Source organism: Mustela nivalis, assembly GCF_964662115.1.
Source record: "Mustela nivalis genome assembly, contig: HAP1_SCAFFOLD_1642, whole genome shotgun sequence".
NCBI classification, from domain to species: domain Eukaryota; kingdom Metazoa; phylum Chordata; class Mammalia; order Carnivora; family Mustelidae; genus Mustela; species Mustela nivalis.
In genome coordinates, this window is record NW_028135022.1 from 1 (window position 1) to 115,325 (window position 115,325).

General features: G+C 60.5%; 5 protein-coding genes across 11 annotated transcripts; 2 read left to right on the forward strand and 3 right to left on the reverse strand.

The window, feature by feature from the left end:
* Positions 1-16,383: 16,383 nt before the first annotated feature.
* HRH3 (histamine receptor H3) lies at positions 16,384-21,005 on the forward strand. 2 transcript variants are annotated; one of them, XM_082750662.1, is made up of 3 exons: positions 16,384-16,648; positions 17,684-17,850; positions 18,947-21,005. In XM_082750662.1, the coding sequence occupies exons 1-3, from the start codon at positions 16,399-16,401 to the stop codon at positions 19,865-19,867; spliced, it is 1,338 nt and encodes a 445-aa protein (XP_082606788.1). In that variant the 5' UTR covers positions 16,384-16,398; the 3' UTR covers positions 19,868-21,005. The 2 variants fall into 2 exon arrangements, with proteins under 2 accessions (XP_082606788.1, XP_082606789.1); XM_082750663.1 differs by having other exon boundaries at positions 16,399-16,644.
* Positions 21,006-29,015: 8,010 nt separating this feature from the next.
* On the reverse strand, positions 29,016-43,542 carry MTG2 (mitochondrial ribosome associated GTPase 2). Of its 2 annotated transcripts, XM_082750672.1 has the most exons (8): positions 43,275-43,300; positions 36,588-36,640; positions 36,253-36,432; positions 34,566-34,713; positions 33,843-33,958; positions 33,106-33,324; positions 32,729-32,867; positions 29,016-32,083 (listed from the first exon to the last, which is right to left on the reverse strand). In XM_082750672.1, the coding sequence occupies exons 3-8, from the start codon at positions 36,424-36,426 to the stop codon at positions 31,710-31,712; spliced, it is 1,170 nt and encodes a 389-aa protein (XP_082606798.1). In that variant the 5' UTR covers positions 36,427-36,432; positions 36,588-36,640; positions 43,275-43,300; the 3' UTR covers positions 29,016-31,709. The 2 variants fall into 2 exon arrangements, with proteins under 2 accessions (XP_082606798.1, XP_082606797.1); XM_082750671.1 differs by lacking the exon at positions 36,588-36,640 and having other exon boundaries at positions 43,275-43,542.
* Positions 43,543-45,730: 2,188 nt separating this feature from the next.
* On the reverse strand, positions 45,731-72,098 carry SS18L1 (SS18L1 subunit of BAF chromatin remodeling complex). 2 transcript variants are annotated; one of them, XM_082750664.1, is made up of 11 exons: positions 71,929-72,098; positions 62,688-62,764; positions 61,948-62,032; positions 60,519-60,663; positions 59,777-59,974; positions 58,855-59,019; positions 58,423-58,527; positions 57,525-57,617; positions 50,883-51,002; positions 48,488-48,615; positions 45,731-47,984 (listed from the first exon to the last, which is right to left on the reverse strand). In XM_082750664.1, exons 1-11 carry the CDS (start codon positions 71,995-71,997, stop codon positions 47,958-47,960), a joined length of 1,212 nt encoding a protein of 403 aa, XP_082606790.1. In that variant the 5' UTR covers positions 71,998-72,098; the 3' UTR covers positions 45,731-47,957. The 2 variants fall into 2 exon arrangements, with proteins under 2 accessions (XP_082606790.1, XP_082606791.1); XM_082750665.1 differs by having other exon boundaries at positions 60,519-61,237; positions 61,279-62,032; positions 71,929-72,084.
* A 309-nt stretch (positions 72,099-72,407) lies between these two features.
* Positions 72,408-78,148, forward strand: PSMA7 (proteasome 20S subunit alpha 7). Its single transcript, XM_082750670.1, has 7 exons — positions 72,408-72,619; positions 74,506-74,632; positions 75,124-75,248; positions 75,918-76,040; positions 76,718-76,837; positions 77,511-77,573; positions 77,936-78,148. Exons 1-7 carry the CDS (start codon positions 72,524-72,526, stop codon positions 78,026-78,028), a joined length of 747 nt encoding a protein of 248 aa, XP_082606796.1. The 5' UTR covers positions 72,408-72,523; the 3' UTR covers positions 78,029-78,148.
* A 1,631-nt stretch (positions 78,149-79,779) lies between these two features.
* LSM14B (LSM family member 14B) lies at positions 79,780-91,478 on the reverse strand. 4 transcript variants are annotated; one of them, XM_082750667.1, is made up of 10 exons: positions 91,154-91,476; positions 89,128-89,291; positions 87,759-87,858; positions 86,880-86,996; positions 84,744-84,911; positions 84,402-84,479; positions 84,022-84,183; positions 83,487-83,637; positions 81,568-81,757; positions 79,780-80,994 (listed from the first exon to the last, which is right to left on the reverse strand). In XM_082750667.1, exons 1-9 carry the CDS (start codon positions 91,278-91,280, stop codon positions 81,586-81,588), a joined length of 1,239 nt encoding a protein of 412 aa, XP_082606793.1. In that variant the 5' UTR covers positions 91,281-91,476; the 3' UTR covers positions 79,780-80,994; positions 81,568-81,585. The 4 variants fall into 4 exon arrangements, with proteins under 4 accessions (XP_082606793.1, XP_082606792.1, XP_082606795.1 ...); XM_082750666.1 differs by having other exon boundaries at positions 87,759-87,888; positions 91,154-91,472; XM_082750669.1 differs by lacking the exon at positions 86,880-86,996 and having other exon boundaries at positions 91,154-91,478.
* Positions 91,479-115,325: the final 23,847 nt, after the last annotated feature.

The window sequence follows — 115,325 nt, forward strand, 5'->3', positions numbered from 1 at the left end:
CGCAGCGCCCGGCGCCAGAGCGTCAGCCGCCGCCCACCCAATCAGCGGCCGGCGCGAGGGTCGCGCCTGGAGGCGGGACTATGCTAATGATTTACCGGAGTGGCAACCCCCCCCCTTTGCCCCTCGAGAGTCCCGCCCATGCGGAGGAGTGACGCCACGGACAGCCAGTCACAGCCTGGAGAGGCGGGGTTATGCAGATATTGACCCTAAAGGGGCGGGAGAGAGGGAGGAAGGGGCGTGGCTGGACGAGTTGAGTTTACAAACAGCGAGTCAGGTGGCAGGGTCGCTCCTTGCGCAGGTAGCTCCGCGCCCGCAGTTCCCGACCCCTAGGGATGGGCGGAGGCGAGAGTCATCCTCCCAAAGCCGCGTTTGTCAGCTCAAGAGTCTCGCAGGGCTCCCCATCATCCGCCTTCCTTGACATACCATTCATCTCTCGTGGAAACCTGGCGCCAATTTACCCTCTGGCTGCATCCCTGACAGTTTATTCCTCTGTTTAAAACCACCGATCTAGGGCGCCTGGGGGCTCAGTGGGTGAAGCCTCTGCCTTCGGCTCAGGTCATGATCCTGCATCCTGCTCTCTGCTCAGCGGGGAGCCTGCTTCCCGCTCTGTCTCTCTGCCTACTTGTGATCTCTGTCAAATAAATGAAATGTTTTTAAAAATAATAAATTAAATAAAATAAAATTTTTAAAAACACACCGATCTATAGTGGCTCCGTGATTGAACCCAGAAGCTCCGGAGTCAGACCCTGAGCTTGCATCTGTATCAGCTGTGTGGCCTTGGGCAGGTTGAATAACCTCTCTGAGTCTCTGAGCATCCAGATTTTCCTTTGCAAATCGGATTTCTCCCATTCTCATCCCCTTTAAATCATGGGTCTGGTCTGGAGTAATAGGAACCAGGCCAGTTGCTCAGCCTCAGAGCAACAGGTTCAGGAGTGAGCAAGAGACCCTAACCTGACCATAAGGGTCAGGCCTGGGACTTTTTTGCGGAGGGGTCAGAGAGCTCGGGCCAGAAGGGAGGCTGAGCCCAAATGACTCTCCTGTCTACCCATAGACCTCCCCAGAACTGGGCTGGGTGACGGAAGGAGGCCGTGTCTGAAACCACTAGTGGGCATTTTGCCACCGTGAGGGAAGGAGCCACCAGGGAGAGAAGCCAGCTCAGATAACACGAAAGCAGATATCCTGAGTCACCTGGACCAGCTACACCTGAATCTCTGTCCTAGGCTTTTCGGTTATATGAGCTTTTCTATTTTCTTTGCTGCTTAAGTCTGTTGGGGTACGAAGGAGTATGGGTCCCTGCAGCCCTGAGAGTACCCACACATTACCCGTGACCGCGCAGCGCATTGAAACGGCCCCGCTCACTGCCGCCCCTTCCACGAAGCCAGGCCCACTGGAGTCTCTGCACTCCCTCCTCAGAACATGATTCCTCATTTCTAGCAAGAAGGATGGACAGACAGGTTGCCCACAGGGACCAGGGGTGCCTTGAGGGCAGGGGCCGGTCTTGACTGCCCTGTAAAGATGAGGCCTGAGAGCACGGATGGGGTCTCTGGCAGGGTGGGGCCCAGGCTGCATTTCTCCATCCAGAAAGCCTGTCATCCCCCATCCTGGAGGCTGGCCTGGCTTGGTGATGGGCCGTGTCAGCGGCGCCGTGCCGCCGGCGTGCTGGGACTGAAAAGGAGCTCTCGCTACCTCTGCTGTAGAGAGAAACCGGGAGGGGGTGGGGCCAGGCCTCAGAAACAAAGGCGTTGCCATGGTTACCCCTGAAGAAACCGACCCCAGCAGGCGCGGGAGGTGCGTGCAGGCCCCCAAGCCAGGACAAGGACAAGGCCTGTTGCCATGGAGATGCTCCAAAGCTTCCCTTGTGGGCCTGGCCCAGGTCCAGTGCAGGGTTCCGAAACCACCATCCGTCACCCTGATGGGTCTCTAAGAGTCTGACCCAAGGCAAAGGACATGCCCCGAGGGGTTCAACCTACTGGCCTACCCCTTCGCCGTGACCCCTAGGCGGAGCGCAACATCAGATGCCTTACCACCAGAGGAGAGGCCGGAGTGGACAGAGGCTCCTGTCTGCCCATGGACCCCCCCCCACCCGTGGCTGAGCTTGACCACCTCTGCCCTGGCCGGGGGTCGGGTAGGGTCTGGCTGCAACTGGGCCATGCAGCTGGAGTGTGTCAGTTTACCCCCTTTAGACAGATGCAATAAACCGAAGTCCTGGGGCCAGCTGCAGCCCTCCCTGGTCCTCACGGCCAGGACTGAGAAGGGGTCCCCTTCTCAGCCGATGGCTGGAAGGATGGTGCATGGGTCCCAGTCATGATCTAGGTCAAAAGGCTGATTCCAAAGGCTAAATTCTCTAAGAATGGGACTCAAGGCACGAGTGGAAGAGAAGACAGAGGGTTTGGGGCCGCGCGGCGATGGTGGCGGTGATGACAGCTGGCATTCCCCAGGGACCAGTGGCTTCTGTGTGTGCCATGGCCGATCAAGTGGACGCCGCATGTCGGCCTCACTGTGCAGAGGCACAGACTAAGCCTCAGGCATGTAACGCAACTCACCTCAGGCCTGCAGGGAGGAAGGGGTCCAGGCACCATCGGGTCCTGCAGACCTGTGGCCCAGCACGGGCCAAGAGCTCATTGGAAAGGCCCACGCTTCTAGGCCTCTAGGCCTGGGGTCTGCCCCTAAGTAAGATGCCCTGGTGTTCCTGGGTGGCTGGGACCTTGGCAGCGGGGGGCTCATGGTGATATCAACTGACCGATTCCCTGCCTGGTGGCGGGGGGCTTTTCACAGAGCCTCCTCCACCCCGAGCACTCGGGCCAGGCTTGGCTCCCAGGGTCCTCTCTGGAGTGCCCCATCCATGTGTGTGCTCTCAGAGCTTTGAGAAGTGCTGGGCTAGTAGATAACTTTCAGGGTTGACTGTTCCCATTGGAACTGCTCTCGGACCAGGCCAAGCCCAAGAGCGAACACTGCAGTCATGTCTTTCAGTCACTCACTGTCCCCAGAATTGGATCCTTCCTGTCCCGGCTCCTGCATGAGCATCTGCTGATACCACGACCCACGTGTCCTGTGGGTGGCTGACCCGTGGACCTGGAGCCTGGCGTGCTGGGCTCCAGAAATCCCAGCTGTGGGCACCTACGCTCCGACTCTGCCTTCAGGAAGCACATTCACGTGAATCGTCTCCTTCACGGGGTGGCCTCCTTCCATCGGCCTCACCAGGGGGAGGCAGAACAGAGACGATCACTCCACCTTCAGATGGGGAAACTGAGGCTCAGGGACCAGAGCACCGTGCCCACTGCAGAGCAAGTCTGCAGCCAGAGCTGCCCCGTGAGCCCAACAGGGCTGGGTGTTCAGGAGTGCCCGGCACCTAGCAGTGCTGGCCTCGCCTTTCCCCGTGGGGGGCGCGGCCCGAACTCACTCCTTTCCCTGCCACCCCCAGGCCTCTGGAGAGGACGTCTTCGGCTCCCTTCTGTGGGATGCCGGGGAATCTTCCCTCTGGATGCCGCTTGGGCGGCCCGAGAGCGCTGGCCACCGAGGCCTGGCCCCGGCCCTCACGTGGCCCCGGCAGATCCTTCCCCATGCAAGTTTGTCGTCTCCTCTGCAACGTGACAGCACCCGGCTTCCCCATCGTTGCAGGAGAGTATTTTTAGTTTTGAACCCACCACGTGAAGAGAGACAAGTTATCAATAGCAGCGGCAAAGGGCTTTTTCTTTTTTTTTCCCCATGGCTTTGGGACCTGAGCAATCTGCACCCGTTGAATTCTGCCAAAAGAAAAAGAAATGCATTCCTCTTACCAACTTTTTACCCCGCAGCTTCCTCACCGCTGTGCCTCTGCCAACCAACTCTTCCCAGCTGGACCCCAGCTGATTCAGCAGCGCCCCCGGCTCTGGGGGAGGAAGGCGGCCCCGAGGTCAGTCTGCCCCAGGGAGGAACGGGCAGGAGCGAGCGGACCCCCAGAGGCCAGGATGAAGGGAAGGCAGAAGCCAAAGCCCTAGAACAAGCAGGCATGAGGGGATTGGGGGGCCTGACTTCCACGCTCAGGGAGTTGACACGGGCCCCATTTCTAGCTTCAGGAGCAGCCCTAGCCTTTATTGAGCTCTTACTGTGTACCCCGCGGCAGCCTAGATCTGTGAGTGCAAACTAGGTGCTATGGAACCCCAAGGCCTTTCTGGCTGTTATTAGGTGTTTCTGGAGGAAAGGAGTCCACGGTCAAGAAGATTTGGGGAGGAGCGCCTGGGTGGCTCTGCCTTCGGCTCGGGTCATGATCCCAGGGTTTGGGGATCGAGTCCCACATCAGGCTCTCTGGTCAGCGGGGAGCCTGCTTCCTCCTCTCTCTCTGCCTGCCTCTCTGCCTACCTGGGATCTCTGTCTGTCAAATAAATAAATAAAATCTTTAAAGAAGAAGAAGATTTGGGGAAAGCTATTAAAATAAAGCCAACAAATGTCCCCCTGCAATGCAGGGTATCCCAGGGCCCTTCTCATGCTGGTGTACCTGGGAGCCTCCTGGAGACAGAAGGCCCGGCTGCAGACCCAGGATTCATTGGAACTAGGAAACTTTTCTCCATGGAGTGTTTTGCATGATCCTGGAGTGCCCTCCTACCTTGCTGGGGGAACATTTGGACCAGCTCAGTTGCCTGTCCTTTAGGACTAGTTGGAGCTACATATATAGGAACTCAGAATAACACAGCCTTCCACAAGATAGAAATGTACTTCTGTCTCACATGACACCACCCCAGGCTCTCCAGGGATGGCAGGGGACCATGTATTATCAAGGACCCGCTTCCTGTTGTGCCACTTTTCCAGAGCTAGGTTCCATCCTCACATTCACCTCACGGCTCAAGACGGCTGCTGGCACTCCAGCCATCTCATGCATATTCGACCAAGAAGAGGGAGGCAGAGAGAGAAGAAGCCCAACAGTGCTGCCCCATCAGGGGAGTCAGCTCCCTTTGAGGGTCTGTCCCTGACAGCACCAGGCACTTCTGCTCACATCTCACTGGCCAGAACTGCATCCCATCTCATTGTTGGAGAGACAGCAGTGTTTTAAGCGGAGTGCATTGCCAGCCTGAACAAAACAGAGGACCGGGTGGAGAAGGTTATAGGTGGGTGCTAGTCAGAGGATTTGCCTGCTGGCCTCTCTGAACAGAGGTCCCTGAGCTGGCCCAGAGTCCTGTGGCTCCCAGGTCTATGCCAGCTCTGGCCAGGGCAGGGGCAGAGACAAGACGGGCTCTGGGAAGAGGCCACACCGGATCCAAGGGCAAGCTCTCGGCTCCAGTGCCCGAATCCCTTGTTCCACGTGGCTCAGGCCCCGTGCCCAGAGATGCTCAGCGCTGTCCCTGAGCACTGAAGTACTCACCGGGCACCCATAGGGTCCCCCTTCCTGGCTGTGCCCTGACTTCAGCAGAGGGGTCCTTCTGGCAGTGGAGTGCCGACTTTGCACCCTTGGGGATGCCACCATGGCAGGCGTGGGCCCAGGAGGCCACTGGGGACCCCAGGCAAGGAGAAGGGAGCGCAGGCTCTGCTCCCCCTCGCTCTGCCCTTCCTCGGGGCCCACGTGGACGGCAGGGGTGTGGTGCCTCGGAATGTGGGGAACCGGTAGGGCAGGCCGAAGCAGGAAGGACAACTTGGGCTCGTTCAGTTTTTTTTTTTTTTTTAAAGATTTTATTTATTTATTTGACAGAGAGAGATCACAAGTAGGCAGAGAGAGAGAGAGAGGAGGAAGCAGGCTCCCCGCTGAGCAGAGAGCCCGATGCGGGGCTCAATCCCAGGACCCTGAGATCATGACCCGAGCCGGAGGCAGCGGCTTAACCCACTGAGCCACCCAGGCGCCCCGGGCTCATTCAGTTTAACTTGCCACAGGAGCTGCCCTGTCGGGGAGTCAGAGGCGGCACAATTTAACCAGCCTGGGGTCCAGGGAGTAGCTGGTCACCGGGGCACCCCCCGCACCAAGCAGCCACACTCTTCCTCCAGCAGATGGGGTTGGGGGTGTTGGGTTGGAAACACTGTGGTCTTTGGGGTTCTTCTGGGGGTCAGTGTGCCCCCTCTGTGCCATCCCTAAGAGGTGACGGCAGGGCAGTGGGGAGGCAGGGACAGCAACCGTGGGCCAGGCATGCCCTAGGCCTGCCTCTGTGGCTCAGAGTGGAGGGGCAGGATGCGGCCCCAGCAGGCTGGACTGTGTCCCCCGCGGGAGGCGTCTGGCTCAAAGACACAGAATCCGGGCAGTCCTGTGAGACTCCGCGCCGGAGTCGCTGCTCTGCGGCCACCGCCGCCGCCTTGACGTTCTTAATTTCTGGGGTGGGGTCGCATTTTCATCTTGCCCTGGGCCCCACACATTCTGCAGGTGGCCCAGGCATCCGGGTGCGCGGGGTGCGGCCTCACCGGTTCCGGCTGCGGGAGCTGTGCACACCCTGCTCTGTCCCCGCCCGGCAGGGCGGCAGGCTGGGTGAGCAGGTCAGGTTTGTTCTGGGGAAGAGGCCTCACGCTGGGAACTTTGCCAGAGCTGCCCCAGCTCAGGGCAGGTGGCCTGCCCGGGAGTCGCAGAGCCCAGGGCACACCAGAGCCAAAGGCAGCCGGGCACCTCCACCCACTCACCAGCCTCGGGAGCAACACTGCTTCCCGGGCTCCGGCCGAGCGACAGGGACCGCGTGATGTGCGAACGTCCCCAGTAGCAGCAGGAGGGGTTGGGGCGGTCTGAGCAGGTAGCTGGGGTGCCGGTGGGGCCCGTGCCCGTCCGGGCCCAGGCGCTTGCGAACAGGGGGTCTCCCCAAGCCTGTTTCTCCAGGGCTTGGAGGTGCCCAGAGGAGACCGAGGCTTCCAGGACCCTGTGGAGGCCGGGAGGGCACAGGCGCGGGCGAGCCGAGCCCCTGACGCGCTCCCCAGCGTCCACCCCGGTCTCCAGGAGCGGCCTGGATTCTCCTGCGGGCCCTGCCCACAGCCTGACCCCGTCTCCCGTGCCAGGCAGGGCACGTGGCGGGGACTGGGGATAATCAGGCAGCCCCGGGCTCTGTCCCGAGGCCGTCCTCTGTGCACCACGGAGGGCAGCACGGCTCAGCCTCGGCGGGGGACGCAGGCTCCGGGGACAGGAGTCTCAGGGCCCACTTCTCCACACGTGGGGACAGATCTCTGGAGCCGCCCTCTCCCCAGCGGGGGCACCCGGGCCGGGGCTCCCGGGCCGGGGCCGCCCTTGGGCGAGTCACTCAGGGACAGGTTCCAAGGGGCCCCAGAGGTTTCCAGGAGGCTTTTAGCCACCGGTTTATGCGGTTTGCACCATTGTACAGATGGGAAAATAGAGCCCAGGGAAGGGCTCAGTGCTCAGCACACGGGCTCCCAGTTCTGCATAAATCCGCAGGGCGGCTTTAGTAAACGTGAGAGGGTTATTCAGTGCCAGGAAAAGGTAGACCCAGGCTGAGTCTGACAGGGATAAGGAGGGGTGAGGGAGAGGGCAGGGGAGTGGGGGGAGGGGGGAGGGGCTGGGGGAGAGGGCAGTGGGGGAGAGGGCCGGGGTAGGGGTGTGGTGAGAGGGCAGGGGATGGGTGAAGAGGGCAGGGGCATGGGAGAGGGTAGGGTCATGGGGGAGAGGGCAGGGGGCTGAGGGCAGAGGCTACAAGAGAGGGCAGGGGGGCAGTGGGCAGGGTGTTGCGGTGAGGGGGCAGGGGTGGAAGCAGGGGGGAATGAGCAGGGGTCTTACAGGGATAACAAGCTCCCCCTTCCCCCCAGGGCCCAGGGGAGACCCCCAGTGGGCCTGCTGCACCCCTACAGAAGGCAAGTCTCTGGTCTGGGTCTGGACGCTGGGACTCCACTGTCCCCTTTCTACTGGTTGCCCTGGTGGAGCCTTGTTGGAACCAGTCCCCCTCAAGGACTTGGGGCACCCCTTCCCAAGCTGGGTCCCATAACCCCAGCCCTAAACAGTCGGCTCATTTGGCATTTTCCTGACCCCCACAGGCCCCCTGGGGCGCCACCCCGAGCCCCGGGCGACTCAGGGAGCTGGCAGAGATGCCCGGCTGGGGCCAGGCTGTGGGCACGTGGGCTCCCCTGAATGCTGTGTCTGGAGGGGAGCAGGGCGCAGGGCTCCGTGGGGTTGGGGGCATCGGGGGTGCCCATCCACTGGAGGCCGGACTATGCACACCCACCCTCTGGGCCCAGCTTAGTGCTTCCAAGAACAGCGCGGGCAAGATGAGGACGAAGCGGGCAGACCCTGAGGCTTCTGGGGTGGGGAGGGCGGCATGGGGACCCGTGGGGCGGGAACAGAAGTTGGGCCAGACTTTAGGTTCCAGGGCCAGACGTGGGCCTTCGGGGACCCTGACAAGGTCCAAGATGGGGACTGTCAGCCTCTCTGCCTCCCCCCGGAGCGGAGCCGGGCAGCAGCCCCTTGGGGGAATGGCCTGCAGCAGCCAGAGCCCCAGGGCAGCCCCCAACATGGCTCAGCCCAAAGGTGACCCTGTCCCCTGCCCCAGCCAGACCCGTCAGTGCTGCAGCATGTGGTGCTGCCCCACCTGCCCGGCCTCGACCCCCAGGGCTGGGGTCTGCGGACGGACTGCGATCACCAGTCCCCCCCTGCCTGGCCATCAGAGGAGAGGGCTCGTGGGGGACAGGAGGTGGAAGGGAGGGGGCAGGTCAGCCCCAGGTGGCTCGCCAGGGCTCTGATGGGCTGCGACGGTGGTGCTGCCCGGCAGAGGGCACAAAACAGCAGAAACACGCTCGGGCCAGGGCAGGACCTCCAAGGACAGGCAGCTGGCAGCTGGCCACACACCAGCTGCCCGCCTGGCGTCCAGACAAAGGAAGGCCCCGGGCAGGGAGGGGCCAAGGCCCCGGCAGGTAGCTGTGGGCTCGAGGTGCCGCTGCCGTCAGCCTGGGTCACAGCCACGAAGGCCTCACCCAATACTCTTCATGATGTGATGGAGGCTCCCAGAATGGGCCAGGCTCCGCGCCCCGCAGACCCTCCAGAGGCCCCACACCAGCCCACACGCAGCCTGACCCCGGGAGGGGCAGTGGGCAGGATCTGAGCTCTCTTTCCTGCTTTCTCCATCTTGGAGTCATGTTTTGCCCATGGAGGAAACCAGTACAGATGAAACGTGTTTCATTCATTCTGCAAATCCTTCTAGCCAGCCCCGGGGACGGGGGGCACGTCCAGAGGGACAGCTCAGATCGAGGAACTTTCTGGCAAGTGCCGGTGTCTCTTTCCTCAGAGAAGGGCATTTGTTATCCCTCTGGTCCCTCAGCTGTCCGCGTGTCCCTCAGGTCAGACCTTTTCCAGGCTGCGCCTCCTCCAGGAAGCCCTCCTGACATTACCTTTCTTTCGTGTTTGCTCTCTCCACCCAGGCACCATCCTCGGGACGGAAGTGCACAAAGGGAGGACATTTCAGAGTCTGCTCCCATTACCTGTCCACACTTGCAGCGCCCCCGCGAGGGCTCGTCTCCCTGCCCTCAGCCGCTCTGCTCCCTCAGTGGAGACCAAGGTCCTGGAGGGGGTCCCCCCAGGCAGAGTGAGGCAGGAGAGAGCGGGGTTTGAGGGCCGCTGATGAGGCTGGACTGGGTAGCCCAGCTCTGAGCTGGCAGCACCGGCTCCCGGCGAGCAAGAAGTAGGCCGGGCGGGGCTGCCGGCTTCCTCCCCACAGGCCAAGCGGAGGCGCCTCCAGAGCAGCCTTGCCCGGGCTCTTCGCGGTCTGCTGGGTCTGCTGGGGAACAGAGCCACCCTCACCCCCACGTCCTGCGCACTCTCTCGCGCAGCGGAGGCCCAGGGAGAAGGCTCTCAGCTGCCTTCAAGGACCTCTCCCTGGGGCTTGCTCTCAGGGGCCTCCCACTGAGCTCTCTGTGCCCAGGATGGAGCCTCGGGCTCCTTGGGCACTGCCAACAAAGGCCCTATTGGGGAAAGGGCCAGAGGCACCCCCCAGGCCCCCAGGGTAGCTGCAGGGGGTGACTTTGTTTCCCTGCCCACCGCCCTTCCCCCCATCATTCTTCCTCTGCCCTCCACAGGGGTGGGGCTCTGATGGTGTCAGCCGAAGCTGCTGCGGGCTCAGGCCGTGGTGCCTGACTGCCTGAGCCAGACCAGTGGGGCTCAGTCTGACCCTCCTTTGTCTCACGGAAGGGAGGCGAGAGCAGCAGCCCCTCCTTTGTCCTACAGAGCCGAGGAGAGCAGAGGAGGGCAGCCTGCATCTGCAGGGAGATCTCAGAGAGACATTGCCTGCTAGGAATAGTGAATACAGAAAAAACAGATGGAAAGAAGCAGTTCTTGGAGCTCCTGGATACAGCTGTGTCTGAAACCCACCCCCTGGACTTTTCAGTCACACACAGCAATAAACACCCCTTTCCTTTAGTGCTTTTTAGTTATTTTTGTCATTTGCAGCCAAACAATAGCAACTATATCCTTGGTTCTCCTGTCCACTCTCTCCTTCCTGCCATCTGGGCCCTGGGTCCGACACAGCTCTGTCTCTAAAGGCAGGGAAATCAGACTCAGCATTTATTCCAAACTGGTGGCCTCCAGAGCCATTCTGATCACACACGGGCCCTGAACTCATCAGGACGCACTGGGAGCTGGCTCAGAATGTCACCAGGAAAAAAAAAAAGAGAGAGAGAGAAGGAACAAAAAAAGAAAAATCTGCATTCCTATATTCAAATGAGCTCCTGCAGAAAGAGAAAGCAAACAGCAGTGGCTCCTCTGAAGACGTGTCACAGTGCCGGACCCAGCGCCCTGACAAGCGCTCCGGCACATGCGCCTGGCCAGAACTAGCGGGACGATTGCCCTGCTGGCCCTCGGTGGCTGCACTCGCTCATTATTCCTCATTAGTGGGCTACGTCCCGCGCGGCAGGGGCCCTGCTCTGCGGGAACAGCACCGGCATGCAGTCGGTTGAAGGAGAAAGGTTTTTCTAGCACAGTGAGGGTGGCTAATGGCAGAGCCCGCTGCCCCGTGACAGCACAGGACACAGGGGACGGCGTCCTGCTGGTCTGACGTGGGCAACACCAACTTTGTTCCTCCAGCACGGAGAGGTGGGCGGGCTGCTGCTGGGCCAGGCTGCAGATTCCGGGGCTGGAGCTGGGTCCCGGGGGGACCTGGTGATCTCTCCTCTGGGATGGCCGGTGGGCAACTGAGTCTCAGAGCACCCCACTGTCCCCCAACTTGCTTTTCTTGCACAGTCTGGGCTCGCGGGTGCAGCACCCTCCTCTGAGCCACCAGAACCCAAACCCTCAAGTCATCCTTGATCTCCACCCTCCCGTCACACACGTCATGGGGTCAGCTTCAAAGACACCCAGAACCTGGCCAGGGCTTCCACGTCCATGGCCACACCCCTGCCTGGCCAGCGTCGCCCTCAAGGGAGCCCCCTGCCCCTTGGTCTCTGCCCTCCGCCGGGCCAGGCACTCTGCACTGAAGCAGGGGTGCTGTCACAGTGTCTCCCCCAGCCGTCCTGGGGCTCTCCCTCAGCGTCCTCACCGTGGCTGGAGGCAGCACGGGAGCTCTCCCACAGCCTCCCCTTCCTCTGGGCTGCACCCACAGACACCCCCCCCCACTCCTCCGAGCTCCCCTCTGCCCAGAACACTGCTCCGTCCAGACCCCCCACCCGTTCCCCTCCCTCCTGTGCATCTTCACTCAAGGGTCCCCTTCGCAGGGGACACGCACTGACCGGCCTTTCAACGTTGGAACCTGGCCCGTGTCCGCTTGTGCTCTCCAGGGGGCGGACACCGAGACGGGGTTCAGGGTCGTGAGATGATTGAGGGCAGAGGCAGGAGATCAAGGGAAAGGCAGCAGGGAGGGGCTCCCACCCCGCAGTGCGGGTCTGACGCCCTTGCAGGGGGGGCGCGGGAGGGCGGGTGGGTAGGAAAGGGGGCAGACACGGGCACCTTTGACAGCCTCAACCCGTCCCACGGGAGCCCAGAGCGCGGACCACCCCTCGTACCCCCTGCTCGTGGCAGCCGGGGCCGTGACACCAGCCTCCTCATGCTCTCTGAGCAGCGCCGCTCCCTGTGCCGCGGCTGGTCTCCCCTGCACGTGGGGGCTCCTCCGGGTGCCCCAGCCGCTCTTCCTGCGGGGAGATCGCCGACAGCGGGGTAGGCACCCCAGCCCCGTCACTACAGCTGCTCTCGGGGCTCAGCTGCTGCTCCTTCCTTCCCTCCTCTGCCGCCCAGCCTGTCCAGCCACACCCCGCCTCTGCTGTCACCTCTGAGGTCTTGGGGGCCTCCGTGGGGGTGTGACCCCCATCCCCACTCCTGAGGGACGGAGCCCCCGGTTACCGTGCCTCCTCAGGCTGGGCTAGGTGCGCTCTCCATGCATGTAACGGTCACGGGGTAGGCACCACAGTGCCGGGAGGCCCCTGAATGCCACACGTGTCCCCCACTCCCACCCCGGGCCGCTGGAAGTACCAGCAGCCCCACCTGCTCCTGCTGGCTGGCTGGGACTCCCGCTGTCTGCTCCTCTCCAGGGTCGGGGCTCAAAATGCCGGGGAGGCAGTGGAAGCTGGTTTGTTGGGCTCCTTCCCATGCCTCCCAATGAGAGGGAGCCCTGTGGGGGAGGGGCCTGTAACAGGGCCCCAGGGGCCAGGGGACATTGATTCTTCAGTGGCCACAGGGCTCAGGATGATCGCTCCCTTCCCGTTGGAAGCGTAATGCCATGTAAAACTCTCTGATTCACGACAGTGTGTCGTGAGGGATGGCACCCATCCTCGCGGGCACTGCCCCGCCGCTGTGCTTGGGAAGGCTGTCCAAAACGGCTGTCATGCCATTTCCGGGGATATGAAACCCTTCACACGGGTGCCCATGGCCCCTTGTCCATCCACCAGGACTTCAGCCCAGAGCCCTTGTCTCCACTTGCAACCCTGATGGGTCAGGCCCCTGCCCGGGCCCCCAGACTTTGGGCAGTGCCACGGAATCTGTAGCTGTTCCGTCGGGGCCACATTCCGACTCACGCCGCGCATCCCACCAAGCGCTGGAAGCCCCACACACTGGGGAGGCATGTGCCTCACCTCAGCTTCAACTCAGCAGCAGATCTAAACAGTCCTGCCCCCGCCTACTCTCTTGAAAGGAGAGCTGAGTGGCATGTCCCACAGCGGACCCAGCCCTGTGCCCTGGCATTTTCTGTCCCCTGCCTTGCTTCGTTTCTTATAACCAGTGGGCATATGTCTGGCTTCTTTACTGTGTGGTGTTTGCCTTCCTCCGTTGACAACTAAGTGTAGTGCCTGAGACATAGTAGGTGCTCAATTAAACCACGTCACACAGATGAATGAACAAATTAATCAGTCAGTGGGTGAACCATCTCCTCTGTGAGGGGTTTGTGGGGGGGGTCTGGTTTTGCTAACCTGGCTAGGGAATGTGTGATTGGGGGATTTGTTCAATGGTCTCTCTGTTGGACTGGACATTTGGTGCACCGAATGCCAGCTATTTCAACAAATAGAGAAACTTGGGTCCCAGGCCACTGTCTCTGTAAGGTCTTGGTGAGCCCAGTAGAGGAGGCTATCCTTGTCCCCCAGCCCTCAGCACTCTTTCCCAGGGTCTTGGAGGGTTCTCTGCTATCCAGGTACCTGAAACTCACTACTTGGGACAGAGGCCCTACGGCAAGATATCCTGTGCATAGCCCTGTGAGGACCTGATTCATTCACCCCAAATTTCCTTGGCCACATTGGGCCCAGTCCAGAGGACATCAGGCTTCTGTCCAGCCAGGGTCAAGATGGGCCTCAGGGACTCTGACCTTAGATCTGGGCCAAGAGTGTGGTCATTACGAGAAGGGACATTGGCCTCATTTGACCTTGGGTAGGTGGCTTCCTCGCTCTACAAAGGGACCTCCAATCCTGCCCACCTTGGAGAACAAATGGGAATTAACAAGGCCATAGGAGGCACTTACTAGCCTTGGCCATGGTCATCCTCCAACTTGCGGGTCAACCCTGGCTCTCCCTCTCCTGTGGCCTCAACTTAGAGAGGAAGATCCCCACATTCAGAAAAAAACACATAACTCCTTTTCATCAGGCAGCTGGTCTCCTGGTGCCTGGATCCGAAGTGAGTCCATGCCCCCTCCAGCTGCTGTGGGGCCAAAGACTGTCAGGGAAGGCTCCAGAATATTGATAGCCACCAGGATAACCATGGGCAGCTTCACGGAGACTTCAGAGGGGATGCCCTCTGCACAGACTTCCCCTTGATTTGGCCCATGCATCCCGTATGGTAAACAACATAGTCCCCCTTTCGAGATGGGGATACTGAGGCTGGAAAGGAGGCTCCCAACTAGTGAGAGAGAGCCTGAGCCCCCTTGAATCCCCTCTGAACTCCAGCTCCCAAGTCCAGGGGTGAAGGGCATCCAATCCACACAGTACTGTCGGGCCAAAGCCAGCCTTAAGTGCTTGGGGGAACACCAGAGCCGGTGCGGGGGTGGCGCTCAACAGAGAGCTATGGGTGAGCATGGGGGACAGTGAGTCCTGACCCAGGACTGAAGGTGTAGGCGAATTTGGGTGATGGCAGCGAGGGGGTCCAGCAGCACCCTGCTGCTCCAGAGACTCCCCACATGGCTTGTTTTCTCACCACCAGACAGCTGCCCGGTCCCAGCACTGCCCTGCCCACCAGGCTCACTGGGGGGTGGTAAAGAGAAGCTGGGGAGCCTGTAGGGGGAACAGGGCTCGCTTCTGGAGGGGAGGAGTAGACCCAGTTGCTCAGAGAGGGCTTCTGGGAGGATGAGCTGGATCCTCACGCTCCCCGTCCAGCAAAGGCTGCCGCCATGAGCCAAGGCAGAGTGGGTCCGCTAGGGCAAAGGTCTGGGGTCTCCAGCTGCAACCAGCCCTGAGGAAGGGTTAGAGGGAGTCTAGTCTCCCCACTTCCCAAAGTTTCTGAAGTACCTCTTGGGGCTAGGGAAGGGGGTGGGTCCTTGCACAATCAGGAAGCTACTGTATGCATGGGGGTGCCTTGTGTGCCGGACAGCAGCCCCTTCCCCCAGCCTCCCGCCCCCCCATGCAGACTCCCCCACTTCTGTCCTCCTGGAGGCTTCCACAGATGTGCGCCGCTGGAGACAGAGCAGAGTAGCTGCCCTTCTCTCCCTCGGGCGCTGTTCCCTGGCTGGCTGCTGTCTGATGTGTGTGTGTCTAACTGCCGCTGGTGGGTCCCCAGCCTGACGCTGGGTGGCTGTTTCCCTGGTCTGTGGGTGTCTGTGTGTCTGAGTGTGGGCGCATCTGTCTGTCTCGCTGCGAGTGTCTCCTGCTGAATCTGTCCTTGACCCTGTCTATCTGAGCCCGTGGGGGGGAGGGGGCGCTCCCTCCCGCTGCCTCTCCTCCCCCATCCCCTCCTGCAGGCGCTAACGCAGCAGCTGCCTTGGCTGCGCCCTAAGCGCAGTGACCTCGTCTGTCCCCGCGGCGGTGACCGCCCCACTGCGCCGTCAGCCGGGGGGGGGGGGGGGGGGGGGGAGGGGACCCACGGCCGGGCTCTGAACCTCCCGCCTCTCCCCCCATCAACCTGGGTCCGCCTGCGCCCCAAGTGGGTGTGCTCCCTTCCCGGTCGGGTCCACTGGCTCCAGATCTTCCCTTATGTAACTCCACAACTGTCTGCTCCTTGCAGGTCGCCCTAGACCCTGCGTCGGGCCCTGCCGGTGGGGAGACTGAGACCCTGAGTCCCAGGCATATGGGGGCTGGAGCAGACCCCTGGCCAGGGATCCCGCTCTCGGAGACCCCTCCCATCCTTTGTCTTTGGGACGTTCCTTCCCCTGAAACCCGCTTGCCTGAAGCATGACAGGAGGAGGGGGCTCGCGGGGCAAGTTCCCCCGAGCGCAGGTGCAGGCGTACCCCCCTCATTCCATGTCCCCACAGTCCCCCGGCTCCCGACGAGGGCCGGCCAGGGTCACCGGGGCTGAGGGCACGGGGCAGGCCTAGCGGCGCAGGTACCGGCTCCTGGGTGCGCGGGCCGGCTGGCAGCAGGCGCGCCCCCCGCCCCGGCGCCCGCCCGCTCGGGCCGGGCTCTCCGCCAGCCGCCGTGCGCTCCTGGCTGGGGCTCCAGCGGCCCGGCGGGCACGCGGCGCTGTCCGTGGTGCTGCCGGCGCCGGGCGGGGCGGGGGCGGGGCGGGGGCGGGGCGCGGGCGGCAGCCAATGGCGGGGGCGCTGCGCGGGGCGCGGGGGGCGGCGGGCTGGGCGCGGGGCGCACTCGGCTGCGCGCAGCACTCGGGGCGCACCGGCGCTCTGGCGGCGGCTCGGGCTCCCGCTCCGCTCCAGGTCCGCTCGGGCTGTAGCGGTGGTGCCGCTGGCCCCATTCGGCCCGGATTCCGGCCCGGGCCCCCTCGGCGCCGCCCGCCCCGGCCCCGTCCCGGGCCTCCGCGCCCGCGGACCATGCGCCGGGCACCCCCCGGCGAAGCCGGCCGGGCCGAGAGCCCGCGAACACCAGGCTCCCGGGCCGGGGCCCCTCCCGGCCGCGCGGCCGGCGATCCGCGCCCTGACCCGCGCCCCGGCGCCGCCTGAGCCGGCGGGGCCATGGAGCGCACGCCGCCCGACGGGCCGCTGAACGCGTCGGGGGCGCTGGCGGGCGAGGCGGCGGCTGCAGGCGGGGCGCGCGGCTTCTCCGCCGCCTGGACCGCGGTGCTGGCCGCGCTCATGGCGCTGCTTATCGTGGCCACGGTGCTCGGCAACGCGCTGGTCATGCTCGCCTTCGTGGCCGACTCGAGCCTCCGCACCCAGAACAACTTCTTTCTGCTCAACCTCGCCATCTCCGACTTCCTCGTGGGTAAAGCCCCCAGCCCCCGCCCGAGCCCAGGAGTGCCCAGCCCGGCCCGGCCAGCAGGGATGGGAGCGTGGACTAGGGTGCCTTTTTTGCTCAGGCACACACCCCGCCGGGGAGCCCTGCTTGGGGAGGGGGCGTCCGGGACCCGTGGGGCGGTGGGCGCGGACGAAGTTCCTTGCCTCCCCCACCAAGGGACGGGGAGGGGGGCGGGCGGGATGTTCCTCGGGAAGGGGTCCCGGCGCGCGGGCGCTTGGCAAGGCGCTAGGCGCAGCAGCCCCGGGTGCAGCGCCGGCTCCTGCGCTGTAGCCAAACAAAGGCTGCTGGCGGACTCAGGACGTGCGGAGAGCGCTGGGAGAGGTTTGGGGGAGGGGACAGAGAAGGGAGTTTTTAGAGCCGTGTTGGGGGAGGGGGCCGTGGGGGAAGCGGGGTGGGGGTGGGGGAGATGCTCGGAGGAGCGCGCTCTCACGTGTCCGCGCGCTGCTGCCGGCTTGGGGGCGGGGCGCGCGGAGGGGGCCGGAGCGCCAGACACCTGTTGGGGCTGCTAGGTGCGTCTGCCAGACACTGGTGGCAGTGGGAGCGGCTGGCGCGGCGGCAGCCAAATGCCCTTTGAGCCAGGAGAAAGGCTTTCTTGTTTTCTGAGCTGATGAGGAAGGGCTGTCCAAAGGCCGGGATAGGGCTGGGGTCCAGCAGGCAGAGGGGCTCCCTCTGGGGCTTGGGAGGACTGGTCAGAAGTCTGGAAGTCCTAAATCAAGGCTCAGGGTCTCATGGTGCCCGAAGGGCCCCACCCCGTGATCTTCCCTCCTGACTGCAAGTCCGAGAGCCGCCCGCGGGGCTGGAGACTAGGCAGGGGTTGAAGGCCAGGGGCAGGGTAGAAGTTGTGCCTGAGAGACAGGGTGGAGGGGAGGGCAAGCTAACGCTTACTGGTCCCAGGAAAGTGGCCGCCCTGCACCCCCAAGTCCTGCTTGTCTCTCCACTGTGGTGAGGCTCACCCCGGACATCTGTCCAGCCGTCGCCCACCCTGGCCCTCTTCTCCCACAGGGGCCTTCTGCATCCCACTCTATGTGCCCTACGTGCTGACTGGCCGCTGGCCCTTTAGCCGGGGTCTCTGCAAACTGTGGCTGGTGGTGGACTATCTGCTCTGCACGTCCTCTGTCTTCAACATCGTGCTCATCAGCTACGACCGCTTCCTGTCGGTCACCCGCGCCGTGAGTCTGGGATGCGCTGCCCGTGTTTGGTCCCGGGAGGAGGGGTGGGCCGGGCGTGACCACAGCAGAGCCGGGCCATTCCAGGTGGTGGGAAGTACCAGGTGAGCCTGGCCCCTGCTGGCCTCACACCCGACATACGGGGTACTCAGTAGCCAGTTGCTGCGGGTAGACATGCCCTGGGACAGGCGGGAGGCACTATCTAGACCTGGCGTCAGGAGCTCCTGAAGGAAGAGGGACAGTTCAGCCTCCACCCTGGAGCAGGTCCAACGTTCTGAGAGCTGAGGGAGGTTCTGGGCCAGAGGCTCTTGGTGGTCCCCTCCCCCCATACACACACACACACACACACACACACACGTATGCATGTGTGTGCATGCGCGTGCACGAGCATACCCCAGGAAGCCAGGCATCAGCTTCTATCTCCACCAGCTTCCCTTGGTGTGAGTGGCCACCCTCAGGGACGCTGGACTGCCTGGCCTTCCTGCGTCACTACCCTGTGGGCACAGAGGACGCGGCCGGAGCGCGGGTCTCTTCTTCGCCCTCTCATCTCCTCCTTGGAGGTTGTACCGGTCACTCTGAGCGCCCTCTGCTGGGGGCCTCATGTGTCCTAGTCTAGAGAGGCCATGGGACAGAGGGCACAGCATGGGTTCGGGGTCAAGCCCCGGCTCTGTCCCCTTGAGCCAATCCAGCTGTAGCCTCCGCCTCCCTCTCCAAGCCATCAGGAGAGTGAGGACAGTAATCCAGATGCCAAGACATCCAAAAAGTGCTGAGCACAGAGCCTGGCGCCCAGTGGGTGCTCAGTGGACAGGGCACAATGGCAAGATGGCCTCAGGACCCTCACTGCCGGGGGCGGGGGCAGCAGGCGGGGGGCCTGGCCCAGAGGGAGTGCGCACGCGCGGTTGTTCTGATGGAGGCTCTCTGACCGTAGGGGAGCGGGCCAGGGCGTCGGCCAGCCCAGGACCCATGCGGGAAGGGGAGAGAGGCCATGCGCAGAGGCCCAGAGGCTGCTGGTGGGCGGTGGGGGGATGCTCCCAGCACCACAGACGCTGCCCCCTGGGCCCGGTGCCCTTCCCTCCTGACCCAATGTCTCCCATGGCAGGTGTCCTACCGGGCCCAGCAGGGCGACACACGGCGGGCGGTGCAGAAGATGGTGCTGGTGTGGGTCCTGGCCTTCCTGCTGTACGGGCCTGCCATCCTGAGCTGGGAGTACCTGTCGGGCGGCAGCTCCATCCCAGAGGGCCACTGCTATGCCGAGTTCTTCTACAACTGGTACTTCCTCATCACGGCCTCCACACTCGAGTTCTTCACGCCCTTCCTCAGCGTCACTTTCTTCAACCTGAGCATCTACCTGAACATCCAGAGGCGCACCCGCGTCCGGCTGGATGGCGTGCGGGACCCCGAGCCCGCACCTGATGCCCAGTCCTCGCCCCCAGCGGCTGCGCCAGGCTGCTGGGGCTGCTGGCACAAGGGGCGAGGGGAGGCCATGCCGCTGCATAGGTACGGGGTCGGGGTGGGCGAGGCAGCCCCTGGCACGGAGGCCGGGGAGGTGGCCCTCGGGGGTGGTAGCGGTGGGGGCGCCGCGGCCTCGCCCACCTCCAGCTCCGGCAGCTCCTCCCGGGGCACAGAGCGGCCGCGCTCGCTCAAGCGGGGCTCCAAGCCCTCGGCGTCCTCGGCGTCCCTGGAGAAGCGCATGAAGATGGTGTCCCAAAGCATCACGCAGCGCTTCCGGCTGTCGCGGGACAAGAAGGTGGCCAAGTCACTGGCCGTCATCGTGAGCATCTTTGGGCTCTGCTGGGCCCCATACACACTCCTGATGATTATCCGGGCCGCCTGCCATGGCCACTGCGTCCCCGACTACTGGTATGAGACCTCCTTCTGGCTGCTGTGGGCCAACTCCGCCGTCAACCCTGTCCTCTACCCGCTGTGCCACTACAGTTTCCGACGAGCCTTCACCAAGCTGCTCTGCCCCCAGAAGCTTAAAGTCCAGCCCCATAGCTCCCTGGAGCGCTGCTGGAAGTGAGCGGCCTTCCTGGGCACCTGGGAGGCCGGGACAGGGCCCTCCCACTGCCACTCCCCTTTGAGGCTCTGCTTCTCACCGCCCACCACCCCCCCTTGGCAGCCAACTCCACCATCTCCCACCTGGCTGCCCTGGCTGTCCCCCAGGTGGGAGCTACACCTTGTCTTCAGCCCATCTGAAATACCACGGCAGCCTCTCTTAGACCACCTGCCCATGGCGGGGCAGCTCGGTGGGCTGGCCGGAGAGGCCAGAGAGGCCCTCGCTGCCCTGCCACCCAGACCCTGGCTCCACCCCAGGAGGGGCCGTCCCAGCCCTGCTGCCTCCACAGATGGTCTGATGGCCAGCGGCGCCCACCCTTTGCACAGTTACTGCTTGGTGTTCTTCCCAAAGCAAGTGACCGGTGTGTGCTCCGTGCCCCGTGACGCTGCAGTCCGCCCCGCGCGTGCACGCACCTGCACACTCCACCCCCCACCCCCGTCAACGAGCCCGGGCCGTCGGCTCTGCTGCTGTCTGTCTCTGCTGAAGCCCAGGCGCCGGCTCCGTCATCCCTCATCCTTCCAACTCCCTCTGCCCCAACGTGTCAAGCGCCCCCCGGGAACTTCGCGGCCGGTCTCCGCTCTTCCATTCTGGGTGTTTCAGGAAAACGAAGAAGAAAACACGTCCGTGAACCCCATGTTCCTTGGCTGTTTAATCAAGAGAGACAAAATTGCTGAGGCGCTCAGGGCTGGATTGGCAGGTGTGGGCTCCCACGCCCTCCTTCCTCGTGCTGCTGCTTCCGGCTGAGCTGCGCCAGCTGCTTCTGCCCACCCCGCCCCCGGGCTCGGGGTGCTGGGCCCTGCCTGGCAGCTCTGAGAGCGGCCGGAGCGCTGGACGTGTGCTCGTCCAGAAGGCCGCCCCTCCCGCTCCATCTGCTCAACCAGCCTCCTGGGGCTGGCAGCTGGGTGGGGACTGGCCATGCCCTGAGGGTCCCGAGGCTTGCAGGGGCAGCCCGAAGAGACCAGGGTCCCGGGGCATGCCCAGGGGAGGGGCCGTTCGCCATGTCCCGTGCACCCGTCGGCGCTCTGCATGCCCCACCCCCTGCGTGTCCACGCGCTATCTTGCAGACTCTGAGGTCCACAGTAAAGCGTATTTTTTTATTGGTGCTGATTCCAGAGGACTTCTTGGGGGGCGGTGTGGGCTGAGCTCCCGTACATCAGTTGGGACCCCAGAAAGATACGAGACCTCTCGGCAGGGCGTGGGGAGCAGGTGGGCAGCAAAGGCTGGCTTGGCCTGTCACATTAGGTTTGAGGCTGATCGGGGACACGTGTCCCAGCAGTGCCCCTACCCATGCACACCTGTTCAGGAGGATGGCACGGTGCTAGGAGGGGCTCACTCCAGCCTTGAGAATATGACCCCTAGCCCCCGCCCCCCCGTCCGGTGCAGCCTGCCCACCCCCAGGACCAGGGTTTTCATCTGTCTTGGCTGTGATCTTCTACCTGGGGAGCTTCCAGGAGGTATGAAGACTAGAACTGAGCTCGAGGGGTGGAGGGGAAGGGATGGGCCCCAGGAGGGAGGCACCTTGGATGGAGGACCGGTCCTAGGCAAAGGCCTGGAGGTGGGACTGAGGGCAACAGATGGGGACAGGGAGGAGATGCTGCTGCCGGGTGAGCATGGGTCCGATGAACAGTCTGTCCCTGCAGCTGCCACCGAGGGGGCAGACGCTGGTCCTGCCCCAGGTGTTCAGAGTCCACTTGGAGAGGGGACAAGACCAGCACAACTTAAGAGAGATTCGAACTTGGGTGGGTAAGAAGCCACCTCCTCCAGGAAGCCTTCCTTCCTTTCCAGCCACTAGAGCCCTTCCTCCCTGACTTCACGTTCTCTCCCCAGCACGTAGGCCCTGCTTCGGCAGGACGTCAGACAGAGCCTGTCTCGTGATGCTCTCTGACAGCCAGGCGCCACTCTCGGCCCTCCAGACACAGGTCAGCAAACTCTGCTTCTCACCACTGCAGAGCGAAGCTGTTCCCAGCAACATTTAAAAGCCTTTCTCCTCCCCACAGCTCTATCTGCACCTTCATTTCCCCAAAGCCCCAGAAAATCTCCTCCAGAATCCTAACGTGGCATCGCTTCCCTGCACCCTCTCTCTTTCCACTGCAAGGGACCCCTCTGGCCGAGGCAGGTTGCTCTTCTTTCCTGTCCCCCTCCTTAGTGGCCAGAGGGAGGGGTGAGCCTGGAGGCTCCCCTCTGGGGGCTGGGCACCATCACGGGCAGAGGTCGGAGCGGGAGCAGCAGGAGAAGTGGTGGCAGAGACCGTGGGCGCCACCGCCTGCAGGGCCCAGAGCTCAGCACGCCCTGCGGCACTGCCAGTGGCTGCCCTGCTGGCCCTGCAGGACCTGGCCTGGCCTCCTGGCGGGTGTCCGTCCCCACGGCCCAGAGCTGTCTGGGGAAGGACAAAGGAGCAGTTCTCTGCGGCAGTGGGCGCCTCCGTGCCAATGGCACAGCCAGAGCCTGGGCTGCCCCTCCGCCCAGCCCTGCTAAATGGCTACAAATTGGAGGATAAAAGCTCAGGCTTTCAAGCAATTTTGTCTTCAATCTCTGGAAACTGCCGCTTCCCAGCCCTGCATGAGGATGGAGAAGGAGAGAAGAAAGACACTGAGTCTATTGGGCCCGAGTCCTGCAGCAAACAAACATGCCCAGGGGGCCTTTCTCCTCGGATTGGATGCGCTGGGGGTAGACAGAGCCAGCGGGCCCAGGGCAAAAGCGGCAGCTTCTGTGGGGGGCCACCCACGCCAGCAGCTGGTGTTTACTGAGCACCTACTGTGTGCCAGGCACTGGGAGGTCGCCCCACAAGCAGCTGATGAGCGGAGCCATTCCCATGGGGACAGCAGAGGGGCGGGGGGAGAGGAGGGGTGGCCTGGCTCATTAGCAAGGTGGGGGGGCCTGTGTGAGGAGGTGACATTTCACTTGTTCATCTCGCAAATATTCGTGGACCCCAGCGTCGGGGTGCTGCACGAGGCAGTGGGGACCAAGCCTGGGGCCCCAAGGAAGAGCCCGCAGGAGAAGCAGTGCCCTGGCTCTGGGCATATGCTGGGTGAGGGTCCCGCCAGGCTGGGATGAAGACTCCGTGTTTTCAGGGCGCCACGCTGGCACACCCCATCTTTCTACAAAAGGTCAGGTTACCCCATGTTTCCTTTGGGGGGGCCAAGGCCACAAAAAGGGATGGCTGGGGCCTCTCAGGCAGGCCTCTGGAGCTCGGCCACGTGGGGCAGCCACGGGGCTATCTGTCCTCCTCCACCCCCATCCCATGCTCATGCTCGTGGCTGGGCTCGTGGGTGCAAAGAACCTTTCCACCAGCACTTGCTGCAGCACCCTCTGTCCTCACAGGCAGCCCACGAGGGGCACTCACATTCCCCACTCAGCAGATGCTGGGGCTGGGGCTCCAGAGGCTGGGAGGCTCACCCTCAGCCTACAGCAGGCAGTAGGGGTTAGGGCTCCATCCCTCCATTCCTCTGGGTTCTCCCCTGGGCAGTGGGGACAGTGCTGCCTAGAAGGGGTCCTGGGACCTCAGCTCGCATGTACAAAGCATGTACTGAGCACCGGCTGTGTGTTCTCTGCTGGGCCCGAGGAGCTGGGAAAGTCACCCCTGCCGAGCCAGCAAGAGAAGGGAGAGCAGGCAAGGTGAGCTGTGGAATCGGCAGTCCCGATGCCCAGCTGCCCAGGCCAGGCAGGAAGCGTGTTTGGAGGGAAACTGAAACCTGGGGAAGGGGACGGCCCCAGCCTGCCCGGCGGGTCTGTGTGGAGGCTGGGACTGGGGCCAGGTATCCCGCGGGAACACCTAGCCCTCTCTCCTTCCTGCCCCAGGCGCGGCTGGCCTGGTGGCCTCCAAGGCTGTCCCCTGGAGGGAGCACAGCTGGGGAGGCCACGGCAGAGGGAAGCCTCATCAAAAGCTGGGAAGAGGCTGCTTCCTGGTGCCCTTGTCTGAGCGCCTGGATCCAACCGTGCCTAAAGCCCAAACCTGGGCCTTTCTGTTTCAAGAGTCACCAAACACCCTTTCCTTTCTCCAGCTGCCACAAGATAGGGTTTTGCTATGTGATGGAAAATGTCTTGTCCAGCAATACTTGGCCCAGACCTACATCCGTCTGTCTCAGGGGCAAAAGATCATTCCTGCCATGTGAGGCCTGTATCTGATTAATAAAAAGTGGGGAAGGGAGTTAATTACTCAGTAACATAATAACTGCTTGTCTGTATTGGTTATGGGCAGGAAAGCAATCTTCCAGCACATCCGGCTCTGAGGGTAGAAAAGTCAGGAGGCTGAGGCCACCTGCCTGTGACATCCTTCCTGTCCATGGGGTGCCACGCAGAGACCTGACCTGGCCCTCTGCTTGGCCTTAGGTCTATTCGCCAGGGCGCTCTGGCTGGCATTCAGCACCCTGTCCCCAGGGAAGCAGGCAGCTCGCTGTGAAATCTGGTGGGAATTTCTCAGAAGGGCACAAACATACAGGAGCACCCCCTTCTCTGTGGGGTTCCATCGCAGACCCCGTGGACCCCGGAAGCCAAGGGCAGGGCCACGCCTGCACGCACCATGCACTTCCCTCCACACACACGCCCCCACAGTCAGGTGTCAGTGATGAACAGGGCACAGCGAGGGAGTGTCAGGAGCCACGGACGCCACAGGACAGTCGTCACCATGTGTGGTGACAAAAGTTGTGTGAATGTGGCCTCTGGCCCTGGAAACGCCTTCTGGTCCTGGGCTCACCCTCCTGTGGCGATGGGATGAAATGACGTGAGCCACGCGGGCGGGGGACGAGCGGGAGGGAGCCCCGACCTTCTGCCCGTGTGTCCGTGGGGCCCTGTCACTGATACCGTGGGTGAGGGGCACAGCTGTGTCCTTCAAAAGAAAAGGAGGAGGAGAAAGGAGAAGACGCTTTGGGGTGTAAGGAGAGGAGGTGGCGAATGGCACTGGGCTGAAGACGCTTCTGTGACACTCCAAAGTCACACCAGTTTCCAAATTCAAACATGACAAATTTCGTGATCTTTAAATGCTTCTACTTTGAATGATGATGATCTTTGCAGAGTCCAGGAAACACTGGCCCCTAGCTGAGGTGTAGGAGCTGGACCAGCTCAGTGGATGGGGAAGGGCCTGCCTCTGCCCTCTGCCCTGGGCCACAGTCTGGGCTGCTTCCCCAGCTTGGCAGAACCATATATTCCTGGGAAGCCAGGAGGGTGGGAGGGCGGGCCAGCTGTTTCCTCACTGGCCCCTCCCTGGTGCCTCCAGGGTCCATCAGCTTTGTCAGCTGAGGCTCTGCTCTGCCCCAGGCCCGCCAATCCATTAATTCATACTAAACTGTGTTGGACCGACTCTTCCAGGGAAAGTGGAGAGTTCCATTTTAACAGAGGGCGGGGCGCCTGGGCGGCTCAGTGGGTTAAGCCGCTGCCTTCGGCTCGGGTCATGATCTCGGGGTCCTGGGATCGAGCCCCGCATCGGGCTCGCTGCTCAGCAGGAAGCCTGCTTCCCTCTCTCTCTGCCTGCCTCTCTGCTTACTTGTGATCTCTGTCAAATAAATAAATATACTCTTTTAAATACTACATTTTAACAGAGGGCAATCTTTAATTAAATCCAAGTGAGTCCAATCCCAATGCAGGTATTTCAGAGACGAGCACACAGTGACCGGCAGAAGGGATATTGTCAGTGAACTTTCCTAAGCTCCTGCTACCTGCTGGGCCGTGAACCAGACACTGAATTCACCAAGGACTCCAGATCTATCCAGCTGGGAGCTCAGAGCCCTTGGACAAAGCCCTCCCCCAGCGGGGCAGTGGTTCTGTGAAGGCCACCAGGCTATGCGGACCTATTGGGGTCGCACGGATATTTCCTGGGATCAGAACTGGGCCCTTTGAGGTGCCTCCTTTGGTCAGCTGGCACTGGGGCAGGCCCAGGATGGCTCCTCAGAGGCACTTGGGAAGGTGTCCACTGTCTCTGGGGTCTGTCTTTGTGGGTAGCTGCTGCTGAGGCCACCTCAAACACACCAGGGGGCAGCTGGCTGGGAGTGGCCAGTTGGGGCTGTCCTGACGTAGGGAGGGCCGGGAAGTAACTTGGAGCGTGCGATGCTGGGGAGGGGCACGGCCTACTGGGGGGATTTTCTGGCCACCCTCCCTACCTGGGGCCTCCCCTGGCCTTGGTCATCTGAGCACCTGTCCCTGGGGCTGCAGGGGGACACCCTGAAGGAACTGTCAGGCAGAGGGAGACTGCCATACCCCACAGAGAGAGTAGAGTGTGAGCTCCGCTGGTCTTGGCCACCGTGGGCAGTGTGGGGGCCAGAAGTGGGTAGGGGGCCATGAGGTGGGGCCTCTGCACCTGCCTCGGGCCCCAGCTACAGGCCTGCAGCCCACCTCCTGCCTGCCAGGGGAGCCCCTCTACGGGTTGGAAGAAGGCAGTGCCCTCAGGGAGTGGGGGAGACTGCAGGGGTGCCCCTGCTCCCCTGCAGCCCTGAGCCATCCTCTCCCTGGCCAGGCCCAGCCCAGCCCTCCAGCCCCTCCTCCCGGCCCCCCTTCCCCTTGGGCAGGCAGATAAAAGGCAGGAGCTGTTATCTGGATTTCAGATTCGTAACAAACAGTGCTTTCGTGGTAGTGCGCAGAGTTCTTTGTTGTGGATCTGAAATTCAAATCGCATCTGGCAACCCTCCCTGTCCTTCTCACGGACACTGTGGCTGTGGCGGAGGGGATGCGGGGGAGGGCTCCGCTCTAAGGAGCCACCTGACTCCGTGGAAAGGACTAAGTGCTTGGGTGGGGGGTCTGGAAGGCTGTGGGCCCTTGGCCTGGACCCCTGGATGTGCTGCCTGGAGTACTCTGGGTGGGGCTGAAGTGAACAAGCTTAAGGCCCCCGGGGCCAGGCCAGTGGAGACCCTGCTGCCCTGGGCCCTCCTGTCCCCACTGCACAGATGAGGGACCCCGGGCTGGGGGCAGGTAGCACAATCCCCTCCCCTCCACCCCCAGCAGGGGCCTTACTGCACACACCCCCGGGGCTGAGTGTCACAGGTACAGTGACCGATCATCGATCACCGATCACCGATCACCGTCAAGGCAAAAATCAGTAATTTCCTGGCCCTGGGGGAAATGCCAGTACCCGTCAATGTTCTGCAGAGGCCTTCTCAGGAATCAAACGATTGCAAGCCGGAGACTAGCCAAGCACCCCATCTATGGCCTCCATGGCCCCGAGGCAGCCCTGGCTGTGCCCTGTGAGTTTGGGGGCCTGTGGACTGTGGGATCACGAAGTATGTGTGGGCAGGGTCACGGTGACTCCCCATAGCCTGTGTGGCCCTGCATACACTGGACCAGGGGACCTGGGGGGCCCCTGTCCTATCCGGCTTTCTCGATACAGCCCTTTCAGAAGCAGCCTTGGGTGGCCCCGACCGTCCGAGCCCACGCGGCAGTGACGAGAATCTGAATGCCGTCGCAGCGTCCGCCCGCCCCGAGGACCCTGCACGGACCCATGTACCCTCCCGGTGCGCGTGCACGGTGTCCTGGATTCCCTGCAGAAGCCTGACACCCAGGGGTGTGTGGGCTGCAGACGGATCCGCTGTGTTCTTTTAACCTTATATGTGTCTGCTTTCAACAAGCATTTATCAGGCGTGACAGCGTGGTGACAGTCCAGGCACACAGGGGTGGCGCGGGCCCGATTCCGTGGTCCCCACAGAGCTTGTCTTGAGAGCAGCTGCTTCTCCAGTCTTTTCTGTTTTGATGTCCCTTCTGAGGTTGGGGACTCGCACGCAACTGTAGAAGCAACAGAGACTGCACGTGTTCTCCGTCCGGTTTCCCCACCGGCGCCTCGCAGAGAGGCCGGGTGGGACCACACTAGGACGTGGGCATCGCCATGACCCACGGACTCCCATGTCACCTGCACTCGCATGTGTGCGAGTGTGCAACGGCACATTGGGGGGGGGCTGGGATAATTCTGCTATTGTGGTCAAATACACAGAAAATGGACCCTTTAGCCCATTTCTAAGCATGCAGCTCGCTGACACCGAACACGCCCTGCCGTGCTCCTGCGCCACCCTCCAGCTCCCCATCTTCATTGTCCCAAATTATAGTCTGTCACCCTGAAACATTCAATTCTTCAAGATCTTACCACCTGTGCAGATTCACATGGCCATGTTGAGGCAGGACGGCTGTCACCAGGGTCCCGTGCCAGCCTCAGCGCCCCGAGCACCAGCAGCTGGGCCCCACCTCCACGGGGCTTCTGGAGGATCACCAAGGTGCAACCCCACACACAGCCTTGGGGGGAGGGCACAGAGCCCGTGTGTTGCTGAGCAAAGCTGTCCTCTCGGTAGCCTCTGATCACTGGCCCTGACATGACTTACCTGAAGTAACATCGCCCAGCATCTGTGCCCTCAGGCCTCTGGGCACTGGCCCAGCGTGAGACACAGCCCGGGCCAAAGAGGCATCTGCGGTCAAGGAGGCTACGTGGGGGCAGGAGTGGCTGCACAACGTCAGGCAGCCACACTCGCGGAGACACGCTGCTCGTGCCCATAGTGGGCCCCAGGAGGCAGGCTGGTTTTGGTCCAGAGGATGGGACGGTCTCCCCGGTGTTGTGGAGGACGTTTGTGGGGTGTTTGGGGAGGGGCACTGGGCTCTCAGGGAGCAGCTCCACTACGGCAGGCATCGGGAGCGCCAGTTGTGGGGTGCAGCGGGGTGGGGTGGGGGCTTTGCTCTGAGGGAGGGTTTCTGATGCGTGGGGAGAGGGAGGGACCCAGGCACATCAGGGAGATGTACAAAACCTCAGAATTAGAAGGGGTGCTCTCCACTGTGCTGTGTAACTGGCACTAGCCCTCCGCTCCCCCAGTCACACACGCTGGAATCTCAGGGTCGGACCACAGTAGGACCGCATTCGGAAATAGTGTCTTTTCAGATGGAATTAAAGATCTCAAAATTATATCATTCTGGCTTAGCATGTACCTTAAGTCCAATGACCGGAGTCCTTGTAAGATGGGGGGGGGGGCACAGAGAGACCCACAGTGGTGGTCCTGGGACCATGGAGGCAGACTGGAGGGATCCTGGCCTGGGACCCCTGGGAGCCGGGAGGATCCAACCCTAGGCCTCCAGAGGTGGGACAGAATGAGGTTCTGTTGTTTCAAGCCCCCAGTGTGGGGCCATCATGGCACTCTGAGTAGATACATACACATTTGATAAAACTTCACTTTAAAGCACACATAGACTCCGCGCACAGTGCCAGCCCTTCCCAACACACCCGGGCCTCAAAGATGCTCGCGTCTGGGGGCAGGGGAGGCGGCAGCCCTGCTCCAGGCCCCACTGCACCTTGGCTGCCTGCCACCGAGCCCAAGGCCGTGGTCCCACAATGGGCGAGCGGTGAGCTGGATGCTCTGAGGGCTCCAGGCCCTCCAACCCCACTGCCAAGAAATCAGCGTCTCAAGGAACCCGGACGGAGAAGGCCCAAGGAGGGCTCATTCCGCGCCTTTGCAACAAAGCAGTGCGCACTCCCTCCCACAAGCCAGTCCATGTTCCTGGCATCAAGCAACCAGTGTGTGGCTCAGACCTGCGGATGGGCGCCGTGGGTGGCTTGTTCTTGCCTCGGTGGTGCCTGTTGCCAAGCTGGAGCTTGGCCGTATGCAGGGCACTGACAGGGTCGAGTGGGCCCAGTCCCCCCCACTCTGCAGGTCAGCCCAGGCTGATGGCAGGGACGGACCCCACCTCTTGCAGGACAAGGTGGGCCAGGCAGCACAGCTGGGGTCGTCTACGGTCACACAACGGTGTCATCTGGCCTTCTGCTTGCTGCCGGATTTACACGTGCTTGCCATGTTGGGTTTCCAGCTCAGGGTGGGCAGTGCGCCCATTTTCCAGGCCTTGACCACACCGGGAAACAGGGGTGTCTGTCTGCTCCTACCAAGAGCTCTCGTGCCATGGGAGGGAAGGCACGAGGAGAGGCCGAGCCTCCGTGAAGACAAAAGGAGGCCAGCAGGGCAGGGCCTACCTCTCGGGGTGGGGCGGGGACAGGGCTGCGGGCAGGGCTGGTGACGCGCCCTCTGGAGCTGTGCAGGAGCCCAAGGCTTGTCCTCTGGAGCAAGTGGACACAGGAGCTGGGGAAATCGGGGCGCCACGCCTTAGGGCTTAAAAGCGGGGGATGCGGGAATCGCCGGCTCCTGCGGCTCGCGCCCCCGTCTTCACACCCGCTTCCGGAGAGGCCGCGAAGAGCCAGGTGACAGCCACCTCGACAGGAGGGAGTACAGCAAGGGGGGAGACACTGGGGGGCAGCCTGCGTGGCACGGCAGACTGGACGGGCACAAGGGAGGAACGACCCACGGGAGCCCGAGCACCAGCAAGACGGAACGGACAGGGAGGGACAGACGTCGGGACGGAAACAAATATCCAGGTGGAGAGAAAACGGGGCAAGTAGACCCAGGCTGGAGGTCAGCTCCAAGAAAAGTGAGGGGCGGGTCAGGGGTTCAAGTGTCACGCACCACAGCGCCTGCGCCGCCGCCCAGAGTGGTGGCTTGGGAGAGTGGAGTCCCTGAGCCGAGGGCGCGGTCAACAGGCGGTGCCTCAGGCAGATCCACGGAGCAACGGCTCAGGCCTCAGCGGCCCCGCAGACACGGCTGGAAGCGGCGGCACGGGTGGGGCTGGCACTGGAGGGGAGGTGGCGCCCGGCCCCCGCTGCTCAGCAAATCTTCCCGCCAACGACATGCCTTTAACTAAAAGAAACTCACCATGTACACAACATCAGACACCATCCCTTTCTTCACTCCATAAATACTGAGCAGTGCCTCAGCTGGGTCAGGTCCTGAGGCTGCCGGGGGCACAGGCAAGTGCAGGACAGACGTAGGGAGGCCCCCAGTGTCGCCCCCGGGCGCAGCACTGGCGCGGGCCGGCTGGAGATGAAAGGCCCCGATAATTAACACGGCTCTACGAAATCCTTTGTGGTGGCCCCAGAGAGAGCAAAGAGATTGCAAAACCCATCTCTGGTTTCCAGAACACAAGGACCTCGGAAATTATAAGACATTAAAAAAGAGCTTCAGGCAAAGGATTCTCGTTCTAGTTGCAGATTTGACGGTAGATCAAAACGGAACTGCTCCTGAAAGCTCGGGCACAAGTTTCTTGTCTGAGGCAGGCCCAGCCCCCAGTGCGCTCGCAGCTGGCAGCAAGGACCCTGGGGCAAATCCCCAAGGGGCCCGAGGCCCCTTCCCCTGGTCACCCCTGGTCCCCAACCACATCATCTCTTAAGGGCCCCCAGGGACACGCCTGAAGCCACAGGCTTTACTCGGGGACAAGAGCCTGTGTCCTCAGCTAATGACTCGCATGGCCCCGGGTCGGATATTGGGTGCATTCAGTCGTGAAGCCAACGGCTCCTGTACAGAGCGGCCAAGTCTGGGAACAACGCGGGAGGCGTCGCCCCTACTGCGTTGCTCAGACAGGGCCATCTGAGAAGAGCCTTGTGGCTCTGAAGGCTCCCTGTCCCCACGTCCTCATGTCCCCTCCGTAGGGCGGGCCGGCCTCTGGGACCGCAGCCAGCACTGGCAAGAAGTGTCAGGGATCCAGAGTCTGTGGCTCTCGCATGGGGTCTGTGTGCAGGCTAGGGTTCGGCCCCACCAAGTCAGGAGGCTCAGCCGCATGGCCGTGGGCTCCTCGCCACGTAGAGGTACTGAGGAAGGGTGGGGAGCCCAGCTCAGCTGGTCAGCACGCCGGCAGGTGCAGAAGGCCCCGGGAGCAGATCAGCAGGAGGCGCACACGTCCGACATGTCTGAGGTCCTGGCCCACTGGCTGGAGAGCGAGTGCCAGGGACAGTGCAAGGCAAAGCAGCAACTTTCTCGTCTCCACCCAGAGCCGCGTTCAGGGTGGTCACTTTTGGGCGGCGGCCCAGTGGCTACCAGCGGAGCTCGGCACCCACGTGCCGGCTGTGAAGCTCCTGCAGGCGCAGCAGCAGCACCTCCAAGTTCTCCCCAGTTGCGGCCGACAGGGCGATGACGTTCGGGCCCAGGCGGGCGCACAGCTGGGGCAGAGCTGCTCGGGCCTGCGGGAGGTCGATCTTATTTGCCACGACCACATGCGGTCGCTCGGACAGGCCAACTTCATGCTTCTCCAGCTCGAACTTCAGGTCCTCCACCTGCGTCCACGGCTCCGGCTCCGACAGATCCACGATGAACAGGAGGAATCGGCAGCGCTCGATGTGCCTGAGGAAGGTGCTCCCCAGGCCCCGGTTCTGGTGCGCGCCCCGGATGAGGCCTGGGATGTCGGCCACTGCAGGGCACACAGAACAGAGGGGCTGCGGGGACAGGCCCGGCTGCCTGTGGGCCCCGCGCGCCGCGCCTTGAAGGGGATGCCGTCAGGCCACCCACCGCCCCGGGCACTTGTGCTCTCAGCTCTGGAGGGGCGCCGATGGGTGTGGGGGACAGGCCGGCCGGCTTCACATGGACTACCTAACACGGGCCAGCCTCTGGCTTTAGAAATGATTCAGAAAAGGGGGAAACGCTTCCTGTAAACTTAAGAACCGGATTCCCGGTGGCGAGTCAGAGCACTCTGCCAATCTAAGGCGCCGTACGAGCAGCTTGAGCGGCAGCTTACTATTTTTAATGGGTACATTATCTTCTGGGAAAAAGTTTTCCTGTCTCAAAATGGTACAGGGAAGCTTTTTGAGTCACATGTCGTCTCCACAACGGAGGCTGGGAGACGGAGACCAGAGGAGGCAGGACTTCCTCCGGTTTGAAAGTGACACATGGGATCCTGACCCCAGCCAGCAGAGGGCTGGGGGTCGGGGGTTTGCCAGAACTACCAGTGCTGAAACGGGGAGAGACAGCGCTCCATCTGGGGTGGGAAGCTCTGAATTACATAATCCGTGCTCGGACGCCATCTCAGGCCACCTCAGGCCGAATCCTGGAGCTCTACCTGCTATCTGCTGGTGGTCCTCACAGTGAACAATCCCAACATGGGGCTTTAGAGTGGTGAACGGGTAGGAAGCCACAGCGGGTCTCGCGTTCGAAATGGCCCGGAGAAGGGAGGACTTCCCAGCATTGGGGAACCCAACCTGGAGCAAAGGCAAACCCACCTTGTCACCTCAGGGCGCCCGTGCCTGGCCGAGGTCAGGGAGCAGGGACACGTCAGAGTGTGGGCTCCTGAGTGCGCACACAGGGCCTCCCTGGGAGGGGCGGTGCCACCAGGCTGCCGCTCACGTCCAGGCTGGAGGCACGTGCTGGCACCAGGGCCGGACTTTCTCTTGCTCTGTTGCAGAAATGCCACCTCCTCCCCCTCCAGATGATACCCACCATTCCAGCATGGGCCATCGTCTTGAGCTCCAGGAAGAGGATGCGTTCTTGACCAGGCTGTCCGGGGGTGCAAGTCACAGGTGCGCGGTTCTCATTGGCCAGGAAAAAGCGGTTACCTTTTCCTCCTGCCCCGCCCCGAGCAGCAACGTACTCATCACCGGGGCACGACAGGTCAGCCACGACTTCCTTTCCCTCCTTCACTAACGTGCCCACTGGGACCTGAAAATGAAGTGCTTATAGGAGAGCAAACACGTGGGGCAGAGCGCTCCGAGTGCCTGTGTCCACGTTTGGAAGAAGGGCGCGTGGCAGAGGGGCGGGGGCACCACTAGGTGCCCACTTCGCAGAGCTCTGAAGCACCAGGAAAAGGTCCCAGCCTTCAAAGGGACTTTACGAGGCTGTGACACCCCCTGCAGATGGCATAAATGGCTTTTTGAAATAGTGTTTCTCAAATACCAGGGTGGATGGGAGCATTCGAAAAACACTTGGATAATCCGAGAGGAGCCAAGTCTCCACTCCCAGAGATGTCCTGGGAGGGTAAGGATAGACTACCAGTGGGCCCCTGGGGTCTTGCCTTTAATACTGTGATTTCATGGGTTTGAACAGGTCACACATGCACATGGGATAAAACGAGCACCAAGCGTCGCCCCAGGGCTTTGCTTCTCGGATGGCAGCTGCATGGCCAAGACAGGGGGGCCCTGGGAAGCAGGCGGGGGCGGGCTCTGCAGCCTTCGGCTCACCGGCACGTAGAGGAGGGCGCCGCTGCGCCCGAAGCAGTTCTTCCTGCCGCCGGACTCTCCGTGGAAACCCTGGTACCGAGACAGCACTGGGGACAGCGACTTGACTTGCCGGTCAGCTGTGAGACAGAGCAAGGACCTTCACGTGCCTTGGGTTAAAAGCACAACCATCTGTACACTATCTGACTAAGGATACAGGGAACGCACAGGGAACCATGGCGTGAAGTCACGGCACAAGTGACCCAACTGGCAATGTGATTTTTTTTTAGAAAGCAAAAGTTCTCATTTTAAGAAAACACCATTTCCAAAACAGTCAGACTTAGCCACGATGCCTTCATCAGTTTAACAACAGCCGTACTCGAGCGCGCCGTGACCGCTGACTACGTCTGCCGGCTCACCCACCGCTCGTTCCCGAAGTGTTCCATGTAATCACAGCCCCCCAGCACATCTGGGGCGAGTAACACGGACCCTGCTCTTTGCCTTCCGGCCAAGCGCTAGAGGCCCTGAGCGTACATGAGCTTTGCGTTCCTGAAATTTAACATCACCCGCCACTGAAATTGGTTTAAGGAACTTTTAAAATGTGAACATCATATAATGTAATCAAAATGACGTCCATCCACCGATTTTTGAATTCAAATCCGCATGAGGATGACAAGGAGGGGAAGGCCCCGCCCCAGAGGTGAGCAGGCACAGCGCTCCTCCCCCAACCGTCCTCCCAGCACGTGCCTCTCAGGACGACGTGGCCACCGTTGCCTCCGTCACCACCATCCGGGCCTCCGAACTCCTTCCGGGGCTCGCTGTGGAAGCAGCTCACCCCGTCGCCGCCACGGCCCCCGCAGACGAGCACTCGGCGGTGGTCCACGAAATGTCTCTTCTGCAGGGAGCACAGCGAGCCCGGTCACTACCCATGCTGCAATCCTTTCAGGGACCGAGCAGCGTGCGAAATGGACCTTTTCTATCTGTGACAGGTTTTAAAATGAGAAGTTAATGATACTAAATTGCTAATTTCGCCTACGATGCAAGTGTGAGAAAGTTCCCACAAGTCACTACTGTTTGTAGGCAAATGTCGGTCAACCGTGCTGGAAGTGAAAACTGGTCAAAAGGTAGGAAAGGCAGGCTGAGGAAATCAGGAGCTATTAGGAAATCCTCCTTAAATAAAGCATCTTTCCATCTTTCCTCAAATAGTCACTGAACAAAAACGTTACGGAAACACCAGGTTTTTGCTCCTGGAAAGACGCAATAATGAACGGGAGTCCTGGGGGGCAAGCGGGCTTCCGACTCAGGAGCTGGCTGCAGAGGCTGTGCTCACGGCAGCGGGGCACACAGAACTGCTCTCGGAGCAAGCTTTTCTCTGGGCCCCTCAGGGAGGCACCCTCTAGCTACAGAATGAGGACTGACGAACTGGGTTCACATTTAAAAAACATGAGCTCATCCTAAGAGAAGGTCAGCTCTCCGAAGCGCCTGGGTTCCAGGGGCCAGGCTGTGACCGCTAGCGAGCCCACCCACTGGCTGCACGCGTGGGCACGGACAGCCCCTCCGCCAGGACCCGGCACATCGGCATTTCTAACCACTGCTCTATAAGCAGATTTTTAAAAAAAATACACAAGTATTTTAAGATTCTCTGGCACCACCACATGGAAAAAACACGAATTACTATTTCAAAAACTCAATGTCTAATTTTGTTATATGCCAACATCATCAACATCAACCTGATGGGAAAAAAGCACAACTGGTGAGCATTTTAGGGGACGAAAAGCTTGGATGGAATTTTTACCATCTGGGGAAGAGACGAGGCCCCTAAGGAACACTGAGCCACACGGCTGGCCGACACGGCTGCTGCGAGCAGGGAGGCGCCTGTGGGGAGGCGCTGTTTGCTCTGGTAATGCTTAGCGGAGCCCCTCCCCCATTCAGGAGAAAGTGAAGGGTTGTAAACCCTTATTTTCTTGAATTTAAGCAAAGATCATTCATGTTTTCAATACAAGGTTGTGATAAACAACGAACACCAGGTAAGGCTTAAAGAACTATGAAACCAAAGGCCTCGCCCTCCCCTCCCCAGATCTTTTAAATTAAAAAATGGCCACACGTCCTTAAGAATGCGCCTAGCACCCAAGTCAGACACGCAGGCGAGTGCTGAAGAAGCGTGCCTGCGCCCATCCCAGCGGAAGGGACGGAACATGGCTGAAGCTTCTGGAGCCCCTGGTACCCTCCCTGGTCTTCGCAGGGTTCACGAGAACTGGGGGCTCAGGGCACAGAGGCTCTCATCCCATTCCCGCATGTTCGGGAAGTTCGGGAAGCTACACGCGTCCCCTCCAGCACACGCTCAGAAGGAACAGGATGCCGAGAACTCAAAACAATGCCCTGTGCCTTCTCAGGGGGGAATGTTGCAGATGTCCTTCAAGGTCAGAAGCCTCACCAGTTTTTTCTCGGAGAGCAGTTTCTTCCTGGGGGGTTCCTGGTGCTTCGCGTGGTCCCCACAGCTGTCTGAGAGCAGCCTGGGCGAAGGGGGCCACCGCCGGACGGGAGTCCAGCGCCCCACGCCCCCAGGCACAGTCCTCGGTCCTAGTGAGAGAAGCCTCGAAGGCACCATGGCTTCCTAACAAAAATCAAATTGGCAAAGTCAGACACTTGGTTTAAAGGTGCGGTCAGAGGGAAACGCGAGGACAGGCCCGTGCACGGCGCTGTCTCCCGCTGTGGTGCTGAAACACACCGGCCGACCGGCCGACCGGGGACCAGGACTCCGTCTCTCACCACTGCGAGCTGAGCTGGCCAGGCTCGCCTGCCCTCGTCCACTTCTCTGTCACCTGGGAGCAAGACGACAGTTTAAACTGTTACGTCTCCTCTAACACCGGATATGCATGCTCTTTTGTGGGTTTTCGAATATCTGATCAATGAAAACATTAATCAAAAAATCTGAGCCTCAAATAAAAATTTCTTAAAAATAAAAAACCCAATTACTCAAACGTTAGTGGGTTAGTTTGTGCCACTTAAAACCAGCTGAACGGGAAGGCGGAGAGAATACCGAGTATGGAGTGTGGCTGTGATGCCCCCTTCGCCCCTCCTGCCCGGTGTGAGCCAGGGGGCGCCCTTCCCTGTGCGGCCCCACCTGTGCATCTGTCAGGGGACAGGGCTGGGAGCACAGGCCAGTTAGTGCCCAGCAGGCCGCCCATGTGCATGCGGAGTTAACGTGAGCCGCTTCTCCGTAAGCAGGAGCTGCCCACACCGTTACCTGTTCACTCAACAGCCCAGAATAGCTACACATCCCGCAGGTGCCAAGGACAGATGGGAGGCAGTCCGGGGCCTGGCCCTCCAGGGGGCAACACCCCTTCTCCCTTTGCTGTGAGCGCCTGATACCCACCGGGTCTCAAGCATCCCCGCGGTGTGGGCACTTCCATGAAAGAAAACTGGGAAGGCTTTCCTCCCATTTCTAGGTGTGAAATGACGGGCAAGTAGGAATATAAATGTAATATTTAAAAAATCATTATAAAGCCACTACGTGTTTAACACAGCAGAAGAACAGAATTCGGTTTTCCTTAGACGTCCCTCATGCGCCTCCTGCTCCACATCTCACGTTCTGCCTGGAAGAGGAACATCCTTTGTGGGAATTTTTCTCTTAGCAAGGCACTAAAAAATTTGGTTCTCATTTGGAAACAGTCGCAGTTACGGAAAAGCGGGAGTTTGGGGCGGGAAGGGCTCTTTTCTTCCTGAAACACCTGCAGGGAAGCTGCCAACCTTCCTTCCCCCACCCCACCCCAGAACACCCCCTGGGGGCTCCCTGCGCCCACGGGCGTCATCCCCGACACAGCCGGGCGACCTCTGCAAGCAGGCCACCAGCCACGCTCACAGCCACCCCTCCGTGGGGTTCTTCAGCTTCCTTAGCCTGGAACGTTCTCCAGCCTTTCCTTGGCTCTCGTGCCCGCGACACCCGCACGGCCACAGGCCAGGCATCTTTTGGCTTGTCTGTGTCCCCGCTGGACAGCCACATCCCTTGTGACAAGAATGTCCCGCGAGCCCCGTGGAGGACTGGGTTTCCTTGGTCCCTTCCTGCCGTGCTTCGAGCTCCAGCCCTCGGGGGTCCCTGCCGGCTCCCCTGTCCTCCTAAGCTTCCCGTTTATTCATTCCCATGGGCTCGTGCTTTTTACTTTACTCAGGGAGCCCAACTCTGTGATTTATTTATTTTTGATCTTCAAATGGCCTTCAGCTTGGCCAGAGCGGCAACCCATCAATCTCAGAGCACTTTCCTGCTTTGTGACACAAAATGTTACGGGCTCGCTTCACTCTCTCCCCAGGTGCCGTGGGGCCAGCCCTAGTGGCTTCGGGTGGACGATGGGATTCAGAAGCCCCCTGCGTGCAGTCGGCTGCTGGAGTGTTGCTGCCTGCAGGCTTAGCGGACTGAGAGCAGACAAAGGTACACACACCTACACACACCCACACACCCTCCCGCCGCCCCCCGCCTGCTACGCCCTTCCCCCCAGCTGGAGCGCAGCAACTGCGGGAAGCCGTGAGTTCACACTATGCGCCCGATTCCACACCGCAGGGCTCATGCTAGTTTTCGGTCTTGACCACCTCATTCTGACTGCCAGAACCTGGCCTCCAACATCTTCGACATGTTTGTTTATTGGCTCAGTCCCCGTTGTAGCCAAACCTTCCTCCGCAGGGATACCCTCCTGTTACCGTGCTGTAAATGCACTGTTTTAAAGCAAACTTTTACTTGGGCATTATCTTATGTGAGTGCGTGGAGCGTGGAGCATGTGCCTATGTGCAGGAGTGGGGCAGAGGGAGAGAATCCCCAGCAGGTTCCATGCCCAGTGTGGAACCTGATGCAGGACTTGATCTCAAGACCCTTGAGATCATGACCTGAACCAAAACCAAGAGTCGGATGCTTACTGGACTGAGCCACCCAGGAGCCCCTATCTGCTAATGATTTTAGATTCACAAAAACGTGAAAGATATTCCCATATACCTCTTAGCTGGTTTCCCCCAGTATCAGCATCCTACATGACCAGCTTGGGTACTTTCATTAGACTCCAGATGGCATTTGAATTTCACCAGTTTCCCCACTAACATCTCTTTCTCTTTTCCAGAGCCAGATCCGGGACCCCATACAGCATGAAGCCATCCTGGAATGTTGCGTTTAAAGTCCCAAAAGGGCCCTGCGCCCAGCATCACACACCTTCAGGAGGGGAAGTGAAACACGACAGGCTCAGATGGTGGAAAAGCAGACATCACTGCCAACTGCCAATCTACCTGCTTTACAAGAAATGCTGGAGGGGGGCACCTGGGTGGCTCAGTGGGTTAAAGCCTCTGCCTTCGGCTCAGGTCATGATCCCTGGGTCCTGGGATCGAGCCCCGCATCAGGCTCTCTGCTCAGTGGGGAGCCTGCTTCCTCCTCTCTCTGCCTACTTGTGATCTGTCTGTCAAATAAATAAATAAAAATCTTAAAAAAAAAAAAAAAAAAAGAAAGAAAAGAAATGCTGGAGTGAAGAAAAATGGCACCAGAGGGAAACCCGGATCTTCAGGAATGGAAGACCGCAACAGAAACAGTGAACGCACAAGACCACCTGCTTTTCTTTTAACTTTATTTTTTTAAAGACTTATTTTATTTTATTTTATTTTATTTATTTTTTTTTTTTAGACTTATTTTATTTTAAAAGCGAGTGAGAGCGCACAGGGGGGAGGGGCAGAAGGAGAGAGAATCTCAAGCAGACTCCCCACTCCCATGAGTGCAGAGCTGATGTGCACTGGGTCCCAATCCCAGGACCCTGAAATCACAACCTGAGCTGAATCAAGAGTCGACGCTTAACAGAGCCACCTAGGCACCCCAAACGTTAAATATTATAGCAAGAAAGACTGATTTATAGTATCACTCTGATTTATAACATCACGGGTCTTTAACGCAGGCAGGGGTCTTACACGTGAAAGTGTAGGATCAGGAGGGGACGGCAGGGACTGTGTTTGAGTGCGAACAGCCTGCATTTCCGTGACGTGGTGCCGTCTCGGCACTAAGCAGGCAAGGACAGGCTGGGGGACAGGCACCCAGTGAGCTCTGGAGCAGCCCCTGGCATGCAGCATAGAGCCAGCCATGGAGCCGATGAGCAGATGCCAGGGGACGCTTGGCAACCACTCCAACGATTCAGAAGGACGGGGCTAACAGAACAAAGAAAGATGGGACAGACGAAAGTACAATAGTGTGCTCTGACCTAACCAGGTGAGGGAAGACGTCGGAGCGCGACACACAGCCGCTCCCCAGGGAAACGAAGCAGCTATAGCTGCGCACAATGGGCACTTCTTCCAAGCACATCAAGCAAAATCTGAGAGAATTAAAGGGAGAAACAGAGCATCCCACAAGGACAGGAGGGATGTCAGTGCTGTTCTCTCTGGAAGTGATAAAGGAGCTGAAAACCGAACAACCGAACCACCAAAAGCATGAAGATGCCAACAGCCTGAACACGGGCACCCACACGGGGGGCCGGCCGCACAGAGCCGACGCCCGTCCGTGGGGAGGCGAGCGCCGCCAGCTGTGCAGGTGGGTACGGCGCGTCCTCCAACCGCAACAGAACTGCGGCCGGTGAGGGCCAAGAACCCAAGGAAACCCCGACGACACGGAGATCAGACAACACTGCTGCGAGCAATCCAGCAGGTGAAAGATGAGCCCACGCGAGAAGCGAGAGACTATCCTGACCGGCACGGGAAGGAGAGCGCAGGGACCACAGTCTCCGGGACGCTCGGTGCTCTGGGTGCTCACACCGGCAAAGAAGGGGACCTAAATCCAGGAGCCGGGATCAGCAAACCAGGAAGAGCAAAGTGGAAGACAGGACATAACGAAGAGCCGAACAAGCAGGACCGGACGCCAACGGAGACTGACAAGGGCCGCCGGACAGCTCCCGAGAGCAGATGAACCTCGAGTCAGACCGATCTAGAAAACAGGGAACGCACATCACCCGTGTCAGGAGTTTAAAACGCGTTTCCGAACAAACCTGCGGATGCGAGAAGGGTGAGAGAACCCACGGTCGCATTTTCTTGAGAACGCCACCTACCAAGTAAACCCAGAAAGAGACAGGAAATCCGAATCGCACCGCATCTACTAAAAAAGTGAAACTTGCGAGAGAACACTCCCCAGGAGACCACGCTGGACTCCAGCGGTTTCCCTCGCAGACTCTGGGGCGCATTCAGGACAGAAAGGAAGAAATAAGCAGCTACCTTACAGAGCTTCTTCGGAAAATGGAAGTGAGGTCACCACCCAACTCACTGTACAAGGCCCATGGGACCCCAAACCAAAGCCGGTACTACCGACAAAGACGGCTCACCACCCCTGGTGCACAGACGCGGGGTCCTTCCGGAACAGGTGTCCGGTTGAGCCCAGGCCACGCCAGGGCCAAGGAGGGAGACTCCGGGAACTCAGGCTTCCCCCAGCAGGTCTGACCCCACCTCCCGCTGGCAATCAGCACGTGTGACAAGAGCCCACGGCCATTCACGACCGGGAAAATGAGATGCTGCAGCAACTGAGAAACAGGCGGGAATACCTCCAAAGCGATTCGGGGCGTCCGCCAAAGGCTGACGCGGCTGTCACATGGCCTGGAGACTGACCTGCTACCCCGACACGGAGAAAGGCCCACTCTGCTCCCCTTCGATGCAACCCGGTCTTGTAAACGGTAACAACTGAAAAAAGGGGGGAGGTAGGCAGAAAATGACTGTTCCCCCAGAAAATCCCAAGCAAATCTATAGAATGATGACTAAAAGGATTCAACCAAGGCTGCAGGTCACACGGTCAATGACCAAAAATCACTTGCATTCCTACACAGTCCCAGTGAACAACTAGGAAACATTAAGAAAACAATCTCAGGGGCACCTGGGCGGCTCGGTGGGTTAAGCCTCTGCTTTCAGCTCAGGTCATGGTCTCAGGGTCCCGGGATGGAGCCCTGCATCGGACTCCCTGTGCAGGGGGGAGCCTGCTGTCCCTCTCTGTGTCTGCCTCTGGGCCTAACTGTGATCCCCCTCTTTGTCAAATAAATCAATGTATTAAAAAAGAAAGAAAGAAAGGCAACCATCTCCGTCGGGGTCGGGAGCACTGTGTACATTAGCTGCCCACGAAGAGCTGGACCACCGACACGGAGACCTCCCCTCACTACCTGCAAGACGCTCATCTGGGTATGTGCAGGGATCGCCTCACTCGGTGCTCACTACAGCCCGTGAGGACGGACGTTCCCCCCGCTCTGCAGGTGAGGACGTGCAGTGACTCACCCCCGCCCGACCTGTCCGATGGGGGCGCAGGACAGTGTGAAGCGAGCAGCGGGAAAGACAACTCAGCGGTCATGTGTACGGCGCGCCCACAGCTCAGCCCACCGCGGGGCGCCGCCGCCCACCCCGGTGCCCACCCCGCCGCCCACCCCGGTGCCCACCCCGCCGCCACGGCAGCCGGCACAGGGCACCGGGACGTGCAGCCGGGGGGCAGCCAGCCCACGGGAGGTCATCCCGAGAGCCAGCCGGCGCCGGAGCTCCGAACCCCGCGCCAGCGGGAAGTCCGCGTCCTCCCGCCCGTCGGCCCGCGGGTGGACAGGCCCGCGGAAGGCGCAGGAGCAGGGCTCTCCCTGCCACGCCGGCCAGCGACCTGGATTCCCACGGCCGCGCGGTCTGTTCTCCCCGCGAAGCCTGCGCGGCCTCGTGCGCAGCGCCCGGCCGGCTGCGGCCGCCGCGTTTAGAGTCATCAGCCACGAAGCACATCCTGTCCTCGGCCACACGGGGCCAGCGGGTCGCGCACGCGGGCCCTGCCGTCGGGCGGGAAGTCCCGCCGGGCAGCGCCGGTCCCGCACGGACGGGAGAAGCGCTCGCTGTCCTCCCGGAGCCCCGTCCGCCCGGGCTGCGCGCGGACGCAGGGCCCGAGGGCGGAGACAGCGCTGCAGGGTCCGGCGGGTCCGCGGTCCCAGGGCGGGGCTTTCAAAACGCCGGCCACGGGCGGCCAGGGCGGCGCGGCGGCTTCGGGGCCGACGCCCGATCGCAGCGCCTCCCGGGCGCCGCGGTCAGCGCGGGGGTCGGCGGGAAGGACGCGCGCTGGGCAGGCGCGCAGCGGCCGCGGCCGGACCCGCTTCCGCCCGAGCCTCTCGCGTCCGGGGCCCGCAGAGCGCACCGTCTCCGGAGCCGCCGGAGCCGCCGGCCCGCCGGTCCCGCCCGCGCCGGAGAGGGCCTCGTCGCGACGCGGCCGGAGGACGCCGCAGGCAGCGGCCCAGGCCCCGGCCCGTCCCCCCGCCCCGCACGCCGCCCCGCAGCCGCCGACGTCCGCGCACCCGCAGGCTCCTCACACGCCCGCGCGCGGCTCCACGCCGCCGCCCCGCCGCCTGCGCCCGAGCCCCCCCGCGGCGCCCCCGGGCCGCGGCCCCGCCCCCTCAGCGGGGCCCCGACGCGCTCCCGCACCCCCCGCGCGGCGCCCACGCCCGCACTCACCGCTTCGGAAGGCGGCGTCACTTCCGGGGCCTGGACCGGGACCGGGAGGTCACTTCCGGGGATGGACCCGCCCCCGGCACGACCGCGCCTGCGCAGGGCCGGCCCAGCGGGCGTCAGCGGAAGACTCGGCCAAGCCCCGCCCACGCCTTTGGACCCGAACGAGGCCGCTTTTCCTCTACGTGTGAGGAGGCGCAGGGTTGGAGGTACCGGATCGCCCGGGGCAGACACACGCCTGCCACTCGGGTCAGGCGACCGCCTCCCCGTCAGACAGTGGCCGCCCCCATCAGAAGGACCCGCAGCTCTCCCTCCGACACCCCGTCAGCCTCCTCCCGGGTCAGACAGCCGCTGCCCCGGACAGACAGACACCTCCCCCTCAGACAGACGCCGGCCCCCTCAGACAGACGCCGGCCCCCCTCAGACTGACGCCGGCCCCCCTCAGACTGACGCCGGCCCCCCTCAGACTGACGCCGTCCCCCTCAGACAGACGCCGGCCCCCTCAGACAGACGCCGGCCCCCCTCAGACAGACGCCGGCCCCCTCAGACAGACGCCGGCCCCCTCAGACAGACGCCGGCCCCCCTCAGACAGACGCCGGCCCCCTCAGACAGACGCCGGCCCCCCTCAGACTGACGCCGGACCCCTCAGACAGACGCCGGCCCCCTCAGACTGACGCCGGCCCCCCTCAGACTGACGCCGTCCCCCTCAGACAGACGCCGGCCCCCTCAGACAGACGCCGGCCCCCCTCAGACTGACGCCGTCCCCCTCAGACAGACGCCGGCCCCCCTCAGACAGACGCCGGCCCCCCTCAGACAGACGCCGGCCCCCCTCAGACTGACGCCGGCCCCCCTCAGACTGACGCCGGCCCCCCGGTCCCCCTCAGACAGACGCCGGCCCCCCTCAGACAGACGCCGGCCCCCCTCAGACTGACGCCGGACCCCTCAGACAGACGCCGGCCCCCTCAGACTGACGCCGGCCCCCCTCAGACTGACGCCGTCCCCCTCAGACAGACGCCGGCCCCCTCAGACAGACGCCGGCCCCCCTCAGACTGACGCCGTCCCCCTCAGACAGACGCCGGCCCCCCTCAGACAGACGCCGGCCCCCCTCAGACAGACGCCGGCCCCCCTCAGACTGACGCCGTCCCCCTCAGACAGACGCCGGCCCCCCTCAGACAGACGCCGGCCCCCCTCAGACAGACGCCGGCCCCCCTCAGACTGACGCCGGCCCCCCTCAGACTGACGCCGGCCCCCCGGTCCCCCTCAGACTGACGCCGTCCCCCTCAGACAGACGCCGGCCCCCTCAGACAGACGCCGGCCCCCCGGCCCCCCTCAGACTGACGCCGGCCCCCCTCAGACTGACGCCGGCCCCCCTCAGACTGACGCCGGCCCCCTCAGACTGACGCCGGCCCCCCTCAGACAGACGCCGGCCCCCTCAGACAGACGCCGGCCCCCCGGCCCCCCTCAGACAGACGCCGGCCCCCCTCAGACAGACGCCGGCCCCCCTCAGACTGACGCCGGCCCCCTCAGACAGACGCCGGCCCCCTCAGACAGACGCCGGCCCCCCTCAGACAGACGCCGGCCCCCCTCAGACTGACGCCGGCCCCCCTCAGACTGACGCCGGCCCCCCTCAGACAGACGCCGGCCCCCCTCAGACTGACGCCGGCCCCCCTCAGACAGACGCCGGCCCCCCTCAGACAGACGCCGGCCCCCCGGCCCCCCTCAGACAGACGCCGGCCCCCTCAGACTGACGCCGGCCCCCCTCAGACTGACGCCGGCCCCCTCAGACTGACGCCGGCCCCCTCAGACTGACGCCGGCCCGGCGGACACCGGCTGCCCCGTCAGGCCGGCCCTTGCCGTCCCAGTCAGACGGACACGACATCCGCCTTCAGACACTCGCCTCCCGCCAGGCGCCGGCTGCCCCACGACAGCCCCTCCGACGGAAGCCCGCTGCCCCTCCAGGCTCAGGCGCTGCTCGGTTGGTCTGGACACAAAGCACGGAAACTCCCTGCTTAGGGTGGCTCTGAAGAACCAGTTTATTCATCCGTTACACCAGATCGTAGGCAGTGGACGGGCGCCGAACTGACCGGAAAAAAACGAACCGAAAGGATGTTTTCCAGAAAACGGGCTGTGCCCACAAGGAAGACGAATCTGACCTGCCCCATTAATGGGAATGAAGGGCGCGCCCCACCCATGCAACAGGACGGCCGCGCACCAACGCCGGCCCAACCCGGCCGCGAGCCCTGGGGAGTCCCAGTCGCCCCGGGCCGGGCCGGGCTCTGCAGCCGCTGCGAGTCGGCCCTTTGGGGCGCGTCCCCCGTGCACGACCTGCTGGGGGTCCGGGACATCGCGGGAAGGAGCGCCACATCCAGGCCTTCTGGGGGAGCCGCCGCGAACAGCGAAGCACCGCGGACCCCGCCGCACAGACGCACTTGGGCCCAAGCTTTCGCAGAGACATGACAGAAGAGAAGACAATGCGTTTAATGGAAAACAACGGCTGGCATCACTTTTCCCCCACAATATGACATAAAAACGGACAACACATTAAATAAACATTCTGTTATTAATCATTAAATATATTAATACCAAAAATCATGTATAAATTAGGAAATAAATGTACAAACTATTTCACAAAGTGCTTTTTAAAATATATACACAACATTCAAGAAATTCTTAATGTAAGACATTTCAGATTGAAGTTTTGGGATAAGTTCAAGTGTCCTTTTCTTTCAAGAAGTACTAATACAGCACTTAAAAAAACCACACACACACATAAAAGGCATATTTGCAGATTGGCAAGGAATAAAAATAAAACGACGTTCACAGTCATCTAGAATGTTTAACATTTTCAATGGGGAATTTTCGTCCCCGATTGAGTTTGCAAATTAGTTCTATGAAAACTGCCAAGAAAGATCAGAACAAAAGCGAGGGAGAAACCTCCCTAAATGAAATTGCTAATGTCTGTGTCATTTAGCAATTAAGAACTCTCAGTTCACTGATTTAACATAAATACATATTTTTCAGCCCTTACCAGTGTCAAGAGTTTTTAAAACCCATATGCCTCTAAGATGAACACTCCTATCCCAGCATGTGGGATTCTATCCCCACAGAAGAGGGGAAAAAGCCTAGAATAGGAGCGGTACTCATCTGGGGCAATCTTTAATCTGTACCTCGGTTCTGCATCTGTAAAATGGGAACAGTAATTGCCCCCATATTTCCCAGTGTTGACTGTCAGGATTCATTCAAGCAACAAAACAAAAGAGAAACAACATAAAATACCTTGTAAACTGTAAACCATTCAACAGCTCTGGATAAATAATTACTTTACACTTTTAAAACATTTCTGAAACTTACCAATTCAAAAAATCATCTTCAGTGGACCTGATATGCCAAGAATTGTTTTTGTTTTTTCTTTAAATTTTCTTGGTTGTTCTTAGAAGTATGTCAGCATTTATCCAAAGATGTTTTTAAAGTATGCACGTGGGTATTACGGTCCAGGTAAAAGTTGCCAGAATGTCTGTATTACTAATCAGTGAAATACTGGGTTTTTCCTTTGACTATGCTTGCGCAAGTGAGCTGTCTTTACCATTTGTATACAATTTAAGTGGGATTTAATGTCCTAGGAATGTAAAATTTACTCAAATTTCCCCATATAAAACCCTTCCTTTTCGTTAGGAAGAACACAATAAAATTTGTGGGGTTCTTTTTAAAAATAAGATCTGAATTTCAGATATCTATAAAAGAAAAAGGGACGCTTGTTTGGAGATCTGAACAAGTAGGTCCTAAAAGAAATAATATAAAACAAACAACTTGCCAACTGTTTGGGAAGTTTGGTATAAATATTTTATCAGTTTAGAATTGGGCATATCAAATATTCAAATCCTAGAAACAACCATCAGAGAAACAAGGGCCAATGCCGGTCATTTCAGAGAACTGCCCTGTCTTTCCTTCAGAAACGACCCTCGTTCCTTCCCTGGGTTAGGCTAATTGTATGATTATTTGGAATATACTCATTGATCCCTCTTCACTTTTTAGTACAAAAACAGGACATTTTGGATAAACACAATTGGCAAGAGACACAGGTAGCGTGTGAGCACAGAAGCTCTGGGAAAGATTGTTCACAGCCAAACAAAGCGTATTTATCCTTTTCAGTGAGTAACAGAAACTGACCCAAAACATAGAAGATGCCCCCTGCATCGAGGCACAGGAAGAGGTGGCCATCCAGGGGCTGTGGCGTGTGTCCAGCTGTGGTGTAGCCAGTGAGAGACAAGTTTACAACCCACATTACGACAAGTGTGTGAGGGGTCAGACCCGAGGCCCGCTTATGTGAACACGTGGACTGTGGCATCCTGTCGCTGTGCCCCATTCCTGGGCACGGAACGCTGATGACAAAAGGATCCCTAACGCTAGCTAGAAACATCAAGGAGGGGAGACAAAAAGGAGACGACCTCTCCATTGTACGGACATACAATACTATACACAGCACCAGATATGTCACACCATCGAAGCGCTGTCTCTCGCCCGCGGTGCACGCTCGGCATCACACCCGGCATGAAATGTGCACGCGTCACATGCAGACGCTGCGTGGGGCGGAAGGGCGACCGAGAGGTCATAGCTCATCAGAACTGCCACTGGCCCGACCATCCCCGGAGGGACATGCCACCGCAAGGCTCTAACAAGAGTGCTCGTTGCTTACTGCTGGTAATTCCCATACTGGCCCTGCAAGAGACCAAAACACATGTTACACTTCCCGAGTCACGAGTCAAAGTGGCAGCGAGGGAACCCCCCCCCCCCCGCAAACCTGGGATTAGGGCCGGAAGGAGGTATGAAAACCAAGCAAGCCAACAGCTCTCTGCCTAGAGCTGTGGGGCAAGGCAGTCGCTGGCTCTCTGAAAGCCATCGTCCAAGCCTGTGGCCAAGGACTGAAGCCAGGTCAGTGAGGCTCCTCACCAGCTTCCCCCAGTAAGCACCGCCCGCCCCCCGCCACGGTGCCGGGGCCAGCAGCAGGGCTGGATGCGAACTTGAGCTGGGGCTCTGAGGCCAGAGCCGCTCAGCCAGCCACGTCTGACCCAGGTGAGTGTACGTGCAAAGGTGATTTCTCAGACCCTCGCGGGCCCAGAGAATTCTAGACGGGAGCTGGGCAGCCAATTCGCTTCACGCGTTGTTCCGCGCGATCACGAGTGAAACCTTCGTCATGTGTCCACGGACGCGCCGGGTCTTGCCTGCTCATAGCCGTAAGGCCGCTGCTGCTGGGCGGACGGGCCCGTCTGGGATGCCCTGTAGCTTCCGTACTGCTGGCCTTGTCCTTGCTGGTAGCCGGAGTACTGCGAGGCAGCTCCCTGGGCCGGCCCTGAGGGCGCATACCGGCACCGTGAGAACGAGGCCGCACGCGCCCTGACCCTCGGGGGCACCTGAAGCCCCAGCCCGCTCCTCCTCAACCCACAGTCCCCCCAGCATGAGGGCACTGAGCGTGGGAGCAAGGCTGCTGGCGGGCCCCCTGCGGCCCGGCTGGGCTCACAGGCTTCCTGGCAGTGGCGAGTCCGCCCTGGTGGTCGCTGCGAACCCGCCCGTTAAGTACCACAGCAGCTGCTGTTCGTGGGCATTCCCGTGGAAACTCAGGTGAAGCCTTTGGAAAGAACTAATAAAGGCCAAGTAATTGCTCAAAAGATGCTATTTAATGAGTCATGGTTGCAACAGGTTGGACAAGAACCTGAAACTGCGGCTCCCCTTCCCCGCATCGCGCGGCCGGCACCGGTGAGCCCAGGAAGACACCTCACGCAGGGGCCTTGCCTGCCACCTTATTTTTCCAGAGCCTCCAGGGTGGTCCCGAGGTGTGGAGGCAGAGCCCCACCCCCGCATGAGCTCCTGCAGCAGGGCCCGCGGCTCCGGAAGGAACGGGGCCCAGCTCTGCGCAGGCCGGAGCAGGGAGGCTCCTGTTCACGGCTCGCCCGGACACTTCAGGGGGAGACGCGTGCGTGTTCTAGGAGCGCTCCCGGAAGTCCCTCTTTTGACGAACTAATCACCTACTCTTCAGGTCATAACAACGGCTTCCGGCACGTATTCTGGATGTTAACCACATGCCCGGTCATCACGTGGTGGCAACAGTAGGCAGCTGTCCTGTGACGGCAGCAGCTAGAAGTACAACTCCCCTCCCCCTCCTGCCCGCCCCCAGCACCCCGGGTTCCGGGGATCGCAGCCCGTGTGCATCTTGGGGGCGGGTTAGCACGGGGAGAGCCTCTTGCAGTTGGGGCTCTCGGCAGACCGACCCAAAGGCTGGGGGCCGGAGCAACTGTTTCAGGTGGATCTGCCTGGGGAGGCCGAGGCCCACAGAGGACCGGGCAGATGTGCAGGCAACTATCCGGGCAGGACGGCCCTCAGTGAGACAGAGCCTGCAGTCCACTGATCTCCAGTGGACGGGGTTCTTCCCTTGTTACTACTGTAGCCCGAGAAGCTCCCTCTGTCCACTTCTCTGTCCCATGGGCCTGGAGAACAATATTTTTTGGCAGGCTCCACAGCAGAGCCCATGAAGCCCCGCTGGCCCTCAGGCACTTTAGGGAAGCCTCACAGGGTGAATAAAAGCCAGCGAGCGGGTGTGTGCTTCTAGAAGCTGCCGCCACGCTAACCCATACGTGGGCTGTCTCAGGTGACCGTGTGGCTCAGAAAATGCCCACCTGACCGTGGCCCCTGGTCCCTAACGCTGTTCTCCCATCGGAGGACCCAGAGCACCTGTGAGACATGTTGCTTCCAGGGCTAGAGCACCGAGAGTGCCACGGTCCCAGAGAACAAGGAGATGCTCAACAACAAAAGGATGGGAGCACGTGAAAGGGCCTGCAGGGCCCGGGTCCCTAAAGGCGAAGCTGAGCGATCTGAATCAGACAGAGAAATCTAGGATCTAAGCCGCTGTGTAAACTGAATGCAAAGAATAATATTGATAAATGCTTAATAACTCATCATTCATTAATTACTCTGCCTTACAGAGAAATTCCAATTCTTCCTTCCAGAGCGTGGGTTGGGGTCAGTGGCTTGGTTCCAAAGATCAGGAAAGGTAGAGGACGAAGGGACAACTTGATGGCAGGGGACCAGGGACCGGGGTCGGCATCGGAGCCCAGTCATGCTGATATGGGATAAGAAGAACTTGCCCCCCGTGAGGTCTTTCCAAAGCCCACGGCCCAGTCTCATCCTGAGGAAAACCTCAGACAAGCCCAACCCGAGGATGTCCTACAAAACACCTGCCCCGTCTTGCTGACGACCGCCAAGGGCCAGAAGGACAAGGATTTCCCAGGTCCGGTCCCAGCCCAGGGGAGCCTAAGGAGACGTGAGACTCAGTGCCAAGGGGGATCCCAGATGGGTCCCGGGACAGAGGAGGACAGTCAGGCACACGAGTGAGAGCTGAATGAACTGTGCGCGCAGTCCCTGGCAGCGTGCCGGCGGGAGCTGCTGAGCTGTGATGGTGGCACCGCGGTCGGGCGATGCGGACAGCAGGGCACCTCTCTGCACTAGCTGCACAGCTTTGCAGGAAATCCAAAACTCTTCTGAAGGAAGCCGACTAAGCGTCCACTGCGCAAGCGGCAGCGCGACCGTATGTGGGGGCCTGCACAGGGAGGCGCCCCCTCTTACCGTAGCCTTGCTGCTGCCCGGGGTAGGTCTGCTGGTTGGAGTACTGCTGCTGGTACCCTGCCTGCGGCTGGGCTGCGCCCTGCTGGTACCCCGCCGGCTGCTGGCCGTACTGCGAGTTTCCTGCGGGGGGAAGGAGACACAGTGCGTTTCTGGGCGCGGAGGCATTCCTCCCGCCACTCACGACGCGGAGCCCTTGGAAAAGCCCCGGACCAGCTCAACTGCTTCAAGATCTTTTCACAATGATTCGAAGGTGGAGGTACAGCCGAAGTGACACCGTTAACACAATTTAAAGCTAATACAAGTGTTTTGGGTTGAACTGTGCCCCCCCAGAAAAGTACACTGAAGCCCACGTCACGTACCTGTGCACATGCTTTAACAAAGACTCTCCGCAGATGCGAACAGGTCAGGGCCTGCTGCATTGACTAGAATGGGCTGCTTATCGCAAGAGGGCACCCGGACACGGACCCGGGGACAAAGCCCCAAGACAGCCAAAGCGGAGAGCGAAGTAAGCCGACACCAGGACTGCTGGAGCCTGTCGGAAGCTGGGAGAGGGTCTGGGGCGGACCCTCCAGTTGAGCCCCCAGAAGGACTAACCCTGCTGCGCTTGGATCTCGGCCCTTGGGCTTCCAGAGCTAAGAGAGTGATTTCTGCTGCGCTCAGCGGCCCCGTCTGCAGCACCTCGCCACACAGCCCTCAGCGCCAGGACAGCCGGGCAGCATGCCTGCAGCAGCAACTCGGGAGGAAGCACGTTTCAGCCTCTGATCAACTACGGTTTTGCTTGTGTAAAGATCCCAGTAACAGAACCTGTAGACAGCTAAAAATGTGCCCCTGAGGACAGAGCTAAAAGGCACAGTGCGGTGTGGGAGCGGAAACAGACACAGCCCGACAGTCCTGGACCGAGATCCGTAGAGCGCAGTGACCCCCAGGGTGTTCTCCACGCACGCCTCGTGCTGTTGACTCCTGCAGGGTCATTCGTTGGAGAGGCCGGCAGGTCAGCCAGTGAGAAATACCGTCTCACCAGTAAGGAAAATACAGAACGTCACTGCAGGCCACCGTGCATCCCAAGCAGGTGACAGGTACCCCGCATGCTTCCCTTAGCACCATGAGATAAGCACAAATGCACGCCCATTGTACAGATGGGGGACTGAGGCGCACCGCCCGGTGGCGCAGAAGCCGGCACTCAGACCCGGGAGCCGGCAGTCCGGGATGGCCCGGGAACTCCAGAAGGGGAACAAAGGGACGTTCCAGTCCATGGCTGATGGACACGCTGAGGTGAGCAGTGGCTACCAGGACACTCCTTGGAGACCGCTTACTTTAAGTTCACGCGAGGCAGATATTTTCCTCTACAGGTTCTGAAAGTTTAAGTAACCTCTACACCCAACATGGGGCTCGAAGTCATGGACCCAAGATCAAGAGCCACATGTTCCAGTGACTGAACCAGTCAGGTGTCCCCACAACACCTTATTTTTAAAAATCCAGCCAGTCAGCATCTGTGCCCAAAGCCCCATCTGGAAGAGAGCCCACGGCAGGAAGCGCGGCTGAGGAAAGCAGGGGGGCACCGCCGTACCGTTCCTGAGCGGGCAGCACGAACGACCGGTAAACCTGCCTGCAAACATCTGGACGCAGGTCGCAGGGGCTGCCGTTCCAGAGCACTGTGGCAGTGACATCCCACTCACGGTTTTCAAAACACCTTCGCGAAAAGACCAATTAAAGTCTAGTGTCATTTTCTTTCGAATAGCCTTTACTCTGTCTTCAATTTGGAATAAGTCCTGCCCCCAATTCATGCAAACCCACTTCTCTAGAAGGAGGGGCGTGGAGGGGACAAGGGGCCGTCACTTGACTGCAACACCCCACAGCAGATGACTGGCCGGCCCAGAAAGGACACAGCAGCCCCTTCTCTGTGGGGATCCATCGCAGACCCCGTGGACCCCAGAAGCCGAGGGCAGGGCCACGCCCGCACGCACCGTGCGCTCCCCGCTGCACGCACACACCCGCGGTCAGGTGTCAGTGATGAACGGGGCACAGCCAGGGAGTGTCAGGAGCCACGGACGCCGCAGGACAGCCGTCACTATGTGCAGTGACCAAAGTTGTGCGAATGTGGCCTCTGGCTCTGGAAACGCCTTCTGGTCCTGGGCTCACCCTCCGGTGATGGAATGATGTGACCCGAGCAACGGGGGCAGGGGACGAGCGGGAGGGAGCATCTGACCCCTCTGACCCTGCGTCGGGGAAGAGGACTACTATAGTTGGCTATTTTTTTCTTTTAAATCAAAACATGTCCCGGGGTACCTGGGTGGCTCAGTGGGTTAAGTGTCTGCCTTTGGCTCAGGTCATGAACTCAGGGTTCTGGGATCGCTTTAAACAAACACACAAACCAGATCCTGGAGATGTTGTTTTTAAGCAGCAGTCTTCCTGAGAGCCGTCGCCGTAAAGGTTTGCACACCCCATGGGGACTCGAACTGCAGCCACGAGGAACAGCAGATGCTCTGATTCCTGGGCGCGTCCTCCCTGCTGACCCTGCACACCCTCTGCGTCTCCACAGTTGCTCCCTGCCTTGGGAGGCCCCGAGCTCTGAGGGACTCCTTCCTTCCAGCCGGTGCGGTCCCGGCGGGGCGCTGCGGACCCCGGGTGTGGTGCGCAGCCAGCGGACCTGCACGGCCGAGTTGCAGAGCAGTTCTCCGGGGCCTCAGATGGTCGGTCACTCTGCGTACTCTCAGCTTTACACACCCTTCCGCTCTTTTCATGGTAACCGATTCAGGAGCTCAGTCACGTGCACCTAGCCGACGGCCTGGCACACAGTAGGTACACAACAGATGTGAGCGGGGTGCCGTGGAGAACCTCGGCTCTGCTCCCACGCACCATCGAAGATCTTCCCTTCCGCGGAGCCGAGCCCCATGGCCAGGGGCCCGCTTGAGGAGCGTGAGCACAAAGGAGCCACCAGACTCAGCCGCCACCGGGAGCTACAGCCCAGTGACCCACTGATGCGTTTGATAAAACTACTTCTAGAAACAAGGCTGGGCCTTGGGGACACCACGGGCTATCCCGAAGCAGCCGCCGTCCCCACTGGTCTGGACGTTTACTGACAGGGGGCACGCCGGTCTCTGGGGCAAGACCCTGGGGACCCCGAGGACAGCGCTGTGACCACGGGGCTCGGGGTATGGATGAGTCTGGATGGCCAAAAGGTCAGGCCACTTTGATTTTCAGTGACAACTGGTAACGTTTATCGTTTCTAAATTTAGCTTCTGCACAGGCGCATACGTTCATGTGACGGAAACGTAAAAGCGAATGTGGCCCCCCTTCAAGAGTTTCAGGGACGAAGGCCACCTCCAGCCCTGCCGGCTCCCCAGCCCCGTCCCCCACCCACAGCCACGGTCTCACACAGGAAGTGGCTCCCACGGTCTCACCCTCCTCCTCGACACCTGGCCTGAGCACATGGCCCAGCCCAGAAGAATCTGCCACGGCAGCCCACAGGGAGTTCCGTGTCTTTTAACAGACTCGGTGCCTGGGGCACGGCACAGGTGACACGGGCTCCTTCCAGGCTTTGCTGTGGCAAACCTCACAGCCAGGAAGTACAGCAGGATGCCCAAGCTGCCGTGGGTTGCTTGTCAGGACCCCTCTTGGCGAGCGGTGTCTGCCTGGCTCAGTCGGCCCCTTGACCTCTTACTCCGCCCGGCCTGGCCTACGGCAACCTGGCCCCTTCCCGGCGCCGGCCCTTGCAGGCCAGTGGCCTCTCATTCTGTGGGACCTCACAAGGTCCCTGTCAGATGCCGCCTCCTGTGAAGACCCCAGCACCAGCCCCCTGTGCTCCACAAACCCCCTCATCCCGTGGTGGGACCAGCGGCTTTACAGGAAACATTTTTATTGGGGCTTTGGTCCACCCCCTCATTGCTTCCACTCGAAACCCTCCACCTCCACAGGGTCACAGGTCACTTGGGCACAACTGTCTTCTCAAAGCACGACACCAGCCGCCTCGCAACAAGGCCTGGCAATGCTGCCCACCGTGGGGACACCTGACCTCGTTCGACGACTACGTGGAGTCCCAGCCACAGGTCCCATTAACGAGATGGAACAAAACGCTTCCAGATTCAGGAGGAAGCCGTGCCATCTGCCACGCTTGCCTCCGAAGAGCTAAGTGTTCCCGCAAATTTTCCATCAGTTACGGAAGCCAAGAACACGGAACCCAGAAACAAAGGAATAAAAATGTGCACTTCCAAGTTCAAAAGGCTGAGTGCACGTCCGAGGCTGGTCTTTGGGGAAGTCATTTTTGCCTCGGACCCTCACCTGAATAAAGCAGTGGTAAGCCGAGGCCCCCTGCGGGCAGGGAAGGCGGCGCACGGGCATCCGGGGACAGAGGGCAGGGCTGGCAGGGGTGTGTTTGCAGGGAGATGCTCCCGGCGGCTCACCTCCTCCCGGCTGGGACCCAGAAGCGCGGATACCCGAGCGCACCCAATCTACCTGGTCAGCCTGCGGTCCCTCGAACCTCCTGTACTCACGCCAGTGACCCCGGCTGTCCGTCACAGCCAGGCACCTGCAGAGCTGCCATGGGCCAGGGCCCCATCTTGGGGGCAGCCCAAGGTGAGGGGAGGGAGACACACAGAGAGGACACTCGCTGGGGCCTGTCTTCCCCAGGGGCAGCGGACGTGAAAAGCAGCTGAGGTTCGACTGCAGAGGAAGAGCATTTGGGGCACCTGTGGGATGGGGGAAGGGCCAAGGTGGTCCCCGGTGGGACCTTAGGGTGGTCGTTAACAGAAGGCAAGACCAAGGGCAGTTGTGGTGACTGAGAAGGCACAAGGAAAGCGTTACCTGTTCACCATGAAGGGCCAACACTTAACCAGTTCCTAAAAATAATAAGGAACATCGAGTCCCGCATGAATAATTTTACTTTGAGGCGGTTGGGATGTTTCAGTTCTCTGGTTCTATACCCACCATCGGGTTCCAAATTCAGCCAGGGGTGGCAGCCAGGTCATTGCAGAAGCTTTGAGAACAGGAGGGGCCGACGTGGGCTGCTGCTGGGGTCGGGGGGAAGACCTGGCTCGCTGGGTAACTGTGCTGGGCACGCACCGTCTTGGGGTCTCGGAGCCAAACTCCCCAGGAAAAGAAGGCTGGGTCTGAGCCGTGTCCCTGAGCGGCACCAAATGTGTGGACGTGGGAAGCCGCTGCAGGGGAACACTCGTAACTGACCCCAGCACAGCCTTCTGGGTGATTCTCCTGTAGTCTCCAGATGCCCTATGACCTCCTAGCATTGTAAGTAAAAAACCAATCTGCGTGTGGAAAACCGTACGGCAGTTCTTTAAACAACTAAACACAGAATCACCCTATGACCCATAATTCTCTTCTGGATGTAAATGCAAAAAAAAAACCGGAAGCCAGGACTCGAAGAGAGCTTTGCACACCCACCACGTTCAGTGTTCCCAACAGCCGGGAGACAGAGGCAACCTGGAGGTGTCTGTCGACAGCTGAGCGGATGCGCGCACTCTGGTGCAGCCCCGCAACAGAAAACAACTCAGCCTGACACCTGCTACGGCACGCACAACCGAGGGGAGCTCCTGCTCAGCGAGCCAGGCCAGTCAGCATGGCAAATACCGCAGGGTCCCACGGACGTTAAGGACCTAGACTCATCATGTGCAGATGGTGGCGTGGTGGACACCTGGGGTGGGAAACGGGGAGCCAGGGTCTGACGGGGCCAGAAGATCAGTCTGGGAAGAGGAGCAAGTCCGGGAGACGGACGGCGGAGACTGCGCGGTGTGAATGGGCTTCCTGCCACTCAGGCACGCTCAGAAACGCCCCCAGCGGTAACGTGTATTTTTAGCATAATTCTTTTAAAAAGCCACCAAAAACATCTCGATTCCCAAGCTGCCTGTTTCACGTTTATTGCTTTTCCTTCCTCCAGGGCCCTGCTGCCAACCCTCACCCTGTCCCTACTTTGGACACCCGGACCAGGAAGCCGGGGCCAAGCCCGCTGCGCCCCGCTGCCTGGGACTTTAAGGTTTTTTCCTCTCTTGGGGTCTCCCAAGGGCAGGGGAAGTACCTTCGCTGTTTGGGGGCCCCGCTGAGAAGCAAAGGTGCAGGTTTCTTCCCAGTTGTGTGTGGGGACCTCACGCTGGAGGCAGGATGTCGGGCGGGCGGAGTATTCCCAGCAGGGGCCGGGCGCGAGCTAGTCACTGGCTTTCTGCTGACGAAGCCGGTTCTCTCACCACTGCCTGCCTCACCTCACCTCACCTCACCTCCACCAGAAAGCCCCCGGGGCAGCTCCACTGAGGAAGGCTGGTAAGGGCTGGGGGCTGCCGCAGGCTTTACCACGCCAGCAGATGTCCGAAGAAGTGGCCGGGCAGGACCAAAGAGGCCTCACGCTCCAAAGGCCCTGCCCGGCTGGCTGGGGGCCGGGTGGGGGCTGAACCTTCCCACTGAGTCTGGAACTCTGGAGGGGGTTCGACGGAGCTCACGGGCCCCAAGCGGCTCAGCCGGGCCCGACGGTGGAGTCTGGGCCCTGCCACCCCCACGCGGCCAGTCAAGCCCCCTCCACCCCCCTGCGACGTGAACGGGGACGCGCCACCTGCATGTGCAGCCTCGGCAGGCGACTCGGCCCCGGAGCCCCCCCGCCGGCTGCGTCCACGCGTCTGACGGCGAGCTGTGTGCGCTGCTTACCGCCCTCATAGTAGTGCTGTGTGGACTCCTCAAAGGACCGGTCGTAGCTCTGCTCCGTGTAGGACGACTGCTGGTAGGCGTAGTCGCCATGCCCTGCGGCAGACAGAGGCCACATGCCGTCAGCGAAGGCCCGGGCGGCTGGGAACCGAACGGGCAGCGCTGCTGGCTCACGAGCATCCTGTGCGGACCTGCATCCGCTCTCCCTGCAGAAAGCCCAGGAAGGGGCTTCCGACCGCCACCCTGCGTGTGGGCTGGGCGTGAGGACCCGCGGAGCACGGTGTATAAAGGAGAGAGGGTGTGTCAGCACCTGCCCCGCGAGGAGCTCTGCCAGCACTGCCACCGGGCCGCAGGCTCCTGGGGGCACCCGCTGGGGTGCACCCTGCACCCTCAGGAGGCCTCTGTCACCGTTCCCTGGCGGGGGCGCTGCTACCCCCTACCTCCTATGTGCTCCGTGCCTGGTGTCGTCCTCCTCCCCAAATGCCCCCCGCCCTCTAGGACCACTCTGAAAGCCACCTCCAAACCTGGGACTGTCGAGGAGCGACTGACAGGTGAGCACGGGATGAAAGCAGCAGACGCGGCTCAGCGGCGCCGCCCTCCTGCAGGCATCTCACGAGAACACTGGTGTCCCTCTTAGGAAACTGTCTCGTGCACCTGTTCATCCCAGCAGTAACCCCTACTGCGTCTCGGGGAAGGGGATGAGGGGCCTTGAATCTGTGAGTAGCTATGGCCTGAGCCCAGCCCTGCCCACCCTCATCCCCAAACACACTCGGCAAGGGGCCTGTGGGGGCTCTGCTGGCAGAAGTTGGGGCGACGCGTCCAAACAGGAGTGACCAGAGAGCAGCAGCTGGGAGCCGCTGAGGTGCCCGGTGTCAAGGCACAGCGTGGGTGTGGGCCTCACCATCGGGATAGTACTGCTGGCTCATGGGCTCCGAGGCGGCCTGGCTGTGGCCGTACTGCTCGCCACCGTAGTACTCCTCCTGGCCCAGGTACTGCTGGGACGACCCTGGGGGTGGACAGCACGTGGGGCGACTTTAACTCAGAACACTCACATCACAAGATAACCCCCACCCCCCGCCGCCTGGGTATTCTCCCCCACGTCCAGACCCGGGTACCCGAGACTTGGAACTTATAAATACAAGCACCCCGCCCGACTCCAGCCCCTAGAGCAACTCAAGCCAGGTCCGCCTCTAGGAGCAGCACAGGCTCTCAACCTTCTATGCCCCGTGAGCCCCACACAGCTCCAGACCCCCCACCCCCTTGCTCGATGCTAAGGACCGTGCAGAGCCCCCCACCCCAGGTTCTCGGGGAGGAGGCGTGGTGTGGGCAGTACCTTGCTGGGAGGGCCGGTAGGGCGCCATGGGCCGCTGGCCCATCATGGTGCTGCCCTGTCCGCTCTGGCCCATCATGGCGATGGATGATTGGCCCTGGTAGTGCTGGCTGCCGCCCTGCGCCGAGTTGTAGTGGGACGAGGCTGCCTGCTGGTGCATCATGGACACTGGGCGACACGACAGACCCGAATAACCCCGAGAAGCTCCCTGGGAGGCACCCTGACCCCAACGACGCCCTTCTCCTGGACCCAGACCTCAGCTCCCGGGCTGCCCCCACACACTGGAAAATCGCCAGTCCTGTCCTCCCGCACCCCCAAGGCTGCTCCCAGGGAGCCAGGCCTGTGTCCACCCGGGAGACCTGGGCCTCTAAGCCCCTGGAGGGCGGTCTCTGCCCCCTGCCCTCCGGTGACGCCGCCCCTGCTCAGAACCTGCTGGGGCAGCACTGAGGAGAATCCTGTCAACAACAGCAGCCAGCCGGTGAAATCTAATTTAGTAAGATGTTTTATTTGACTCCATATACCCAAAATACTCTTACTTTCAGTATATAATGGATAGTAAAAATACACTAAGGAGATACTACACATTTTCCCTTTCCGTATTAAGCCTCTGAACCCTAGTGCCTGGCGTTCTGGGACATTTGCATTTGGGCCTGATGGTACCCAGTGCTCATGTCTGTGGCCTGCACCTGCCTACACTGCCCCCCATCCCAAGTGAGCCTGACTCTGTCCCCTGAGGAGGAGATGTGTCGCCCCTCGTCAGAGCCCTCCCCAGAGCTGCCACAGGAAACAGTGGAAACTCAGACCCCAGGGTCTCCCCCACTTCAGAAGGGCCCCAGGACCCTGTGTGCAGTGTGCACACATTTCAGAGGGCCCCAGGGACCGTCCCAGGGTTGGGGGGGTGCCCCAGGGCTGAGCAGGGCAGTACCTGGGTTGGACTGCATGTTGATGTTGGCCCGTGACACGTAGTTGCCGATGGCACCCTGGCCCTGCAGGGGCACGCTCTGTGAGGTGGGTCCTGAGTGGCTGTAGCCGGGCCCCGAGCCATGGCCACTGCCGGACATACTCATGGAGGTGGTGGGCAGCGTGCTTTGGGCTGTCTGCTGCATGGACACATGGTTTGGACCTGCCAGGAGCACAGGGAGGGCCTCAACCCCATGGAAGCCTGGCCTCGCTGCCAGACACCCAGAGTTCCTTCACGTGACCGCGGGGACAGAGACTAGCCCATGGCCAACAGCGCCCGAATGAAGCGACGGTCAAGTGCTGAGCGAAGAAACAAGCAGGCGCGCTGACCGAGGAGAGGACCCGCTGGTTTGCTCTCGCAGGGACAGCTCCCAACGGCTAGTGACAGTTCCTGCTCCAAGAGAACCGTTCTGTTCTTGTTTGAAAAGATCCACGTGGAACCCCACACGTTGGATGTGGCGGTGATTTGACAGTATCAAAGCAGAGTAGAGGATCTGGAGTGCTGATTCCCTCTGCAGGTGACCCCCATGCTCGGGCGCCCGGGCACGGCAGCAGACCGACAGCCAGGGCCTCAGGAGGAGGGAAGACCCCCGTGAGGCTCTGCAGGGCACGGGGCACCCTACTGAGACTGCGGTCACCCCGAAGCCTGCGCAGCTTACGTGCTGCCGGGAGCCATCCCCAGCCCCGAAGGGCTCCGGGCTACTCACCGTTGCCGATCTGGCCCTGCATGAGGGAGGACGGAGGCAGGCCCGTTCCAACAGCATCGCTGAGGCTGCCCTGGGAGTGCAGGCTCTGGCTGGAGCCGCTCTGGGACAGCGCTCCGGGGCCCAGGTTCATGTTCTGGGTTGGCGGCTGAGGGAGACAGGGAGGTAACAGGGACGTGGCTAACCCAGAAAATAAGCACCTGAAGCCCTCCAGGGCTCGGGCAGCTTGTGAGATCTACCTGTTTCACGGCCACCTGGCAAACGTCTACAACCCCCTGTGGCTCTCACATTGGATCAGCTGGATGGGAGATGGTGGATGACCTCAGGCCAAGGGACGACACATTAAGCATTCTCGTGGGAACATTCAGAACTTAAATCAACACGTACTCAGAGATTCAAAGGTGGGCCCCCTTTCCTGGGGATACAGCGAACCACCTCGTCAGCCCACCAGACTGCGCTGCCCTCACCTCACTCCACACCCCTCGGCTGGCCAGGATTCCGTGTGCCCCTCATCCACACCATCCCACGCCCCAGAGCCTTTGCACAGACTGCCTTGTGCCTTAGCCTTGGCATTCCCATTGCTCCTCCTCTCTGTGTGCCCTGCCTACTGCATGCCCCACTCTGACTGGCGTGGAGGGGGAATGGGACTGAGTGACCCCTGCACCCTCACTTCCCGGATCCAGACCAAACCGTAGCTCTGAAGCCTCAGACGCATGAGCTGCCTAGACCCAGCCAAGAAGACAAAGTTCCCAGCAGGATCTGCTGTGGCTTCTGGGGTGAGGAATCGCAATTTCATAGGCCAATCATGTTGGTTTAATGATTTTATCAGTAAAACACTTCCTGGCACTTATGATGTAACTCTCCAGGGGACTTGGGGACATCGAGAGATAAGCCATTCCCGGTGACAGGGTTGTCCTGGAACTCCCTGTGCATCACGGCCAGCATGGGCTGGGCCCTCCGAGGGCTGCGCCTTCTTGTTCCCAGTGCGGGAGGCGGCCACCACCGGACCTTGTCTTCACAGCAGTAATTTGATTTGGGGAAAATGGGTTTTAAAAAGTCAGAAAAAAACCGTTTACACGGACATTTGCAGTGTCCCCGCACTGGGGACTGTGGTTTTGCTGAGAGGTCAGAGCTGTGCACGGTCCCACCCCCCCCCTTCCAACAGCACTTCCTGTCCTCCCCGGTCCTGCCTCCCACCATGTCTAGGTTTGAAGCCTCGGGGTCACCTCACTTGGCTAAAGAGACTGAAGTCACCATTCTGAACAGTCCACTTCAGAGCCTGCTCGCTGGCCACTCGACCCCTTCCCCCGTGCCTATCTGTGACTTGGTCACTGCAGGTGACGCGCTCAGTCTTCCGCTCCCCCCCGGTGGCAGCCTGAAGCTTCGCCTGAGCGTGCTGGGCTAGGACGGGCCCCCGGCTGCGGGCACTCACGGCGGGCAGCAGGGACTGCATGTTCTGGTTGGAGTCTGCGATCGTGGCCAGGTAGACCAGGTTCCGGTGCAGGATCTGCTGGTACCTGCAGGTCAGGGGCACACGGTGAGGCAGAGGGGCCCGCAGGCCCATCGTAGCCAAGCCCCCGGGGGGACAGACCTCTGACACTGCCCGGGGACAGGACAGGTGAGAGAGCCAACTGTGGTCTAGGACAGAGCCAGACAGGGACCAAGGTCCAGCCTGAGTCCTGAGCGGGATCCTGTCTGATGACAACACGTGGAAAGACCCCACAGTGGTGGCCAAGGAGGGGGGTGTCAGCAGGTCTGTTCAGAGAATGGTGGGGAGGTGGGCAGGAGGCACAAGACAGAGACTGAGGGAGACCAGGAAGAAATGCCAGAAAACAAGGCCTACTCCATCGGACCCTGACACCGGGCTGACTCGATACCTCCGCACCCCTGAAAAGGCTCCCCCAAACAGGCCGGGGGGATACGGGGAGAGCCCAGCGTGGCGGTGGCTCACACATGTCAAACCTGTGCGGGGCTCGGACGGCTGGCGCTTGCGCTCCTGCTCCGAATTCAGCCCTGGGGGTCACCTGGGTCCTACCCGGAGAAGCTCACGGTCCCCTGGTGTGTTCACCAGCAGGCCCCTCTCCACCCACACTTGCGTCTCCCTCCAAACCCTCTGCCCTCCTTGGAGTGCCATTCTCTGAGGGGGACCGCCATGGCCCGCCGGTCACTTACTGGGCGCACTCGGCCGTCTTGCCCTTGCTCTGGTAGTCCAGAATGCACTGGATCAGATGGTGGTTCTCATCCAGCATCTGCGGGGGAAGCACACGTAAGCACGGCCACACACGCGTCTGCGGTGCCCGGTCGACTCGGACGATAGGCCGCCTGAGGGAGGCGCTCCATCAGGTGCACGCCGGCGACAGTCACCAGCGTGCGGGTGTTCATAAGGGAGGCCTGGAACTCTGCCACGCCAGCCCGGCCAGCAGGACTGAACACATCCCACAGCCCGGGCTAAGCACAGCCTCCCACGTGCCAGGGTCCACCTTCCGCAAGCCCAGGGGCAGGCTCTGGGTCTTGCGCTCGGCAGAGGAAATCCCACAGTCCATGGGACCTGCCCTCTAGGACCCTTACCGCAGAGCATCCAGTCCGCCCGGCTAGGTTGGGCCTGGAGTGCGCGGGAGGGACGCAGGAGCCCCAATTTCCTGCCCGCAGGGCCCCACACCGCGGCCACACAAGCGGCGCCTCCCAGCCCCGCAGAGCATCACAAAGCCCAGTAAACACCAGCTCTTCGGGACTGACCCGTGGGGGACAGCCTAGGGACACCCTGGAGGTGGCAAGGGAAGAAGCACGGGGAGGTCCGGCGGGAGCAGGGGAAGCACGGGAGGGCTGCACCGCCGGGGAGGGGGTACGACCAGGCAGCCTGCCCTGCCGACCGGGGTCTGGTGGGTACTAGGCACGGCCAGGGCAGGGGGCGGGGGCACGCCTGGTCGCGCACAGAAGATTCGGCTCATTCACCACCGGTGCTTGGACCCGGCTTCTGTCCTCGGTGAGGAGGGGCAAGGCTGGACCCAGAGCAAACCCTGCTTTCCACGAAAAGCTCTTTATTCAGACACCTGTGCTAAAGGAAACATCTAGGCCTTTGCCCCCAACAAATGGTGCCTGGTCACCGCGGCGCAGGTTCTCCCGGGCAGGCGCAGCTGTGGGCCCCTGAGCCAGAGGAGGGGCCCACCCACTTGCCACTGGCAGAAGGACACACACCCTCTCTCCCCGGGCACTGCCCTCAGACCTCAGAGTCCTGTCCTACGGAGCTTGAGGCCCAAGCCCGACCACGGAGGTGGGGGGCTGAGGGCAGAGGGCCCCCCTCCAAGGCCAAGTCTGCCGGGAGGCCCCATATGAGCCACCCCTGCCCCCAGCCTCTGGGACCCAGGACTCGGTCTCTCTTGCTCTAAGAGCTCTGTCCTCCCGGGCTGTGGGCGCGCACCCCCAGTTCCGTGACTTCCGCAGAGGCCAGGAGCCTGTCCAGGTGGGAGAGGCGGAGGGGCTCGGGGGGCTCAGGGCCCGGAAGGACCCAACCACTGGCGCCAAGGCTCTCCGTCCGGCCCCCGCCCCGGCTTCTGCGCCGCAGGCGGGGGACGAACCTGCCCCAGACGCTCCAGACGCGTGGTGCCCAGGGTGCGGCCCAGGGCAGCGGCAGCCGTCGGCACGGTCCCCACGCTTCCTGGGGGCACAGGGACACGCTCGCCCCGAAGGGCGAGAAGAGGAAAAATCAAGGGACAGAGCACGATCGCCACGACGTCAGAAACACGCAGGTCAGAAGGCCAGGCCAAGGCGGGTGAAGGGCGGCCCACGGAGGCCCCGAGCTCCGACCCCGGCGCCACCGGGGAGCAAGGCACAGGCCGCGGCTGCCCTCACCGTGCGGCTGAGACGGCGGCGGCCGCAGGTTCCGGAACTGGGGGGCAGCAGCTGGGCTCCAGCGAGGAGACAGCCGCACCGGGCGCCCCGACGAGGCCCTGCTCCCCGCAGGAGGCACGCGAGTCCGTCGGAGGAAGGGCGGCCCCAGGGACGCCCCGGACGCCGCGGACCACGCCCAGGCCCGAGCGCCCCCCGCAGCCGGGCCAGGGCTCCCGGGAAGCCGCCCGGAGCCGCCGGGGCCACAGGGCGCACCTGCGGGCCGCGCAGGCGGAGAACCCCCGAGGGCCGGTAACGTCCCCTGCAGCGAAGGAGACGGCGTCGGCCAGTGCGAGCCCCGAGCACAGCACGGACCCCACAGAACAGGGCCCGGGGCCGCTTCTGTACGGACCGGGGCAAAAAACCGCCAGTGGCGGCGCCTGGGGGGGCTCAGTGGGTTAAGCCTCTGCGGTGGGTGCAGGTCACGGTCTCATGGTCTCTGGGTCCTGGGATCGAGTCCGGCTCTCTGCTCCACGGGGAGCCCGCTTCCTCCCCTCTCTCTGCCTCCTCTCTGCCTACTGGTGACCTCTGTCTCTCAAATAAATAAATAAAATTAAAAAAAAAAAAAAAAAAAAGAAAAACCCACCAGTGAAAAGGCTGGAATACAAAACTAACGAAAACTCCTAGAAAACAGATTAAAAAGACTGAAATAGAAAACAGAAAAGATGACAAAATTAGAAAAACAATCCAAGTGGCAAGGAACTATTCTTCCCAAACTTCTGGAAAGAAAACACATGGAGAAATTTCATTCAAAAAATTGTTCAGTGTTTCTTCAGAACTAAAGGATGTGACTTTCCAGACTAGAACTTTCTCCCGGGGGCCAGTTTGCCAAAAACATTGAGGACAAAGAGAGATCCTAACGAAGAATGGACTGCGAAACCACGGCACTGAGTTCTTTCACACAAGCCAGAAATTGGTGAACCTGGAGGAGCAATGGCCTCATCCCGAGGGGAGGCTTCCTGAGGAAACATGACCAATCTCGAGGGGGGCCTTCCTGAGGAGAAATGACTGATCCTGAGGGAAGACTTTCTGAGGAAAGGTACCAAATCCTGAGCTAGACTTCCCAAGGAGAAATTACCTGTCCTGAGGTGTGTTGTGTGTGTGTGGGGGGGGTCTTCCTGAAGAGAGATGGTCCATCCTGAGTGACACTTCTTGAGAAGGGATGACTCAATCTCAAGGGGAGGCTTCCTGAGGAAACATGACTGATCCTGAGCAAGACTTTCTAAGGAGGAATGACCCAATCCTGAGGGGAGCCTTTCTGAGGAGAGATGACCAATGCATCATGAGCAGGACTTCCTGAGGAGGGATGACCCAATCCAGAGGGGAGGCTTCCTGAGGAGAGAGAACCAATCCTGAGCAAGACTTCCTGAGGAGAAATTACCTATCCTGAGGTGGGTGTATGTGTGTGGGGGTGTGAGTGTGGTGTGTGTGTGGGGTGTGGTGTGAGTTGAGACTTTATGAGAAGGGATGACCCGATCTCAAGAGAAGGCTTCCTGACAAGATAGCCAATCCTGAGCAAAACTTCCTAAGGAGAAATGACTGATCCTGAGGGGAGGCTTCCTGAGGCCACATGACTGATCCTGTGCAAGACTTTCTCAGGAGGGATGATCTGACCCTGAGGGGAGGCTCCTGAAGAGAAATGACTGACCCTGAAGGGAGGCTTCCTGAGGAGTCGTGATCCGGAGCAGGGCTTTGAGGCCGGATGACCTGATCCTGAGGGAAGGCTTCCTGAGGAGAGATAACCAAACCCGAGCAAGACTTCCTGAGGAGAAATTACCTATCCTAAGATGTGTGTGGGGGGGTGTCTTCCTGAAGAAAGATGACCAGTCCTGAGCGAGACTTTGTGAGGAGAGATGAACCCATCTCAAGAGAAGGCTTCCTGAGGAGATAGCCAATCATGAGCAAGACTTCCTGAGAAGAAATGAACTGATCCTCAGGGGAGACTTCCTGAGGAGGTATGACCGATCCTAAGCAAGACTTTCTGAGGAGGGATGACCTGATCCTGAGGGGAGGCTTCCTGATAAGACACGACCAATCCTCAGCAGGACCTTCTGAGGCGAGATGACCCAGGAGGTTTGCAATACTATCTGGAGGGGCCAGCGGTGAGGTCAACAGTGAGTTATGACTGGTGAGTGGTGGTGAGATCCTTGTCTTGGTGTCTCTCTCCCATCTCTGCCCCTCTGATCTTCCCACCCAAAGCCATCAGGCTGAGACAGCCTCTGCTCCTTTGTGGACATATGCCTCCCTCACCGTGTGTACAGGTGGAGCAGGTTCTTCCTTCTGGCTATGATGGTCCTTTTCTACTCTGACGTTTTGTTGGAGATGATTCTGTATCAGCAAATAAGGTACCACCTCATGGCGCCCGAAGCTTCTAAGTTGCCTAACAATCCCACGTGAGATTCGCTCAGCCTCACACCTTCTGCTGCTACACAAAAGGGCCACAGTGCTCGCAACCCACAACACGCGGTGGATGGACACTCGAGGGAAGCTCCTAGGAGCAGCCTGCGGAGGGAGCGGGAGCGACCCGGGCCGAGCGGACGACAGCCGCGTGAGCATCACAGGCGGTGAATCAGCACTTGGCACTTCCGCCGCCTCTGCCAGCTCCGGTCCCGGGCAGCCACGCCGCTCCTGGACCAGGGCCCCCCTCCACCCGCAGCCACCGGGGAGCGCACGAGAGCAAGTGGCGTCAGACTCCACTGAGGAAAGCCAGTGGGACCCAGCAACGGATGCGACGTGATGTGAATTCGGGGTACGGGTTTAAAAAAGAACCCAAGCGCACGTGCCAGGCGCTCTCGGGAGGAGCTGGCCCTGCCGTGTGGCTCCAGCTCTGTGTCCGACCCCCGCGGCCCATTTCCAAAAACTAAGGACACGGCAAAACGCACTTAACGTGACCGCGACAGCAAACACGCTTTTGTCTTCCTGAGGGCACGCGTGAGTCGCTTCCCGTCTTCAGGGCTGCGAGCGCGCACGGATGCCGGTCACCGGCAGCAAGCCTGCTCGGCTTCGTGAGAGCTTCCGTGCACAAGGGAGAGGCGCGTGTTCCCTCAAAGGCGCCCCGTTCGCACGCGTCTGGCCCAGGGCGCAGCGGCCCCGCGTTCTTGTCGGTACGACCCCGGACTCGCCCCCGTGGCCTGCCATCCGGGAAGGCCCCTCACACCGTCTCAGATGACACGGATAAATTCCGGTCAAGGGAGGCTGCCCAGCGCCTTCCTGGGCCCGTCGCCTGGCTCAGCCAGAAGCACAGCCTGTGAGGAACTCACAGCGTCACCCGTGTTACAGCCGAGGAGATGAGGCTCAGAAAGGCTAAGTGTGAAGAAGATCGGAGTCCGGGAAGCTCCCCTGCGGCTCCGTGGGCTCCGTCCTCGCCCTCTGCGCCGGGGCCTGCGGCTGCCCCGCTCCCAGCACCGCCGCGCGCTCAGGAACAGGAACCGCCTCGGAGCTGCGCCCTCTGCGCGGGAACCGCCCGGCCGAGCGCCGCGGGACTGAGTTACGGGACCGCTCTGTGCAGCAACATCTAGCAACTTCTCCCTGGAGCCTTCGGACTGGTCACGCTCACGGCGCCAGGCGGCCGTCAGGGCGCGCTCCGCGGGTCAGGCAGGAAGGACCCGCCCAACCCCCTCACAGGTCCTGCAGGACACGGGGCCATCGGGCCGGGCCCCCCGACTCCTGCCCCCGTGGGGCTGGGGAGCCCAGCGCCACCGGCCTCCGAGTCCCGAGCACACGGGGCAGGGGAACGGGTCGGGGCGGAGGGCCAGAGCCCCGGGGGTGCCCTGGGGGACCAGCCGTTAGCGCCCTGTGGCAAACCCCGGCTGCTGCCCGTCCGTCCGCCTCGAAGCTGCACACTCGGCTACGGCGAGGAAAAGCGACGCGCGGACGCGAGCCCCGCACTTCCCTCAAATGCTTCCTCGGTCTGCGGGCCTGAGGGCCTGCGGGGCTCTGCGGGGCCCGGGCAGCAGGCGGGGCGCAGCCTGTCTCCGGAGGGGCGCGCGGCGGGGGGGGGCTCGGCCGCCCCACGGGGCCACCCGCCCCCGGCCTGTGCTCCCGCCCGCACCTCCGCCTCCTGTCCCTGCGGAGGGGACGACCGCTTCGGCGCTTCCCTTGACCCGGGCTCTGCTCCGGGGAGAAGGCTTTCCGTCCCAGAGGCCTCAGACCGTCGGTCAGCCAAGGCGGGGCTTGGCCTCCACGGGCCACCTGCAGTCGGGGGACAGGTCACTGCCCTCTCCTTACCGAACCAGTCCGCGTTCATTAACACAAATTTCAGGTCTGAGGGAGCACACGGCAACCGCCCCCAGTCTCGGTGGCCACCCCTCCCCTCTGGGCCCCTGGAGGCCAACGGGGCCCCCGGACTCAGAGCCCGGGCGGGGCACCTGCTCACACGGCTCACCTTCCCACACTGGACCTGCACTGACAACAGCCCCGGGGCCCAAACGTCTACCAGCTCCGTCCCGCTCCCGCAGAGCCCGCCTCCCCACCGCACAGCCGGGCGCACGGAGAGACGGACACTGGCCACTCTCTAGCCAAGAAAACGGATTAAGAAAACCAGCACTAGCAGTAACGGACAACACTGACATTCACTAAGCAACCACTGTGTGCCCCGCAACGAGGAGGGGTCTGCAGGCAGCCAAGTGCCGGTGCGCACGGCCCCCTCTGCTGTGCCCACGCCCAGCCCCACCGCCTGTGGACATGACCGCGACCCCAGCCCTCCCGTGCCTGCGAGCAGGGATTCCGGCGGCCCCAGCCAGAGGGAGCTGTGAGGGCGGATCCCGGCTTGCAGGCCACCTAGCCAGGTATGGGGACCCCTGGAGTCTGCTGGGACACACTGCCCATCTCCCCTTCAGGGACCCTGGCGAAGTCCCATTCCCTGTGGTTGGCAGAGAAGGGCGGTCCTGCCTACGCCTCCCACTGCAGCGCAGCCGTGTCGGTCACCACGGGAGAAGCGACGGCAGCACACAGGGCAGGCTCCGCCGCTCCGGCTGGCCCTCCCCACCGTTCCCGGTTTGGTCCCATGACCTGCTCCATGCAGGCCGCCAGCGCGACCACCCTGGATTCCTTCAATCTTTCATACGCTTCTACACAGGCCATGTGTGAGACCACCTGCAACGCCCTCGATGTTCTAGATCCCTCCTACTCTTGCACCTTTGTTTTCCTAGTCTGGAGTTCTGCTGCCCCCCCATGCCCTCTGTCCGGGTTACACGGTGGTCCTCAGGGCATTGTGTTTCAGTGTTCGGCCCCAGTGTCCGCCAACGCCGCCTTATCTGGAGATAATGATCCTTGCAGGTGAGATCAGACGGACAAAGAGTGGGCCCTAAGCCCTGTGACTGGAATCCTCGAGGGAAGAGGGGAATTTGACACAGAGACGAACGCCACGGGAAGACCAAGGCAGAGATGGGGGTGACACGTCTATATGCTGGTGGCACCAGGAACTCAGAGAAAAATATACAGCAGATCCCCCCCACAAGAGCCCAGAAAGTCACCAACCCGCCAACACCTACATTCTGGACATCAGGTCCCCAGACTGTGAGAAATTACATTTCTGCTGTTTTTTGTTTTTTTTTTTTTAAGATTTTATTTATTCATTTGACAGAGATCACAAGCAGGCAGAGAGGCAGGCAGAGAGAGAGAGAGAGAGGAGGCAGGCTCCCCGCGGAGCAGAGAGCCCGATGTGGGGCTCGATCCCAGGACCTGGAGATCATGACCTGAGCCAAAGGCAGAGGCTTTAACCCACGGAGCCCCCCGGGCGCCCTCCATTTCTGCCCGGGCGCCCTCCATTTCTGCTGTTTTAAAGCACTAAGTTTACGAGGACATCAGGGCAGCCCCGGAAAACACACACCTCTGGTTTCCCCGACACCTCCAGTGACGGATGGCGGTTGCGCGCGCTCCCGTGTGCCCGGAGTCCCGAATGCACCCCGCACAGCGCCAGGCTAGACACAGACGAGGGATGACTCAGTGACTCGCAAAGGTCTGGGTGCTACGCTCGCCACCTTACTGCCGGGACAGGGTGAGGGAGGGGACACCTGACTGGACCTTCAAGGCTGAGGCGTAGTTTACCCGACAAAGTCCTGCTCAAATGCGCCCTAAGGTCAAGCTACTTCCCGGTCCGCCGGACCACGCTGGCCCCAGAGGAGCCCGGCTTCTGCCAACCCTCCACGCGTGAGCGGAGGACGCGCGTCCCCGAGCCCCGCAGCCTACCCCGCGGAGCCCCGGCTGCATCCAGGGGCGGCAGCCCAGCAAGGGCGGTCCGGGCGGGCTCACCCCGCCGGGGCACAGCGGCTGAGTGGCCAAGCCGGACCGAGCGACGGACAGCGCGCTTCCCTCTCGGACCGGCGTCTGGGAGCCGGGCCGCCGCGCGCCCTTCTGCTGCAGACTGGGGGGGGCGTTCGCGGGGCGAGGGCACAGCGCAAACAACGGAAGGGCCGTCGGGCCACAGGCAGCTGCGGAACCGTCCACCGCGCCCATGACGTCTGGGCTCCAAAAAGCCAAACTGCCAGGGGACCCCCTTGGACTTGGGGCCAAGCCGCCTCTGAGCCTCTGCGCAGCCGAGCGCGGGCGCCGGAGCCGTCTTACTCCCGAAGCGCGCTGTCCGCGACGGTCTCCCCGCGAAGCACGGGGCGCCGCTGGGTCTCGGGCTCCTCGTCGGACAGGGCCGACGGTCACCGTCGCCAAGCCTTACGCGAGCCTAAGACCTGGAAAGCCCCTGGGCCGCGCCGGGCGCGCGAACAGAAAACCGCGCGCTTCTCCGTCCGCGCGTCGCGGCTGCGGGGCCGCCCTCCCGCTCACCGCCTGCGGCCGCGGCCGCACACCCGCGCCGGAGCCGGGCCCCGCGGGAAGGCGGACGACAAGGTCCCCCGGTCCTGGCGGGGCCTGGAGGACGGGGCCCCTCGGGGGCTGCTAGCGGGGACCGGGGCGGACGCGGCCGCAAGAAGCCCGAGGGCGAAGGAGAAACCAGGGCGGCCGCCCGCGACGCGGGGGACTCTGGACGGGCACGGCTCGCGCCGCCTTCGTCCGCGAAGCGCCTTCGGAGGAGGAGCGCGAAAATGCAGGGCGCCGGGCCGCGAGCGTCAGGCCCCGGGGGAGGCCCCGCCGCGACCCCAACTCCGCACGCGGGGACGCTGGAGAGCCGGCCGGGAAAGTTTCTGTCCGCTGAGGGGCCGCCGGGGGTCCGCTGCCGGCGCCGGACCCGCGCGGGAGGGCGGCGCAGCGCGGCCGGCGGGGCGACCCCGGGCCCCGCGCGCTCCGGGAGGGGCTCCGGACCGCCGCCTCGGCGCCCCCCCCACGCCCCCGCGGGGGCCTCGCAGGCCCGGGCCCCGCGGCCGAGCGGCGGGCGGAGCGGGATCGTCCCCCGCCACCCCCCACCCCTGCGCCCGGACTCCCCGCCGCCAGCCGGGCGGACCCCCGGCCCGGTCTCCCCCCCGCCGAGCGGGCGCGGGCGGCGGGGGGCTCGGCGGGGTCGCGGCGGTCGGCTGCGCCCCGGCTTTGTTCGCGCCCCGCGCCCGCCCCGCGCGCCCCGGCCCCGCGCGCCCCGGCCCACCTTCTGGATGGTCTGCTGCGTGACCTCCCCTTTGCCTCGCGGCCGGGCGGACGCGAAGGCCACCGACATGGTCGCGCGCGGGATCGGCCCGAGATCCTCGCGGCTTCTGCTCCGGCGGCGCTCGGCGGCCCCGGGCGCTCATTCTCCGCAGTCGCCGGGGGGCGGGGGGGGGCTGGGGGGCGGGGCGGGGGGCGCGGGGGGCGCCGCCCCGTGGGCTCGCCCGCCCCGCCGTGCCCCCGCGCCGCCCCCGGGCCCGCCGCGCCGCCACCCCCGCGCGCCCCCCACGGCCGCGGCCGAGTCCCAGGCAACGCCCCGCGGGCGGCCCCTCCGCGCCCCGCGCCCGGCCCCCCGCCGCCGCGCTGTCGCCGCCCCCCGCGCCCGGCAGCCGGTGGTTCGGCCCGGCCCCGCCCCGGCGCGCGCGCACGTCCGCCCGACGCCCCCTGACGCCGCCGACGCCGCCGCACGTCCGCCGACGCCCCCTGACGCCGCCGACGCCGCCGCACGTCCGCAGCGCAGGGCCGGGGGGGCAGGGGCGTCGGAGCCGCGGGCCCAGCGGCCGTGAGTGTGCGCTTTCCCCGCCGCCGCCCGCGCCGCCATGAGCTACGACCGCGCCATCACCGTCTTCTCGCCCGACGGCCACCTCTTCCAAGTGGAGTACGCGCAGGAGGCCGTGAAGAAGGGCTCGACCGCGGTGAGCGGCGGCCGGCGGGGCACTCGGGGCCCGGCGCGGGGAGGGCCCGGGCCCGCCGTGCCCACGACCCCGTTGTCGGCCCGGGCGGCCTGCGCTGGCCCCAGCGGCGGCGGCGGGACCCGGGAGGCGGCGGGGTCGCCGCAGGGAGCGGGAGGGGCACGTTGGGCGGCCGCGGGGGCCGGGGCGGCGGGCGGCGGCGGCGGCGGCGGCGGGCGTGTGTGGCCGGCGGCCCCGGCGCGCGTGCGGAGCTGCGGAGGAGCCTTCTTGCCTCGCGCGGCTCCGCGTGTGTGCGCGGCCCGGGGCCGGCCATGTTGGCGGGTCCCGGCTGCGCGGGCCTGGCCGCTGCCCCTGCCCCTGCCCCTGCCCGTCCGGCCGCGGGGAGGCTCCGGGGCTGGGCACCGAGCCGCAGGGCGGGCTCGGCGGGCACCTTTGAGGGTGTGAGCCACTTAGGGGGCCCGACGCGGAGGTTCCCGGCTAGGGGAGGGGACTGTCCAGGCGGTCGGCGGGCTGCAGGAGCGGGGCAGGCGGGCGGTGCGTGCGGCCCCGGCGGCCGCGGGGTCTGCGGCGGCGCCGAGGGAGCCCCGCGCCGTGCCGGGCAGTGACGTCTGAGCACACACTTGCCGTGTTGGTCATCGCCGGAAATTCCAATTCGGGACGTCTTTGGGACGCTTCTTGGCTTGCCCACGGGTCCAGCCGTATCACAAGGGCTTGTGTGTTTTAGCGTGTGTTATTTCAGAGGCTTGAGCCGGACCCACCAGTAAAGTGGGGTTCTTTCCGGAATCTGTCCCAAAATCCATCTTGGGGCTTGTCTTAAGCTACAGAGCACTGGAAGAGGAGCTGCTTGGGACACTGCCCCATCCCCTAGTATTCCCTCAGGCCAGCCAGGGTGGCTGGCTTGGCTTCTTCCTTCCAGCGTCTCTGGGTCTGGTCTTCCCCACCCCCACCCCCAGGGCACCTGGAAGATGACGGAGCACAGGAGAACGCGGGCCTCAAAATGTGAAACACAGGGGCGTTGGGTGGCTCAGTGGGTTAAGCCTGTGCTTTAGGCTCAGGTGGTGATCTCAGGGTCCTGGGAACAGCTCTGAATTGGGCTCCCTGCTGCCTGCCCCCCCCACCCCCCCCACCCCACTGTCTGCCTCTCTGTCTGTGATCTCTCTCTCTGTGTCAAATAAATAAAATCTTAAAAAAAAAAAAAGTGAAACAGTGCTAACAAGTATTTCTCAACTGTGGGGGCATTTGGTAGTGGGTGGAGATATTTTTCTTTGCCTGAGACTGGGAAGTGCTACGGGCTGACCTCTGGGGTAGAGGTGGGCAGAGCAGCCCCATTACCCATTGTACCCCTGCTGAGAAATCTCCAAGCAGAGTCTTCCAAGCGTGGTCCCATTCCTCTGCTCCTTCCCTGACCGGGGGCAGTCAACTGGTCCTTGGGCATTTTCCCACATCTTTCATTCTCCCTCTCCTCTGCGGTGTGTGCCATACAGAGAGCGGTTGACCTTCAGGAACAACCGTAGTCCTTCCACCTGACAGCAGATCAGGCCTCCCCTACGGTGTGCACGTCAGTGTGTCACAGTGCAGGAGGGAGGAGGGTGAGTGTACCATTGCACAACTACGAAAACACTGCCTTCAGAGCACCTGATTTGAATGTCAGGGTTTCAGACTTAAAAGCCTTTTATGTGACTCCTTGATACAGTAAGTAGTTTGTTGTCATATCGTAATGGAAACCGGGCACCTCAGTCATGCACCTGGGCCAGCTCTGCCAGAATCAGGTCAGCATCCGTGATCTGCAGGGTGTGGTGTCCAGCCACATTACCACCTGCTTACCGCCCTGTGCTTGCAGGGAGAACCTCTGGTCACTTTCGAAAGTACCGTGTTGATTTTTATTGAAGGTTGGCGTGCGAGGAAAGGACATCGTTGTTCTGGGCGTGGAGAAGAAGTCCGTGGCCAAACTGCAGGATGAGAGAACCGTGCGCAAGATCTGTGCATTGGATGACAATGTCTGCATGGCATTCGCAGGTGAGTCTGGGGCCAGTGCCCTATTGCTCAAAGGTCAGTAAAGATCAGCCCTTTGGAAGCCATCTTGGTGGGTTTGCTTTTGGAAGATACGTAAATTGGTAAACTAAAAACCGTTTTAAGACTGTAGATTTAGACTGGGGGGGGAGAAAAGCTTCACCGTGCTTGCTTATTAGGGTGCCCCCTGGACCAAGGCCTGTGCTGTCGGCAGCATGTGACTGGATTGTACTTACAGTCTCGAGAGAGTCTGGCTTTCCTGCACTCCTCCCTGCTGGCCCACTGTGGGAAGATCCCAGTTGACCCGATGAAACTAGGGATTGACTCGCTTTGCCTGAGCTGCTCGCAGAGGCTGATCGTTCCGCTGCCAGTCACGCAGATGACCTCAGAGCTGGGAGTCAGGAACGGTTTAAGTCGGCTTCTGTCTGGTCAAGTGCCCTGGGCCGTTCTCCGTTGGAGGGGAGGCCTGGGTCAGGCAGCATTCTCTGCCTTTGCAGGGCTTACCGCCGACGCGAGGATAGTCATCAACAGGGCCCGGGTGGAGTGCCAGAGCCACCGGCTGACTGTGGAGGACCCGGTCACCGTGGAGTATATCACCCGCTACATCGCCAGTTTGAAGCAGGTGGGCCCCCTGCCTGTGGCTCAGCTCTGCTTACAGAGCAGTCCCTGTTGGGTCACACGGCGTTCGGCCACAGTAGCTCGAGTTACTGTGTGTCGGTGTTTGCACGTGTCACTTCAGGGGAATTAGAAAACTGCACTCACTTCATGCACAGTCCTGTTCTTTATTCCTGCAAGCGTAACTTCTACGGCTTAGTCACTTTGCTGGCATTCTTCCGTTTAGTGGATGGGATGGTCCAAATTCATGTTTCTGGAAGGAAATGGGAGTTTTAGTCTCGAAGCCCTGCATGACTCGTTACCCAGCACCTGGGAGATGCTGAGCGCCACCCCACCCTGTGGTGAAACGCTGGTCGTTTTAAAACCGACTGTGTAGCCAGAAGTTTGTCTGTTGTCAAGTACTTCAGTGGCCTTGGTTGTGCTCTGTGACGCAGTTCTGGTCACGGGTCTCGCTTTCACGTCCTTTTGAGTAAGAACACACAGGGCAGGAGGACCGCTGAGTGCTCGGGCCTCGGCTCCCTCGTCACTTGCCCGGCAGATAACGTGAGAGCATCCCCGTCCCGTCCCCCATCCCCTCAGGGACGGCCTAGCTGCTTCACACATTGTGTGTGTAGCTAAGGGTCGGTGCCAGGGGCCTTGCACACGAAGAAGTATTAATGTGCTCCTTTTCCACCAGCGCTACACGCAGAGCAACGGGCGCAGGCCGTTTGGCATCTCTGCCCTTATTGTGGGTTTCGACTTTGATGGCACCCCCAGACTCTACCAGACTGACCCCTCGGGGACATACCACGCCTGGAAGGTGAGTCCCTGACCAGACAGAGGGTCTTCGGGGGGTCTTGCCAGTAAAGGAGGTCGAAGAGGCCTTTTGGAAGGTGCTAGGCCTCCTGGTGGCTCAGGGTGGCCTTGTCTTCCCAGTGCCGGTGCACACGTCCCACACTGCATTTCTTTTTCATGGTGTTTCTGCTGGTACAGGAGCAAAGAACATGAAACTTGCTGTTTGAGGGGCGCCTGGGTGGCTCAGTGGGTTAATCCTCTGCCTTCGGCTCAGGTCATAATCCCGGGGTCCTGGGATCGAGCCCCGCATCGGGCTCTCTGCTCAGTGGGGAGCCTGCTTCCCCAGCTCTCTCTCTGCTGCCTCTGCCTACTTGTGATCTCTGTCAAATAAATAAAATCTTTACAAAAGGGGGGAAAAAAACTTGCTGTTTGAGAGGAAGTTCAAGTTTAGGTGTGGGGATACATGGTATAAAGTAAAATTGCGCACGTGCTCTCAGTGATGAAGATTCGCACTCTTGGTGAGGACGCTGCAGGTCTGACATTACAGACTGACTCCCCGCTGCCCGGTAACCATAACCTTACTCTTGGTGAGGATCAGCACCAAATCCAAGAAGCCTTTAGGAAAAGGAAGCCATGGCTGTGTTCTTGGGCTGGCTCTGGGTTGTTGTACCTTGTACCATATAACACACTTTTCTGCTTTAGGCCAATGCCATAGGCCGGGGCGCCAAGTCAGTGCGTGAATTTCTAGAGAAGAATTACACTGATGAAGCCATTGAGACGGACGACCTGACCGTGAAGCTGGTTATCAAGGCCCTCCTGGAAGTGCGTTCGCATTGGAAACCTGGTGCTTGGGGTGGGCAGAACAGACGGCTCCGAAGTGGGGGGCCCGTGTACCAGCGACAGGAAGGGAGGCACGGAGAGCCTCAGGGGGAGTGCTGGGCCTTTGAGGGCTTGTTCTGGACGCCCGCTGCCCCGGTGTTCTAGTGACTCCTCTCTGTGGCCGCAGCAGGCAAGGACCAAGTCTCTGAGAACTCGCCTGAGAGCACGCAGCTAGGGAGAAGCCGAGGCAGGACAGGAACCACCAGGTGTGGACTCTGTGACTCAGAGCCCTCCCTCAGCCTTGCTGGGCTCCTGCTGCTGCTAAGGTTGAGGAATTAGAACTGAGAACAATGGTTGGGGGCACAGGGCTATGTCCGCACTTCAGAGGTGTTGGCTGGTAAAGCCAGAGAGGCCGGGGGGTGGGGGGAGCCAGAAGGCTGGGCTGGGGGCCAGCTGTTGGGGCTCAGTGGCGGGGAGAGCAGGGAGCATAGCTGCTCTGTGGAAGGGGCTACAGGAGGCAGGTGGGGGGGTGGGGGGATCGCCCTGTAGTTAGGACAAAAGCTTTGGGGCTGGGGCTGCAGGGTGTCCTGCTCTCTCTTCTGGAGCAGTGTTTGAGGCATTTGCCAGAACGGTGTGGCCTTGAGGAGAGGTGTCCGACGTTACTCTTTCTTCCCAGGTGGTTCAGTCTGGCGGCAAAAACATCGAACTGGCTGTCATGAGGCGAGATCAACCCCTCAAGGTAATCACGAAGTTTATTTGCTCTTTCACTCTGGAGCATTCCCAGTGATGCAGGGGACAGGGACCCTGGTCCTGCGGCTTGAGTGCTAGCAGGGAGGTTCTCCCAGAGACCCCCACAAACGAGGTTCGCTTGGCACACTGAGAAAGTGTAGGCAGCCGGGCAGATTTGCTTCTGCTTTGAGCCGCCTACAGGCGGGCTCTGACCGCTGTCGCCAGGCTCCGGCGCACCCAGCCTGGTTTTCCGGGAGCAGCGGCTGTGAGGCGTGGTCTGGCCGGAGCCCAAAAGTTTCCTCCCCAAAAGTGGCATTGCTGCTCTGGGGCACCTCGTGTGGCCTGGGAGTAACCGTGAACTTTCTTCGGTAGATTTTAAATCCTGAAGAAATTGAAAAATATGTTGCTGAGATTGAAAAAGAGAAAGAAGAGAACGAAAAGAAGAAACAGAAGAAAGCGTCATGATGATGGAGCCTCGTGGGGACTTCTCAGTTCAGATCATGGATGATTGTCAAGGATATGTGGGCATTTGCATTCCATTTATTACTGTCCATGTGTCCTGCAATAAATTTCTGTGTTTGTTAACCTTTTCGTAAGAGCATCTGTGTCTCGGTGCAGTTACGACCGCTCTGTCAAGTGGCGTCTTCCCCTTGCTTTGTCTCCCGAGCTTTGCCCCAAGTGGGAGCGCTCCATGTTCCTTGTCGCCAGACAAGCCGCTGTGGTGGGCAGGGGGTGTCTGCCTTTCTGGTTCGGGAGTTCAGGCAGCTCTAGGAGGGCATGCATGTGACAGCTTCTGTAGACAGGCGTGTGGCTTTTCACACGGACACAGAAAACTCTTAAGTTTCCCCCATTAGAGGTTCTCACCAGACTGACCTTGTTCCTTCTGACCTTCACTCTGTTTCCTCATTCACGCAGATCAAGGACAAAAGTAAACACCACTCAGTTTTTTGGATTCAAAATTCTGCAAAGCAGCAGCTTTGTTCAGGACAAGTCCCGTGTTTCTGGTTTGGAGCAGACCCAGTCTGGACGTTCCTAAGCTTCCTGGTGCTGATGGCCCCCTGCCCGCTCTCACTGTAGCCAGTGACAACCCCGCTTTCAGCCTCGGTCCTGGTCCCCGGCTGGGTCTATACCAGAGACTCTAACTCCCTCCATCCCCAGCTTTGCGGCTTCAGAGGAGGCTCTGCTATCAGGCCTGCTGACAGATCCCCGTCTCCCTGCGGCCCAGGACATGGCATAAAGGGCTCTTCGCATCTGTGGGCTGGTTCCCCTTCCAGCCATGCTGTTAGGACTCCAGGGCTCTGCTTTGCACCGTCTAAGATGTCTCTTGGCTGAATTCTCACCGAATGACACATACATATTCTCTCTTCTAAAAGGAATACAAAGGCCCAGGTAGGGTTCAATAAAGCTCAGCATCAAATATGTAATTGTCAACATGTCAGCTTCAAGTTTTGAGAGCAAAATTAGTCCTAGTGGTAAACTGACTGGACTACATCTGGATTCGCTAACAAATACCGGCCTAGGGCAACTGCTGAGTCCCCCACTTCATTTAGAATTCGCGCCCTGGGCACCTGCATCCAGCACGCACACACACTACGGAAAATTTTCATTTCTTCTTGGGCAAGAATGTTCCTTGTCTGTGTCCACCCCCTTCAAAGGAAGGCTGCCCAGAATCTGTTGAAATCCCAACACTGTAGTCCGACTCCCCGCTGCCTGGTCCTGTTCGGGGCCCAGTGGAACCCCAGGCAGGCATGGCAAGATGGGACAGGCCTTGGGCCTCTGACACTGCTTTCAGAGTCGGCCAGAAACCCAGGCCAGGCCCGTGGGCTGCTCTTACACATGGTGCTGGGGTCAAAGCCTGGAACAGGCCCGATGGCACCAAGGACAGGCAAGCTCTGCGGAGCTCAGAGGCCGCGGCAAAGCAGCAAAAGGATGGCTTCTGAAGCAGGTGTATCTGTGAACTGAATTTTTAAAAACTTTTGTGCCCCAAGTGTCTGGGAGGCAGAGCCAGGGTGGCCCACTGTGAAGCTGGACTGACTCACACCTTCCTCCAGACCAGCGGTCAGCTCACATAGGAGCAGCAGGTGTCCCCCGAGGTCCTACCAGCCTGAGGCCTGCATAACCTCTCCCACCTCAGGGCGGGCATGTCACACAAGATGTGACTCAGGCTGCAGAATCAACAGAACTATTTACTTTAAGAGCAGAGAAGAAAAAAGTTGTAAAGGTTTGCACGTTTATTTATAATTATAATTTACATTACTCCAACAGAGCAGCCCATTGCTATGTTCTAACTCTTAGCCATTAAGTCCTACAAAAATAAACCCAAGCTTTTACAGTAACTGAATCAATACAGAACTAAAACCTTTATAGCTATTTAAAGGGGTTTAGTTACCAAGGTGCTTATGTTCAACACAGGGCCCTCTCCGGCAGAAGGACGCATGCTCACACTACAGGTCTGACCCATTTACTCATGCAACGAGTTTATGTGCCCCACCCACCCTCCACCCCGTAAAACAAAAATGCAACTATTTACAATTAAGAAGAAATAATGTTTTAGGTCAACCGACCTTGCAAAAAAGACTGGCTCATTTCCAAGGGGATGAGACACTGAACAGAGGCCAGAGTCCAGTACTGACCGGACCAGGTCTGGGGATGGCAGGGATGGGGCAGGAAGGACAGGGACCCCACAGGTCCCTGGACTTTGGCCCCCAACCCCGATTCCTATGGAAGCCAGGCTCTGAGCAACAGTTCCTAGCTTAAGTTCAGGACCCCTTCCTAAGCCTCCAGGACTCTGCCTCTTCCCTGCACCACCACCCCCCCCTCGCCCCAACCCACCAGCTCTAAACCTTGACATCGCCACTCTGGATGTAAGGGTTGTCTGGTTTGCTTATACAACATGATCTGTGGGACACTCCACTCTCCTGGCCCTAATGCCCACCCACCCCCACACGCTCCCATGCTGGCCCTGCCTGGCTCCTGAGACCCCCCCCCCACCTGTGGCCGTGGGGGTGCCAGGCCAGCAGCACCAGAGACCAGTTGGGTTATAGAGATACACACTTGGCTGCCACATTTGCCAAATGGGATTTGGTTCCATTTGAAAAAAATCAAAGCTGTCACAAAGAAAAGTCACAAAATGAAGATCAAGCTTTTGCTCTAAAACCTTTCTCCAAAATACCAGAACCTTAGAATCAGGCTGTGCGCAACTAAAGAGGAAAGATAGGCCAAAATACCTCCAAGAGGTCACCCATGGATACTTCCCCCAAAACAAGTGGTTCTAACTCAGACCATGTCCAAGTTCAATTAAGTTCAGAACATAAGTAGCAGTACGGGAATTTCCCAAACTCCGTAAACAAAGTGACTCCCGTCTCCCGGTAAGTGCAGCGCTTCCCACATCCGCAGACACAGCGTCATTTCTGTGCGACTTCCAGAGGCGCCTGTGAGAAGGGGACAGGACACCAAGTGAGTACCTCAGTTCAGCTCAGCACACTCCCCGAGGCAGCCGCCCCGCAGGAGCCAGGCATGCAGACTCCCCGGGAGGACGGGGTGCTCATCCCCCCGCCGCGCTCCAGTGAGCCCTGGGCTCCCCAGACTCTGCAATCACAACCGAGGATAGAAATCATCTTGGTGCACGTGGGGGACAGAGAGGGAACTCCAGATCCCAACCTGGAGGAGGCGGGTCAGCTCCAGGCACACCTGTGACCCACCCACCACCCAGACTCACGGGGCACACAAGTCACTGGCAGTCCCAGAGTCCCTGCAGGCCAGGGCAGGGAGGCTGGCTAGGGACAAGTGTCCTTGCTGACCACGCTCTGACCACACTGGGGCCTGCCCTCCCTAGGAGGCCTCTGGGTGACTGGGAGGGTCAAGGCCCTCATCCTGGCTCTTACTGGAAACCAGAGCCAGCTGCTCCGGGCTCCTAAGCTCTTCCTGCAGAGAGGCTGGCTCTCGGGCCCTCCCCCCCAACGCCCTCCCTGCAGAGGGCCCAGAAACTTCCTTCCCTCACTCACCGCGGGCGGCATCCTCACTCACACCCTGCCAGTCCCGGCTCTGTGGGACGTTGGGTTGCGCCGGGTCGTACCGTTGCCCCTGCCCCCTCGAAATCCACCCCTGAAGCTACGGCCACGAAGAAACCTTCCTGACACCCCAAAGGTCTCTGTGTTGAGCTTCCGCTCCTCAGCCCACGTTGTCCGCCTGGAACTGAAGCACAGACGGGGCGTGAGACCAACGGCAGTGGTCCCTGCTCACCCCTTTCCGAGCCAGGCCCCAGCCTCATGGAGCCCAAGGGGAAGAGAGCCCGACAGGTGGGGACGGCTGCCGGAGTCCGCAGAGGGGATGACCCGGGCCTGGCCCAGCAACCCCGGAGCCCGCGCCACAGCCACTCCCAGCCACATCTCCAGCCAGGTCTGTTTCTCTCTTCCGCATCAACTCAACTTCATTTTCACCAATGAAGGCGAGCACATGATGCAAGGCAGGGCCCCTGTGGGCTCCAGGACCCAGAGCAGGTGACGGTCCCCTTCAGACAAGTGAGGAGGGGGTTGGGCTAGATGGAACAGCGTCTCCGAGAACGTGATGCTCGCACGCTGGGGGCAGTGGGGACACGGCACCAAAACCGCATACTGTCCTGCTGTCCTTCACGCCACAGATGCTCGGACACCCACCTCAGCAGCTCAGGAGAGAAGCCCTGTGTCTGTTTCCAGGCAGCTCTCGGGCCATGCACCAGCACTGAGCTCCTGTTCTATGGTCCCCGCAGGCCTCACTCAGCAGCAGCAGCAGCAGCAGCAGCAGCAGGAGCAGCAGCTGCGCCCTTCAGCCCCAGGCCAGCAAGCCCAGGTCGTGCTGGTTCCCCCCCACGAGGTCAGCGCACCCTGTTCGGAGGCTCTCCCCTCCCCCGCCACCGCCACCACCACCTTATGCCCAAACACTCAGACTATTGCAAAAGCCTCCGGCCGGACCACCCAGCCGCGCCCATCCCCACCTTCAGCATGCTCGCTGGAGACCGCCGAGGTGTCAGACAGCATCGCCCCCCAGCTCCCGCCCGGACAGCTGCCCATGGCTCTCCACACACGAGCTGCTCGTCACTCTGACCTACTACGACCGAGCACCCCCACGCACACATCCCCTTCATCCCAGACCGACTAGCCTCGCCCGGGCAGCCTGTCTGCAGCAGCTTCCTTCACCGCCCTCCACTGGCTCCCCACCACCACATGCGGTGAGATCGCCACATCCGACTGACCTCTATCCTCCCGCTGCCCACCCTTCCCCTCCCATTCCCTGAGGCATTTCTCTCCTAGACCTGCTCATGCTTTTATCGGGTTTTCCCTGCCAGGCCAGAGATGCGGGCAAGTCAGGACTCCCAGCTTGCTCTGTGCGGTGCCCTCGCCGCCCAGCAGTGTGGCTGGTGCTCCGGACTTCCACGATGTGCCCATCCTACAGACTCCGTTCCCCACTCTGCTCACTCGCACGGCAGCATCCAAGCACGAGCCGCACGGCACTGAAAACGCACGACGGGGTCCCCAACCTCCAGCAACCAGACAAAAGGACCCCCTCCAAAAACAGAACCCCGGCTGGCTGCTGCAAGTAGCAAGGCCTCGGGCCCCCAGGGTCCACTGGGAACCAGGAACAGGGCAGTGCCCACCCCAGCTTTAATGGACAAAGGGGCTACAAAGCCAAGACAGAAGCCAACCCCAGGTCCCCGTGACTGCCAGGGGGTTTCCAAACTGCCACCTGCGGACACCGCCAGGACCAAGGTGCCCACATGGCAAAGATGTGAGTAGGATCCTAGACTGGCCCTGAACTTAGAGCGGAGACTGTTCTTCAAGAGAGCAGGCCCTGATCTCAGGGGGTGTGAGGCAGAACGAGGGTCTTCCTGCCAGCCCATCCAGGCCTCGCGAGCCCTGAGCCCCGAGTCCTCCCCCGGCCCCCCGACCTGGTCTTGAGCTCAGAGGAGATGTTGTCAAAGAAGGACTTGGACTTGTCATAGTAGCAGTTGGGCCCCAGGTGGTCCTCCTCAGCGGGGGCATCGTCACTCTGGGTCACCACTGCCGAGTCCTTCTCGTCCCCCTTCTCGGCTTTGTCATCTGCACGGAGAACACCACACTGGGATGCTGGGACATGAACCGAGCACCCCTTCTCCCCGAGCAGACCCTCCTGGCAGCTGTCCTCAGGCCTTGGGAGCGCTGCGGGGGGGACGGGGGGCGGCCTTCAGTGTTGGCGGAATCTCCTTATAAACTGCTCCTGTCCGCCGGGGGGCCGCCCGGTCTGCTCCCCTCCCCCAGCAAGCACAGTTCCCACGAGGCCCCCAAGGCTCCTCTGCTCCTTCAGAACTCCTTAGGGAGCGCCACTTCCACACTGGCCAGTGGCCCTACTGCATACCACCCCCCCGCCCCACCCCTGCCCGTCTGTCCTTGAACTGCTTCTAGATACTCCAGGACAGACAACAATTTCCAAATAACGGCAAACACCTTTAAAATTCAGTTTCTTCTTAAACTCTTTGTCCAGCTCCTCTCTGTTGAACTGGGCATTGGCGCTCTCAAAATCAAAGTCGCCTTCAAACTTGATTGTGTTTTCTTTGACGTTAGTCGGGCGGTTTTGCCCCCGGGAGCGATTCCTTGTTCGTCTGTTCCCTGTGAGAGGAAAGGAAGCCACGGCTGGTAAGCCACCAACCTGACGTCACTCGCTGAGACACGGACGACAAGGAGGGAACAGAGCACACAGCAGCAGACACTGAGCCCCAGCACCCCCCAAACCGTCACCAGAGATAAGGTGGGGGGCGGTGCGGGGGAAGCAGAGCACACCTGGACAGGGCGAGGCGCCCCAGAACTCAAGGAGCAACAGCTGTTACCTGATCTCCTCCTCTGAGGCCTTCTGTTCTCGTCATTCACCTGCCCTTGACTTGGCACAGCTGCCGGCTGAGCTACATCTAAGGCGCAAAAGGGAAGAGTAAGGCGAGCGCCTACAAAAGCGGAGCCCAGCGACGGAAGCAGGGTGGCACCACCACAGGGGACATGCAGCAAGGGGAGGCCCTGCAAAAGCACATGGTGTTTAGGATGGGGACAGGGATCGGTGCTGCTCAATTAAAAAAAAAGGAAAAACAAAAAGAAAGGAGGCAGACAGAGAAAGGACCCCAGGAAGCAGCGTGCCGCTTTGAGAACGCGAAGCCCCGGAGAACGACGTGCACTAGTACCGCTGCCACTCTTGCTGCCGGGCTGCGCGGGCCGCCCGCCGAGCTGCACCCCCGCGGGGCCCTTGCCGGGTAACAGCTTTTTGGCGTTCAGGTTATCAACAGAACCAGTCTGCACAGCCTGCTCCACCATGGGGCTCTTGCCGACTGGGACGGATGGAAAACCGGCTCCTGAGACGGGAAGGGAAGGAGGGCTTAAAACCAGAGAGTGCGACCTCACCCCCCGCCGGCCGCTCCTGCTGGGTGGCATGCCAGGCGGTTGAAGGGACCCGTCTGGAGATTCTCCCGATCCCAGCCACGCCCCCCCGGAGCCCTCCCCCCACCCCCACTCCACCCCCACCCCCCATGTCTAGCCGGGCAGCAACAGGGCCAGTTCATCTGGGAGCCCTGAGCCCCAGGACCCCCAAGCTACGGACCAGACAGCTGAGGAGAGAAGAACACCCCGCCAACAACGAACACCCCCAGGCGGTTTAGAAACAACTTTCCAGGGCGGGAGGGGGACGCATAAAAACAAAGGAACAAATCGAGCTTTCTAAAAACCACATAAGCTCTAACCCCAAGGGGGCTCCGTGGGTTCCAAGATGCCGGCAAATTCACCCTCTGAGAACTTATTTCATCCTACTGCGCTCTAAACGAGAACTGTCCCAGTTCAGGATTTTGTAGTCAACAGTGATCACTCTTTAAATTCCAGAACACTGTTGTTTCCGCCCGAGGAACACCACCACTGGAAAGGGCGCTGTGACAAAAGCCGACTACGGAGAGGTACGCAGGTACGCCATCAGGAAGAAGCGAAGGCTCCCCGGCCGCCCCCGAAGGCGGGCGCGCAAGGTCCATTCCTGCCACGCTGCAGCCCTGAGCTCAGAGGCCGAGCCTTGCTCGGGAGACGGGGACAGGGGACAGGCACACCACCCGCACTGGCCCATCTCCTCTCCTCGCCGCAGTCTAAGGGGGGGTGGGGTGGGTGCTGGGTGGAGGTCCAGAGCTTTGACACAGAAAAACGGAGCCCTAACCACAGCAGGGACTATGAGGAGAGGCAGCCCGGCACACGTGAAGACCGGCTCCTCCACCTTTCTTACTGTCCATGTGGCACAGACACTAAGGTAACACCTGTGAAAAAGTCCCTTACGACCAGCATGGAAGCTGCTCGTGGCCCCGCCCACGACAGGCGCCAGGGCAGAGCAGCCGGCCCAGCCCGCCACCTCGCCCAGCAGGGCCTTCCCAGAGACCCAGATGGACTGCTCCTGCCACTCTAACTCCGGGGCGCAAGACGCTCAGGCTCCTTTGCTTTTGAGAAAAGAAACCAGTTAAACCATCTTGCCTCAGCAATTTCATGCAAACAATCCGAGGAACGATGAGCGTCTGATGTCATCTTAACCGAGAAAAAACACTACTGCTTCCCCAACTCGGACACACCGGCATCGGTGCGGGAGCAGAGAACACCACAGGCAGAGTAACAGACTGACGGCAGTCGTGTGCCACGGCGGGAGCTCCGGCAGCCGTCCTGGACGGAGCCCCCACAGCGAAGGCAGGGCTCCTGTGCTTGACCTCAAACAGGCAGGCATGTGAATCTCAGCACCAGGAAAGGTCAAGAGGCGTCACAGCCCAGCTGAGGCAGGTAGTGCACACGAGCATTAAGAAGCTGGTTGCGACGCTCACGCCGTTCGCCTGGTCGGTAGGTCGAGCGAGCCTCCTAGGTCTGCAGGGGCTTCCCGCTACAAAGCTATCCCAGACCTCTATGGCTGACCAATGTGGCACCCAGTTCCCAAAACAACAGGTGAGTTTCTCAGGGACCCTCCACTCCGGTCTCACCCAGCAATCAGAGCACAACTGGAACCAGCAGAAACCCCAGGGAAGGGCTTTCTGCGGAGAGGGAAAGTTCCCTTGTTCGGTGGTCCCCGTGCAGGTCACAACAGACCCTGGGCCCAGGGAGAGTGACCAAGTGCTTGGTCACTTCTTTCCAATCTCTTCTTTAAAACACTGGGAGATCGTTAATAAATCAGGACCACACACTAAATCACACGGAGGCAGCTTAACTGACCCCACGGGCTTGGCTACAGCTACTGTCACTCTGGGCTACTGGTTTACCCCCTCGCTCTCAGGATGGCAAGACAGCATGCAGCTCTCCCAGACTGCGGTTACCCTTGGAAGTGAGCTGATGTGGTTCTGAGGACATGTCAAGCTCTGAGGCGGGCTGTGGAGATGGAGAAGAACTAGGGCTGGAAGCTGCGGCCGAGGCTGGAGGGCTCACCAGCTTCTCTAAAGAAGACAGAGGAGAGAAGAGCAAAAGAGAAGGTACACAAATAAGTAACGAGACACTCGTCCTGTGTCTAGCAAGCTTGGAAAGAGCCAAGCAGTCTCTCGCAAGACACGTGGCTCACACAATCCTACTCTAGAAACACGGCGAGCCAGGCCGAGAGAGGTACCCACACTGGAGCAGCAATCCAAACACCTTGGTGAGAGAGTGACCCAGACCCAAGAGCCAGTCTACAGGGCCTGCTCGAAGCCCTGCGCCCGAGGAGCAGACTGGCGACTCCAGGATGTGAACACATGGAAAAGCTACGTCAAGGGCCAGGCAGACCCTCCCTCTACGTGTGCGGGAGAGAACCTCATTCCAGAGTTCGTTCGCCTTTGGGGAAAGAACTTGTGAGCAGAGCACGGACAATACGGGGATTGTCACAGAGAGGTGTTGATGCAACTTTTGCATTTACAAGCCTGCAAGGTGCCTGTAGTCAGAACTCATCCGTAATCACGCGAAACACTTGTTTCCTATTGAAGCCAATGTATCATGACTTCCACCCAGACCAACATTTCAAATGAATTTTGATTTGAATCATCTGTTCCAAAACTCAGGCTGCTAACTCTGCACTCTGAGTAGCACTACGTGTTCTAGCCAGCTCAAGTCGCACTGAGTAACGTACTAAGCATGCGACACAAGCGGAGTATCCCAAGAACATCTTCGGCCCTGCCTCCCGGAGGTCGTCGCACGAGCAGTTTACCAGATAGAAAGAGGTTACTCACCTAGACCCAGGGAAGCGGCGTACTGCTGGCTAAGCAGAGAGCTGGCAGCCAGCTGGCTGTAGGGCGGCATTCCTCTGAAGGGGCTGTAAGGCACGTGCGGCTGGAAGGAGGAGCCCGAGCCCAGGGAAGACTGAGCAACGAGACACACAGATGAGAGCAGCGCAAGGCCCCCCCATCACCCGCCTGGAAAGCACTGCTCAGGTGGGGAAAGGCAGCCAGTTTGTCAGCCTGTATTCCTGGAGACTGGGGGGGTGCAGGGGGCACTTCCAGGACGGCCAAAGGGGGCTCCAAGCTGCCTTTCCTACATGCCATACCCAACACTCCCTGTCCAGGTAACTCGGACCTTCATTTCCCCTAACCAAGCCCTCTAATGACGCCCGCTGTCGTCAAGTCGTCCAGCTTCCGTACGGGTGCACCGTCCTCAGGCTGGCCCTGCCCCAACACACAGGAGTACAGCCACGTGGTTCCCAGAGGAGCATCCTTTCTCCGGTCCCCCCGCTTTCAGGGACACTGCTGCCTATTGCTCCCAAAAGGCCCCTTTGTCCCTCGGAGCCTGGCTCAGGTACCTGACTCTTCTGAAGTCCCTGAGAACTCTCGCTGCAAACCTTTCTTCAGTCTGGCCTGGGACTGCTCCTCTCGTCCCCAGAACCCGCCACAGCGGCTCCTACCCTCCAGGGAGCACCTCCCATAGTACAGACCTCCGAGGAACCAGGGAATATTTAAATTCTAAGTCAAAAAAATATTAATCTAGGTTCCCTGGTAATCCTATGCAATTATGCCTTAATGGGAACGCCCAGATGGCTCAGTCAGTAAAGTAACTGCCTTCCCGCTAGGGTCCTAATCTCTGGGTCCAGGGATCTGGATCTGCTCAGCAGGGAGTCGTCTTCTCCCTCTCCCCAGGACCCCCAACCCTACCATGCTCTTTCCCCAATAAGTACATCTTTTAAAAAAATCAAATAAAAATTTTTTAAAAATTATGCTTTTACACAGCAGGCAGGTGTATGCTACAAGAATTGCAAATTCAGCGTCCCAAAGCACTGGAACTTACAACCCGGACAGTGTCGAGAGAGCAAGTCCTGCTGTCCCAACCCAAATCTAGTGACAAATGATCCCCCTCACACCCCAGACAAGACGGGACCACCCCCCCTTCGCACACAAGGGGAGTCTCCCTCTACAGCGCACACTAGCGGGTGCTGAGCTGCGGACTTTCTGCAGGCGCGCCCACAGCCCACACAGAAATTAAACCACTTTTCGCTAAATGGCTATTCCCCGAGCGGAGCGCTGCCGCCAAACAGAGGACACCAAGTTCCGCCCGGAAACCCGCGCCTCTGGAGGCCGTGCCCACAGCAGAGCGGAGCCGCACACTTACTTGAACAATAGCAGGGTCCTGCGGGAGCGTGTGCTGAGCTTTCGGAGGTTCACACACGGTAATATCCTTGATGTCGCTTCCCCGGAAAATGATGTACTCGTAGATCTCCTCTCTGGGGGGGGCCGGCCTGTCTGTGGGGCGGTCTTCAGTCCCGAAAGACCTCACTTCGGAGCCGAGAGAAAGAGGTGTCAGCTTATCGTCCTCGGCCAAGGGCGTTCCCTCCATCCTCTCGGCGGGGCCCTCAGGCATGCCACGACCGGCCCCGCACACCATCCAGTGGTCCACCTTCGACCACGACCCCACCCCCCAATTTCAGACGCACAGTACCTACAAGACCCCAGCTGGCAAGACTCCAAAGGTTCTAGGTCACAAAGACGACAAGTTAAGGACATCGGAGCCTGACCGCCCCGGGAAGCTCAGGTGGGAACCAGGAGGCCCGGTGCCCCCAGCAAACCAGGTCGGCCTCGCAGAGCAGCCGCGCACCGGCCTTCAGGGATCAAACAGCACGACAGCTGCTTTTTCTCGAAGCCTCACCCCACGTCGTCACCCCTGGGAGTCTGCTTTGCCGGGAGAGAAGCCCGGAGGTTGCTCCTCACCTTCCCACAGCCTGCCGGGGGAGGAGCTCTCTCAGACGCGGGGAGCAGCCGGCCAGAGCCGGAACCCACCGCTCCAGCGGCGCCAGAGCCTTCCTGGGGCGTGGGGGCCCTTAGCGGCCGGGACTAGGGTCTGTCCGAGCCTGTCCTCCTGCAGTCCGTGGGGCAGAGCTTGGAGCAGCCTCTCCTGAACTGACACAACTCCTGCTCAGGACCGGACACTCTGGGCCTCAGTTTCCCCAGCGAGAATCTCGGGCCAACATCCCCGCGTGCCAAGAGGACGCGTCAGCAGACGCGGGGTCTGCAAGCCCCAGCGCTCCCCTGGAGCGACGCAGTCGTCCGCCCCAGAGCCCGGAGCCCAGCGGTAGGGCCATTCCCGGACAGCGGAGCGAAGGCCGGGCGCTCCCCCGACGGCAGCAGCGGGCGGGCCGAGCCCGGACCCCCGAAGGCCCCACGAGACCCCGGGAACGAACAGGGCTTCCGCCGCCGCGGCCGCACTCCGCGCTTCTCCCTCCGAGGCGAGGAAGGGCCTCGCCATCTTCCCTGGAGGGCGAAGACAAAGAAACTTCGGAGCCGCCTCCCGCCCCGACCGGCTGGGAAGAGGCTGCGGGCCGCTGCGGGCCGCTCCGGGGCCCCGCACAGCGTCCGTCCCCCGCGGCCCCGGGGCCCCGTACAGCGTCCGTCCCCCGCGGCCCCGGGGCCCCGTACAGCGTCCGTCCCCCGCGGCCCGGGGCCCCGCACAGCGTCCGACCCCCGCGGCCCGGGGCCCCGCACAGCGTCCGACCCCGCGGCCCCGGGGCCCCGCACAGCGTCCGTCCCCCGCGGCCCAGCACAGCGTCCGTCCCCCGCGGCCCCGCACAGCGTCCGCCCCCCGCCGCTCCGGGGCCCCGCACAGCCGCCTTCCCCCGCGGCCCCGAGGCGCCCAGCGAGGCCCCGTCCCGCCGGGAGGCTCCGGCGGACGCGCTGTGCGTTCGCGCTCGAGGCCCCGGCTGCCTAATAGGTTCCAGAAGGGCTTGCGGGAGTCGTGTTCCGGGGAGGCCCGGGAGCCCCGGGACCCGGGCCCCTCGCCCCGCCCCCTCCCCCGCGGGGACCCGGCTCAGCGCGCCCGCCGGCCCCCCACCTGCAGGGATGGGCTGCGCGGGGGAGGGGGCGGCGCGGCCGGACCCGCCCCCCGCCCCCCGCGGCGCCCCCCGGCGCTCCCCTCCCGCGGGCTGGGCTGGGCCGCGCACAATGAGCGGCGGCCGCGGCCGGGGGGGGGGGCGCGAGGCGGGGGGGGGGGGCTTTGTGCCGGCCGGGCGCCGCGGGGGGCGCCGCGGGGGGGCGGGGGGCGCCGCGGGGGGCGGGGAGGCGGGCGGGGGGCGCCGCGGGGGGCGGGGGGCGCCGCGGGCTGTTGGCGGGCGGGGCCGGGGCGGTTGGGGCGGCCGGGCCGCTACCTTTGGCGAGCGCCACGGTGGAGTTGTCGGTGTCGATGGTGTAGAGGATGCCCTCGTAGCGGATCTGCGCCTTGGAGATGAGGCTGATCTTGCTGCCCAGGTACGGGGTGCCCGAGGAGCCGCTCATGGCGGCGGCCGCCCGGCTGGGCCCGGCCCGCTCGCCTCCGCGCGGTCGCCTCGCCGCCGCCGCCGCCGCCGCCCGCTCCTCCGCCTCGGCGCCTCCTCACCGCCGCCCGACGGGCCTGCGCTGGGACCAGCGAGCGAGCGGCGGCGCGCGGCCGGGGGCTCTGAGGGGAGCGCGGGGGAGGAGGGGCCGCGGCAGCCACATCCGGGGCCTCGCGCCGCCACGCCCCGCCCCCGCACGCTCGGCGCTCATTGGCTCGCCGCGCCGGCCTCCCTTTAAATATGGCCGCGCCGCGGGCCTAGGGCGGGCCCGCCCCCCACGCTTGCGCAGCGGGCGCCGCGGGCCCGGACGGGCTTTCCCCGGCTCTCCGCCCCCTCCTCAGCCGACTCCCGGCGGGCCCTGCGCTGGTTCGGAGCACGAGACCCGGCGGGCAGGCTCAGGGGTCCGGGCGGCGCGGGGGCGGGGGGAGGGAGGTGGAAGGCGGAGAAGGGGTGGGCATCGGGAGGGGCGGAGCGCGCGTGCGCGTGCCGGGAGGGCGGGGCCGGCGGGCGGAGGGGCGGGGCTGGGGGCGGAGCGCCTGGGCCCTGCGGGGTCGCGGTGCGGCGAGCCTGCGAGCGGCGGGCCCCCGGTCCGGCATCTGCCGTGCGGAAGAGGCCAGGACAGCTTCCCCTGCTCCGGCGGGAAGGCCGCCCGGCCGGGGTATGCCCGCCCCCTCTCCAGCGCCCGCGGGCCGGGGTCCCTGAGCGCGACGCGGAGGCGAGGCTCGGGGTCTCGGCCCGCGCGGTGCAGGCGCGGGGCCGGGAGTCCCTGTCCCGCCGAGCGGAGGCGGGGGTCGGGGTCCCTGTCCCGGGAGGCGGCCGCGGGTTCGGAGCCCCTGTCCCTCGAAGTAGACCCGGAGGGCCAGGAGTCCCTGCCCGCTGAGAGAGGGGGGCCGGGCCGGGGCGGGGAGGCGGGGCCGCCCTCCGGGCGCGGGGCGCCGTGGCAGCCGCGGGCGGGAGCGCTTCCGGTCGTCGGCCGCTAAATATAAAGCGCCGAGCGCGGCGCCTCTCAACCCTCCCTCCCCCACACCTGCCGCGGCCTCGCGCCCCTTGGAATAAATCGCCGCCCGCCTCCCGCGCCTCGAGGCCCCGCCTGGCCCGGCTCCCGCCCGCGGGCGTCCTGGGCGTCCTGGGTGTCGGCCCCGGGAGCCGGAGCGGGACCTGGCTGGTCGGCGGCTCGGCGCGCGCGGGTCCGTCGGGCGCCCTCCGGCCCCGGCCCGGCTGATGCGGGGCCAGTGTCGGGTCGCGCAGGAAGGTCGCTGGAGGCCGGCCGGCATTTTGTAGAAAGGAAACGGGGTCACCTGGAAAATACCAGAACATCCCCCGCAGGGGACCGCGTACACGTGTGACTGCGGACCCGGGGGTCGGCCGAGATGTAAAGTGTGTTTCTTACCGTGAGTGTCAAGCAAGGGAACGGTCCGCTGCAGAGAACGTGACCCGCCGCTCGGACGGGCCTCCGACTCCCCTCCTCTGGTGGGGGAGGATGGAGCCTCCGCACGGGACAGGCTCCCGCCAGCACCCGGTGACATCCAGGACCGGAACAGTAATGGAGCAGCGAGGAGGGAGCAGACGTGGGAAAGTCTTGAGGCGGCCTCTGCTGAGGCTTACCTGTGCGTTTTAGAATCGGTTCTTGGCACGTGAGAAGATTGCCCTGGTGAGGAGGGTCAGAGCGGTGGAGCTAGTCTAGCCCCACTAGGAGAGACCTCTGGGGCTGGGGGTGTCCTGCTCCTAGAAGTGAGATGGGACTCTCCCTTAGCACAGCCTTTCCCCGGGGGTGCACCTGTCCCGAGTAGCTGCCACCCCCAGTCTCCTGATCCTCCTTACAGCCGAGGCCATCCTCCCCTGCACTTTGGGGGTCTGGAATATGACTTGCCCAACGTCACAGATGCTCTGTCTCCCAGATCCTGGTTTTTGGAGCCACGAGCTCTCTGGGGTGGAGGTGGTTCTGTCTTGGGAAAAGAGAATGAGAGCTGAAGCCTCAGGAGCGGGGCGGGGGGAGTTCCGGAGACCTATGAGAGCCTGTCAGACCCCTTGGGGTGCAAGTACGTGGTTCCCTGAGGACATTAGCTATGGGGCAAATGCCCAGGCAAGGCAGAGGCTAAAAATACATGGGGCGGACAGGTCCAGGAATGCTGGCCCTACTGTTCATTCCTTGGTGTCTCGTCCAAAGTGGAGGGCGCTTGCAAAAAATTGGAGAAGGGGAGCAGTTGAGATGGGACCTAAGCCTGACTCAGGAGGCCACTGGTGCGGTTTGTGCCCCAAGGTGGGGCACACCCGTTCAGTACATCCACCCTAAACAGTTGTTCACAGTGCTTATCTACTTGTAATCACCAAGCCTTACACTCGTGCGCCAGAGGAACAGAGACAGCTGAGAAGCTGGGAAATCCTGAGCAGTTGAAACTCACTCCCCCAGTTCCTCCGTTTGCCAGAGACTGTAGCTGTCCTGCCCATCTCATTGGTGGCTGCGGGGACCCTGGCAGGTGCTGGGAGCCCACCCGCTGGGCCCACCCAGTAAGAGAATGGGTGTGCCGAGGACCCCAGAGGCAGCTAGTGAGATTTCCACTGCAAACGTGAGCCGCTTACTAAGCACCTACTGTGTGTACATGGTGTCTAATAAGGGCAGGTGTGATGATGTAGCCCTGGGACGCTGCCCTGGGTTGCATCACAGTCTGGCAAGTTCTCCTGCAGGAGAGGCACTTCTCAGAATGTCACTGTTCCTCTAATGTCCTCCTGAGCAAGAATGAGCCCCACAACCATGGGACTTGTAGGTTTTATTGCTTACCAGGAACAGAACACAACCGGCGAGTTGATCTAATGATAGGTCAATAAAAGTTGGCTCATGGAGCAAAAGTCAGGGCAGCGGCCCGAAGTGTGGGAGCATGCCACCTATGCCCTCTTGGCCTGCACGAGGGAAGGCAGATGCTCACCTCTGGGAGGGCCCTGGCCCAGCAGAGGGGGAGGGAGCTGAGGGATCACAGGTGGGCTGTGTGGGGAAATCAGAGCTGGCTTTGAAGCTGTTGCTTGGTAGGAGGTCTTGTAGGTGGGGAAAGGGGTGCAGGGAGGGTGTGTTCAGGGCTCACCTGTGTGCCTGGGGAGTAAAGACAGGAAGGGGAGTCTTGTTCTTACATCGCCAGGAATACACTTCCTACAGTCTAGCCTGATCTCTGTGAATCCTGTTAGATCCATTGCCTCGGCCCAGGGCCCCATGTGGGGACAGGGAACCTGGAGGCTCCATGAGCATCAGTAGGTGAAGCACATTGCTCCCCCTCCCCAAACCTTTTCTGCCTGTCACCTCCCTCCTGCCGCCAGCTGTGCAGCTGTGCGCTCTGGTGGGAGGGAGCCAGGGCTGGGGAAGAGAAGTACAAGGCAGACATCAGGGTCCAGACCCCAGCGAGCAGCTGTACCCACCTTTCCCATCGCACTGGACGGAGGGCCGAGCAGACCTGATGGAAATCCCGGAGTGGAGCTGCCCCTCAGAAATGTAGAGAGAACCCTTCGAGGTTCTGGAATGAGATAGGGCACCAGAGGAGGTTCTAGGTGTTTGTCTCCTGGTGGCGGTCAGTCCCGCTACTGCTGCAGGGGCTTGGAGTCTGGGGCCGCGGGGGGCCGGGGCACGTTCCTGGGTCTCCACCACCACCACCCCTCCTGGGCCGGTCAGCACATCTGGCTGGAGCCCGGTCCGGCACCTCCTGGCTGTGGCCTCTCCACACGTCTGCGATCTCATCTTCCCAGCGAGAGCGTGGGTCCGGAACCGACCTGAGAGGCTGAGAACAGAACGCGCAGGGAGCTTCTCCTGCCCCTGGGTGCCTCCTTCCCCCTGCCAGATGTTGGGGCCGCTGACCGTGCAGCCACCACCCAAAGAGCCCTTTGCAGCTGGCGTTGCTCGGCGTCGTGCCTGCCTGGAGGGGGCTCGCCCCTCTTTGTCCAGCTCGGCTTTCAGGGGTCGGGAGCAAGCCCAGGGCAGGGAGCCTGCCCGGGCTGCCGGCCGGCCCCCTGGACCTTCCCTCTGGGTGGTTCCCAAGGGAAGGAGAGAAGGTACGACCAAGTCACCAGCACCATGGCCGAGGTGAAGAAAGGGGATGTGGAAATGGGGAAGGGGAAACGTAGGGGCTCATGCCCTTGGCAGTTCTTTTTATTTACCAATAAAAGATAGTTCTAAGGACCCAGTGGGGGTGCACGTGTCTGCTCCCCAGGGGACAGGCACCGGGACGCTGTCACAGTGAAACCGGAAACCATCCGGCCCGCTGACAGGAGCCTGGATCTTTGATGGCAGCATGTTCCCTGCTGGAAGATTCCGGGGCACCCAGTCTGAGCCAGCCTCGGCCGCACAGGCAGGGGGCAAGAGAGACAACGCCCACAACCCCAGCACGTGCAGTCACAGGTGGGCTGTTAGGGTGGCTGTCCCTTGGGGCCTCATGGCCAGGAGGAGCCTGGGTGGCTTTTGGGCACCGGCCACTTCTGCTGGTTACACAAGGGTATTACGTTTGTGGGCTTCCATGGGGCTGACCACTCATGACCCGAGCGCTTTTGAACCCCTGTCCATTATACCTGGGAAGGACGTGAATACCGAGAGCCTTGTTCCAGGGACACCCACCGTGCTTTTACTAAGTGCCCACAACAGCCAGTGTGGACTGAGCCGCCCATGCCACAGCCAGTGCCTCCCGGGCCATGCATTCGGCTCCCACAAGCCCGGCCCAGTCCTGGGAGGTGTGGATTCTCCACCCGCACAGCTGAGGCCACCAGCCTGGGGGATGTGCCCGGCCTGGGCCCCACAGCCAGCAAGTAGCCAGTCTGGGACTCAGGTGTCTCAGGCTGTTGACCTGGACACTCAGCCCTGAGGGGCAGGAACCCAAAGTGACCTTTGTGCTCTAAGGCGCCTCTGATACAGACCCCCTTGAGGCTGGAGCTGGGCTTTCGGGAAAGCAGTTGCTTCTTCAGGGCTCTGTCCTCTCTTGACCTCATGCAAAGGATACAGGACACAGCTGAGGCCGTTGCCATGGTAACGCACGGGCTTACAGGGCAGCATCCTAGGATGCCAGCCTTGAGTCCACTCCAAGGCTGGGCACTGGTCTTTGTGCTGGTGGGGAAGAGCCGCGGCCCCAAGGGTGAGGTCACGTGAACAGAAGCGGTGCGTGCCGTGGAGGAGACACGGCCCAGCCTCCCACAGCCTGAACGTCCCTGACAGTGCTCCACGGGCCGAACCGAGGGTCCCTCGTACACTTACTAAGACATTCTCACAGCCCTGGAAAAGGCTGGAGTGTGCGGGAGGAAAGCATTTTGCCAGGAATGTGGGCATTTTTACTTGTGTTGAGGTCTGAGGTGGTGACACTATCAACTGCCCCTCCTGTGGTAGCCTTAGCCACCCTGACTGCAAAGGCTGGGTTCGTGCACTGGGTCACCGGACACAATGTGCACGAGGAGCCTGTAGGTACGCACGTGGACACAGGGCAGCACGTGGGCCGGGCTGCGGCCAGGGCTGCACTCCAGAAGTTGGCTTCTGGGGACAGAGCTGCTTCCAGCCTTTCCAGCCGGTACCAGCAGCTGCACGGGGTGATCGACGCCTGAAACATGTCCTGTGGCTCACCTTGCTCCTCCAGTCGCGGATGGACAGGAATACGTGTTTGTGTTTGTCGAGGCCTGGGACACGAGTGCCACACTTGCCTTGGGAGTCTTGGTGGGTTTGGGGGCAGAGTGTTTTCACAAATGGTGTTCGGGACCTACTGCGGAAGCTCAGGGTGCGCATTCGGGAATCTGATTTCTCTGCCACCAGCTGGCCTGGAATTCATGCCTTGTTCATTTGTTTAAAAATGTTACTGAGAGGGGTACCTAGGTGGCTCAGTGGGTTAAAGCCTCTGCCTTCGGCTCAGGTCATGATCCCAGGGTCCTGGGATCAAGCCCTGCATTGGGCTCTCTGCTCAGTGGGGAGCCTGCTTCCCCCCCAATCTCTCTCTGCCGGCCTCTCTGCCTGCTTGTGATCTCTGTCTATCAAATAAATAAATAAAATATTTTTAAAAAAATGTTACTGAGACATAACATACTGTAATGTTTGCCCATTTCAAATATACGGTCCAGTGGCGCTTAGTAATAGTACGGAGCTGTGTGGCCATCAGCATATTATTCGGGATTGTTTCATCCCAACCCCAAAACCTCTGCCCACTAGTAGTCACTCCACACCCCACTCTCCCCTGAGACCCAGGCAGCTACGGTGGGTTTGCCTGTCCTGGAAATTACACTTCAACGAAATCTGACGCTCTGTGGTCTTACGTGACTGGCTTCCTGCACAGATCCTCCAGAGACCTTCCCGTCTCCTCCAGAGACCTTCCCGAGGCTCAACGCGCGGCGGCGCTGGTCACTACGCCCTCCTCACCGCTGACCATACTCCACTGTGCCAGCCGCGTTTGTCTGCACCGGCTGACGGACATGTGGGTCGTTCCCGCTCTGTTCCTGCAACCGCCGCCGCCTGTGGACGCTTGTGCACAAGTTCTCGGGCCGACGTGTTTGTCCTCCCGGCATTATAGCCAGGGGTGGGATCGCTCGGCCGAATGGTAATTCCGTGTTTAACAGTGTGAGAAACGGCCAGGCTGTTGGCCAGAGTGGTGGCACCACTCCACGTTCCCACCGCCACGTGTGAGGTGACCCGGCCCCAGCTCGATGTCACCTGGGGACGGGGCGTCCGGGTGTCAGCGGTGCCCTGTCTCTCTCTGGGATGAGCGTCATTTCCCGCTCGGGCGACTTTCTCCGCACCGAGCACCCGCTCTCCGCCAGCAGCTGCCCCAGGGCCCGACTTCTGTGTTCAGATGCGCAGAGCACACGGAGGCTTCTCTGACGGTGGGCGTGGGGAGAGGCCCTCGGACCCTTCTGGGGAGAAGCCTCTTATCCCGGCTGGGGATGCAGGACAGGCCTGCGGGCCCGCCGCCCGGAACCCCGATCTTCGGCTCCAAGTCTCCCAGCCCTTTGTCGTCGCCCCTGCCCTGATGCTCGCAGACCGCACGCTCTAATGTCTGAGTGGAAGAATAAGGGCTGGACGGCAAACCTGGAAATGGGCGCTTGAAGGGAACATCACGGCAGCGGAGACTGGTCACTGTTGCGTGTGTGCCGGGTCTGGGCACCAGGCAGAAAGGAGATGAAGACCAGGGCCGCCGAGGAACTTGCCACCATCCCCGCAGAGCCAGAGTGTTACGTGTGCACCCCAAATAGTTTCCGAGCCAGTAAGCAAGCCCCCCCGGTGACCTTGCTTTTCGTCACACAAAGTCCAAGCCACAGGCTCCCAGCCTGGCCTCTCCAGTAAGCAGGTGCCGAGACCAGGGGTGGTGCAGATTATTGGGGGTGACTCCCGCAGGGGATGTCAGGCTGGGCCGGGAGCTGCCAGCCGCTGTGCAGCCCTGGCCAAGTCTCCGCCCACCCAGCAGAGCGTCCAGTGGGGAAGCCCTACACGGGGCAGAAACGGCCCGGCCCGGGTGCCCCTGCCTCCCACCGTCTCCGCTGCTCTCACCAAGTCTGAGTTAGAGCCTCAGGCCACAGGTGGACACCTCAGCCTCCTGCCCTCACAGTCAGACTCTGCGGCCACAGGCCTTTCCTTGTGCCGCAGCTGGTCTCCCCTGCACGTGGGGGCTCCTCCGGGTGCCCCAGCCTCTCTTCCTGGGGGGAGATCGCCGACAGCGGGGTAGGCACCCCAGCCCCGTCACTACAGCTGCTCTCGGGGCTCAGCTGCTGCTCCTTCCTTCCCTCCTCTGCCGCCCAGCCTGTCCAGCCACACCCCGCCTCTGCTGTCACCTCTGAGGTCTTGGGGGCCTCCGTGGAGGTGTGACCCCCATCCCTACTCCTGAGGGACGGAGCCCCCGGTTACCGTGCCTCCTCAGGCTGGGCTAGGTGCGCTGTCCACGCATGTAACGGTCACGGGGTAGGCACCACAGTGCCGGGAGGCCCCTGAATGCCACACGTGTCCCCCACTCCCACCCCGGGCCGCTGGAAGTACCAGCAGCCCCACCTGCTCCTGCTGGCTGGCTGGGACTCCCGCTGTCTGCTCCTCTCCGGGCTCTGGGGCTCAAAATCCTGCGAGGACTTTCACTTGCTGTTCCCACTATCTGGACAATCTTCCTCTGGGCCTCTTACGGCCCAGCCCTCCCTCCTTCTCTGTTCTGATGTCGTCCAGTCAGACAGGTCACCTGCGACCACCAGCTACCCTGTGAAAGTGACAGAGCAGCCCCGCCCCCGGCATACCACGCACCCCTCCCTACTTTACCTCCCCGCACTCCATCTTTAACCTGTGTGCCCTTGGCTCGGCCCCCAAGAAGGCCAGCTCCATGAGGGCAGCCTGGGTCCCCAGCACCGACAGCAGGTGTGAACGCATCATCCAGGTGTCCTGGGCAAACTACGGCCAGGGTGGAGAGGACAGGCAAGGGTCCCGGTCCTGCCCACCGCTGTCCTAACTCTCCAGGCCTGGGGCTTGCACACTCACTGGTGGGGAGAGCCGTGTCCATGTGGGGAGGCTGTGGGGACAGCATGTTTCCTGGGTGTGAGGGACCGCTGTTGCCCTGGGCTGTTCTTCAGAAATTCAAAGTTAAGTTTTTATTTTACAGATAAATATATAGAAACTTAGGAAAATCAAGTGACTTATCAAGAACACATTGCTTTAAATGCCCTAGGCAGTGCTGGGTCCGGAGCTGTCAGACCCACCGTTTTTAAGGGAAGCTAGAAATCTGACTTTATTTGTCAGCAACTCATGCAATTGTAAGATCTCCTTCCAGGGACACCTGGGTGGCCCAGTTGGCAAAGCATCAGACTTTGGCTCAGGTCATAATCCCAGGATCCTGGGATCAAGGCCTGCATGGGGCTCCCAGCTCAGGGGCGAGTCTGCCTCTCCCTCTCCCTCTGCCCCTCCCCTGGCTCATGCACCCTCTCTCCCTTTCAAATAAATAAGTAAAATCTTAAAAGAAACCCAAAAGTTAAGGGGGTGATTTCCAGCCCATCCTAACTGAGCGAGCACGTGCCCCACCACCCTCTCCCAGGACCCAGGGAAGGAGAGCAGTGGGCCACCGTGCCATCTCCTCTGCCTCAGCTGGCAGACACGTGGTGGGGTGGCCCTGATGGTCAGATCCGGGAAGGCCAGAGGGGCCTCGAATCCAGGAGGCCCGGTGGCTCTGAGAGCAGCCCGGGTGCCACGTGAAGAGGTCTGGTGGCCGCCCCACAAGGACGCAGGTGACCTCAGCACGGCCTTGCACGTTCTGGGGAAGCTCTATGCGGCGAATCTCACTAGAGGGCTGCCTAAAGCCACCTGCAGGTGTCAAGGGTCCGAGCCCCTTACTCAGGAAGCTGCGGGGGATGCGTGAAGAGCAGGCAGCCAGCCCAGGGAGGGACGCTCCTGAGGGAGGGGCAGGGAGGCCCGGAAGACGAGCGCGTGGAAACGTCACCGCCACCAGGAGAGCTGGGGGATGGGGCCCCCAGGCCTTGGAGCACAGGGACATGCACCACTGGGAGGCCAGCGGAGGAAATGGGGTAGGAGGCCCTGGGAAGGGGCAGACCCCCCCATTTGTGTGCAAGCTCAGTGAATCAACATTAGGAAGCTGCCGCAGGTGGGCCCGAGACAGGGGTCCTGTGGGGTGGCTGTGCCTCCTCAAGGCCCACTTTGCTGCAGATTCGGAGTCCGTTCAGAAAGAACAGGGAGGCTGGCCTCCCAGCCTCGCCCTGCCCCGTGTGGGAGAGCCGAGACGGGGGTGTGAGAGTCTGAGGGAGAGCGGCGCGGACGGGCTGTACTGTCCAGACACAACAGGTGGTGAGGCTGGCCTACACGAGGCTGTCACAGCCAATGGCGCTGCTCAGACCACCAAGTCATCAAGTCGTTCGGGGACTGCTCGATGGAGGAATCCCAGTCCCTGAGGCGCCCAGGCCACAGACGTCCACGGAGTGCCTTCCGCAAGCGAGACCCTTGCTGGTGGCTGGGAGCAGGGCCGGGAGGGCAGCCGCACACCCACGGGCTGGCGGGTGTTTTGCTCCGCCTTCACCTCTGGGGGGAAGCGGGACTCGTGGGCTGAACACCAGCGTGGCACAGGCGGGAACCTAGACCACGTCACCAGCTGCGGTCCGGCACATGCCTAGCAGTGTCCTTGCAGATGGGGTGTTCTCACCCTCCCTACAGAGGGCTCTGCTGGGCTCCCTGCCAGCCTGGGGGACCCCCGGCTCCACACACCGAGGGGGCGAGGGGGCGTGTGACCTGAGGCGTCTTGTCCTTGGATGTGTCGCTGATGACATTTGCATAGTCGGCCCACAAAGGCTCCTCTTCTCTGTTTGTGCGTCCCTCCTGCTCTGTGGACCAGGTTGGGCCAGGCCTCCTTCTCCAGGCCCTGTTCCTTGCATACCTCGTTAAAGGACACAGAGCTGAGAAACCCAAACCCCAGGGCCGGCCTGAGGCCATGTGGCAGGAGGGGACAGAGGAAGGATCAAAGCCATTCTGCATGACCATTACCAGCCTGGCCTTGTGTCTGCCCCACTAGCCAGTGGGACAGCGAGGCAACGGCCCAGCACAGGTGACACCCAGTTCTGAGCCATCCTGTGGGGCACTCACTTTGCCTTGCCTAACTAGGCCTGTTCCTATGCTACTGCCTCCAGGAAGCCCCCCTGGCTTCCTTTCCTAGGCAGCATGTCTGCATCACCCTGCTGACTGTCCTTGTGCCACTCTGGTACTGGCTTCCTGACTCATGGCCTTCCTTACTTCCTGTCACCTTCCCCTGTCGGCACGTGTCCCCAGAGCCTAGCACAGGCCTGGCCCACAGTGGTGTCTAGGAGGCATGTGTCAAAGAATCAATGACTGTGTCCCCTCCTCACGTTGTGGAAGGAGATGCCTGTGTGTGGAACCCCCGCCCAGAAATCTGTCTCGGGACCCATTTCTCCCTTCCCCCCATATCGGCCTGGGAAGTCCCTGGTGGTCCCTGCCTCCGGCCCCCGGGGTGAAATGGCCAGCTTGGGGGGAGGGAGGGTGAGTGGAGGAGGGGGTCCACTCCTGAGCGGGAGAGCCAGGGAGGGGTGTGCACGTGCACGGTTGCGGTATTCCCGAGAGAAACATGCTTCCCGTCAGCACGGTCCAGCGCGGAATGTTCTGACGCTTCCTTCGTGGTCCCAGCCCCTAGGAGCAGATACACAGGTGGCACACATTCGGCCCACAGAACCCGCAGCAGCTGGCCAGGGGCCCCCCGGCCTCACCCACCACCCAGAGAAGGTGTCCCGATGCAGAGACAAGTCTGGGCCTCTGTAAGCTGGACCCAGCATCACCGTCCGACCCCCAGGTTCCTCTCCGAGGGGTGTGCCCGAGGGAGAGGACGCATGTGTCCACACCAGACCACGCACGTGCCGGGCAGCACCACTCCCGAAGGCGAAACACCAGGACGCCCGTCGCAGACAAAGGGCGCCCCGACAGCGGCCCGTGCGCCCAGCCGCTGTCACTCGGGCTCAGGAAGGGGAGACGCAGGGGCACTCGCTGCCGCGTCGAGGAGCCTCGGGACGCCGCGTGAGAGACGCCAGACACGAGGTCCCAGAACGCATGAGCCCGTTTCAGGAAAGTCCACAGACACAGAAAGTGGCCTCATGGTTGCCAGAGACTGGGGAGACAGAGGGGTAAGGACTCACTGTGGTTCCATAGTCTCCTAGTGGAGTGATGGAACGTTCTGGGCCTAGACAGAGGGACAGCAGCACAACAGTGCAGATACCCTCAATGCACTGGGGAAGACAACGGGACAGGAGGAGAATTCTGTGTGGTTCCACGGACATGAAGTACCAAGCTCGGCGACGGGAGTCCACGGTATTGGAAGTCAGGTGTGTTCACCCTCGGGGTGGTCCCTCGACCGGAGGGACTCAGGGGGGCCCCGAGGCTGCAGGGCCTGTTCGGCTTCTGCACCTGGTGCTGGCGGCATCGGTGTGTTCGGTTTGAGAAAACTCACCGAGCTGTGCCCTCTTCAACGTGTGCGTTTTACTTCAAGGGGAAATTAAAAGATGAAAAACCGTGCAAGGTTTCCTTTTCTTGATTATCAAAGAATAATGCGTTCATTGAAGAAAAATTGGAGATTGGCAGAAAAAGCATGAAGAGAAAGGAAACCGCCGTCAGTGCTGAGCCTAAGGGACGCCGGTTGCCTTTCTCGGCCTCCTCGTCTCCGGTCTTCTCCCGGAGCGCCTGGGCCCCAGGCAGTGGGCAGCACTGAGGCCTGGGGCCGGGGGAGGCTCACGCTGCGAAGTCGCCGGCCGTCCTGGCGACCCCTGGGTTCGGAGCTTGAGGCGAGCATCTCCTCCCGGTCTCTAGGACCTGTTTTCTGTCTCAAGAACGTGCTTTGGTTCTTTCTCACACAGATCAGTGTCACTCCGGAGGGTCAGCGGGGCGCTGGGCTCGTAACGAGAACACTTAACCTCTGCCCACTGCGGAGCTGGGCTGTCGGTCTGCTGTAAGAGCTCTAAACACTGCACGTGGGGGGCGCCTGGGGGGCTCAGTCATTAAGTCTCTGCCTTGGGCTCAGGTCATGATCTCAGGGTCCTGGGATCGAGTCCTGCATTGGGCTCTCTGCTCAGCAGGGAATCTGCTGCTCCCTCTCCCACTCCCCCTGCTTGTGTCCCCTCTCTCGCTGTGTCTCTCTCTGTCAAATAATACATAAAATCTTAAAAAGAAGAAACACACGTAGGGCTCCCGGGGCAGGTGTTCATTTTGCTGTTTCCGAGTCGTAGAGCCTGCTTGCATGGAGTGGGAATGTCGGGGTGTGAACCTGGAGAAAGCTTTAACGCGCGAGAAGACAGGCTTCGCCCCCTGAGGAGGAGACTCGCCGGCTTGCCCCTGACGCCAACATCATGCTCCGGGCACATGCGGCTCACTCTGGCTTCCCAAGAGAAGAGTGAACGGCTCGTTCCAGACACTCCCCAACGCTAGGAACCCTGAAGGAAAAGACGGCAAACGCAGGCATCTTTGGGTTAGAGCAGCGAGAGTCAGCCTCGGGGCGGGAGACCGGCGCCATGAGCTTTGCAGGATGGAGGCAGCTGGGTCCCTCCCAATCCTGAGACAATTCTGTCTCGGGGACAAAAGTCCCCGAGAGGCGGGTACCCCTGAGAGCCCCCCTGTGCAGGTCCACGCGCCAGGTGGGTCTGCGTGTGTGTTTTGTTTACTTCTTAAATGCCAAATGTGTCATGCGTGTGCAGGAGTGGACGTACCCCAGCCTATCTTTCAAGGAACAGCGAGGAAGTGAGGCCCCACCTGAGGATCCAGCCTGAGACGTGGCGCTGGACCAGCACCTGTGAGCCCCAGGAACCTCCTGTAACGCTGCCCGTACAAGGACGCTCGCTCCGTCACTTTCCACCCCTGCCTGGCTGGGCACCTGTCCCTGAGCCTGGTGCCTTCGGCTTTAGTTCCTCAGGGCGGGGGTGGCGTTGCCTGGCTGTGTGGGACGGGGATCTCACCCCAGGGTCCACCCGCACTGGACACTTTCAACCAGGGTCCGGGTTCCAGCCCCAGGCGTCTTCTTGGTTTATACACCAAGGACCCTATTGCTCCCTGACTTTCAGGACCTTACAGTGCGGTTGAAGCGGTAAAACCCACGAGTAGAAAATACCCTAAGAGAGCGGATAAGACCGCTTCTGGGTTTATACCCAAGACACCTGAGAACAGGGTCTCAAAGAGACACTTGCCCACGTCCACAGCAGCATTACTCCCCGCAACCAGGAGGGGCAAGTCCCCAGGCGTCCACTGGCGGACGAGAGGACACATAGACACCGGCGTGTGCTCAGCCTTAGAAAGGAAGGACATTCTGACCCCTGCTACAACACGGGCGAACCCGGAGGACATTACGCCCAATGACATAAGCCAGTCATAAAAGGACATACATGCCTGATCCTCCCCCGCCCCGCGAGAGCTCCGAGAGGGGCCGGGACCGGCAGGATGGAGCGCAAAGCGGCGGCTGCGGGGGCCTGGGGCAGAGAGACGGGAGCTGTCTCATGCTGTGGGGCTTCAGTTTGAAAAGGTGGGAAAGTTCTGGAGATCCTTTGCACAACCATGCAAATAATTCTTAACAGTACTGAACCGTCCACTTAAAAATGGTTAGGATGGTAAATTTTATTTTTTAAATTTTATTTTTTTTTTTGGTTAAAACCAGAGGAAATTAAAAAAAAGGAAGAAGAAGAAAAGAAAAGAGGATGTTGATGAGAGCAGCTTGTTGTACTGGGGAGAGTCCGGGCGGGACTCAGGAAACCTGGGTTTCGGTCCATGCACTCCCATCTCCTGGTGGCCTTAGCCAAGTCACTTGCCATCTCCGGGCTCAGGTGTCCTCTTATGGGGTGAGGGCTTTGTTTCAGGCCGGCTCAGAAAGCTGAGTGCGCACAGATGACTCTGACGAGCTCCCTCATTGACTTTCACTCAAGTGTGACATTTACAAAAAAACGACACACATCAACACATTCTCTCAAACCAAACACACCCATTGAATGCCGTTGTGTGAAGACACCGCCATTTCTTTACCCCTTTTACCGTTGTTGTTGGAACGCTGGGTTGTTTCCAACCCGGGAGACTGGAAACAACTGCCCCTGGTGCACGCAGGACCCGTCCTGCGGGGCACGCGTCGGGGAGAACTGCTGGGCCCGGCCGGGCTGGGCCAGCACGCCGCGCTGTAGAAACTGCCCAGCAGCTTCGTATCAGCAGATGCCCGTCCTCCTCGCCAACGAGGTAGCGTCAGCCCTTTTGAGTTTGGTCTTTCTTGGTGGGGGAGGTCTGCAGGGGGCTTAATCTGCATTTCCCTGGTGACCCAGGAGGCCGAGCACCTCTCCCACCGCTGTCTTCCTCTGGGTCTATCAGGGGTGATGCGCCTCTCCAGTCTCCTGTCCATCTCCCCTTATGGTTCATAGCTTTTCCCATTTGGTCGGCTACTTTCCATTCTCCCAGTGGTGTCTTTTGATAAGAAGTTCGTAATGTGGTTCAATTTATCAGTTTTTTACGTTATAGGCTTTTGGCACTTACTAAAAAAAAAAAAAAAAAACACCTTACTCCAAGACGATAAGAAGTATGATTCTTTCCAAAAGTTTAGTATTTTACCTTTTCCAATTAGATCTTCAGTTCAGCTGGAATTGGTTTTTCCGTATGGTGTGAGGTTTGGGTCAAAATTCATTTTTATATTTTATTTTATTTTATTTTATTTTATTTTATTTTATTTTTAAGAGAGAGGAGGAAGCAGGCTCTCCGGGAAGCAGAGAGCCCGATGCGGGGCTCGATCCCAGGACCCTGGGATCATGACCTGAGCTGAAGGCAGAGGCTTTAACCCACTGAGCCACCCAGGCGCCCCAAAATTCATTTTTATTTTTAAAGATTTTATTTATTTATTTGACAGAGAGAGATCACAAGTTGGCAGAGAGGCAGGCAGAGAGAGAGAGAGGAGGAAGCAGGCTCCCTGCTGAGCAGAGAGCCTGATGCGGGGCTCGATCCCAGGACCCTGGGATCATGACCTGAGCCGAAGGCAGAGGCTTTAACCCACGGAGCCACCCAGGCGCCCCTCAAAATTCATTTTTCATCCTTCTGGGCAACGAACTGACCAAGTGCCAATTGCAAAAAAAAAATTTTGCAATTTTTTGCAAAAAAATTGCAAAAAAAAAAAATCTTTTCCTCGCCATGTCATTGCCCACTTTGTTGTAAGTAGGCTGACGTGCACGTGGGATTTTTTCCTGGAGTGCTGCTCCCTTTGGTGGTCTGCTTACCCATCATCCTCGCACTCACTGTCTCAGGCACCACAGTGGCCGGACAGGCGCCAGCACAAACCCTCCAGCTCTGCTTTCCTTCGGGATTACCTTGGCCATGTTTGACCTTTTGCATTTCTGTATGAATTTGAGGACTAACGTGTCAGTTTCTGACAGGAACGTTATAAACAATGCATCGTATGGGTTTGCAGCCCACGCATTTTGATATGCGGCATTTTCAGTAAAATTCAGTCCAAAATATTTTCAAATTTCCCTTGCGATTTTTTTTTTTTTTTTTTTGGATTCAGGGGTTAGTGAGATATTTCCAAATGTTTGGGGTTTCCACAGCTATGTTGTTGTTACTGGCTTTAATTTGATTCCAGTGGAGAACATATATTCTGTATGATTTCAGTCCTTCTAAATTTATTGAGACTTAATTTGACAGCCCCGTGTTTGGTTTATCTTGTTGAACACACTGTGTACCATAGAAAAGAATGTGTTGGGCACGTTGGGCAAAGACTAGGTCAAGACAGTTCACGTCATTTGTGTCTTGACTGAGACTTTCGTTCCTCTGTTCTGCGCAGTGCTGAGAGTCGACGTCTAACCTCCAACATCATTGTTGATGTTGGATCTATTACTCTAATTCTGCCAGTTTTTGTTTCATGCGCTCTGAAGCTGTTATGTACATACTGATTTACAACATTTTAAAAAAAGATTTATTTACTTATTTATTTGACAGACAGACATCTCAAGTAGGCAGAGAGGCAGGCAGAGAGAGGAGAAAGCTGGCTCCCCTTGGAGCAGAGAGCCCGATGTGGGGCTCGATCCCTGAACCCCGGGATCATGACCTAAGCCGAAGGCAGAGGCTTTGACCCACTGAGCCACCAAGGCGCCCCCTGATTTATGATTTTTGTCTTTTTGATGAACTACCCATTGTCCACTGGGCAGCCCCCCTTTCTCCCTGACAGCGCTCTGTGGAAGTCTGTTTCATCTGGTGTCAACGCAGCTCCCCCAGCCTTGGCAGGCTTACTGTTAGCATGATATATTTTTAAAAGTGCCTCCCTGGAAAATAGCATATGGCAGAGTCTTCGTTTTATATCCTTTTAATTGAGGTGCTTAACGCTTAACACTTAATACGATGATTGATTTAGTGGGATTTAAGTCTATAATCTATTTGTTTATGTTTGTTCCTTTTCAAATGTCCTCTTTCACTATCTTTTGGACGATTTGAGTATTTTTTTTTTTTTAACCATTCTGTTTTAGTTATTTGTTGGGTTTCTAGGTATACCCCTTTGTATGTTTTTGTTTGTTCTGGTGATTGCTTTAGGGATCACAGTGCATAGTCCTCTGTGCACAAATATGGCCCTGGACGCACACTAAATGTAGAGCCTGTCAGTGTCACAGGCCCATTCTCTGCTATGGTTGTGTGTATCACGTCTGCGTGCAATGAGAACCCCACAGTTCAGTGTTAGAATCATTGCTTTACACTGACGTATAGATTCAAGAGGAATTCAGAGGAAAGCACTCTAACATTTACTCAGGCATGGGTCAACTCTGATCGTCTTCATTCTTTACTGATGATCGAGTTTCTACCTGGTATCATTTTCCTTCAGCCTGAAGAGTTTCCTATTCCGCATTTCCCGTAACACAGGTCTGCTGGTAGGCATTCTTTCAATTTTCTTTTTTTTTTTTTTCAAAGATTTTATTTATTTATTTGACAGACAGAGATCACAAGTTGGCAGAGAGTCAGGCAGACAGAGAGGGGGAAGCAGGCTCCCCGTCAAGCAGAGAGTCTGATGCAGGGCTCGATCCTAGGACCCTGAGATCATGACCTGAGCTGAAGGCAGAGGCTTAACCCACTGAGCCACCCAGGTGCCCCTCAATTTTCTTTTATAGTAAAATACATTTCTTTGTGCTCGTTCTCGGAAGCTGGTCGGACATCCTCCAGATGTGTTCACAGACTTTCCTTCCGTTCTTTCGAGATGTTGTTCCACTCTCTTCTGGCCTCCATAGTTTCTGATGAGAAGTCATTCAAATCAGTGTATTGTTCCTGGATGACGAGTGTCATCTTTCTAGGCTACTCGTAAGGTCTTTAACTTTGTATTTGGCTTCCAGCAGTTTGACCACAGTGTGCCTATACCTGGTTTTCTTTGAGTTTATCGTAGATGGGGATGGTGAAACTTCTGCAAGTATGTAGATTCATGTCTTTTAACAAATACAGAAAATTCTAGAACTTTTTCACGAACTTTTTCTGCCCTATCCTTTTACCTCTCGTTTTGTGATTTCAGTCACACACATGTGGACCTTTAAAATTGTTCCTCATATCCTTGAGCTCTTTGACTTACTCCCACTCCTTCTTTTTCAAGTTGAATAAATATCTTCAGGTTCCCTGGTCACTACTCTATCATTCACTCTTTTGTTAGGACCATTCAGGTAACTCTATATGGATGTAATTTTCAGTTCTAGAATTCCCATTTTTTAAATAAGTTTGTAGTTGTCTGTTGTGGTTTTAAAAAGTCTTGTCACTCATGAAAAGCATCTTTTCCTTGACATCAGTGATTATAGTTATAATAGGCACCTGAATATCCTTGTTTGCTGGGTCCTGGGGTGGCTAAGTTGGTTGGGCGTCTGCTTTCGCCTCGGGTCATGATCCTGGAGTCCTGGGATCGGGTCCTGAGTTGGGCTCCCTGCTCCATGGGCAGTCTGCTTCTCCCTTGGGCCCTCCCCCTCTTGCATGTGCTTGCTCTCTCTCTCTCTCACAAACACAAATAAATAAATAAAATTTTTTTTTTAATTTTTATTTTTATTTATTTTTTTTTAAAGATTTTATTTATTTATTTGAGAGAGAGACAGTGAGAGAGAGCATGAGTGAGGAGAAGGTCAGAGGGAGAAGCAGACTCCCCATGGAGCTGGGAACCCGATGCGGGACTCGATCCCGGGACTCCGGGATCATGACCCGAGCCAAAGGCAGTCGTCCAACCAACTGAGCCACCCAGGCGCCCCAATAAATAAAATCTTTAAAAAAAAAACACAAAACCTTGTTAATTCCATCACCTGGGTCATGTCAGGGATCTATCTCTATTACCCTTTTTTGTTTGAGAATGGCTAACATTCTCCTTTTCTTTGTGCATCGAGCAATTTTGGATTGTCTCCTGGGTGGGTCAAGTGTTATTTTCTGTGGGCTTTGTTTGGACACATACGTGCATGTCTTCTGAGTGGGTTTTGTTATTTTGTGTTCGTGCTGGTGCACTATCCTGGGGCTCAGGCTTCGGGCACCGTCCCACGGAGGACCGCTCTGATCTCACGTCAGACTTCAGCTTGGTTCTTTCTTCTTAGCTCAGTTGCTTGGAGTCTGACCCAGGCATGTGGTCAGTGTCACCTGGAGATTCGGACCCGTTTATAACAGAATTGGGGCGTCTCCTTCGCTCGCCCCTCCCCTTCTGGGATGCCCCATGCTTCCCTGCCTAATCTGTCTCCCAGCAACTCTGGCCAGAAGGACTCCGGTGTTTCATCTCCCAGTGTGGTGCAGACCGTGGCCCGTCCTTAGGCTCGAAGGGGCCGAACGGGCAGCTCCCTTCTCTGGCGACTGCCCGCCGTGCTCACTTGGAGGCCCCTCTCCCACACGGAATGAAAGCCCAGCTTTTGGTTTCTGTGAAAAAACAAAAAACAAAAAACAAAAAAACCCTGTTGGGATTTTAAAACCTGTTTTTTTTTTTTTTTAATTTTATTTATTTATTTGACACAGAGAGAGAGAGATTACAAGTAGGCAGAGAGAGAGGGAGAAGCAGGCTCCGCTGAGCAGAGAGCCCGATGCGGGGCTCGATCCCAGGATCCTGGGATCATGACCTGAGCCGAAGGCAAGCGCCCCTTAAAACCTGTTTTGTATCGGATCTCTAGATCACTTTGGGAAGAAATGAGTTTTACAAGAGTGAGGTTTCTAATTCTTGAACTTTGTGTATCCCTCTGTGTACTTACTCTCCCCGGAATTTCTCTTAGTCATGTTCTAGAGTTTTTTGTGCATTGCTCTTATGCTGTTCTGTTGTTTTTACATTGAGGTGTTTGGTTGTTTGAGGCTCTTGTAAATGGTATCATTTTTAAAGTGTGTGTGTACGTGGCACTTAGTGATCAGTGCCTAAAACCTTACTTTTATGGATCTTGTCCAGACAATTAATGCTAACGAAATAAACGTGTCCAGTGACAAAATCGATGGTTTGGTGCCTCTCCCAGGGCAGCTGCAATGAAGCTAAGGTTTTCGAGAAGACAGATTTTCAAGGGTTGAGGCTTGGACTTTATAAGCTGAGTGAGGGTCAAATTATGTTTGGAGTTAACCAGAGCAATAAGCAGTTCCCCCTGAAAAACCATCTGATGGGCACGATGCTGAGGAAACAGGGCTTGGCAGCATTGCGCCTCTCCAGGTAGGGGGACTCAGGACGCCACCAGGCTCCTCTGGCTGATAGTAAGGCTGCTTCTCGCTTGCACTTTCGGGGGCAAGGGAGACGTCACAGGAAGGCTGACCTCAGAGTTCCCGCCCGAACTTTGAAATAAGCTCCCCTCTGAGCTAAGCTGTCACAGCCAGTATTCCAGGTGGACAACAAAACTAAAGCCACCCGTGAGAGCTGTAGTTAGCTGTTTGTGGGAGTCAGCCAAGAAGCTGTTGTAAATGAGTCATTCCAGAGTGTACAGACAGCCCACACCCAGCAGATCTGGGTCAGTCTCGGAGGAGGCAGGCCTGACTCTGACTCTAGCTTGGGAGCGGACATCGAATTGGTGTACGATGGGCTTGGGCAGCTTTGCAGCCAGAAAAGAGCATCGTGGCTGTCTGTCAGCGTTCGGGTCCGAGTCTCTGGTTTCTGTCCCCACCAGGAGACATCTTGGGCTGCTGACAACCTTCTTAAGCTTCATCCCCTCCACTGCCCCAGGGGCTTGGTCCTGCGTGGGGAGCTCAGTGTGTCAGTTTGCTCATTACCAGCGGACCCTGGGCGGATCTCACCACGCACTTTCTTTTCCAGGCAGAACAGGGAGGGGCAGCCTGGACTGGTGAATTCCACTCCAGGTTCATCAGGTCTTGGGCTACTGTTCTGGGGCTAAGTGGCTGATCAGGCTGATGATTGCCTTCTGATTTATCTAGAAACTCTTCCCTCCATAAGTGGACAAACCGGTCATATGTCATATTTGGGGTTGAACTGTTCCCCCCAAAATGCACATCCACCTAGAACCTTAGCATGGGACATTATTCGGAAATATGGATTTTGCACGTGTAGTTAAGTGTGTTGATGAAACTTTTTAAAAAAGATTTTGAGAGGGAGAGAGCAGGAGCACAAGAGCAGGATGAGAAGCAGCCTCCCCGCTAAGTGGGGAGCCCAAAGTGGGGCTTGATTCCAGGACACCAGGTGACCTGAGCTGAAGGTGGCCGCTTAACCGACTTGAGCCGCCCAGGCGCACCCCCCCACCTTTTAATTTTTTTTTTTTTTTAAGATTTTATTTATTTATTTGACAGACAGAGATCACAAGCAGGCAGAGAGAGAGGGGGAAGGAGGCTTGCCGCTGGCAGGGAGCCCGATGCGGGGCTTGATCCCAGGACCCTGAGACCATGACCCGAGCCGAAGGCAGAGGCTTAACCCACTGAGCCATCCAGGTGCCCCAAGATGAAACCATTTTGAATTTAGGGTGGGCCGAAGTCCAGTGAGCTGTGTCCTCAAAAGATGAAAGGTGCAGAGACACGTGGAAAAGCCACGTGACTGACCACAGAGGGGCTGACTGGAGGGTTGTGACAGAAGCCCAGGATGTCTGGAGCCACCAGAAGTGGAAGAGGCAGGAAGGACCCTGCACATACCTTGATTTTTGACTCAGGGCTTCTAGAGCCGAGAGAATAAATTTTGTTGTGTCTGAAGTCGCTGTTTATGATAATGTTGATAGCCCAAAGAGAGGGACACCCCTGCATCTACGGATCAGCTGTGTGTTCATGAGTTTGACCCCAGGGTGTGGATCTGTTCTTGATGAGGGCCACGTCCTGTGAGGTCTGAGGTGTTCAGGTGGGGAAGTCACCTGTCAAACAGGACTCCCGCAGCCGGGCCCCGGCCACCAGCCGCCAGCCACCTGCAGGTCTGTTTTGAAAATGTTTCATCCTGTAGTATTCCAGGCAGACAACAAAAGCATAGGTGATACGGCGAACACTGTGCGTCTTTCACACAGCCAGACCAACACTGAAATTGTGGTCTTGCTTATGTTTACTTTTATATTTAAGAGAGCGTGTCTGAGACTCTGTCTGTTTTATTGAAAACACAACGTACGTTTAAGAGACTGAAAAGGCCCCCACGGCTGACAGCCTGGGCAGCTGCCTTTCCTTCCACCTGTGGTCCTGCACGTTCGTGGCATGGCAGGTGGCAAGGCTGTCGTTTTGGGTCCCGCCATTCTCCCGGCCAATGTCTTTCCATGTTTAAACATGGTCTTTACACTTGCACTCATTTTCCTTGTCCCCTTTGTTTATGTGAGGTGGGAGGTCTCTTTCAAGCTGCCGAAGTCTAGCTCCTTGTGGCACAAGTCAAACTGTACAGATATTCCAGGAAACTGCCCCCGGTCCTCAGGGTGCGCCAGGCAGGGACACAGGTTGGGAGCCCGTCCCCTCCTTCCTTTAGGAGGCCGGGAGGAGCCCCATGACCTCCTGGTCCAGTTGACTCTCAAGGTGGGCAGGGTTCTGGGGAGCCCGAGATGCAGAGCGCCCTCCTCCTCCTCTGCAGCTCTTCTTTTCCTGGGTGGGGGCGCAGACTTAACCTCCCACACTTCCTCTTGCACTGGTGGGTGCCCTGCAGCACACTGGGGGTGACGTCAGTGGCCAGGTGGGGAGCAGGCCTGGCGCAGAGAGCAATGAACGGTGAGGCCTGCACCCAAGGCTGCCGGCTGAATGGAGGCTGGGGGAGGAGGGGGGACGCCCCGGGCTGCAGCGGTCCTGGCAGGCCCTCAGGAAACCGGGAAGCCGGGGCTGTGTGGACAAGTCGGAACACCCTCACTCGGCACTGCCAACTTCCTTTAGGGAGGCTGTCAGCATGTAGCCGGGGCGACCTGACAGTGGGGACCCCCCTGCCGCCCTCGCGACAACCCCATCTGCCTTCCGCTTCCAACCCGCACCCCGGCTTGCTCTTCTACTCCCACTCCCGGAGCGCTCGGAGGGCGTAGACGACGGTGCGGCGACACCATGTCGTCACTCTGGGGGCGGGCGGGGGGACGGAGCCAGCCTGCCAAGGCTTTTACGTGGTTTCCTTTAAGATTTTCTACCTGGTAGTCAACGTTTCAAGATCCCGATCCGACGCACATTCCGCGTTTCTGCTATTGTTTGAAATCCAGCCCCCCGCCCGCGCAGGAGCGGACGGGGCGCAGGTTCCGCGGGTCCCAGCCCCCGCCCGCTCGCGCCCTGCGCGCCCCGCTGCTCCGGAGCCCCGGCCTGGTGTGTGGGGCCCGCGGGCGCTGCGGGGTCGGCTCCCGCTGCCGCGAGGCCGCGGCTGTCCCCGGAGAGGGGGGCCGGGCAGCCCCTCGGCGCGTGCCGGGGCACCGTGTCTGGGTCCCGAGCAGACTCGCGGCCCCCGCGCGCAGAGGACAGTACCTGAGCCCGTCCCGCGGCGGCGGCGCGGGCGCACAGAGCGCCGGGCCCCGCACTCGGTCAAAGGGAGGAGAGGAAACCGGAAGAGCCCGTGCGCCCCGGGCCGCTCCCGACTCCGGACTAAGCGCGCCGCCCGCGCTGACTCAGGGGCACGGGGGGCGGGGGCCGTGCCGCCCGACCGGCTCCCGGGACGCTCGGGCCGCCGCAGGGTGCGGGAACCGGGCCGCGCGGGGCGCACCGCCTCGCCCGGCAGCCGCGCACCGACGCCGCGAGGCCCGGCCCGCCCGCAACCGCGGCGCCGCCCCCGCTGCCCCTGCCCCGGCCGCCGCCCGGCGATGGCGGCGGCGGCACGGATGGGCCTCGGGAGCACGGCCTCCCTCCCTCGCCCGCCTGGCGCTCCCGTTCGCCCCGGCCGCAGCCATTTTGGAGCGAGCGCAGACAAAGAGAGAGTCGCCGCCGCGGCCCCCAGCGGGCACGGGCCGCGACCCCGCCCGCCGCGGCCCGGTCGGCCTCCCGCCCGCAGCCCGGGCCCGCCCGCACCCCCGCGGCCCGCCGGCTCCCCGCCGCCCGCTCCCCAGCCGCGCCCCGGCCGCCCGCCCGCGCCCCGGCCTCTGCCGCTCGCAGCCATTGGCCGCACCTTTTAAGCGCGCGCCGCGGCCAATGGGGAGGCACCGGGCGGCCGGGCGGGGGGCGCCGCGGCCAATGGCGGCGCGCCGGGCGGCGGGCGGGGGC

Coding starts and splice junctions, on each gene's coding strand:
- HRH3 (XM_082750662.1), top strand. CDS start 16,399: ATGGAGCGCACGCCGCCCGACGGGCCGCTGAACGCGTCGGGGGCGCTG. Junction 16,649..17,683: donor CATCTCCGACTTCCTCGTGG/GTAAAGCCCCCA, acceptor CTTCTCCCACAG/GGGCCTTCTGCATCCCACTC. Junction 17,851..18,946: donor TCCTGTCGGTCACCCGCGCC/GTGAGTCTGGGA, acceptor CTCCCATGGCAG/GTGTCCTACCGGGCCCAGCA.
- MTG2 (XM_082750671.1), bottom strand. CDS start 36,426: ATGGTGCCTTCGAGGCTTCTCTCACTAGGACCGAGGACTGTGCCTGGG. Junction 34,714..36,252: donor TGCTCTCCGAGAAAAAACTG/GTGAGGCTTCTG, acceptor TGCTCCCTGCAG/AAGAGACATTTCGTGGACCA. Junction 32,084..32,728: donor GGACCACCAGCAGATAGCAG/GTAGAGCTCCAG, acceptor TGTGCCCTGCAG/TGGCCGACATCCCAGGCCTC.
- SS18L1 (XM_082750664.1), bottom strand. CDS start 71,997: ATGTCGGTGGCCTTCGCGTCCGCCCGGCCGCGAGGCAAAGGGGAGGTC. Junction 58,528..58,854: donor CTACCGGCCCTCCCAGCAAG/GTACTGCCCACA, acceptor GTCCACCCCCAG/GGTCGTCCCAGCAGTACCTG. Junction 48,616..50,882: donor CGGGCAGCAGCAAGGCTACG/GTAAGAGGGGGC, acceptor ATGCGCCCTCAG/GGCCGGCCCAGGGAGCTGCC.
- PSMA7 (XM_082750670.1), top strand. CDS start 72,524: ATGAGCTACGACCGCGCCATCACCGTCTTCTCGCCCGACGGCCACCTC. Junction 74,633..75,123: donor TGTCTGCATGGCATTCGCAG/GTGAGTCTGGGG, acceptor CTGCCTTTGCAG/GGCTTACCGCCGACGCGAGG. Junction 77,574..77,935: donor GGCGAGATCAACCCCTCAAG/GTAATCACGAAG, acceptor TTTCTTCGGTAG/ATTTTAAATCCTGAAGAAAT.
- LSM14B (XM_082750666.1), bottom strand. CDS start 91,280: ATGAGCGGCTCCTCGGGCACCCCGTACCTGGGCAGCAAGATCAGCCTC. Junction 89,292..91,153: donor CACCGTGGCGCTCGCCAAAG/GTAGCGGCCCGG, acceptor TCGGCTCCGAAG/TGAGGTCTTTCGGGACTGAA. Junction 86,997..87,758: donor CGCCGCTTCCCTGGGTCTAG/GTGAGTAACCTC, acceptor TGTCTTCTTTAG/AGAAGCTGGTGAGCCCTCCA.